Source organism: Mesoplodon bidens, assembly GCF_964165515.1.
Source record: "Mesoplodon bidens genome assembly, contig: HAP1_SCAFFOLD_562, whole genome shotgun sequence".
Classification (NCBI taxonomy): Eukaryota; Metazoa; Chordata; class Mammalia; order Artiodactyla; family Ziphiidae; genus Mesoplodon; species Mesoplodon bidens.
Genome location: NW_027672062.1, coordinates 4,888 through 108,102, shown reverse-complemented (window position 1 = coordinate 108,102; position 103,215 = coordinate 4,888). Strand labels below are relative to the sequence as shown.

Here is a 103,215-nt window from a genome sequence, read left to right as displayed (position 1 = left end):
CCATGGGCCTGGCTGGAGCCACGATCAAGGAGCCACCATCAAGGATCCTGGAGAAAGCGGATCCGGCGAGGCCATTGCAGGTGCCACCACACATCAAGTGCAGCCGTGAAAAGCTCCGAAGAATCAGCGGCAGGGATGACCACGGACCTGGCGGGAGCCACGGTCAAGGATCCAGGAAAAAGCGGATCCGGCGAGGCCACTGCAGGTGCCCCCCTTGGATCAACTGCAGCCGTGAAAAGTGCCGATGGATCAGCGGCAGGGATGACCACGGACCTGGCTGTAGCCACCATCAAGGATCCAAGAGAAAGCGGATTCAGCGAGGCCATTGCAGGTGCCCCCCATGGATCAACTGCAGCCGTGAAAAGCACAGAAGGATCACCGGCAGGGATGACCACGGGCCTGGCGGGAACCACCATCAAAGATTCAGGAGAAAGCGGTTCCGGCGAGGCCATTGCAGGTGCCCAGCCATGGATCAACTGCAGCCGTGAAAAGCGCCGAAGGATCAGCGACAGGGATATCCATCGGCTGGCGGGAGGCACCATCACGGATACAGGAGAAAGCGGTTCCGGCGAGGCCATTGCAGGTGCCCCCCATGTCTCAACTGCAGCCGTGAAAACCGCCGAAGGATCAGCGGCAGGGATGACCACCGGTCTGGCGGGAGCCACCATCAAGGATCCAGGAGAAAGCGGATCCGGTGAGGCCACTGCAGGTGCCCCCCCATGGATCAACTGCAGCCGTGAAATGCATCGAAGGATCAGCGGCAGGGATGTCCATGGGCCTGGCGGGAGCCATTATCAAGGATCCAGGAGAAAGCGGATCCGGCGAGGCCATTGCAGGTGCCCCCCATGGATCAAATGCAGCCGTGAAAAGCGCCGAAGGATCAGCGGCAGGAATGGCCATGGGCCTGGCTGGAGCCACCATCAAGGATCCAGGAGAAAGCGGATCTGGCGAGGCCATTGCAGGTGCCCCCCATGGATCAACTGCAGCCGTGAAAAGCGCCGAAGGATCAGCGGCAGGGTTGACCATGGGCCTGGCGGGAGCCACCATCAAGGATCCAGGAGAAAGCGGATCTGGCGAGGCCATTGCAGGTGCCCCCCATGGATCAACTGCAGCCGTGAAAAGCGCCGAAGGAGCAGCGGCAGGGTTGACCATGGGCCTGGCGGGAGCCACCATCAAGGATCCAGGAGAAAGCGGATCCGGCGAGGACACTGCAGGTGCTGCCAGCTTATCCTTGCAGGACACGAACCTGGTCTTGGCCGATGATGCCAGCACATCCTCGACGGGGGCAGATGGTCCAGAGAGCAGCATGAGCATGGTGTTGCCAGTTGCAGTCACAACCAGCAAGCCTGCTGCTGGAAGAGCTGAAGGGAAGGTCGCAGACCCCGTGGTCTCCACCTTGCAGACCGAAGGCTACATGTCTGAACGGGATGGAAGCCAGAAGGGCTTCCACCCCAGGGATGAAGCCTGGAGAGAAAAAAAGAAAAGAAGGACACGTCTTCATCGAGGAAAAGTTCCCATCACCGCAGGACACGTGAAGGTCACCACAGGACAGGAGGGGACAAGACCCAGAAATCATCCTCCCACTGGTCCTCATCTGGCCATGGAAACTCCAAAGTTGACAAAGGACGGGAGGACAGCTCGCAAACTGAGGAACAGCCAGTCCGCCACCAGTTCAGGGACTCTAAGTAAGACATCCAGTAAGATCCTCTCCTTCTTTAGGAGCTTCAGAGTCATTCCTGGTTCAGAAACAAGGCTCACACATGACCATTGAGAGGCAGACAAAGCCCCGGTTGGCTTCCATGTTTAGCACACATTTGCTAAAAGGGGAGAAAAAAACAAGGACATGATAAACACAAAATTCACAATACTGGATTTCTGTAGGGTCAAAACAAGGGAGGGATGGTCTGGGAGGAAAAGCTATTATGCAAAGCGGTATGTCCATGGGAATGTATTATCGTTTCCATTTTATTTTAACGTCTCTGACATCAGGATGATTCTTATACTGCTGTCAGCCAAGTGGCAGTCACTGCCTTAGAAATATCTCAACCAATTTGTTTCACTGTTGTTTTCCTTTCAATATATGCACAAGAGATGGATGACAAAGTCTGAAAGATATCTTTCAAGAACTATAACATAAAGAAACTAAGGGACATAAATACTCACTATCCAGGAACACAAGAAAGGTTTAGATATATTGCTAAGGAATAACAGAATAATCCAAAATGCTCTGTACTGATGAACTATGCAAATTATGTATGCATGTGGAAAGCGATTCTAAAAATAAAAAAAATCATAAATGAGATTATGAAATCTCATTTCATACTGAGATTATGCATTTTTAAATGTCCATCATAAAAAAGTCTTTCCAGTTTAAAAAAAAGTTGTAAATAAATTTCATGAGTCCATGAAAATCATTAAATTGTTAACAACACTTGATAACAGTTGGATTAGAGTAACTGTTGATAACAGTTAACAACCGTCGGATTTGAGAAGAATGCCTCTGAGAACCATGTGTGTTTTTTGTTTTGCGGTTTGTTTTTTTTTTGCGGTATGCGGGCCTCTCGCTGCTGTGGCCTCTCCCATTGCGGAGCACAGGCTCCGGACGCACAGGCTCAGCGGCATGTAGGATCTTCCCGGACAGGGACACGAACCCGTGCCCCCTGCATCGGCAGGCGGACTCCCAACCACTGCGCCACCAGGGAAGCCCCATGTGTCTCTGTATGAACCGGGGAGTCATCTGCTAGCCTTGCAATTCTCTGCTCATTCCCTTCTGTGACAACAGGGTCTACTAGGATGGAAGTTGGGTTTCCAGTAAAACTTAGGGACTTTCTCTGCAGAGCAAATTAAGTGGTAGAGGTGGAGGAGGTGAGAAATAAGATACGGATTCTGGGAGGAGTGGTAGCTTGGGAGGATGAGAGGAAGCCCTTCTCAGTTGCTCTGGTGGGTGGCTGGAAAATCCCATCTTGTGATTTCCGATACACAAAGACCAATAGATTGTGGGGATCAATGTGTCCTGGGAGTTACCTCTTGAAGCAGTGGGTCTTGGTAAGAGGAGAGAAAGAGCCATGTTCTCTAAGACCTGAGAGGGGTTTGGGGGAAGCCTTCCGGAAATGTGAGGAGTTACGGGGTAGAGGAGGGAGATAAAGGGGAACTTTTTCCAAAGCCTTTGACTCAGAGCCCCAGATTTTCACTATGCCAGAGGCTGAATCAGCCTACTTAAAACAGCTTCATCTTAGGATTCTGTACCCTTGGCTTTACCTTTTGTCTTTCTTAGCCTGTATTAGGCATTCTCACTCCCTCACCCCAAAGGACTTCTTTAACGTGAACCTAGTTAGTCCACTATGCAGGGCGTTAGCTGAGCAGACCCACAGTTGACACAATTTACACCTCCAGTGCAGTAGTAAAGTGGAGGTGGGGACTTGCCCACCGCAACGTGCCCTGCCTGGCACTTGCTCTGGATTTCCTTTTCTATCTTGACGGTTCATCAAGAGACACATGCACAGATACCTACGTATTTCAAAGCGACAGGCATCTTCCTCTGGAGGGAGACATCAATTTGGGTATCAAGTCAGTACACCCTATCAGATAAAGGCCAATATTTTGGACAGCAATATTCATCACCGTGGTAGCAATTCTGCAGCTGCAAGTGCAATTAGGCAATGGATGGTTGATTACAAACTAACCAATGTCCCAAACTTCAAGTCTGGCAACACACATACATACTAGAAAGGGTTTTTTTCCCTACAGCAAAATAAGGTCATTCACAGGATTGTTGAAGATGTGCTACGGTGGGAGGCATATTGAAGGCAGTGTCGTGGCTGGCACAGCAAGCGTGATGTGATGCTGGGGAACACAGCAGGGGCCACGCCATGCATGGCTTTGAGGTCCATTTAAAGGAGTTTGATTTCTGACCTTGGAGTGATGCAAAGCCATGATATGTTTTCAAGAGGGGAGTGGCCTGATCAAATGTGCACTTTGTGGAGGGTACTGTGGTTTCTGTGAAAAGAAGTATTTGGCTGGGGGGGTTGTTAATATGGGACTTTATGTTACTTCCTATTTGGGGCCACAGGATCTATATAATGAGGAGATTGGAGGGTATGCTTTGAAAGACACCGTTCCATTTGAAATATCCACGTGGGGTGCATTTCTTCAACGAAGGACTTGTGGCCCCAGCTGCTGGGGGTGCATCCCACAGAAAGCCTTCAGCTGGCAGTGAGTTTGGAAATTGCCTGGGTTCCTCACCCGAGGTGCACGGCAAGAAATGATTGATGTGGAGTGTGAAGGTCAGGCCGTCGTAGCCCAACACAGACCCTCTCGGAAGGGTCACTCCAGTTCAAGAGCTCAGCTTCGGGCTTCCCTGGTGGCGCAGTGGTTGGGAGTCCGCCTGCCGACACAGGGGACACGGGTTCGTGCCCCGGTCCGGGAGGGCCCCACATGCCGCGGAGCGGCTGGGCCCGTGAGCCATGGCTCCGGAGCCTGTGCTCCGCAACGAGAGAGGCCACAACAGTGAGAGGCCCGCGTACCGCAAAAAAAAAAAAAAAAAAAAAAAAACAAGCAGGGGTCAAGGAGGGAAGGATTGGGAGTTTGGGATTAGCAGATACAAACTACAGGATGGATAAACAGCAGGGTCCTACTGTAGAGCACAGAGAACTATATTCAGTATCCTGTGATAAACCATAATGGAAAAGAATAGGAAAAAGAATGTATGTATACAAAAAACTGAATCAGAAATTAACCGAAGAAATTAACACAACACAAATTAACACAACATTGTAAATCAACTATACATCAATAAAAAAGAAGAAGGAAAAGAAAATAAATACAATCCAAGTTTGGGTTACCTTTGTGGGGAGGGAGCATGCAGAAGAGGGGCTGGCAGGGTTCTATTTCTTGCTCTGGGTGGCAGCTACAAGGGTGTTCACTTTCTTGTTACTCATTAAGCTATATTTATGCTTTCTGCACTTTCATGAATGTGTGTTATATTTCACAATAAAAAGTTTCTAAAACTGTAAAAAATATAAATATAAATATAAACAAAAGTTAGCCTCCTTGAAAAGAGAAAATGGGTGAGAAAATTCTCCATATCCTGGAAATGACAGTACCAGTGGGACTCTGACAGGTAGCAGCACTCTTTCTAAGTTCCTGCCAGCACTGGGCTGTATACGCTGGGGGCACAGAGAACAGCAATCCCCATAGGATGCCTGCCCTTAGCAAGTACACGGTCCACTTCCAGGATTTTATCCCCAGGACATCATTCAGCAGAAGCGCCAAGATGATGGAGATCTGTAACAACAACAAGACTGGAAGCCACCCAGATATTTACAAGAGCAGGAGGGTTTTCTCAACCTTTTGAGTAGAAAGACTATCCAGCCTACCCACACCTATACCCTGGCAGGGTCAGCCTCTTCCCTATGGACGTGGTGGTTGGTTTAGGGGGAGGCTGGTGAGCCTGCCCCAAGGGGGTGGGGGCTTGGACGCTCAACAAAGGGGTGTGTGATGCGATGGTGACGGGTCACAAAGGGCTTGCGGTATAAATAGGGTCGGGTCAAGAGACTCTGGCAGAGTCCTGCAGGGAGGTGACGAGGTGCTTTCGTTCCCTCTCTCTCTCTCCCTCCGAGACTCAGTTTGTGGCTGGTGGCTCTGTCTTGAACGAAGAGAGCCATGAGCAGTGAGAGTTTACCTCATTACACGGCCAACAGCTACTGTTCAGTGGGGGTGTCGAGGACCTCCATGGGGGTCCTGCAACGACAACTGTACGAGGGAGGAGAGTATGACATTTTCAAGCACGCTCCCATGTTGGAGAGCGACTTTATCCAGGTCAGCAAGGAAGGAGAACTGATTGACCTAGACAACCGCGTCCGAACGGTGACTGTGGGCGTCGCATCCACCAGCCCCCTCTTCCCGCTACCTGACGTCATGCTGCTGGCCCGACCAAGGAGAGTCTGTGCCGGGGTCACCAAGGGGAGAGGTTGCAAGCCCGTGAAGACCCTAGAGCTCACCAGGCTGCTCCCCTTGAAGTTTGTCAAGATCTCCATCCACAACCGGGAGAAACAGCAGCTGTGCCTGAATCTTGCTACCGGCCGGACTTTCTACCTGCAGCTGTGCCCCTCTTCCGACGCACAAGAAGACCTCTTTTCCTATTGGGAAAAGCTTGTCTATATCCTGAGACCACCGGTAGACAGTTACAGCAGTACCCCGATGCTCCAAACTGGAGATGCAGCGACTACAGAGGATGCCAACATCCTAGTGGTAAGCACCGACAGGGACTCAAGAACACGGGGCAGGGTGCTTTGGGAGAGCAGGGCAAAGCTGGTCCTTCATAGCCTTTGGTGCTCTCTGAGACTCGCCTGGGAAATACCTTCTACCGTTGAAAAGGGTCAGGGACAAACGAGCTATCACTACGGGAGTCCCCACACGGGAGAGGTTCCGAGTGCTTCTCCACCTTGTCCCACGAGGCCGAATTTCAGAGAGACCTTAGGTATCATCTCGGCTGCACTGGTCTCATCACCAGGGCTGTAATCCCTCCTACAGCATCCTGACTGTCTGCTCTCTTCCTGAACACTTACCCCAGCCCAGGTAGTCTCAGCAGGTGGGGAACATCATTCACAGCTAGGAAGTCCTTCCTTCATTGTGTCTCCCCGGGACTCCGACATGCTGACTCAAATCAGCCCAACCCGTGGAGTCACCAAAATGTAGAAGGTGTGCATCCCTTGACCCAGGAACCCCACTTCTAGGAATCTGTCCTGCAGGGAGAGAAGCACAAGGGTATAAAGTTAAAGTGCATAGCATCATGGAGAATTGTATCAGTGCTCTCCCTGGCCCTGGGACTGTTCAAGTACAGTGGAGTGGCCGTTTGACAGGGGTGCAGTAGATGGGGTCTTGCATCCAATGGGAGCTTAGACTGGGTGATTTCAAAGGTTATTCTAAGTATAAGGCCTTGAGTTGCTCAGCTCCAGGATGAGAGAGGAGCGGACAGTTCTGAGCTCACTTTCTGTCATCTCTATCTTACCTGTCTCTCCTCCCCTTGGCTCAGACCACAGAGCTCCACAGAGAAAGGGATCAGGATGAGGTTGGGCTTCGCAAGCTTCGTGACGTGACTGGAGCCACGTCTTGTGCTTATGTGGGGGGAGAGGGAATCCATCATGCCCCCCGTGGGTCACCTGCAGCCCTGAAAGGCGCCGAAGGATCGGCGGCAGGGATGACCGTGGGCCTGGCGGGAGCCACCATCGAGGATCCAGGAGAAAGCGGATCCGGCCAGGCCACTGCAGGTGCTGCCAGCCTATCCCTGCAGGACACGAGCCTGGTCTCGGCGGATGTTGCCAGCACATCCTCGACGGGGGCAGATGGTCCAGAGAGCAGCATGAGCATGGTGTTGCCAGGTGCAGTCACAACCAGCAAGCCTGCTGCTGGAAGAGCTGAAGGGAAGGTCGCAGCCCCCGTGGTCTCCACCTTGCAGAGCGAAGGCTACACGTCTGAAGGGGATGGAAGCCAGAAGGTCTCCCACCCCAGGGATGAAGCCTGGAAGGAAAAAAAGGAAAGAAGGACACGTCTTCATCGAGGAAAAGTTCCCATCACCGCAGGACAGGTGAAGGTCACCACAGGACACGAGGGGACAAGACCCAGAAAGCATCCTCCCACTGGTCCTCATGCGGCCATGAAAACCCCAAAGTTGACCAAGGAGGGGAGGACAGCTCGCAGACGGAGGAAGAGCCAGCCCGCCACCAGTTCGGGGACTCTAAGTAAGGCATCCAGTGAGATCCTCTCCTTCTTTAGGCGCTTCAGTCACTCCTGATTCAGCACCAAGGCTCACACATGACCACTGGGAGGTAGACAAAGCCCCGGTTGGCTTGGGTCCTTCCCTAGAGAGGCAGTTCCTACTTTCTTTAATAAAGGAAACCGTACAACTCCAAAAGAAATGCTATCTTGTGTTTTCTATGTCCCCTCGCCTGGTAGGGACTTGACAGTGACTTCTGTGATGCGAATTGTGCTTTGGCCTGAGACCCCAGAATCAAAATTTTGTTGTACAAGATAGGTATTAAGTATCATTCAGCCATTCACTAGGGCTGGAAATAGATGCACTATACAGAAATGTTCATTGCGAGGTTGCGAATCTTTGGAAATAAGATTTACTATGTAAATATAGTTTGGGGAGAAGATAAGCTGGGGGAGGTGACTGCGTGATGTGTAAACTTGCGTTGCTGAATTAATTACTGAATTCATCAAGTATTTACGGGGTGTCTGTGCCGTGCTGTGCCTAGCACGAGGCTATGTTATGGAAAAACCATCCTTTTCTCAGCAAAGCCCTTTGGTTTGGTTATGGGCACTCTGTAGAAGGCAAGGAAATAAGCACAGAAAAAGGTTTTGGTCGCTTGCTCGCAGGTCACACGTGCATAGCCACTGCCCGAAAGAGAAGCCTGTTTTCCCAGCAAGGCTTCTCCAGGGCACGTAGGGTGGAGGGAGGACAAGTCTGCAGCCGGGGCTGAGCTTTAGGCCATAGCTGGGGTCAGAGGTTCACCTTATGAAAACAGAAACTCTCTCTGGCTTGTAAGGAAATGAAACCATTGGGAGTTATTTTACTTTGTGTAGGGTAAAACAGAACACGGGGGGGATCAGGGTTGTCATTGGCTCAACAAAGGGACACAATCTTTATGGTAGAAGCAGCACCAACGAGGAGTCAGGAAATCTGAGTTCCTATCCTGTCTGGGCCACTGACTCTCCTGGGTCACTCTGCCTCTCTGTAATGGTACCTCTGTGGGCAGCCACGGGGTCCCCAACTGTAAAACCAATGGATTGGACCGCTGCAGTGATTCTTACCCTTGGTTGTATGTTGGGAGTTCCCTGGGGAGCTTCAAAACAAACAAACAAACAAACAAACAAACATTGATAGCCTGACCCCAATCCCAGAGATTCTGATGACATTTAGGTGGGGTAAGCCCTCCAGCACCGGGAGTTTTAAAAATCTCACCCAATAATTCTACTGTGCAGCAGCCAAGTTGGAAAACCACTGGGCTAGGAGGTCTGGGGGGCCTCTTTCAGCCCCAGTATGCCATAACTTTACAGTGGAAGACAGTAGTTCTCCAACATTCACATGCATAAGGATCACCTGGGAAGCCTATTTAAAAAATAACATTTCTCACCACATGATAGCCCTTATACGTGGACTCTAAAGTACGACGCAAATGAACATATCTGCAAAACAGAAACAGACTCCCAGACATAGGGAAGAGACTTGGGGTTTTCAGTGGGGTTGGGGGCGGGGAAGGATTGGGAGTTTGGGATTAGCAGATACAAACTACAGGGTGGATAAACAGCAGGGTCCTACTGTAGAGCACAGAGAACTATAGTCAGTATCCTGTGATAAACCATAATGGAAAAGAATAGGAAAAAGACTATACATGAAATATACAAAGAATACACATGAAACTGAATCAGAAATTAACACAACAGAAACGAATACAACCTTGTAAATCAACTACACTGTCAATAAAAAAGAAGGGGGAAAAGAAAAAAAATAGAAGCCAAGGTTGGGTTCCCTTTGTGGGGAGGGAGCATGCAGAAGAGGGGCTGGCAGGGTTCTATTTCTTGCTCTGGGTGGCAGCTACAAGGGTGCTCACTTTCTTGTTACTCATTAAGCTATATATTTATGGTTTGTGCACTTTCATGAGTGTGTGTTGTATTTCACAATAAAAACAGTTTCTAAAACTGTAAAAAAAAAAAACCACAAATATAAAAAGTTAGCCTCCTTGAAAAGAGAAAATGGGTGAGAAAATTCTCCATATCCTGGAAATGACAGTACCAGTGGGACTCTGACAGGTAGCAGCACTCTTTCTAAGTTCCTGCCAGCACTGGGCTGTATACGCTGGGGGCACAGAGAACAGCAATCCCCATAGGATGCCTGCCCTTAGCAAGTACACGGTCCACTTCCAGGATTTTATCCCCAGGACATCATTCAGCAGAAGCGCCAAGATGATGGAGATCTGTAACAACAACAAGACTGGAAGCCACCCAGATATTTACAAGAGCAGGAGGGTTTTCTCAACCTTTTGAGTAGAAAGACTATCCAGCCTACCCACACCTATACCCTGGCAGGGTCAGCCTGTTCCCTATGGACATGGTGGTTGGTTTAGGGGGAGGCTGGTGAGCCTGCCCCAAGGGGGTGGGGACTTGGAGGCTCAACAAAGGGGTGTGCGATGTGATGGTGACGGGTCACAAAGGACTTGCGGTATAAATATGGTCGGGCCAAGAGACTCTGGCAGAGTCCTGCAGGGAGGTGACGAGTTGCTTTCGTTCCCTCTCTCTCTCCGAGACTCAATTTGTGGCTGGTGGCTCTGTCTTGAACGAAGAGAGCCATGAGCAGTGAGAGTTTACCTCATTACACGGCCAATAGCTACTGTTCAGTGGGGGTGTTGAGGACCTCCATGGGGGTCCTGCAACGACAACTGTACGAGGGAGGAGAGTATGACATTTTCAAGTACGCTCCCATGTTTGAGAGCGACTTTATCCAGGTCAGCAAGAAAGGAGAACTGATTGACCTAGACAACCGCGTCCGAAGGGTGACTGTGGGTGTCGCATCCACCAGCCCCCTCTTCCCACTACCTGACGTCATGCTGCTGGCCCGAACAACGAAAGTCTGTGAAGAGCATGTCAGACGCGCCGGGATCACCAAGGGGAGAGGTTGCAAGCCCGTGAAGACCCTAGAGCTCACCAGGCTGCTTCCCTTGAAGTTTGTCAAGATCTCCATCCACAACCGTGAGAAACAGCAGCTGTGCCTGAATCTTGCTACCGGCCGGACTTTCTATCTGCAGCTGTGCCCCTCTTCCGATGCACAAAAAGACCTCTTTTCCCATTGGGAAAAGCTTGTCTATATCCTGAGACCACCGGTAGACAGTTACAGCAGTACCCCGATGCTCCAAACTGGAGATGCAGCGACTACAGAGGATGCCAAAATCCTAGTGGGAAGCACCCACAGAGACTCAAGAACACGGGGCAGGGTGCTTTGGGAGAGCAGGGCAAAGCTGGTCCTTCATAGCCTTTGGTGCTCTCTGAGACTCACCTGGGAAATACCTTCTATTGTTGAAAAGGGTCAGGGACAAACGAGCTATCACTATGGGATTCACCACACTGGAGAGGTTCCGAGTGCTTCTCCACCTTGTCCCACAGGGCTGAATTTCAGAGAGACCTTAGGTATCATTATCAGCTGCACTGGTCTCCTCACCAGGGCTGTAATCCCTCCTACAGCATCCTGACTGTCTGGTCTCTTCTTGAACACTTACCCCAGCCCAGGTAGTCTCATCAGTTGTGGAACATCATTCACAGTTAGGAAGTCCTTCCTTCATTGTGTCTCCCCGTGACGCCGACATGCTGATTCAAATCAGCCCAACCCGTGGAGTCACCAAAATGCAGAAGGTGTGCATCCCTTGACCCGGGAACCCCACTTCTAGGAGTCTGTCCTGCAGAGAGAGAAGCACAAGGGTATAAAATTAAAGTGTGTATCATGGAGAACTGTATCAGTGCTTTCCCTGACCCTGGGACTGTTCAAGTAAAATGGAGTGGCCGTTTGAGAGCGGTGCAGTAGATGGGATCTAGCATCCAATGGGAGCTTAGACTGGGTGATCTCAAAGGTTATTCTAAGTATAAGCCCTTGAGTTGCTCAGCTCCAGGATGAGAGAGGAGCAGACAGTTCAGATCTCACTTTCTGTCATCTCTGACTTACCTGATTCTCCTCCCCTTGGCTCAGACCACAGAGCTCCACAGAGAAAGGGATCAGGATGAGGCTGGGCTTCACAAGCTTCGTGACGTGACTGGAGCCACAAAAAGTGCCGAAGGATCAGCAGGAGGAATGACCATGGGCCTGGCGGGAGCCACCATCAAGGATCCAGGAGAAAGCGGATCCGGCGAGGCCACTGCAGGTATCCCCGATGGATCAACTGCAGGCGTGAAAAGCGCCGAAGGATCAGCGGCAGGGTTGTCCATGGGCCTGGCGGGAGCCATTATCCAGGATCCAGGAGAAAGCAGATCCGGCGAGGCCATTGCAGGTACCCACCATGGATCTACTACCGCCGTGAAAAGCGACGAAGGAACAGTGGCAGGAATGGCCATGGGCCTGGCTGGAGCCACCATCAAGGAGCCACCATCAAGGATCCTGGAGAAAGCGGATCCGGCGAGGCCATTGCAGGTGCCACCATAGATCAAGTGCAGCCGTGAAAAGCTCCGAAGAATCAGCGGCAGGGATGACCACGGACCTGGCGGGAGCCACGGTCAAGGATCCAGGAAAAAGCGGATCCGGCGAGGCCACTGCAGGTGCCCCCCTTGGATCAACTGCAGCCGTGAAAAGCGCCGATGGATCAGCGGCAGGGATGACCACGGACCTGGCTGTAGCCACCATCAAGGATCCAAGAGAAAGCGGATTCAGCGAGGCCATTGCAGGTGCCCCCCATGTCTCAACTGCAGCCGTGAAAACCGCCGAAGGATCAGCGGCAGGGATGACCACCGGTCTGGCGGGAGCCACCATCAAGGATCCAGGAGAAAGCGGATCCGGTGAGGCCACTGCAGGTGCCCCCCCATGGATCAACTGCAGCCGTGAAATGCATCGAAGGATCAGCGGCAGGGATGTCCATGGGCCTGGCGGGAGCCATTATCAAGGATCCAGGAGAAAGCGGATCCGGCGAGGCCATTGCAGGTGCCCCCCATGGATCAAATGCAGCCGTGAAAAGCGCCGAAGGATCAGCGGCAGGAATGGCCATGGGCCTGGCTGGAGCCACCATCAAGGATCCAGGAGAAAGCGGATCTGGCGAGGCCATTGCAGGTGCCCCCCATGGATCAACTGCAGCCGTGAAAAGCGCCGAAGGATCAGCGGCAGGGTTGACCATGGGCCTGGCGGGAGCCACCATCAAGGATCCAGGAGAAAGCGGATCTGGCGAGGCCATTGCAGGTGCCCCCCATGGATCAACTGCAGCCGTGAAAAGCGCCGAAGGAGCAGCGGCAGGGTTGACCATGGGCCTGGCGGGAGCCACCATCAAGGATCCAGGAGAAAGCGGATCCGGCGAGGACACTGCAGGTGCTGCCAGCTTATCCTTGCAGGACACGAACCTGGTCTTGGCCGATGATGCCAGCACATCCTCGACGGGGGCAGATGGTCCAGAGAGCAGCATGAGCATGGTGTTGCCAGTTGCAGTCACAACCAGCAAGCCTGCTGCTGGAAGAGCTGAAGGGAAGGTCGCAGACCCCGTGGTCTCCACCTTGCAGACCGAAGGCTACATGTCTGAACGGGATGGAAGCCAGAAGGGCTTCCACCCCAGGGATGAAGCCTGGAGAGAAAAAAAGAAAAGAAGGACACGTCTTCATCGAGGAAAAGTTCCCATCACCGCAGGACACGTGAAGGTCACCACAGGACAGGAGGGGACAAGACCCAGAAATCATCCTCCCACTGGTCCTCATCTGGCCATGGAAACTCCAAAGTTGACAAAGGACGGGAGGACAGCTCGCAAACTGAGGAACAGCCAGTCCGCCACCAGTTCAGGGACTCTAAGTAAGACATCCAGTAAGATCCTCTCCTTCTTTAGGAGCTTCAGAGTCATTCCTGGTTCAGAAACAAGGCTCACACATGACCATTGAGAGGCAGACAAAGCCCCGGTTGGCTTCCATGTTTAGCACACATTTGCTAAAAGGGGAGAAAAAAACAAGGACATGATAAACACAAAATTCACAATACTGGATTTCTGTAGGGTCAAAACAAGGGAGGGATGGTCTGGGAGGAAAAGCTATTATGCAAAGCGGTATGTCCATGGGAATGTATTATCGTTTCCATTTTATTTTAACGTCTCTGACATCAGGATGATTCTTATACTGCTGTCAGCCAAGTGGCAGTCACTGCCTTAGAAATATCTCAACCAATTTGTTTCACTGTTGTTTTCCTTTCAATATATGCACAAGAGATGGATGACAAAGTCTGAAAGATATCTTTCAAGAACTATAACATAAAGAAACTAAGGGACATAAATACTCACTATCCAGGAACACAAGAAAGGTTTAGATATATTGCTAAGGAATAACAGAATAATCCAAAATGCTCTGTACTGATGAACTATGCAAATTATGTATGCATGTGGAAAGCGATTCTAAAAATAAAAAAAATCATAAATGAGATTATGAAATCTCATTTCATACTGAGATTATGCATTTTTAAATGTCCATCATAAAAAAGTCTTTCCAGTTTAAAAAAAAGTTGTAAATAAATTTCATGAGTCCATGAAAATCATTAAATTGTTAACAACACTTGATGACAGTTGGATTAGAGTAACTGTTGATAACAGTTAACAACCGTCGGATTTGAGAAGAATGCCTCTGAGAACCATGTGTGTTTTTTGTTTTGCGGTTTTTTTTTTTTTTGCGGTATGCGGGCCTCTCGCTGCTGTGGCCTCTCCCATTGCGGAGCACAGGCTCCGGACGCACAGGCTCAGCGGCCATGGCTCACGGGCCCAGCGGCTCCACGGCATGTAGGATCTTCCCGGACAGGGACACGAACCCGTGCCCCCTGCATCGGCAGGCGGACTCCCAACCACTGCGCCACCAGGGAAGCCCCATGTGTCTTTGTATGAACCGGGGAGTCATCTGCTAGCCTTGCAATTCTCTGCTCATTCCCTTCTGTGACAACAGGGTCTGCTAGGATGGAAGTTGGGTTTCCAGTAAAACTTAGGGACTTTCTCTGCAGAGCAAATTAAGTGGTAGAGGTGGAGGAGGTGAGAAATAAGATACGGATTCTGGGAGGAGTGGTAGCTTGGGAGGATGAGAGGAAGCCCTTCTCAGTTGCTCTGGTGGGTGGCTGGAAAATCCCATCTTGTGATTTCCGATACACAAAGACCAATAGATTGTGGGGATCAATGTGTCCTGGGAGTTACCTCTTGAAGCAGTGGGTCTTGGTAAGAGGAGAGAAAGAGCCATGTTCTCTAAGACCTGAGAGGGGTTTGGGGGAAGCCTTCCGGAAATGTGAGGAGTTACGGGGTAGAGGAGGGAGATAAAGGGGAACTTTTTCCAAAGCCTTTGACTCAGAGCCCCAGATTTTCACTATGCCAGAGGCTGAATCAGCCTACTTAAAACAGCTTCATCTTAGGATTCTGTACCCTTGGCTTTACCTTTTGTCTTTCTTAGCCTGTATTAGGCATTCTCACTCCCTCACCCCAAAGGACTTCTTTAACGTGAACCTAGTTAGTCCACTATGCAGGGCGTTAGCTGAGCAGACCCACAGTTGACACAATTTACACCTCCAGTGCAGTAGTAAAGTGGAGGTGGGGACTTGCCCACCGCAACGTGCCCTGCCTGGCACTTGCTCTGGATTTCCTTTTCTATCTTGACGGTTCATCAAGAGACACATGCACAGATACCTACGTATTTCAAAGCGACAGGCATCTTCCTCTGGAGGGAGACATCAATTTGGGTATCAAGTCAGTACACCCTATCAGATAAAGGCCAATATTTTGGACAGCAATATTCATCACCGTGGTAGCAATTCTGCAGCTGCAAGTGCAATTAGGCAATGGATGGTTGATTACAAACTAACCAATGTCCCAAACTTCAAGTCTGGCAACACACATACATACTAGAAAGGGTTTTTTTCCCTACAGCAAAATAAGGTCATTCACAGGATTGTTGAAGATGTGCTACGGTGGGAGGCATATTGAAGGCAGTGTCGTGGCTGGCACAGCAAGCGTGATGTGATGCTGGGGAACACAGCAGGGGCCACGCCATGCATGGCTTTGAGGTCCATTTAAAGGAGTTTGATTTCTGACCTTGGAGTGATGCAAAGCCATGATATGTTTTCAAGAGGGGAGTGGCCTGATCAAATGTGCACTTTGTGGAGGGTACTGTGGTTTCTGTGAAAAGAAGTATTTGGCTGGGGGGGTTGTTAATATGGGACTTTATGTTACTTCCTATTTGGGGCCACAGGATCTATATAATGAGGAGATTGGAGGGTATGCTTTGAAAGACACCGTTCCATTTGAAATATCCACGTGGGGTGCATTTCTTCAACGAAGGACTTGTGGCCCCAGCTGCTGGGGGTGCATCCCACAGAAAGCCTTCAGCTGGCAGTGAGTTTGGAAATTGCCTGGGTTCCTCACCCGAGGTGCACGGCAAGAAATGATTGATGTGGAGTGTGAAGGTCAGGCCGTCGTAGCCCAACACAGACCCTCTCGGAAGGGTCACTCCAGTTCAAGAGCTCAGCTTCGGGCTTCCCTGGTGGCGCAGTGGTTGGGAGTCCGCCTGCCGACACAGGGGACACGGGTTCGTGCCCCGGTCCGGGAGGGCCCCACATGCCGCGGAGCGGCTGGGCCCGTGAGCCATGGCTCCGGAGCCTGTGCTCCGCAACGAGAGAGGCCACAACAGTGAGAGGCCCGCGTACCGCAAAAAAAAAAAAAAAAAAAAAAAAACAAGCAGGGGTCAAGGAGGGAAGGATTGGGAGTTTGGGATTAGCAGATACAAACTACAGGATGGATAAACAGCAGGGTCCTACTGTAGAGCACAGAGAACTATATTCAGTATCCTGTGATAAACCATAATGGAAAAGAATAGGAAAAAGAATGTATGTATACAAAAAACTGAATCAGAAATTAACCGAAGAAATTAACACAACACAAATTAACACAACATTGTAAATCAACTATACATCAATAAAAAAGAAGAAGGAAAAGAAAATAAATACAATCCAAGTTTGGGTTACCTTTGTGGGGAGGGAGCATGCAGAAGAGGGGCTGGCAGGGTTCTATTTCTTGCTCTGGGTGGCAGCTACAAGGGTGTTCACTTTCTTCTCATTAAGCTATATTTATGCTTTCTGCACTTTCATGAATGTGTGTTATATTTCACAATAAAAAGTTTCTAAAACTGTAAAAAATATAAATATAAATATAAATATAAACAAAAGTTAGCCTCCTTGAAAAGAGAAAATGGGTGAGAAAATTCTCCATATCCTGGAAATGACAGTACCAGTGGGACTCTGACACGTAGCACTCTTTCTAAGTTCCTGCCAGCACTGTGCTATATACGCTGGGGACACAGAGAACAGCAATTCCCATAGGATGCCTGCCCTTAGCAAGTACACAGTCCACTTCCAGGATTTTATCCCCAGGACATCATTCAGCAGAAGCACGAAGATGACCCCTGCAGGGAGATTTGTAACAACAACAAGACTGGAAACCACCCAGATATTTACAAAAGCAGGAGGGTTTTCTCAACCTTTTGAGTAGAAAGACTATCCAGCCTACCCACACCTATACCCTGGCAGGGTCAGCCTGTTCCCTATGGACATGGTGGTTGGTTTAGGGGGAGGCTGGTGAGCCTGCCCCAAGGGGGTGGGGACTTGGAGGCTCAACAAAGGGGTGTGCGATGTGATGGTGACGGGTCACAAAGGACTTGCGGTATAAATATGGTCGGGCCAAGAGACTCTGGCAGAGTCCTGCAGGGAGGTGACGAGTTGCTTTCGTTCCCTCTCTCTCTCCGAGACTCAATTTGTGGCTGGTGGCTCTGTCTTGAACGAAGAGAGCCATGAGCAGTGAGAGTTTACCTCATTACACGGCCAATAGCTACTGTTCAGTGGGGGTGTTGAGGACCTCCATGGGGGTCCTGCAACGACAACTGTACGAGGGAGGAGAGTATGACATTTTCAAGTACGCTCCCATGTTTGAGAGCGACTTTATCCAGGTCAGCAAGAAAGGAGAACTGATTGACCTAGACAACCGCGTCCGAAGGGTGACTGTGGGTGTCGCATCCACCAGCCCCCTCTTCCCACTACCTGACGTCATGCTGCTGGCCCGAACAACGAAAGTCTGTGAAGAGCATGTCAGATGCGCCGGGATCACCAAGGGGAGAGGTTGCAAGCCCGTGAAGACCCTAGAGCTCACCAGGCTGCTTCCCTTGAAGTTTGTCAAGATCTCCATCCACAACCGTGAGAAACAGCAGCTGTGCCTGAATCTTGCTACCGGCCGGACTTTCTATCTGCAGCTGTGCCCCTCTTCCGATGCACAAAAAGACCTCTTTTCCCATTGGGAAAAGCTTGTCTATATCCTGAGACCACCGGTAGACAGTTACAGCAGTACCCCGATGCTCCAAACTGGAGATGCAGCGACTACAGAGGATGCCAAAATCCTAGTGGGAAGCACCCACAGAGACTCAAGAACACGGGGCAGGGTGCTTTGGGAGAGCAGGGCAAAGCTGGTCCTTCATAGCCTTTGGTGCTCTCTGAGACTCACCTGGGAAATACCTTCTATTGTTGAAAAGGGTCAGGGACAAACGAGCTATCACTATGGGATTCACCACACTGGAGAGGTTCCGAGTGCTTCTCCACCTTGTCCCACAGGGCTGAATTTCAGAGAGACCTTAGGTATCATATCAGCTGCACTGGTCTCCTCACCAGGGCTGTAATCCCTCCTACAGCATCCTGACTGTCTGGTCTCTTCTTGAACACTTACCCCAGCCCAGGTAGTCTCATCAGTTGTGGAACATCATTCACAGTTAGGAAGTCCTTCCTTCATTGTGTCTCCCCGTGACGCCGACATGCTGATTCAAATCAGCCCAACCCGTGGAGTCACCAAAATGCAGAAGGTGTGCATCCCTTGACCCGGGAACCCCACTTCTAGGAGTCTGTCCTGCAGAGAGAGAAGCACAAGGGTATAAAATTAAAGTGTGTATCATGGAGAACTGTATCAGTGCTTTCCCTGACCCTGGGACTGTTCAAGTAAAATGGAGTGGCCGTTTGAGAGCGGTGCAGTAGATGGGATCTAGCATCCAATGGGAGCTTAGACTGGGTGATCTCAAAGGTTATTCTAAGTATAAGCCCTTGAGTTGCTCAGCTCCAGGATGAGAGAGGAGCAGACAGTTCAGATCTCACTTTCTGTCATCTCTAACTTACCTGATTCTCCTCCCCTTGGCTCAGACCACAGAGCTCCACAGAGAAAGGGATCAGGATGAGGCTGGGCTTCACAAGCTTCGTGACGTGACTGGAGCCACAAAAAGTGCCGAAGGATCAGCAGGAGGAATGACCATGGGCCTGGCGGGAGCCACCATCAAGGATCCAGGAGAAAGCGGATCCGGCGAGGCCACTGCAGGTATCCCCGATGGATCAACTGCAGGCGTGAAAAGCGCCGAAGGATCAGCGGCAGGGTTGCCCATGGGCCTGGCGGGAGCCATTATCCAGGATCCAGGAGAAAGCAGATCCGGCGAGGCCATTGCAGGTACCCACCATGGATCTACTACCGCCGTGAAAAGCGACGAAGGAACAGTGGCAGGAATGGCCATGGGCCTGGCTGGAGCCACGATCAAGGAGCCACCATCAAGGATCCTGGAGAAAGCGGATCCGGCGAGGCCATTGCAGGTGCCACCACACATCAAGTGCAGCCGTGAAAAGCTCCGAAGAATCAGCGGCAGGGATGACCACGGACCTGGCGGGAGCCACGGTCAAGGATCCAGGAAAAAGCGGATCCGGCGAGGCCACTGCAGGTGCCCCCCTTGGATCAACTGCAGCCGTGAAAAGTGCCGATGGATCAGCGGCAGGGATGACCACGGACCTGGCTGTAGCCACCATCAAGGATCCAAGAGAAAGCGGATTCAGCGAGGCCATTGCAGGTGCCCCCCATGGATCAACTGCAGCCGTGAAAAGCGCCGAAGGATCAGCGGCAGGGTTGACCATGGGCCTGGCGGGAGCCACCATCAAGGATCCAGGAGAAAGCGGATCTGGCGAGGCCATTGCAGGTGCCCCCCATGGATCAACTGCAGCCGTGAAAAGCGCCGAAGGAGCAGCGGCAGGGTTGACCATGGGCCTGGCGGGAGCCACCATCAAGGATCCAGGAGAAAGCGGATCCGGCGAGGACACTGCAGGTGCTGCCAGCTTATCCTTGCAGGACACGAACCTGGTCTTGGCCGATGATGCCAGCACATCCTCGACGGGGGCAGATGGTCCAGAGAGCAGCATGAGCATGGTGTTGCCAGTTGCAGTCACAACCAGCAAGCCTGCTGCTGGAAGAGCTGAAGGGAAGGTCGCAGACCCCGTGGTCTCCACCTTGCAGACCGAAGGCTACATGTCTGAACGGGATGGAAGCCAGAAGGGCTTCCACCCCAGGGATGAAGCCTGGAGAGAAAAAAAGAAAAGAAGGACACGTCTTCATCGAGGAAAAGTTCCCATCACCGCAGGACACGTGAAGGTCACCACAGGACAGGAGGGGACAAGACCCAGAAATCATCCTCCCACTGGTCCTCATCTGGCCATGGAAACTCCAAAGTTGACAAAGGACGGGAGGACAGCTCGCAAACTGAGGAACAGCCAGTCCGCCACCAGTTCAGGGACTCTAAGTAAGACATCCAGTAAGATCCTCTCCTTCTTTAGGAGCTTCAGAGTCATTCCTGGTTCAGAAACAAGGCTCACACATGACCATTGAGAGGCAGACAAAGCCCCGGTTGGCTTCCATGTTTAGCACACATTTGCTAAAAGGGGAGAAAAAAACAAGGACATGATAAACACAAAATTCACAATACTGGATTTCTGTAGGGTCAAAACAAGGGAGGGATGGTCTGGGAGGAAAAGCTATTATGCAAAGCGGTATGTCCATGGGAATGTATTATCGTTTCCATTTTATTTTAACGTCTCTGACATCAGGATGATTCTTATACTGCTGTCAGCCAAGTGGCAGTCACTGCCTTAGAAATATCTCAACCAATTTGTTTCACTGTTGTTTTCCTTTCAATATATGCACAAGAGATGGATGACAAAGTCTGAAAGATATCTTTCAAGAACTATAACATAAAGAAACTAAGGGACATAAATACTCACTATCCAGGAACACAAGAAAGGTTTAGATATATTGCTAAGGAATAACAGAATAATCCAAAATGCTCTGTACTGATGAACTATGCAAATTATGTATGCATGTGGAAAGCGATTCTAAAAATAAAAAAAATCATAAATGAGATTATGAAATCTCATTTCATACTGAGATTATGCATTTTTAAATGTCCATCATAAAAAAGTCTTTCCAGTTTAAAAAAAAGTTGTAAATAAATTTCATGAGTCCATGAAAATCATTAAATTGTTAACAACACTTGATGACAGTTGGATTAGAGTAACTGTTGATAACAGTTAACAACCGTCGGATTTGAGAAGAATGCCTCTGAGAACCATGTGTGTTTTTTGTTTTGCGGTTTTTTTTTTTTTTGCGGTATGCGGGCCTCTCGCTGCTGTGGCCTCTCCCATTGCGGAGCACAGGCTCCGGACGCACAGGCTCAGCGGCCATGGCTCACGGGCCCAGCGGCTCCACGGCATGTAGGATCTTCCCGGACAGGGACACGAACCCGTGCCCCCTGCATCGGCAGGCGGACTCCCAACCACTGCGCCACCAGGGAAGCCCCATGTGTCTTTGTATGAACCGGGGAGTCATCTGCTAGCCTTGCAATTCTCTGCTCATTCCCTTCTGTGACAACAGGGTCTACTAGGATGGAAGTTGGGTTTCCAGTAAAACTTAGGGACTTTCTCTGCAGAGCAAATTAAGTGGTAGAGGTGGAGGAGGTGAGAAATAAGATACGGATTCTGGGAGGAGTGGTAGCTTGGGAGGATGAGAGGAAGCCCTTCTCAGTTGCTCTGGTGGGTGGCTGGAAAATCCCATCTTGTGATTTCCGATACACAAAGACCAATAGATTGTGGGGATCAATGTGTCCTGGGAGTTACCTCTTGAAGCAGTGGGTCTTGGTAAGAGGAGAGAAAGAGCCATGTTCTCTAAGACCTGAGAGGGGTTTGGGGGAAGCCTTCCGGAAATGTGAGGAGTTACGGGGTAGAGGAGGGAGATAAAGGGGAACTCTTTCCAAAGCCTTTGACTCAGAGCCCCAGATTTTCACTATGCCAGAGGCTGAATCAGCCTACTTAAAACAGCTTCATCTTAGGATTCTGTACCCTTGGCTTTACCTTTTGTCTTTCTTAGCCTGTATTAGGCATTCTCACTCCCTCACCCCAAAGGACTTCTTTAACGTGAACCTAGTTAGTCCACTATGCAGGGCGTTAGCTGAGCAGACCCACAGTTGACACAATTTACACCTCCAGTGCAGTAGTAAAGTGGAGGTGGGGACTTGCCCACCGCAACGTGCCCTGCCTGGCACTTGCTCTGGATTTCCTTTTCTATCTTGACGGTTCATCAAGAGACACATGCACAGATACCTACGTATTTCAAAGCAACAGGCATCTTCCTCTGGAGGGAGACATCAATTTGGGTATCAAGTCAGTACACCCTATCAGATAAAGGCCAATATTTTGGACAGCAATATTCATCACCGTGGTAGCAATTCTGCAGCTGCAAGTGCAATTACGCAATGGATGGTTGATTACAAACTGACCAATGTCCCAAACTTCAAGTCTGGCAACACACATACATACTAGAAAGGGTTTTTTTCCCTACAGCAAAATAAGGTCATTCACAGGATTGTTGAAGATGTGCTACGGTGGGAGGCATATTGAAGGCAGTGTCGTGGCTGGCACAGCAAGCGTGATGTGATGCTGGGGAACACAGCAGGGGCCACGCCATGCAAGGCTTTGAGGTCCATTTAAAGGAGTTTGATTTCTGACCTTGGAGTGATGCAAAGCCATGATATGTTTTCAAGAGGGGAGTGGCCTGATCAAATGTGCACTTTGTGGAGGGTACTGTGGTTTCTGTGAAAAGAAGTATTTGGCTGGGGGGGTTGTTAATATGGGACTTTATGTTACTTCCTATTTGGGGCCACAGGATCTATATAATGAGGAGATTGGAGGGTATGCTTTGAAAGACACCGTTCCATTTGAAATATCCACGTGGGGTGCATTTCTTCAACGAAGGACTTGTGGCCCCAGCTGCTGGGGGTGCATCCCACAGAAAGCCTTCAGCTGGCAGTGAGTTTGGAAATTGCCTGGGTTCCTCACCCGAGGTGCACGGCAAGAAATGATTGATGTGGAGTGTGAAGGTCAGGCCGTCGTAGCCCAACACAGACCCTCTCGGAAGGGTCACTCCAGTTCAAGAGCTCAGCTTCGGGCTTCCCTGGTGGCGCAGTGGTTGGGAGTCTGCCTGCCGACACAGGGGACACGGGTTCGTGCCCCGGTCCGGGAGGGCCCCACATGCCGCGGAGCGGCTGGGCCCGTGAGCCATGGCTCCGGAGCCTGTGCTCCGCAACGAGAGAGGCCACAACAGTGAGAGGCCCGCGTACCGCAAAAAAAAAAAAAAAAAACAAACAAAAAAACAAGCAGGGGTCAAGGAGGGAAGGATTGGGAGTTTGGGATTAGCAGATACAAACTACAGGATGGATAAACAGCAGGGTCCTACTGTAGAGCACAGAGAACTATATTCAGTATCCTGTGATAAACCATAATGGAAAAGAATAGGAAAAAGAATGTATGTATACAAAAAACTGAATCAGAAATTAACCGAAGAAATTAACACAACACAAATTAACACAACATTGTAAATCAACTATACATTAATAAAAAAGAAGAAGGAAAAGAAAATAAATACAATCCAAGTTTGGGTTACCTTTGTGGGGAGGGAGCATGCAGAAGAGGGGCTGGCAGGGATCTATTTCTTGCTCTGGGTGGCAGCTACAAGGGTGTTCACTTTGTTGTTACTCATTAAGCTATATTTATGCTTTCTGCACTTTCATGAATGTGTGTTATATTTCACAATAAAAAGTTTCTAAAACTGTAAGAAATATAAATATAAATATAAACAAAAGTTAGCCTCCTTGAAAAGAGAAAATGGGTGAGAAAATTCTCCATATCCTGGAAATGACAGTACCAGTGGGACTCTGACAGGTAGCAGCACTCTTTCTAAGTTCCTGCCAGCACTGGGCTGTATACGCTGGGGGCACAGAGAACAGCAATCCCCATAGGATGCCTGCCCTTAGCAAGTACACGGTCCACTTCCAGGATTTTATCCCCAGGACATCATTCAGCAGAAGCGCCAAGATGATGGAGATCTGTAACAACAACAAGACTGGAAGCCACCCAGATATTTACAAGAGCAGGAGGGTTTTCTCAACCTTTTGAGTAGAAAGACTATCCAGCCTACCCACACCTATACCCTGGCAGGGTCAGCCTCTTCCCTATGGACGTGGTGGTTGGTTTAGGGGGAGGCTGGTGAGCCTGCCCCAAGGGGGTGGGGGCTTGGACGCTCAACAAAGGGGTGTGTGATGCGATGGTGACGGGTCACAAAGGGCTTGCGGTATAAATAGGGTCGGGTCAAGAGACTCTGGCAGAGTCCTGCAGGGAGGTGACGAGGTGCTTTCGTTCCCTCTCTCTCTCTCCCTCTGAGACTCAATTGTGGCTGGTGGCTCTGTCTTGAACGAAGAGAGCCATGAGCAGTGAGAGTTTACCTCATTACACGGCCAACAGCTACTGTTCAGTGGGGGTGTCGAGGACCTCCATGGGGGTCCTGCAACGACAACTGTACGAGGGAGGAGAGTATGACATTTTCAAGCACGCTCCCATGTTGGAGAGCGACTTTATCCAGGTCAGCAAGGAAGGAGAACTGATTGACCTAGACAACCGCGTCCGAACGGTGACTGTGGGCGTCGCATCCACCAGCCCCCTCTTCCCGCTACCTGACGTCATGCTGCTGGCCCGACCAAGGAGAGTCTGTGCCGGGGTCACCAAGGGGAGAGGTTGCAAGCCCGTGAAGACCCTAGAGCTCACCAGGCTGCTCCCCTTGAAGTTTGTCAAGATCTCCATCCACAACCGGGAGAAACAGCAGCTGTGCCTGAATCTTGCTACCGGCCGGACTTTCTACCTGCAGCTGTGCCCCTCTTCCGACGCACAAGAAGACCTCTTTTCCTATTGGGAAAAGCTTGTCTATATCCTGAGACCACCGGTAGACAGTTACAGCAGTACCCCGATGCTCCAAACTGGAGATGCAGCGACTACAGAGGATGCCAACATCCTAGTGGTAAGCACCGACAGGGACTCAAGAACACGGGGCAGGGTGCTTTGGGAGAGCAGGGCAAAGCTGGTCCTTCATAGCCTTTGGTGCTCTCTGAGACTCGCCTGGGAAATACCTTCTACCGTTGAAAAGGGTCAGGGACAAACGAGCTATCACTACGGGAGTCCCCACACGGGAGAGGTTCCGAGTGCTTCTCCACCTTGTCCCACGAGGCCGAATTTCAGAGAGACCTTAGGTATCATCTCGGCTGCACTGGTCTCATCACCAGGGCTGTAATCCCTCCTACAGCATCCTGACTGTCTGCTCTCTTCCTGAACACTTACCCCAGCCCAGGTAGTCTCAGCAGGTGGGGAACATCATTCACAGCTAGGAAGTCCTTCCTTCATTGTGTCTCCCCGGGACTCCGACATGCTGACTCAAATCAGCCCAACCCGTGGAGTCACCAAAATGTAGAAGGTGTGCATCCCTTGACCCAGGAACCCCACTTCTAGGAATCTGTCCTGCAGGGAGAGAAGCACAAGGGTATAAAGTTAAAGTGCATAGCATCATGGAGAATTGTATCAGTGCTCTCCCTGGCCCTGGGACTGTTCAAGTACAGTGGAGTGGCCGTTTGACAGGGGTGCAGTAGATGGGGTCTTGCATCCAATGGGAGCTTAGACTGGGTGATTTCAAAGGTTATTCTAAGTATAAGGCCTTGAGTTGCTCAGCTCCAGGATGAGAGAGGAGCGGACAGTTCTGAGCTCACTTTCTGTCATCTCTATCTTACCTGTCTCTCCTCCCCTTGGCTCAGACCACAGAGCTCCACAGAGAAAGGGATCAGGATGAGGTTGGGCTTCGCAAGCTTCGTGACGTGACTGGAGCCACGTCTTGTGCTTATGTGGGGGGAGAGGGAATCCATCATGCCCCCCGTGGGTCACCTGCAGCCCTGAAAGGCGCCGAAGGATCGGCGGCAGGGATGACCGTGGGCCTGGCGGGAGCCACCATCGAGGATCCAGGAGAAAGCGGATCCGGCCAGGCCACTGCAGGTGCTGCCAGCCTATCCCTGCAGGACACGAGCCTGGTCTCGGCGGATGTTGCCAGCACATCCTCGACGGGGGCAGATGGTCCAGAGAGCAGCATGAGCATGGTGTTGCCAGGTGCAGTCACAACCAGCAAGCCTGCTGCTGGAAGAGCTGAAGGGAAGGTCGCAGCCCCCGTGGTCTCCACCTTGCAGAGCGAAGGCTACACGTCTGAAGGGGATGGAAGCCAGAAGGTCTCCCACCCCAGGGATGAAGCCTGGAAGGAAAAAAAGGAAAGAAGGACACGTCTTCATCGAGGAAAAGTTCCCATCACCGCAGGACAGGTGAAGGTCACCACAGGACACGAGGGGACAAGACCCAGAAAGCATCCTCCCACTGGTCCTCATGCGGCCATGAAAACCCCAAAGTTGACCAAGGAGGGGAGGACAGCTCGCAGACGGAGGAAGAGCCAGCCCGCCACCAGTTCGGGGACTCTAAGTAAGGCATCCAGTGAGATCCTCTCCTTCTTTAGGCGCTTCAGTCACTCCTGATTCAGCACCAAGGCTCACACATGACCACTGGGAGGTAGACAAAGCCCCGGTTGGCTTGGGTCCTTCCCTAGAGAGGCAGTTCCTACTTTCTTTAATAAAGGAAACCGTACAACTCCAAAAGAAATGCTATCTTGTGTTTTCTATGTCCCCTCGCCTGGTAGGGACTTGACAGTGACTTCTGTGATGCGAATTGTGCTTTGGCCTGAGACCCCAGAATCAAAATTTTGTTGTACAAGATAGGTATTAAGTATCATTCAGCCATTCACTAGGGCTGGAAATAGATGCACTATACAGAAATGTTCATTGCGAGGTTGCGAATCTTTGGAAATAAGATTTACTATGTAAATATAGTTTGGGGAGAAGATAAGCTGGGGGAGGTGACTGCGTGATGTGTAAACTTGCGTTGCTGAATTAATTACTGAATTCATCAAGTATTTACGGGGTGTCTGTGCCGTGCTGTGCCTAGCACGAGGCTATGTTATGGAAAAACCATCCTTTTCTCAGCAAAGCCCTTTGGTTTGGTTATGGGCACTCTGTAGAAGGCAAGGAAATAAGCACAGAAAAAGGTTTTGGTCGCTTGCTCGCAGGTCACACGTGCATAGCCACTGCCCGAAAGAGAAGCCTGTTTTCCCAGCAAGGCTTCTCCAGGGCACGTAGGGTGGAGGGAGGACAAGTCTGCAGCCGGGGCTGAGCTTTAGGCCATAGCTGGGGTCAGAGGTTCACCTTATGAAAACAGAAACTCTCTCTGGCTTGTAAGGAAATGAAACCATTGGGAGTTATTTTACTTTGTGTAGGGTAAAACAGAACACGGGGGGGATCAGGGTTGTCATTGGCTCAACAAAGGGACACAATCTTTATGGTAGAAGCAGCACCAACGAGGAGTCAGGAAATCTGAGTTCCTATCCTGTCTGGGCCACTGACTCTCCTGGGTCACTCTGCCTCTCTGTAATGGTACCTCTGTGGGCAGCCACGGGGTCCCCAACTGTAAAACCAATGGATTGGACCGCTGCAGTGATTCTTACCCTTGGTTGTATGTTGGGAGTTCCCTGGGGAGCTTCAAAACAAACAAACAAACAAACAAACAAACATTGATAGCCTGACCCCAATCCCAGAGATTCTGATGACATTTAGGTGGGGTAAGCCCTCCAGCACCGGGAGTTTTAAAAATCTCACCCAATAATTCTACTGTGCAGCAGCCAAGTTGGAAAACCACTGGGCTAGGAGGTCTGGGGGGCCTCTTTCAGCCCCAGTATGCCATAACTTTACAGTGGAAGACAGTAGTTCTCCAACATTCACATGCATAAGGATCACCTGGGAAGCCTATTTAAAAAATAACATTTCTCACCACATGATAGCCCTTATACGTGGACTCTAAAGTACGACGCAAATGAACATATCTGCAAAACAGAAACAGACTCCCAGACATAGGGAAGAGACTTGGGGTTTTCAGTGGGGTTGGGGGCGGGGAAGGATTGGGAGTTTGGGATTAGCAGATACAAACTACAGGGTGGATAAACAGCAGGGTCCTACTGTAGAGCACAGAGAACTATAGTCAGTATCCTGTGATAAACCATAATGGAAAAGAATAGGAAAAAGACTATACATGAAATATACAAAGAATACACATGAAACTGAATCAGAAATTAACACAACAGAAACGAATACAACCTTGTAAATCAACTACACTGTCAATAAAAAAGAAGGGGGAAAAGAAAAAAAATAGAAGCCAAGGTTGGGTTCCCTTTGTGGGGAGGGAGCATGCAGAAGAGGGGCTGGCAGGGTTCTATTTCTTGCTCTGGGTGGCAGCTACAAGGGTGCTCACTTTCTTGTTACTCATTAAGCTATATATTTATGGTTTGTGCACTTTCATGAGTGTGTGTTGTATTTCACAATAAAAACAGTTTCTAAAACTGTAAAAAAAAAAAACCACAAATATAAAAAGTTAGCCTCCTTGAAAAGAGAAAATGGGTGAGAAAATTCTCCATATCCTGGAAATGACAGTACCAGTGGGACTCTGACAGGTAGCAGCACTCTTTCTAAGTTCCTGCCAGCACTGGGCTGTATACGCTGGGGGCACAGAGAACAGCAATCCCCATAGGATGCCTGCCCTTAGCAAGTACACGGTCCACTTCCAGGATTTTATCCCCAGGACATCATTCAGCAGAAGCGCCAAGATGATGGAGATCTGTAACAACAACAAGACTGGAAGCCACCCAGATATTTACAAGAGCAGGAGGGTTTTCTCAACCTTTTGAGTAGAAAGACTATCCAGCCTACCCACACCTATACCCTGGCAGGGTCAGCCTGTTCCCTATGGACATGGTGGTTGGTTTAGGGGGAGGCTGGTGAGCCTGCCCCAAGGGGGTGGGGACTTGGAGGCTCAACAAAGGGGTGTACGATGTGATGGTGACGGGTCACAAAGGACTTGCGGTATAAATATGGTCGGGCCAAGAGACTCTGGCAGAGTCCTGCAGGGAGGTGACGAGTTGCTTTCGTTCCCTCTCTCTCTCCGAGACTCAATTTGTGGCTGGTGGCTCTGTCTTGAACGAAGAGAGCCATGAGCAGTGAGAGTTTACCTCATTACACGGCCAATAGCTACTGTTCAGTGGGGGTGTTGAGGACCTCCATGGGGGTCCTGCAACGACAACTGTACGAGGGAGGAGAGTATGACATTTTCAAGTACGCTCCCATGTTTGAGAGCGACTTTATCCAGGTCAGCAAGAAAGGAGAACTGATTGACCTAGACAACCGCGTCCGAAGGGTGACTGTGGGTGTCGCATCCACCAGCCCCCTCTTCCCACTACCTGACGTCATGCTGCTGGCCCGAACAACGAAAGTCTGTGAAGAGCATGTCAGATGCGCCGGGATCACCAAGGGGAGAGGTTGCAAGCCCGTGAAGACCCTAGAGCTCACCAGGCTGCTTCCCTTGAAGTTTGTCAAGATCTCCATCCACAACCGTGAGAAACAGCAGCTGTGCCTGAATCTTGCTACCGGCCGGACTTTCTATCTGCAGCTGTGCCCCTCTTCCGATGCACAAAAAGACCTCTTTTCCCATTGGGAAAAGCTTGTCTATATCCTGAGACCACCGGTAGACAGTTACAGCAGTACCCCGATGCTCCAAACTGGAGATGCAGCGACTACAGAGGATGCCAAAATCCTAGTGGGAAGCACCCACAGAGACTCAAGAACACGGGGCAGGGTGCTTTGGGAGAGCAGGGCAAAGCTGGTCCTTCATAGCCTTTGGTGCTCTCTGAGACTCACCTGGGAAATACCTTCTATTGTTGAAAAGGGTCAGGGACAAACGAGCTATCACTATGGGATTCACCACACTGGAGAGGTTCCGAGTGCTTCTCCACCTTGTCCCACAGGGCTGAATTTCAGAGAGACCTTAGGTATCATTATCAGCTGCACTGGTCTCCTCACCAGGGCTGTAATCCCTCCTACAGCATCCTGACTGTCTGGTCTCTTCTTGAACACTTACCCCAGCCCAGGTAGTCTCATCAGTTGTGGAACATCATTCACAGTTAGGAAGTCCTTCCTTCATTGTGTCTCCCCGTGACGCCGACATGCTGATTCAAATCAGCCCAACCCGTGGAGTCACCAAAATGCAGAAGGTGTGCATCCCTTGACCCGGGAACCCCACTTCTAGGAGTCTGTCCTGCAGAGAGAGAAGCACAAGGGTATAAAATTAAAGTGTGTATCATGGAGAACTGTATCAGTGCTTTCCCTGACCCTGGGACTGTTCAAGTAAAATGGAGTGGCCGTTTGAGAGCGGTGCAGTAGATGGGATCTAGCATCCAATGGGAGCTTAGACTGGGTGATCTCAAAGGTTATTCTAAGTATAAGCCCTTGAGTTGCTCAGCTCCAGGATGAGAGAGGAGCAGACAGTTCAGATCTCACTTTCTGTCATCTCTAACTTACCTGATTCTCCTCCCCTTGGCTCAGACCACAGAGCTCCACAGAGAAAGGGATCAGGATGAGGCTGGGCTTCACAAGCTTCGTGACGTGACTGGAGCCACAAAAAGTGCCGAAGGATCAGCAGGAGGAATGACCATGGGCCTGGCGGGAGCCACCATCAAGGATCCAGGAGAAAGCGGATCCGGCGAGGCCACTGCAGGTATCCCCGATGGATCAACTGCAGGCGTGAAAAGCGCCGAAGGATCAGCGGCAGGAATGGCCATGGGCCTGGCTGGAGCCACGATCAAGGAGCCACCATCAAGGATCCTGGAGAAAGCGGATCCGGCGAGGCCATTGCAGGTGCCACCATAGATCAAGTGCAGCCGTGAAAAGCTCCGAAGAATCAGCGGCAGGGATGACCACGGACCTGGCGGGAGCCACGGTCAAGGATCCAGGAAAAAGCGGATCCGGCGAGGCCACTGCAGGTGCCCCCCTTGGATCAACTGCAGCCGTGAAAAGCGCCGATGGATCAGCGGCAGGGATGACCACGGACCTGGCTGTAGCCACCATCAAGGATCCAAGAGAAAGCGGATTCAGCGAGGCCATTGCAGGTGCCCCCCATGTCTCAACTGCAGCCGTGAAAACCGCCGAAGGATCAGCGGCAGGGATGACCACCGGTCTGGCGGGAGCCACCATCAAGGATCCAGGAGAAAGCGGATCCGGTGAGGCCACTGCAGGTGCCCCCCCATGGATCAACTGCAGCCGTGAAATGCATCGAAGGATCAGCGGCAGGGATGTCCATGGGCCTGGCGGGAGCCATTATCAAGGATCCAGGAGAAAGCGGATCCGGCGAGGCCATTGCAGGTGCCCCCCATGGATCAAATGCAGCCGTGAAAAGCGCCGAAGGATCAGCGGCAGGAATGGCCATGGGCCTGGCTGGAGCCACCATCAAGGATCCAGGAGAAAGCGGATCTGGCGAGGCCATTGCAGGTGCCCCCCATGGATCAACTGCAGCCGTGAAAAGCGCCGAAGGATCAGCGGCAGGGTTGACCATGGGCCTGGCGGGAGCCACCATCAAGGATCCAGGAGAAAGCGGATCTGGCGAGGCCATTGCAGGTGCCCCCCATGGATCAACTGCAGCCGTGAAAAGCGCCGAAGGAGCAGCGGCAGGGTTGACCATGGGCCTGGCGGGAGCCACCATCAAGGATCCAGGAGAAAGCGGATCCGGCGAGGACACTGCAGGTGCTGCCAGCTTATCCTTGCAGGACACGAACCTGGTCTTGGCCGATGATGCCAGCACATCCTCGACGGGGGCAGATGGTCCAGAGAGCAGCATGAGCATGGTGTTGCCAGTTGCAGTCACAACCAGCAAGCCTGCTGCTGGAAGAGCTGAAGGGAAGGTCGCAGACCCCGTGGTCTCCACCTTGCAGACCGAAGGCTACATGTCTGAACGGGATGGAAGCCAGAAGGGCTTCCACCCCAGGGATGAAGCCTGGAGAGAAAAAAAGAAAAGAAGGACACGTCTTCATCGAGGAAAAGTTCCCATCACCGCAGGACACGTGAAGGTCACCACAGGACAGGAGGGGACAAGACCCAGAAATCATCCTCCCACTGGTCCTCATCTGGCCATGGAAACTCCAAAGTTGACAAAGGACGGGAGGACAGCTCGCAAACTGAGGAACAGCCAGTCCGCCACCAGTTCAGGGACTCTAAGTAAGACATCCAGTAAGATCCTCTCCTTCTTTAGGAGCTTCAGAGTCATTCCTGGTTCAGAAACAAGGCTCACACATGACCATTGAGAGGCAGACAAAGCCCCGGTTGGCTTCCATGTTTAGCACACATTTGCTAAAAGGGGAGAAAAAAACAAGGACATGATAAACACAAAATTCACAATACTGGATTTCTGTAGGGTCAAAACAAGGGAGGGATGGTCTGGGAGGAAAAGCTATTATGCAAAGCGGTATGTCCATGGGAATGTATTATCGTTTCCATTTTATTTTAACATCTCTGACATCAGGATGATTCTTATACTGCTGTCAGCCAAGTGGCAGTCACTGCCTTAGAAATATCTCAACCAATTTGTTTCACTGTTGTTTTCCTTTCAACATATGCACAAGAGATGGATGACAAAGTCTGAAAGATATCTTTCAAGAACTATAACATAAAGAAACTAAGGGACATAAATACTCACTATCCAGGAACACAAGAAAGGTTTAGATATATTGCTAAGGAATAACAGAATAATCCAAAATGCTCTGTACTGATGAACTATGCAAATTATGTATGCATGTGGAAAGCGATTCTAAAAATAAAAAAAATCATAAATGAGATTATGAAATCTCATTTCATACTGAGATTATGCATTTTTAAATGTCCATCATAAAAAAGTCTTTCCAGTTTAAAAAAAAGTTGTAAAAAAATTTCATGAGTCCATGAAAATCATTAAATTGTTAACAACACTTGATGACAGTTGGATTAGAGTAACTGTTGATAACAGTTAACAACCGTCGGATTTGAGAAGAATGCCTCTGAGAACCATGTGTGTTTTTTGTTTTGCGGTTTGTTTTTTTTTTGCGGTATGCGGGCCTCTCGCTGCTGTGGCCTCTCCCATTGCGGAGCACAGGCTCCGGACGCACAGGCTCAGCGGCCATGGCTCACGGGCCCAGTGGCTCCACGGCATGTAGGATCTTCCCGGACAGGGACACGAACCCGTGCCCCCTGCATCGGCAGGCGGACTCCCAACCACTGCGCCACCAGGGAAGCCCCATGTGTCTTTGTATGAACCGGGGAGTCATCTGCTAGCCTTGCAATTCTCTGCTCATTCCCTTCTGTGACAACAGGGTCTACTAGGATGGAAGTTGGGTTTCCAGTAAAACTTAGGGACTTTCTCTGCAGAGCAAATTAAGTGGTAGAGGTGGAGGAGGTGAGAAATAAGATACGGATTCTGGGAGGAGTGGTAGCTTGGGAGGATGAGAGGAAGCCCTTCTCAGTTGCTCTGGTGGGTGGCTGGAAAATCCCATCTTGTGATTTCCGATACACAAAGACCAATAGATTGTGGGGATCAATGTGTCCTGGGAGTTACCTCTTGAAGCAGTGGGTCTTGGTAAGAGGAGAGAAAGAGCCATGTTCTCTAAGACCTGAGAGGGGTTTGGGGGAAGCCTTCCGGAAATGTGAGGAGTTATGGGGTAGAGGAGGGAGATAAAGGGGAACTCTTTCCAAAGCCTTTGACTCAGAGCCCCAGATTTTCACTATGCCAGAGGCTGAATCAGCCTACTTAAAACAGCTTCATCTTAGGATTCTGTACCCTTGGCTTTACCTTTTGTCTTTCTTAGCCTGTATTAGGCATTCTCACTCCCTCACCCCAAAGGACTTCTTTAACGTGAACCTAGTTAGTCCACTATGCAGGGCGTTAGCTGAGCAGACCCACAGTTGACACAATTTACACCTCCAGTGCAGTAGTAAAGTGGAGGTGGGGACTTGCCCACCGCAACGTGCCCTGCCTGGCACTTGCTCTGGATTTCCTTTTCTATCTTGACGGTTCATCAAGAGACACATGCACAGATACCTACGTATTTCAAAGCAACAGGCATCTTCCTCTGGAGGGAGACATCAATTTGGGTATCAAGTCAGTACACCCTATCAGATAAAGGCCAATATTTTGGACAGCAATATTCATCACCGTGGTAGCAATTCTGCAGCTGCAAGTGCAATTAGGCAATGGATGGTTGATTACAAACTAACCAATGTCCCAAACTTCAAGTCTGGCAACACACATACATACTAGAAAGGGTTTTTTTCCCTACAGCAAAATAAGGTCATTCACAGGATTGTTGAAGATGTGCTACGGTGGGAGGCATATTGAAGGCAGTGTCGTGGCTGGCACAGCAAGCGTGATGTGATGCTGGGGAACACAGCAGGGGCCACGCCATGCAAGGCTTTGAGGTCCATTTAAAGGAGTTTGATTTCTGACCTTGGAGTGATGCAAAGCCATGATATGTTTTCAAGAGGGGAGTGGCCTGATCAAATGTGCACTTTGTGGAGGGTACTGTGGTTTCTGTGAAAAGAAGTATTTGGCTGGGGGGGTTGTTAATATGGGACTTTATGTTACTTCCTATTTGGGGCCACAGGATCTATATAATGAGGAGATTGGAGGGTATGCTTTGAAAGACACCGTTCCATTTGAAATATCCACGTGGGGTGCATTTCTTCAACGAAGGACTTGTGGCCCCAGCTGCTGGGGGTGCATCCCACAGAAAGCCTTCAGCTGGCAGTGAGTTTGGAAATTGCCTGGGTTCCTCACCCAAGGTGCACGGCAAGAAATGATTGATGTGGAGTGTGAAGGTCAGGCCGTCGTAGCCCAACACAGACCCTCTCGGAAGGGTCACTCCAGTTCAAGAGCTCAGCTTCGGGCTTCCCTGGTGGCGCAGTGGTTGGGAGTCTGCCTGCCGACACAGGGGACACGGGTTCGTGCCCCGGTCCGGGAGGGCCCCACATGCCGCGGAGCGGCTGGGCCCGTGAGCCATGGCTCCGGAGCCTGTGCTCCGCAACGAGAGAGGCCACAACAGTGAGAGGCCCGCGTACCGCAAAAAAAAAAAAAAAAAACAAACAAAAAAACAAGCAGGGGTCAAGGAGGGAAGGATTGGGAGTTTGGGATTAGCAGATACAAACTACAGGATGGATAAACAGCAGGGTCCTACTGTAGAGCACAGAGAACTATATTCAGTATCCTGTGATAAACCATAATGGAAAAGAATAGGAAAAAGAATGTATGTATACAAAAAACTGAATCAGAAATTAACCGAAGAAATTAACACAACACAAATTAACACAACATTGTAAATCAACTATACATCAATAAAAAAGAAGAAGGAAAAGAAAATAAATACAATCCAAGTTTGGGTTACCTTTGTGGGGAGGGAGCATGCAGAAGAGGGGCTGGCAGGGTTCTATTTCTTGCTCTGGGTGGCAGCTACAAGGGTGTTCACTTTCTTGTTACTCATTAAGCTATATTTATGCTTTCTGCACTTTCATGAATGTGTGTTATATTTCACAATAAAAAGTTTCTAAAACTGTAAAAAATATAAATATAAATATAAATATAAACAAAAGTTAGCCTCCTTGAAAAGAGAAAATGGGTGAGAAAATTCTCCATATCCTGGAAATGACAGTACCAGTGGGACTCTGACACGTAGCACTCTTTCTAAGTTCCTGCCAGCACTGTGCTATATACGCTGGGGACACAGAGAACAGCAATTCCCATAGGATGCCTGCCCTTAGCAAGTACACAGTCCACTTCCAGGATTTTATCCCCAGGACATCATTCAGCAGAAGCACGAAGATGACCCCTGCAGGGAGATTTGTAACAACAACAAGACTGGAAACCACCCAGATATTTACAAAAGCAGGAGGGTTTTCTCAACCTTTTGAGTAGAAAGACTATCCAGCCTACCCACACCTATACCCTGGCAGGGTCAGCCTGTTCCCTATGGACATGGTGGTTGGTTTAGGGGGAGGCTGGTGAGCCTGCCCCAAGGGGGTGGGGACTTGGAGGCTCAACAAAGGGGTGTGCGATGTGATGGTGACGGGTCACAAAGGACTTGCGGTATAAATATGGTCGGGCCAAGAGACTCTGGCAGAGTCCTGCAGGGAGGTGACGAGTTGCTTTCGTTCCCTCTCTCTCTCCGAGACTCAATTTGTGGCTGGTGGCTCTGTCTTGAACGAAGAGAGCCATGAGCAGTGAGAGTTTACCTCATTACACGGCCAATAGCTACTGTTCAGTGGGGGTGTTGAGGACCTCCATGGGGGTCCTGCAACGACAACTGTACGAGGGAGGAGAGTATGACATTTTCAAGTACGCTCCCATGTTTGAGAGCGACTTTATCCAGGTCAGCAAGAAAGGAGAACTGATTGACCTAGACAACCGCGTCCGAAGGGTGACTGTGGGTGTCGCATCCACCAGCCCCCTCTTCCCACTACCTGACGTCATGCTGCTGGCCCGAACAACGAAAGTCTGTGAAGAGCATGTCAGATGCGCCGGGATCACCAAGGGGAGAGGTTGCAAGCCCGTGAAGACCCTAGAGCTCACCAGGCTGCTTCCCTTGAAGTTTGTCAAGATCTCCATCCACAACCGTGAGAAACAGCAGCTGTGCCTGAATCTTGCTACCGGCCGGACTTTCTATCTGCAGCTGTGCCCCTCTTCCGATGCACAAAAAGACCTCTTTTCCCATTGGGAAAAGCTTGTCTATATCCTGAGACCACCGGTAGACAGTTACAGCAGTACCCCGATGCTCCAAACTGGAGATGCAGCGACTACAGAGGATGCCAAAATCCTAGTGGGAAGCACCCACAGAGACTCAAGAACACGGGGCAGGGTGCTTTGGGAGAGCAGGGCAAAGCTGGTCCTTCATAGCCTTTGGTGCTCTCTGAGACTCACCTGGGAAATACCTTCTATTGTTGAAAAGGGTCAGGGACAAACGAGCTATCACTATGGGATTCACCACACTGGAGAGGTTCCGAGTGCTTCTCCACCTTGTCCCACAGGGCTGAATTTCAGAGAGACCTTAGGTATCATATCAGCTGCACTGGTCTCCTCACCAGGGCTGTAATCCCTCCTACAGCATCCTGACTGTCTGGTCTCTTCTTGAACACTTACCCCAGCCCAGGTAGTCTCATCAGTTGTGGAACATCATTCACAGTTAGGAAGTCCTTCCTTCATTGTGTCTCCCCGTGACGCCGACATGCTGATTCAAATCAGCCCAACCCGTGGAGTCACCAAAATGCAGAAGGTGTGCATCCCTTGACCCGGGAACCCCACTTCTAGGAGTCTGTCCTGCAGAGAGAGAAGCACAAGGGTATAAAATTAAAGTGTGTATCATGGAGAACTGTATCAGTGCTTTCCCTGACCCTGGGACTGTTCAAGTAAAATGGAGTGGCCGTTTGAGAGCGGTGCAGTAGATGGGATCTAGCATCCAATGGGAGCTTAGACTGGGTGATCTCAAAGGTTATTCTAAGTATAAGCCCTTGAGTTGCTCAGCTCCAGGATGAGAGAGGAGCAGACAGTTCAGATCTCACTTTCTGTCATCTCTAACTTACCTGATTCTCCTCCCCTTGGCTCAGACCACAGAGCTCCACAGAGAAAGGGATCAGGATGAGGCTGGGCTTCACAAGCTTCGTGACGTGACTGGAGCCACAAAAAGTGCCGAAGGATCAGCAGGAGGAATGACCATGGGCCTGGCGGGAGCCACCATCAAGGATCCAGGAGAAAGCGGATCCGGCGAGGCCACTGCAGGTATCCCCGATGGATCAACTGCAGGCGTGAAAAGCGCCGAAGGATCAGCGGCAGGGTTGCCCATGGGCCTGGCGGGAGCCATTATCCAGGATCCAGGAGAAAGCAGATCCGGCGAGGCCATTGCAGGTACCCACCATGGATCTACTACCGCCGTGAAAAGCGACGAAGGAACAGTGGCAGGAATGGCCATGGGCCTGGCTGGAGCCACGATCAAGGAGCCACCATCAAGGATCCTGGAGAAAGCGGATCCGGCGAGGCCATTGCAGGTGCCACCACACATCAAGTGCAGCCGTGAAAAGCTCCGAAGAATCAGCGGCAGGGATGACCACGGACCTGGCGGGAGCCACGGTCAATGATCCAGGAAAAAGCGGATCCGGCGAGGCCACTGCAGGTGCCCCCCTTGGATCAACTGCAGCCGTGAAAAGTGCCGATGGATCAGCGGCAGGGATGACCACGGACCTGGCTGTAGCCACCATCAAGGATCCAAGAGAAAGCGGATTCAGCGAGGCCATTGCAGGTGCCCCCCATGGATCAACTGCAGCCGTGAAAAGCACAGAAGGATCACCGGCAGGGATGACCACGGGCCTGGCGGGAACCACCATCAAAGATTCAGGAGAAAGCGGTTCCGGCGAGGCCATTGCAGGTGCCCAGCCATGGATCAACTGCAGCCGTGAAAAGGGCCGAAGGATCAGCGACAGGGATATCCATCGGCTGGCGGGAGGCACCATCACGGATACAGGAGAAAGCGGTTCCGGCGAGGCCATTGCAGGTGCCCCCCATGTCTCAACTGCAGCCGTGAAAACCGCCGAAGGATCAGCGGCAGGGATGACCACCGGTCTGGCGGGAGCCACCATCAAGGATCCAGGAGAAAGCGGATCCGGTGAGGCCACTGCAGGTGCCCCCCCATGGATCAACTGCAGCCGTGAAATGCATCGAAGGATCAGCGGCAGGGATGTCCATGGGCCTGGCGGGAGCCATTATCAAGGATCCAGGAGAAAGCGGATCCGGCGAGGCCATTGCAGGTGCCCCCCATGGATCAAATGCAGCCGTGAAAAGCGCCGAAGGATCAGCGGCAGGAATGGCCATGGGCCTGGCTGGAGCCACCATCAAGGATCCAGGAGAAAGCGGATCTGGCGAGGCCATTGCAGGTGCCCCCCATGGATCAACTGCAGCCGTGAAAAGCGCCGAAGGATCAGCGGCAGGGTTGACCATGGGCCTGGCGGGAGCCACCATCAAGGATCCAGGAGAAAGCGGATCTGGCGAGGCCATTGCAGGTGCCCCCCATGGATCAACTGCAGCCGTGAAAAGCGCCGAAGGAGCAGCGGCAGGGTTGACCATGGGCCTGGCGGGAGCCACCATCAAGGATCCAGGAGAAAGCGGATCCGGCGAGGACACTGCAGGTGCTGCCAGCTTATCCTTGCAGGACACGAACCTGGTCTTGGCCGATGATGCCAGCACATCCTCGACGGGGGCAGATGGTCCAGAGAGCAGCATGAGCATGGTGTTGCCAGTTGCAGTCACAACCAGCAAGCCTGCTGCTGGAAGAGCTGAAGGGAAGGTCGCAGACCCCGTGGTCTCCACCTTGCAGACCGAAGGCTACATGTCTGAACGGGATGGAAGCCAGAAGGGCTTCCACCCCAGGGATGAAGCCTGGAGAGAAAAAAAGAAAAGAAGGACACGTCTTCATCGAGGAAAAGTTCCCATCACCGCAGGACACGTGAAGGTCACCACAGGACAGGAGGGGACAAGACCCAGAAATCATCCTCCCACTGGTCCTCATCTGGCCATGGAAACTCCAAAGTTGACAAAGGACGGGAGGACAGCTCGCAAACTGAGGAACAGCCAGTCCGCCACCAGTTCAGGGACTCTAAGTAAGACATCCAGTAAGATCCTCTCCTTCTTTAGGAGCTTCAGAGTCATTCCTGGTTCAGAAACAAGGCTCACACATGACCATTGAGAGGCAGACAAAGCCCCGGTTGGCTTCCATGTTTAGCACACATTTGCTAAAAGGGGAGAAAAAAACAAGGACATGATAAACACAAAATTCACAATACTGGATTTCTGTAGGGTCAAAACAAGGGAGGGATGGTCTGGGAGGAAAAGCTATTATGCAAAGCGGTATGTCCATGGGAATGTATTATCGTTTCCATTTTATTTTAACATCTCTGACATCAGGATGATTCTTATACTGCTGTCAGCCAAGTGGCAGTCACTGCCTTAGAAATATCTCAACCAATTTGTTTCACTGTTGTTTTCCTTTCAACATATGCACAAGAGATGGATGACAAAGTCTGAAAGATATCTTTCAAGAACTATAACATAAAGAAACTAAGGGACATAAATACTCACTATCCAGGAACACAAGAAAGGTTTAGATATATTGCTAAGGAATAACAGAATAATCCAAAATGCTCTGTACTGATGAACTATGCAAATTATGTATGCATGTGGAAAGCGATTCTAAAAATAAAAAAAATCATAAATGAGATTATGAAATCTCATTTCATACTGAGATTATGCATTTTTAAATGTCCATCATAAAAAAGTCTTTCCAGTTTAAAAAAAAGTTGTAAAAAAATTTCATGAGTCCATGAAAATCATTAAATTGTTAACAACACTTGATGACAGTTGGATTAGAGTAACTGTTGATAACAGTTAACAACCGTCGGATTTGAGAAGAATGCCTCTGAGAACCATGTGTGTTTTTTGTTTTGCGGTTTGTTTTTTTTTGCGGTATGCGGGCCTCTCGCTGCTGTGGCCTCTCCCATTGCGGAGCACAGGCTCCGGACGCACAGGCTCAGCGGCCATGGCTCACGGGCCCAGTGGCTCCACGGCATGTAGGATCTTCCCGGACAGGGACACGAACCCGTGCCCCCTGCATCGGCAGGCGGACTCCCAACCACTGCGCCACCAGGGAAGCCCCATGTGTCTTTGTATGAACCGGGGAGTCATCTGCTAGCCTTGCAATTCTCTGCTCATTCCCTTCTGTGACAACAGGGTCTACTAGGATGGAAGTTGGGTTTCCAGTAAAACTTAGGGACTTTCTCTGCAGAGCAAATTAAGTGGTAGAGGTGGAGGAGGTGAGAAATAAGATACGGATTCTGGGAGGAGTGGTAGCTTGGGAGGATGAGAGGAAGCCCTTCTCAGTTGCTCTGGTGGGTGGCTGGAAAATCCCATCTTGTGATTTCCGATACACAAAGACCAATAGATTGTGGGGATCAATGTGTCCTGGGAGTTACCTCTTGAAGCAGTGGGTCTTGGTAAGAGGAGAGAAAGAGCCATGTTCTCTAAGACCTGAGAGGGGTTTGGGGGAAGCCTTCCGGAAATGTGAGGAGTTACGGGGTAGAGGAGGGAGATAAAGGGGAACTCTTTCCAAAGCCTTTGACTCAGAGCCCCAGATTTTCACCATGCCAGAGGCTGAATCAGCCTACTTAAAACAGCTTCATCTTAGGATTCTGTACCCTTGGCTTTACCTTTTGTCTTTCTTAGCCTGTATTAGGCATTCTCACTCCCTCACCCCAAAGGACTTCTTTAACGTGAACCTAGTTAGTCCACTATGCAGGGCGTTAGCTGAGCAGACCCACAGTTGACACAATTTACACCTCCAGTGCAGTAGTAAAGTGGAGGTGGGGACTTGCCCACCGCAACGTGCCCTGCCTGGCACTGGCTCTGGATTTCCTTTTCTATCTTGACGGTTCATCAAGAGACACATGCACAGATACCTACGTATTTCAAAGCGACAGGCATCTTCCTCTGGAGGGAGACATCAATTTGGGTATCAAGTCAGTACACCCTATCAGATAAAGGCCAATATTTTGGACAGCAATATTCATCACCGTGGTAGCAATTCTGCAGCTGCAAGTGCAATTACGCAATGGATGGTTGATTACAAACTGACCAATGTCCCAAACTTCAAGTCTGGCAACACACATACATACTAGAAAGGGTTTTTTTCCCTACAGCAAAATAAGGTCATTCACAGGATTGTTGAAGATGTGCTACGGTGGGAGGCATATTGAAGGCAGTGTCGTGGCTGGCACAGCAAGCGTGATGTGATGCTGGGGAACACAGCAGGGGCCACGCCATGCAAGGCTTTGAGGTCCATTTAAAGGAGTTTGATTTCTGACCTTGGAGTGATGCAAAGCCATGATATGTTTTCAAGAGGGGAGTGGCCTGATCAAATGTGCACTTTGTGGAGGGTACTGTGGTTTCTGTGAAAAGAAGTATTTGGCTGGGGGGGTTGTTAATATGGGACTTTATGTTACTTCCTATTTGGGGCCACAGGATCTATATAATGAGGAGATTGGAGGGTATGCTTTGAAAGACACCGTTCCATTTGAAATATCCACGTGGGGTGCATTTCTTCAACGAAGGACTTGTGGCCCCAGCTGCTGGGGGTGCATCCCACAGAAAGCCTTCAGCTGGCAGTGAGTTTGGAAATTGCCTGGGTTCCTCACCCGAGGTGCACGGCAAGAAATGATTGATGTGGAGTGTGAAGGTCAGGCCGTCGTAGCCCAACACAGACCCTCTCGGAAGGGTCACTCCAGTTCAAGAGCTCAGCTTCGGGCTTCCCTGGTGGCGCAGTGGTTGGGAGTCTGCCTGCCGACACAGGGGACACGGGTTCGTGCCCCGGTCCGGGAGGGCCCCACATGCCGCGGAGCGGCTGGGCCCGTGAGCCATGGCTCCGGAGCCTGTGCTCCGCAACGAGAGAGGCCACAACAGTGAGAGGCCCGCGTACCGCAAAAAAAAAAAAAAAAAACAAACAAAAAAACAAGCAGGGGTCAAGGAGGGAAGGATTGGGAGTTTGGGATTAGCAGATACAAACTACAGGATGGATAAACAGCAGGGTCCTACTGTAGAGCACAGAGAACTATATTCAGTATCCTGTGATAAACCATAATGGAAAAGAATAGGAAAAAGAATGTATGTATACAAAAAACTGAATCAGAAATTAACCGAAGAAATTAACACAACACAAATTAACACAACATTGTAAATCAACTATACATCAATAAAAAAGAAGAAGGAAAAGAAAATAAATACAATCCAAGTTTGGGTTACCTTTGTGGGGAGGGAGCATGCAGAAGAGGGGCTGGCAGGGTTCTATTTCTTGCTCTGGGTGGCAGCTACAAGGGTGTTCACTTTCTTGTTACTCATTAAGCTATATTTATGCTTTCTGCACTTTCATGAATGTGTGTTATATTTCACAATAAAAAGTTTCTAAAACTGTAAAAAATATAAATATAAATATAAATATAAACAAAAGTTAGCCTCCTTGAAAAGAGAAAATGGGTGAGAAAATTCTCCATATCCTGGAAATGACAGTACCAGTGGGACTCTGACACGTAGCACTCTTTCTAAGTTCCTGCCAGCACTGTGCTATATACGCTGGGGACACAGAGAACAGCAATTCCCATAGGATGCCTGCCCTTAGCAAGTACACAGTCCACTTCCAGGATTTTATCCCCAGGACATCATTCAGCAGAAGCACGAAGATGACCCCTGCAGGGAGATTTGTAACAACAACAAGACTGGAAACCACCCAGATATTTACAAAAGCAGGAGGGTTTTCTCAACCTTTTGAGTAGAAAGACTATCCAGCCTACCCACACCTATACCCTGGCAGGGTCAGCCTGTTCCCTATGGACATGGTGGTTGGTTTAGGGGGAGGCTGGTGAGCCTGCCCCAAGGGGGTGGGGACTTGGAGGCTCAACAAAGGGGTGTGCGATGTGATGGTGACGGGTCACAAAGGACTTGCGGTATAAATATGGTCGGGCCAAGAGACTCTGGCAGAGTCCTGCAGGGAGGTGACGAGTTGCTTTCGTTCCCTCTCTCTCTCCGAGACTCAATTTGTGGCTGGTGGCTCTGTCTTGAACGAAGAGAGCCATGAGCAGTGAGAGTTTACCTCATTACACGGCCAATAGCTACTGTTCAGTGGGGGTGTTGAGGACCTCCATGGGGGTCCTGCAACGACAACTGTACGAGGGAGGAGAGTATGACATTTTCAAGTACGCTCCCATGTTTGAGAGCGACTTTATCCAGGTCAGCAAGAAAGGAGAACTGATTGACCTAGACAACCGCGTCCGAAGGGTGACTGTGGGTGTCGCATCCACCAGCCCCCTCTTCCCACTACCTGACGTCATGCTGCTGGCCCGAACAACGAAAGTCTGTGAAGAGCATGTCAGATGCGCCGGGATCACCAAGGGGAGAGGTTGCAAGCCCGTGAAGACCCTAGAGCTCACCAGGCTGCTTCCCTTGAAGTTTGTCAAGATCTCCATCCACAACCGTGAGAAACAGCAGCTGTGCCTGAATCTTGCTACCGGCCGGACTTTCTATCTGCAGCTGTGCCCCTCTTCCGATGCACAAAAAGACCTCTTTTCCCATTGGGAAAAGCTTGTCTATATCCTGAGACCACCGGTAGACAGTTACAGCAGTACCCCGATGCTCCAAACTGGAGATGCAGCGACTACAGAGGATGCCAAAATCCTAGTGGGAAGCACCCACAGAGACTCAAGAACACGGGGCAGGGTGCTTTGGGAGAGCAGGGCAAAGCTGGTCCTTCATAGCCTTTGGTGCTCTCTGAGACTCACCTGGGAAATACCTTCTATTGTTGAAAAGGGTCAGGGACAAACGAGCTATCACTATGGGATTCACCACACTGGAGAGGTTCCGAGTGCTTCTCCACCTTGTCCCACAGGGCTGAATTTCAGAGAGACCTTAGGTATCATATCAGCTGCACTGGTCTCCTCACCAGGGCTGTAATCCCTCCTACAGCATCCTGACTGTCTGGTCTCTTCTTGAACACTTACCCCAGCCCAGGTAGTCTCATCAGTTGTGGAACATCATTCACAGTTAGGAAGTCCTTCCTTCATTGTGTCTCCCCGTGACGCCGACATGCTGATTCAAATCAGCCCAACCCGTGGAGTCACCAAAATGCAGAAGGTGTGCATCCCTTGACCCGGGAACCCCACTTCTAGGAGTCTGTCCTGCAGAGAGAGAAGCACAAGGGTATAAAATTAAAGTGTGTATCATGGAGAACTGTATCAGTGCTTTCCCTGACCCTGGGACTGTTCAAGTAAAATGGAGTGGCCGTTTGAGAGCGGTGCAGTAGATGGGATCTAGCATCCAATGGGAGCTTAGACTGGGTGATCTCAAAGGTTATTCTAAGTATAAGCCCTTGAGTTGCTCAGCTCCAGGATGAGAGAGGAGCAGACAGTTCAGATCTCACTTTCTGTCATCTCTAACTTACCTGATTCTCCTCCCCTTGGCTCAGACCACAGAGCTCCACAGAGAAAGGGATCAGGATGAGGCTGGGCTTCACAAGCTTCGTGACGTGACTGGAGCCACAAAAAGTGCCGAAGGATCAGCAGGAGGAATGACCATGGGCCTGGCGGGAGCCACCATCAAGGATCCAGGAGAAAGCGGATCCGGCGAGGCCACTGCAGGTATCCCCGATGGATCAACTGCAGGCGTGAAAAGCGCCGAAGGATCAGCGGCAGGGTTGCCCATGGGCCTGGCGGGAGCCATTATCCAGGATCCAGGAGAAAGCAGATCCGGCGAGGCCATTGCAGGTACCCACCATGGATCTACTACCGCCGTGAAAAGCGACGAAGGAACAGTGGCAGGAATGGCCATGGGCCTGGCTGGAGCCACGATCAAGGAGCCACCATCAAGGATCCTGGAGAAAGCGGATCCGGCGAGGCCATTGCAGGTGCCACCACACATCAAGTGCAGCCGTGAAAAGCTCCGAAGAATCAGCGGCAGGGATGACCACGGACCTGGCGGGAGCCACGGTCAAGGATCCAGGAAAAAGCGGATCCGGCGAGGCCACTGCAGGTGCCCCCCTTGGATCAACTGCAGCCGTGAAAAGTGCCGATGGATCAGCGGCAGGGATGACCACGGACCTGGCTGTAGCCACCATCAAGGATCCAAGAGAAAGCGGATTCAGCGAGGCCATTGCAGGTGCCCCCCATGGATCAACTGCAGCCGTGAAAAGCGCCGAAGGATCAGCGGCAGGGTTGACCATGGGCCTGGCGGGAGCCACCATCAAGGATCCAGGAGAAAGCGGATCTGGCGAGGCCATTGCAGGTGCCCCCCATGGATCAACTGCAGCCGTGAAAAGCGCCGAAGGAGCAGCGGCAGGGTTGACCATGGGCCTGGCGGGAGCCACCATCAAGGATCCAGGAGAAAGCGGATCCGGCGAGGACACTGCAGGTGCTGCCAGCTTATCCTTGCAGGACACGAACCTGGTCTTGGCCGATGATGCCAGCACATCCTCGACGGGGGCAGATGGTCCAGAGAGCAGCATGAGCATGGTGTTGCCAGTTGCAGTCACAACCAGCAAGCCTGCTGCTGGAAGAGCTGAAGGGAAGGTCGCAGACCCCGTGGTCTCCACCTTGCAGACCGAAGGCTACATGTCTGAACGGGATGGAAGCCAGAAGGGCTTCCACCCCAGGGATGAAGCCTGGAGAGAAAAAAAGAAAAGAAGGACACGTCTTCATCGAGGAAAAGTTCCCATCACCGCAGGACACGTGAAGGTCACCACAGGACAGGAGGGGACAAGACCCAGAAATCATCCTCCCACTGGTCCTCATCTGGCCATGGAAACTCCAAAGTTGACAAAGGACGGGAGGACAGCTCGCAAACTGAGGAACAGCCAGTCCGCCACCAGTTCAGGGACTCTAAGTAAGACATCCAGTAAGATCCTCTCCTTCTTTAGGAGCTTCAGAGTCATTCCTGGTTCAGAAACAAGGCTCACACATGACCATTGAGAGGCAGACAAAGCCCCGGTTGGCTTCCATGTTTAGCACACATTTGCTAAAAGGGGAGAAAAAAACAAGGACATGATAAACACAAAATTCACAATACTGGATTTCTGTAGGGTCAAAACAAGGGAGGGATGGTCTGGGAGGAAAAGCTATTATGCAAAGCGGTATGTCCATGGGAATGTATTATCGTTTCCATTTTATTTTAACGTCTCTGACATCAGGATGATTCTTATACTGCTGTCAGCCAAGTGGCAGTCACTGCCTTAGAAATATCTCAACCAATTTGTTTCACTGTTGTTTTCCTTTCAATATATGCACAAGAGATGGATGACAAAGTCTGAAAGATATCTTTCAAGAACTATAACATAAAGAAACTAAGGGACATAAATACTCACTATCCAGGAACACAAGAAAGGTTTAGATATATTGCTAAGGAATAACAGAATAATCCAAAATGCTCTGTACTGATGAACTATGCAAATTATGTATGCATGTGGAAAGCGATTCTAAAAATAAAAAAAATCATAAATGAGATTATGAAATCTCATTTCATACTGAGATTATGCATTTTTAAATGTCCATCATAAAAAAGTCTTTCCAGTTTAAAAAAAAGTTGTAAATAAATTTCATGAGTCCATGAAAATCATTAAATTGTTAACAACACTTGATAACAGTTGGATTAGAGTAACTGTTGATAACAGTTAACAACCGTCGGATTTGAGAAGAATGCCTCTGAGAACCATGTGTGTTTTTTGTTTTGTGGTTTGTTTTTTTTTTGCGGTATGCGGGCCTCTCGCTGCTGTGGCCTCTCCCATTGCGGAGCACAGGCTCCGGACGCACAGGCTCAGCGGCATGTAGGATCTTCCCGGACAGGGACACGAACCCGTGCCCCCTGCATCGGCAGGCGGACTCCCAACCACTGCGCCACCAGGGAAGCCCCATGTGTCTTTGTATGAACCGGGGAGTCATCTGCTAGCCTTGCAATTCTCTGCTCATTCCCTTCTGTGACAACAGGGTCTACTAGGATGGAAGTTGGGTTTCCAGTAAAACTTAGGGACTTTCTCTGCAGAGCAAATTAAGTGGTAGAGGTGGAGGAGGTGAGAAATAAGATACGGATTCTGGGAGGAGTGGTAGCTTGGGAGGATGAGAGGAAGCCCTTCTCAGTTGCTCTGGTGGGTGGCTGGAAAATCCCATCTTGTGATTTCCGATACACAAAGACCAATAGATTGTGGGGATCAATGTGTCCTGGGAGTTACCTCTTGAAGCAGTGGGTCTTGGTAAGAGGAGAGAAAGAGCCATGTTCTCTAAGACCTGAGAGGGGTTTGGGGGAAGCCTTCCGGAAATGTGAGGAGTTACGGGGTAGAGGAGGGAGATAAAGGGGAACTCTTTCCAAAGCCTTTGACTCAGAGCCCCAGATTTTCACCATGCCAGAGGCTGAATCAGCCTACTTAAAACAGCTTCATCTTAGGATTCTGTACCCTTGGCTTTACCTTTTGTCTTTCTTAGCCTGTATTAGGCATTCTCACTCCCTCACCCCAAAGGACTTCTTTAACGTGAACCTAGTTAGTCCACTATGCAGGGCGTTAGCTGAGCAGACCCACAGTTGACACAATTTACACCTCCAGTGCAGTAGTAAAGTGGAGGTGGGGACTTGCCCACCGCAACGTGCCCTGCCTGGCACTGGCTCTGGATTTCCTTTTCTATCTTGACGGTTCATCAAGAGACACATGCACAGATACCTACGTATTTCAAAGCGACAGGCATCTTCCTCTGGAGGGAGACATCAATTTGGGTATCAAGTCAGTACACCCTATCAGATAAAGGCCAATATTTTGGACAGCAATATTCATCACCGTGGTAGCAATTCTGCAGCTGCAAGTGCAATTACGCAATGGATGGTTGATTACAAACTGACCAATGTCCCAAACTTCAAGTCTGGCAACACACATACATACTAGAAAGGGTTTTTTTCCCTACAGCAAAATAAGGTCATTCACAGGATTGTTGAAGATGTGCTACGGTGGGAGGCATATTGAAGGCAGTGTCGTGGCTGGCACAGCAAGCGTGATGTGATGCTGGGGAACACAGCAGGGGCCACGCCATGCAAGGCTTTGAGGTCCATTTAAAGGAGTTTGATTTCTGACCTTGGAGTGATGCAAAGCCATGATATGTTTTCAAGAGGGGAGTGGCCTGATCAAATGTGCACTTTGTGGAGGGTACTGTGGTTTCTGTGAAAAGAAGTATTTGGCTGGGGGGGTTGTTAATATGGGACTTTATGTTACTTCCTATTTGGGGCCACAGGATCTATATAATGAGGAGATTGGAGGGTATGCTTTGAAAGACACCGTTCCATTTGAAATATCCACGTGGGGTGCATTTCTTCAACGAAGGACTTGTGGCCCCAGCTGCTGGGGGTGCATCCCACAGAAAGCCTTCAGCTGGCAGTGAGTTTGGAAATTGCCTGGGTTCCTCACCCGAGGTGCACGGCAAGAAATGATTGATGTGGAGTGTGAAGGTCAGGCCGTCGTAGCCCAACACAGACCCTCTCGGAAGGGTCACTCCAGTTCAAGAGCTCAGCTTCGGGCTTCCCTGGTGGCGCAGTGGTTGGGAGTCTGCCTGCCGACACAGGGGACACGGGTTCGTGCCCCGGTCCGGGAGGGCCCCACATGCCGCGGAGCGGCTGGGCCCGTGAGCCATGGCTCCGGAGCCTGTGCTCCGCAACGAGAGAGGCCACAACAGTGAGAGGCCCGCGTACCGCAAAAAAAAAAAAAAACAAAAACAAAAAAACAAGCAGGGGTCAAGGAGGGAAGGATTGGGAGTTTGGGATTAGCAGATACAAACTACAGGATGGATAAACAGCAGGGTCCTACTGTAGAGCACAGAGAACTATATTCAGTATCCTGTGATAAACCATAATGGAAAAGAATAGGAAAAAGAATGTATGTATACAAAAAACTGAATCAGAAATTAACCGAAGAAATTAACACAACACAAATTAACACAACATTGTAAATCAACTATACATCAATAAAAAAGAAGAAGGAAAAGAAAATAAATACAATCCAAGTTTGGGTTACCTTTGTGGGGAGGGAGCATGCAGAAGAGGGGCTGGCAGGGTTCTATTTCTTGCTCTGGGTGGCAGCTACAAGGGTGTTCACTTTCTTGTTACTCATTAAGCTATATTTATGCTTTCTGCACTTTCATGAATGTGTGTTATATTTCACAATAAAAAGTTTCTAAAACTGTAAAAAATATAAATATAAATATAAATATAAACAAAAGTTAGCCTCCTTGAAAAGAGAAAATGGGTGAGAAAATTCTCCATATCCTGGAAATGACAGTACCAGTGGGACTCTGACACGTAGCACTCTTTCTAAGTTCCTGCCAGCACTGTGCTATATACGCTGGGGACACAGAGAACAGCAATTCCCATAGGATGCCTGCCCTTAGCAAGTACACAGTCCACTTCCAGGATTTTATCCCCAGGACATCATTCAGCAGAAGCACGAAGATGACCCCTGCAGGGAGATTTGTAACAACAACAAGACTGGAAACCACCCAGATATTTACAAAAGCAGGAGGGTTTTCTCAACCTTTTGAGTAGAAAGACTATCCAGCCTACCCACACCTATACCCTGGCAGGGTCAGCCTGTTCCCTATGGACATGGTGGTTGGTTTAGGGGGAGGCTGGTGAGCCTGCCCCAAGGGGGTGGGGACTTGGAGGCTCAACAAAGGGGTGTGCGATGTGATGGTGACGGGTCACAAAGGACTTGCGGTATAAATATGGTCGGGCCAAGAGACTCTGGCAGAGTCCTGCAGGGAGGTGACGAGTTGCTTTCGTTCCCTCTCTCTCTCCGAGACTCAATTTGTGGCTGGTGGCTCTGTCTTGAACGAAGAGAGCCATGAGCAGTGAGAGTTTACCTCATTACACGGCCAATAGCTACTGTTCAGTGGGGGTGTTGAGGACCTCCATGGGGGTCCTGCAACGACAACTGTACGAGGGAGGAGAGTATGACATTTTCAAGTACGCTCCCATGTTTGAGAGCGACTTTATCCAGGTCAGCAAGAAAGGAGAACTGATTGACCTAGACAACCGCGTCCGAAGGGTGACTGTGGGTGTCGCATCCACCAGCCCCCTCTTCCCACTACCTGACGTCATGCTGCTGGCCCGAACAACGAAAGTCTGTGAAGAGCATGTCAGATGCGCCGGGATCACCAAGGGGAGAGGTTGCAAGCCCGTGAAGACCCTAGAGCTCACCAGGCTGCTTCCCTTGAAGTTTGTCAAGATCTCCATCCACAACCGTGAGAAACAGCAGCTGTGCCTGAATCTTGCTACCGGCCGGACTTTCTATCTGCAGCTGTGCCCCTCTTCCGATGCACAAAAAGACCTCTTTTCCCATTGGGAAAAGCTTGTCTATATCCTGAGACCACCGGTAGACAGTTACAGCAGTACCCCGATGCTCCAAACTGGAGATGCAGCGACTACAGAGGATGCCAAAATCCTAGTGGGAAGCACCCACAGAGACTCAAGAACACGGGGCAGGGTGCTTTGGGAGAGCAGGGCAAAGCTGGTCCTTCATAGCCTTTGGTGCTCTCTGAGACTCACCTGGGAAATACCTTCTATTGTTGAAAAGGGTCAGGGACAAACGAGCTATCACTATGGGATTCACCACACTGGAGAGGTTCCGAGTGCTTCTCCACCTTGTCCCACAGGGCTGAATTTCAGAGAGACCTTAGGTATCATTATCAGCTGCACTGGTCTCCTCACCAGGGCTGTAATCCCTCCTACAGCATCCTGACTGTCTGGTCTCTTCTTGAACACTTACCCCAGCCCAGGTAGTCTCATCAGTTGTGGAACATCATTCACAGTTAGGAAGTCCTTCCTTCATTGTGTCTCCCCGTGACGCCGACATGCTGATTCAAATCAGCCCAACCCGTGGAGTCACCAAAATGCAGAAGGTGTGCATCCCTTGACCCGGGAACCCCACTTCTAGGAGTCTGTCCTGCAGAGAGAGAAGCACAAGGGTATAAAATTAAAGTGTGTATCATGGAGAACTGTATCAGTGCTTTCCCTGACCCTGGGACTGTTCAAGTAAAATGGAGTGGCCGTTTGAGAGCGGTGCAGTAGATGGGATCTAGCATCCAATGGGAGCTTAGACTGGGTGATCTCAAAGGTTATTCTAAGTATAAGCCCTTGAGTTGCTCAGCTCCAGGATGAGAGAGGAGCAGACAGTTCAGATCTCACTTTCTGTCATCTCTAACTTACCTGATTCTCCTCCCCTTGGCTCAGACCACAGAGCTCCACAGAGAAAGGGATCAGGATGAGGCTGGGCTTCACAAGCTTCGTGACGTGACTGGAGCCACAAAAAGTGCCGAAGGATCAGCAGGAGGAATGACCATGGGCCTGGCGGGAGCCACCATCAAGGATCCAGGAGAAAGCGGATCCGGCGAGGCCACTGCAGGTATCCCCGATGGATCAACTGCAGGCGTGAAAAGCGCCGAAGGATCAGCGGCAGGGTTGCCCATGGGCCTGGCGGGAGCCATTATCCAGGATCCAGGAGAAAGCAGATCCGGCGAGGCCATTGCAGGTACCCACCATGGATCTACTACCGCCGTGAAAAGCGACGAAGGAACAGTGGCAGGAATGGCCATGGGCCTGGCTGGAGCCACGATCAAGGAGCCACCATCAAGGATCCTGGAGAAAGCGGATCCGGCGAGGCCATTGCAGGTGCCACCACACATCAAGTGCAGCCGTGAAAAGCTCCGAAGAATCAGCGGCAGGGATGACCACGGACCTGGCGGGAGCCACGGTCAAGGATCCAGGAAAAAGCGGATCCGGCGAGGCCACTGCAGGTGCCCCCCTTGGATCAACTGCAGCCGTGAAAAGTGCCGATGGATCAGCGGCAGGGATGACCACGGACCTGGCTGTAGCCACCATCAAGGATCCAAGAGAAAGCGGATTCAGCGAGGCCATTGCAGGTGCCCCCCATGGATCAACTGCAGCCGTGAAAAGCACAGAAGGATCACCGGCAGGGATGACCACGGGCCTGGCGGGAACCACCATCAAAGATTCAGGAGAAAGCGGTTCCGGCGAGGCCATTGCAGGTGCCCAGCCATGGATCAACTGCAGCCGTGAAAAGCGCCGAAGGATCAGCGACAGGGATATCCATCGGCTGGCGGGAGGCACCATCACGGATACAGGAGAAAGCGGTTCCGGCGAGGCCATTGCAGGTGCCCCCCATGTCTCAACTGCAGCCGTGAAAACCGCCGAAGGATCAGCGGCAGGGATGACCACCGGTCTGGCGGGAGCCACCATCAAGGATCCAGGAGAAAGCGGATCCGGTGAGGCCACTGCAGGTGCCCCCCCATGGATCAACTGCAGCCGTGAAATGCATCGAAGGATCAGCGGCAGGGATGTCCATGGGCCTGGCGGGAGCCATTATCAAGGATCCAGGAGAAAGCGGATCCGGCGAGGCCATTGCAGGTGCCCCCCATGGATCAAATGCAGCCGTGAAAAGCGCCGAAGGATCAGCGGCAGGAATGGCCATGGGCCTGGCTGGAGCCACCATCAAGGATCCAGGAGAAAGCGGATCTGGCGAGGCCATTGCAGGTGCCCCCCATGGATCAACTGCAGCCGTGAAAAGCGCCGAAGGATCAGCGGCAGGGTTGACCATGGGCCTGGCGGGAGCCACCATCAAGGATCCAGGAGAAAGCGGATCTGGCGAGGCCATTGCAGGTGCCCCCCATGGATCAACTGCAGCCGTGAAAAGCGCCGAAGGAGCAGCGGCAGGGTTGACCATGGGCCTGGCGGGAGCCACCATCAAGGATCCAGGAGAAAGCGGATCCGGCGAGGACACTGCAGGTGCTGCCAGCTTATCCTTGCAGGACACGAACCTGGTCTTGGCCGATGATGCCAGCACATCCTCGACGGGGGCAGATGGTCCAGAGAGCAGCATGAGCATGGTGTTGCCAGTTGCAGTCACAACCAGCAAGCCTGCTGCTGGAAGAGCTGAAGGGAAGGTCGCAGACCCCGTGGTCTCCACCTTGCAGACCGAAGGCTACATGTCTGAACGGGATGGAAGCCAGAAGGGCTTCCACCCCAGGGATGAAGCCTGGAGAGAAAAAAAGAAAAGAAGGACACGTCTTCATCGAGGAAAAGTTCCCATCACCGCAGGACACGTGAAGGTCACCACAGGACAGGAGGGGACAAGACCCAGAAATCATCCTCCCACTGGTCCTCATCTGGCCATGGAAACTCCAAAGTTGACAAAGGACGGGAGGACAGCTCGCAAACTGAGGAACAGCCAGTCCGCCACCAGTTCAGGGACTCTAAGTAAGACATCCAGTAAGATCCTCTCCTTCTTTAGGAGCTTCAGAGTCATTCCTGGTTCAGAAACAAGGCTCACACATGACCATTGAGAGGCAGACAAAGCCCCGGTTGGCTTCCATGTTTAGCACACATTTGCTAAAAGGGGAGAAAAAAACAAGGACATGATAAACACAAAATTCACAATACTGGATTTCTGTAGGGTCAAAACAAGGGAGGGATGGTCTGGGAGGAAAAGCTATTATGCAAAGCGGTATGTCCATGGGAATGTATTATCGTTTCCATTTTATTTTAACATCTCTGACATCAGGATGATTCTTATACTGCTGTCAGCCAAGTGGCAGTCACTGCCTTAGAAATATCTCAACCAATTTGTTTCACTGTTGTTTTCCTTTCAACATATGCACAAGAGATGGATGACAAAGTCTGAAAGATATCTTTCAAGAACTATAACATAAAGAAACTAAGGGACATAAATACTCACTATCCAGGAACACAAGAAAGGTTTAGATATATTGCTAAGGAATAACAGAATAATCCAAAATGCTCTGTACTGATGAACTATGCAAATTATGTATGCATGTGGAAAGCGATTCTAAAAATAAAAAAAATCATAAATGAGATTATGAAATCTCATTTCATACTGAGATTATGCATTTTTAAATGTCCATCATAAAAAAGTCTTTCCAGTTTAAAAAAAAGTTGTAAATAAATTTCATGAGTCCATGAAAATCATTAAATTGTTAACAACACTTGATGACAGTTGGATTAGAGTAACTGTTGATAACAGTTAACAACCGTCGGATTTGAGAAGAATGCCTCTGAGAACCATGTGTGTTTTTTGTTTTGCGGTTTTTTTTTTTTTTGCGGTATGCGGGCCTCTCGCTGCTGTGGCCTCTCCCATTGCGGAGCACAGGCTCCGGACGCACAGGCTCAGCGGCCATGGCTCACGGGCCCAGCGGCTCCACGGCATGTAGGATCTTCCCGGACAGGGACACGAACCCGTGCCCCCTGCATCGGCAGGCGGACTCCCAACCACTGCGCCACCAGGGAAGCCCCATGTGTCTTTGTATGAACCGGGGAGTCATCTGCTAGCCTTGCAATTCTCTGCTCATTCCCTTCTGTGACAACAGGGTCTGCTAGGATGGAAGTTGGGTTTCCAGTAAAACTTAGGGACTTTCTCTGCAGAGCAAATTAAGTGGTAGAGGTGGAGGAGGTGAGAAATAAGATACGGATTCTGGGAGGAGTGGTAGCTTGGGAGGATGAGAGGAAGCCCTTCTCAGTTGCTCTGGTGGGTGGCTGGAAAATCCCATCTTGTGATTTCCGATACACAAAGACCAATAGATTGTGGGGATCAATGTGTCCTGGGAGTTACCTCTTGAAGCAGTGGGTCTTGGTAAGAGGAGAGAAAGAGCCATGTTCTCTAAGACCTGAGAGGGGTTTGGGGGAAGCCTTCCGGAAATGTGAGGAGTTACGGGGTAGAGGAGGGAGATAAAGGGGAACTCTTTCCAAAGCCTTTGACTCAGAGCCCCAGATTTTCACTATGCCAGAGGCTGAATCAGCCTACTTAAAACAGCTTCATCTTAGGATTCTGTACCCTTGGCTTTACCTTTTGTCTTTCTTAGCCTGTATTAGGCATTCTCACTCCCTCACCCCAAAGGACTTCTTTAACGTGAACCTAGTTAGTCCACTATGCAGGGCGTTAGCTGAGCAGACCCACAGTTGACACAATTTACACCTCCAGTGCAGTAGTAAAGTGGAGGTGGGGACTTGCCCACCGCAACGTGCCCTGCCTGGCACTTGCTCTGGATTTCCTTTTCTATCTTGACGGTTCATCAAGAGACACATGCACAGATACCTACGTATTTCAAAGCGACAGGCATCTTCCTCTGGAGGGAGACATCAATTTGGGTATCAAGTCAGTACACCCTATCAGATAAAGGCCAATATTTTGGACAGCAATATTCATCACCGTGGTAGCAATTCTGCAGCTGCAAGTGCAATTAGGCAATGGATGGTTGATTACAAACTAACCAATGTCCCAAACTTCAAGTCTGGCAACACACATACATACTAGAAAGGGTTTTTTTCCCTACAGCAAAATAAGGTCATTCACAGGATTGTTGAAGATGTGCTACGGTGGGAGGCATATTGAAGGCAGTGTCGTGGCTGGCACAGCAAGCGTGATGTGATGCTGGGGAACACAGCAGGGGCCACGCCATGCAAGGCTTTGAGGTCCATTTAAAGGAGTTTGATTTCTGACCTTGGAGTGATGCAAAGCCATGATATGTTTTCAAGAGGGGAGTGGCCTGATCAAATGTGCACTTTGTGGAGGGTACTGTGGTTTCTGTGAAAAGAAGTATTTGGCTGGGGGGGTTGTTAATATGGGACTTTATGTTACTTCCTATTTGGGGCCACAGGATCTATATAATGAGGAGATTGGAGGGTATGCTTTGAAAGACACCGTTCCATTTGAAATATCCACGTGGGGTGCATTTCTTCAACGAAGGACTTGTGGCCCCAGCTGCTGGGGGTGCATCCCACAGAAAGCCTTCAGCTGGCAGTGAGTTTGGAAATTGCCTGGGTTCCTCACCCAAGGTGCACGGCAAGAAATGATTGATGTGGAGTGTGAAGGTCAGGCCGTCGTAGCCCAACACAGACCCTCTCGGAAGGGTCACTCCAGTTCAAGAGCTCAGCTTCGGGCTTCCCTGGTGGCGCAGTGGTTGGGAGTCTGCCTGCCGACACAGGGGACACGGGTTCGTGCCCCGGTCCGGGAGGGCCCCACATGCCGCGGAGCGGCTGGGCCCGTGAGCCATGGCTCCGGAGCCTGTGCTCCGCAACGAGAGAGGCCACAACAGTGAGAGGCCCGCGTACCGCAAAAAAAAAAAAACAAACAAAAAAACAAGCAGGGGTCAAGGAGGGAAGGATTGGGAGTTTGGGATTAGCAGATACAAACTACAGGATGGATAAACAGCAGGGTCCTACTGTAGAGCACAGAGAACTATATTCAGTATCCTGTGATAAACCATAATGGAAAAGAATAGGAAAAAGAATGTATGTATACAAAAAACTGAATCAGAAATTAACCGAAGAAATTAACACAACACAAATTAACACAACATTGTAAATCAACTATACATCAATAAAAAAGAAGAAGGAAAAGAAAATAAATACAATCCAAGTTTGGGTTACCTTTGTGGGGAGGGAGCATGCAGAAGAGGGGCTGGCAGGGTTCTATTTCTTGCTCTGGGTGGCAGCTACAAGGGTGTTCACTTTCTTGTTACTCATTAAGCTATATTTATGCTTTCTGCACTTTCATGAATGTGTGTTATATTTCACAATAAAAAGTTTCTAAAACTGTAAAAAATATAAATATAAATATAAATATAAACAAAAGTTAGCCTCCTTGAAAAGAGAAAATGGGTGAGAAAATTCTCCATATCCTGGAAATGACAGTACCAGTGGGACTCTGACACGTAGCACTCTTTCTAAGTTCCTGCCAGCACTGTGCTATATACGCTGGGGACACAGAGAACAGCAATTCCCATAGGATGCCTGCCCTTAGCAAGTACACAGTCCACTTCCAGGATTTTATCCCCAGGACATCATTCAGCAGAAGCACGAAGATGACCCCTGCAGGGAGATTTGTAACAACAACAAGACTGGAAACCACCCAGATATTTACAAAAGCAGGAGGGTTTTCTCAACCTTTTGAGTAGAAAGACTATCCAGCCTACCCACACCTATACCCTGGCAGGGTCAGCCTGTTCCCTATGGACATGGTGCTTGGTTTAGGGGGAGGCTGGTGAGCCTGCCCCAAGGGGGTGGGGACTTGGAGGCTCAACAAAGGGGTGTGCGATGTGATGGTGACGGGTCACAAAGGACTTGCGGTATAAATATGGTCGGGCCAAGAGACTCTGGCAGAGTCCTGCAGGGAGGTGACGAGTTGCTTTCGTTCCCTCTCTCTCTCCGAGACTCAATTTGTGGCTGGTGGCTCTGTCTTGAACGAAGAGAGCCATGAGCAGTGAGAGTTTACCTCATTACACGGCCAATAGCTACTGTTCAGTGGGGGTGTTGAGGACCTCCATGGGGGTCCTGCAACGACAACTGTACGAGGGAGGAGAGTATGACATTTTCAAGTACGCTCCCATGTTTGAGAGCGACTTTATCCAGGTCAGCAAGAAAGGAGAACTGATTGACCTAGACAACCGCGTCCGAAGGGTGACTGTGGGTGTCGCATCCACCAGCCCCCTCTTCCCACTACCTGACGTCATGCTGCTGGCCCGAACAACGAAAGTCTGTGAAGAGCATGTCAGATGCGCCGGGATCACCAAGGGGAGAGGTTGCAAGCCCGTGAAGACCCTAGAGCTCACCAGGCTGCTTCCCTTGAAGTTTGTCAAGATCTCCATCCACAACCGTGAGAAACAGCAGCTGTGCCTGAATCTTGCTACCGGCCGGACTTTCTATCTGCAGCTGTGCCCCTCTTCCGATGCACAAAAAGACCTCTTTTCCCATTGGGAAAAGCTTGTCTATATCCTGAGACCACCGGTAGACAGTTACAGCAGTACCCCGATGCTCCAAACTGGAGATGCAGCGACTACAGAGGATGCCAAAATCCTAGTGGGAAGCACCCACAGAGACTCAAGAACACGGGGCAGGGTGCTTTGGGAGAGCAGGGCAAAGCTGGTCCTTCATAGCCTTTGGTGCTCTCTGAGACTCACCTGGGAAATACCTTCTATTGTTGAAAAGGGTCAGGGACAAACGAGCTATCACTATGGGATTCACCACACTGGAGAGGTTCCGAGTGCTTCTCCACCTTGTCCCACAGGGCTGAATTTCAGAGAGACCTTAGGTATCATTATCAGCTGCACTGGTCTCCTCACCAGGGCTGTAATCCCTCCTACAGCATCCTGACTGTCTGGTCTCTTCTTGAACACTTACCCCAGCCCAGGTAGTCTCATCAGTTGTGGAACATCATTCACAGTTAGGAAGTCCTTCCTTCATTGTGTCTCCCCGTGACGCCGACATGCTGATTCAAATCAGCCCAACCCGTGGAGTCACCAAAATGCAGAAGGTGTGCATCCCTTGACCCGGGAACCCCACTTCTAGGAGTCTGTCCTGCAGAGAGAGAAGCACAAGGGTATAAAATTAAAGTGTGTATCATGGAGAACTGTATCAGTGCTTTCCCTGACCCTGGGACTGTTCAAGTAAAATGGAGTGGCCGTTTGAGAGCGGTGCAGTAGATGGGATCTAGCATCCAATGGGAGCTTAGACTGGGTGATCTCAAAGGTTATTCTAAGTATAAGCCCTTGAGTTGCTCAGCTCCAGGATGAGAGAGGAGCAGACAGTTCAGATCTCACTTTCTGTCATCTCTAACTTACCTGATTCTCCTCCCCTTGGCTCAGACCACAGAGCTCCACAGAGAAAGGGATCAGGATGAGGCTGGGCTTCACAAGCTTCGTGACGTGACTGGAGCCACAAAAAGTGCCGAAGGATCAGCAGGAGGAATGACCATGGGCCTGGCGGGAGCCACCATCAAGGATCCAGGAGAAAGCGGATCCGGCGAGGCCACTGCAGGTATCCCCGATGGATCAACTGCAGGCGTGAAAAGCGCCGAAGGATCAGCGGCAGGGTTGCCCATGGGCCTGGCGGGAGCCATTATCCAGGATCCAGGAGAAAGCAGATCCGGCGAGGCCATTGCAGGTACCCACCATGGATCTACTACCGCCGTGAAAAGCGACGAAGGAACAGTGGCAGGAATGGCCATGGGCCTGGCTGGAGCCACGATCAAGGAGCCACCATCAAGGATCCTGGAGAAAGCGGATCCGGCGAGGCCATTGCAGGTGCCACCACACATCAAGTGCAGCCGTGAAAAGCTCCGAAGAATCAGCGGCAGGGATGACCACGGACCTGGCGGGAGCCACGGTCAAGGATCCAGGAAAAAGCGGATCCGGCGAGGCCACTGCAGGTGCCCCCCTTGGATCAACTGCAGCCGTGAAAAGTGCCGATGGATCAGCGGCAGGGATGACCACGGACCTGGCTGTAGCCACCATCAAGGATCCAAGAGAAAGCGGATTCAGCGAGGCCATTGCAGGTGCCCCCCATGGATCAACTGCAGCCGTGAAAAGCACAGAAGGATCACCGGCAGGGATGACCACGGGCCTGGCGGGAACCACCATCAAAGATTCAGGAGAAAGCGGTTCCGGCGAGGCCATTGCAGGTGCCCAGCCATGGATCAACTGCAGCCGTGAAAAGCGCCGAAGGATCAGCGACAGGGATATCCATCGGCTGGCGGGAGGCACCATCACGGATACAGGAGAAAGCGGTTCCGGCGAGGCCATTGCAGGTGCCCCCCATGTCTCAACTGCAGCCGTGAAAACCGCCGAAGGATCAGCGGCAGGGATGACCACCGGTCTGGCGGGAGCCACCATCAAGGATCCAGGAGAAAGCGGATCCGGTGAGGCCACTGCAGGTGCCCCCCCATGGATCAACTGCAGCCGTGAAATGCATCGAAGGATCAGCGGCAGGGATGTCCATGGGCCTGGCGGGAGCCATTATCAAGGATCCAGGAGAAAGCGGATCCGGCGAGGCCATTGCAGGTGCCCCCCATGGATCAAATGCAGCCGTGAAAAGCGCCGAAGGATCAGCGGCAGGAATGGCCATGGGCCTGGCTGGAGCCACCATCAAGGATCCAGGAGAAAGCGGATCTGGCGAGGCCATTGCAGGTGCCCCCCATGGATCAACTGCAGCCGTGAAAAGCGCCGAAGGATCAGCGGCAGGGTTGACCATGGGCCTGGCGGGAGCCACCATCAAGGATCCAGGAGAAAGCGGATCTGGCGAGGCCATTGCAGGTGCCCCCCATGGATCAACTGCAGCCGTGAAAAGCGCCGAAGGAGCAGCGGCAGGGTTGACCATGGGCCTGGCGGGAGCCACCATCAAGGATCCAGGAGAAAGCGGATCCGGCGAGGACACTGCAGGTGCTGCCAGCTTATCCTTGCAGGACACGAACCTGGTCTTGGCCGATGATGCCAGCACATCCTCGACGGGGGCAGATGGTCCAGAGAGCAGCATGAGCATGGTGTTGCCAGTTGCAGTCACAACCAGCAAGCCTGCTGCTGGAAGAGCTGAAGGGAAGGTCGCAGACCCCGTGGTCTCCACCTTGCAGACCGAAGGCTACATGTCTGAACGGGATGGAAGCCAGAAGGGCTTCCACCCCAGGGATGAAGCCTGGAGAGAAAAAAAGAAAAGAAGGACACGTCTTCATCGAGGAAAAGTTCCCATCACCGCAGGACACGTGAAGGTCACCACAGGACAGGAGGGGACAAGACCCAGAAATCATCCTCCCACTGGTCCTCATCTGGCCATGGAAACTCCAAAGTTGACAAAGGACGGGAGGACAGCTCGCAAACTGAGGAACAGCCAGTCCGCCACCAGTTCAGGGACTCTAAGTAAGACATCCAGTAAGATCCTCTCCTTCTTTAGGAGCTTCAGAGTCATTCCTGGTTCAGAAACAAGGCTCACACATGACCATTGAGAGGCAGACAAAGCCCCGGTTGGCTTCCATGTTTAGCACACATTTGCTAAAAGGGGAGAAAAAAACAAGGACATGATAAACACAAAATTCACAATACTGGATTTCTGTAGGGTCAAAACAAGGGAGGGATGGTCTGGGAGGAAAAGCTATTATGCAAAGCGGTATGTCCATGGGAATGTATTATCGTTTCCATTTTATTTTAACGTCTCTGACATCAGGATGATTCTTATACTGCTGTCAGCCAAGTGGCAGTCACTGCCTTAGAAATATCTCAACCAATTTGTTTCACTGTTGTTTTCCTTTCAATATATGCACAAGAGATGGATGACAAAGTCTGAAAGATATCTTTCAAGAACTATAACATAAAGAAACTAAGGGACATAAATACTCACTATCCAGGAACACAAGAAAGGTTTAGATATATTGCTAAGGAATAACAGAATAATCCAAAATGCTCTGTACTGATGAACTATGCAAATTATGTATGCATGTGGAAAGCGATTCTAAAAATAAAAAAAATCATAAATGAGATTATGAAATCTCATTTCATACTGAGATTATGCATTTTTAAATGTCCATCATAAAAAAGTCTTTCCAGTTTAAAAAAAAGTTGTAAATAAATGTCATGAGTCCATGAAAATCATTAAATTGTTAACAACACTTGATAACAGTTGGATTAGAGTAACTGTTGATAACAGTTAACAACCGTCGGATTTGAGAAGAATGCCTCTGAGAACCATGTGTGTTTTTTGTTTTGCGGTTTGTTTTTTTTTTGCGGTATGCGGGCCTCTCGCTGCTGTGGCCTCTCCCATTGCGGAGCACAGGCTCCGGACGCACAGGCTCAGCGGCATGTAGGATCTTCCCGGACAGGGACACGAACCCGTGCCCCCTGCATCGGCAGGCGGACTCCCAACCACTGCGCCACCAGGGAAGCCCCATGTGTCTTTGTATGAACCGGGGAGTCATCTGCTAGCCTTGCAATTCTCTGCTCATTCCCTTCTGTGACAACAGGGTCTACTAGGATGGAAGTTGGGTTTCCAGTAAAACTTAGGGACTTTCTCTGCAGAGCAAATTAAGTGGTAGAGGTGGAGGAGGTGAGAAATAAGATACGGATTCTGGGAGGAGTGGTAGCTTGGGAGGATGAGAGGAAGCCCTTCTCAGTTGCTCTGGTGGGTTCCTGGAAAATCCCATCTTGTGATTTCCGATACACAAAGACCAATAGATTGTGGGGATCAATGTGTCCTGGGAGTTACCTCTTGAAGCAGTGGGTCTTGGTAAGAGGAGAGAAAGAGCCATGTTCTCTAAGACCTGAGAGGGGTTTGGGGGAAGCCTTCCGGAAATGTGAGGAGTTACGGGGTAGAGGAGGGAGATAAAGGGGAACTTTTTCCAAAGCCTTTGACTCAGAGCCCCAGATTTTCACTATGCCAGAGGCTGAATCAGCCTACTTAAAACAGCTTCATCTTAGTATTCTGTACCCTTGGCTTTACCTTTTGTCTTTCTTAGCCTGTATTAGGCATTCTCACTCCCTCACCCCAAAGGACTTCTTTAACGTGAACCTAGTTAGTCCACTATGCAGGGCGTTAGCTGAGCAGACCCACAGTTGACACAATTTACACCTCCAGTGCAGTAGTAAAGTGGAGGTGGGGACTTGCCCACCGCAACGTGCCCTGCCTGGCACTTGCTCTGGATTTCCTTTTCTATCTTGACGGTTCATCAAGAGACACATGCACAGATACCTACGTATTTCAAAGCGACAGGCATCTTCCTCTGGAGGGAGACATCAATTTGGGTATCAAGTCAGTACACCCTATCAGATAAAGGCCAATATTTTGGACAGCAATATTCATCACCGTGGTAGCAATTCTGCAGCTGCAAGTGCAATTAGGCAATGGATGGTTGATTACAAACTAACCAATGTCCCAAACTTCAAGTCTGGCAACACACATACATACTAGAAAGGGTTTTTTTCCCTACAGCAAAATAAGGTCATTCACAGGATTGTTGAAGATGTGCTACGGTGGGAGGCATATTGAAGGCAGTGTCGTGGCTGGCACAGCAAGCGTGATGTGATGCTGGGGAACACAGCAGGGGCCACGCCATGCAAGGCTTTGAGGTCCATTTAAAGGAGTTTGATTTCTGACCTTGGAGTGATGCAAAGCCATGATATGTTTTCAAGAGGGGAGTGGCCTGATCAAATGTGCACTTTGTGGAGGGTACTGTGGTTTCTGTGAAAAGAAGTATTTGGCTGGGGGGGTTGTTAATATGGGACTTTATGTTACTTCCTATTTGGGGCCACAGGATCTATATAATGAGGAGATTGGAGGGTATGCTTTGAAAGACACCGTTCCATTTGAAATATCCACGTGGGGTGCATTTCTTCAACGAAGGACTTGTGGCCCCAGCTGCTGGGGGTGCATCCCACAGAAAGCCTTCAGCTGGCAGTGAGTTTGGAAATTGCCTGGGTTCCTCACCCGAGGTGCACGGCAAGAAATGATTGATGTGGAGTGTGAAGGTCAGGCCGTCGTAGCCCAACACAGACCCTCTCGGAAGGGTCACTCCAGTTCAAGAGCTCAGCTTCGGGCTTCCCTGGTGGCGCAGTGGTTGGGAGTCTGCCTGCCGACACAGGGGACACGGGTTCGTGCCCCGGTCCGGGAGGGCCCCACATGCCGCGGAGCGGCTGGGCCCGTGAGCCATGGCTCCGGAGCCTGTGCTCCGCAACGAGAGAGGCCACAACAGTGAGAGGCCCGCGTACCGCAAAAAAAAAAAAAAAAACAAACAAAAAAACAAGCAGGGGTCAAGGAGGGAAGGATTGGGAGTTTGGGATTAGCAGATACAAACTACAGGATGGATAAACAGCAGGGTCCTACTGTAGAGCACAGAGAACTATATTCAGTATCCTGTGATAAACCATAATGGAAAAGAATAGGAAAAAGAATGTATGTATACAAAAAACTGAATCAGAAATTAACCGAAGAAATTAACACAACACAAATTAACACAACATTGTAAATCAACTATACATCAATAAAAAAGAAGAAGGAAAAGAAAATAAATACAATCCAAGTTTGGGTTACCTTTGTGGGGAGGGAGCATGCAGAAGAGGGGCTGGCAGGGTTCTATTTCTTGCTCTGGGTGGCAGCTACAAGGGTGTTCACTTTCTTGTTACTCATTAAGCTATATTTATGCTTTCTGCACTTTCATGAATGTGTGTTATATTTCACAATAAAAAGTTTCTAAAACTGTAAAAAATATAAATATAAATATAAATATAAACAAAAGTTAGCCTCCTTGAAAAGAGAAAATGGGTGAGAAAATTCTCCATATCCTGGAAATGACAGTACCAGTGGGACTCTGACACGTAGCACTCTTTCTAAGTTCCTGCCAGCACTGTGCTATATACGCTGGGGACACAGAGAACAGCAATTCCCATAGGATGCCTGCCCTTAGCAAGTACACAGTCCACTTCCAGGATTTTATCCCCAGGACATCATTCAGCAGAAGCACGAAGATGACCCCTGCAGGGAGATTTGTAACAACAACAAGACTGGAAACCACCCAGATATTTACAAAAGCAGGAGGGTTTTCTCAACCTTTTGAGTAGAAAGACTATCCAGCCTACCCACACCTATACCCTGGCAGGGTCAGCCTGTTCCCTATGGACATGGTGGTTGGTTTAGGGGGAGGCTGGTGAGCCTGCCCCAAGGGGGTGGGGACTTGGAGGCTCAACAAAGGGGTGTGCGATGTGATGGTGACGGGTCACAAAGGACTTGCGGTATAAATATGGTCGGGCCAAGAGACTCTGGCAGAGTCCTGCAGGGAGGTGACGAGTTGCTTTCGTTCCCTCTCTCTCTCCGAGACTCAATTTGTGGCTGGTGGCTCTGTCTTGAACGAAGAGAGCCATGAGCAGTGAGAGTTTACCTCATTACACGGCCAATAGCTACTGTTCAGTGGGGGTGTTGAGGACCTCCATGGGGGTCCTGCAACGACAACTGTACGAGGGAGGAGAGTATGACATTTTCAAGTACGCTCCCATGTTTGAGAGCGACTTTATCCAGGTCAGCAAGAAAGGAGAACTGATTGACCTAGACAACCGCGTCCGAAGGGTGACTGTGGGTGTCGCATCCACCAGCCCCCTCTTCCCACTACCTGACGTCATGCTGCTGGCCCGAACAACGAAAGTCTGTGAAGAGCATGTCAGATGCGCCGGGATCACCAAGGGGAGAGGTTGCAAGCCCGTGAAGACCCTAGAGCTCACCAGGCTGCTTCCCTTGAAGTTTGTCAAGATCTCCATCCACAACCGTGAGAAACAGCAGCTGTGCCTGAATCTTGCTACCGGCCGGACTTTCTATCTGCAGCTGTGCCCCTCTTCCGATGCACAAAAAGACCTCTTTTCCCATTGGGAAAAGCTTGTCTATATCCTGAGACCACCGGTAGACAGTTACAGCAGTACCCCGATGCTCCAAACTGGAGATGCAGCGACTACAGAGGATGCCAAAATCCTAGTGGGAAGCACCCACAGAGACTCAAGAACACGGGGCAGGGTGCTTTGGGAGAGCAGGGCAAAGCTGGTCCTTCATAGCCTTTGGTGCTCTCTGAGACTCACCTGGGAAATACCTTCTATTGTTGAAAAGGGTCAGGGACAAACGAGCTATCACTATGGGATTCACCACACTGGAGAGGTTCCGAGTGCTTCTCCACCTTGTCCCACAGGGCTGAATTTCAGAGAGACCTTAGGTATCATTATCAGCTGCACTGGTCTCCTCACCAGGGCTGTAATCCCTCCTACAGCATCCTGACTGTCTGGTCTCTTCTTGAACACTTACCCCAGCCCAGGTAGTCTCATCAGTTGTGGAACATCATTCACAGTTAGGAAGTCCTTCCTTCATTGTGTCTCCCCGTGACGCCGACATGCTGATTCAAATCAGCCCAACCCGTGGAGTCACCAAAATGCAGAAGGTGTGCATCCCTTGACCCGGGAACCCCACTTCTAGGAGTCTGTCCTGCAGAGAGAGAAGCACAAGGGTATAAAATTAAAGTGTGTATCATGGAGAACTGTATCAGTGCTTTCCCTGACCCTGGGACTGTTCAAGTAAAATGGAGTGGCCGTTTGAGAGCGGTGCAGTAGATGGGATCTAGCATCCAATGGGAGCTTAGACTGGGTGATCTCAAAGGTTATTCTAAGTATAAGCCCTTGAGTTGCTCAGCTCCAGGATGAGAGAGGAGCAGACAGTTCAGATCTCACTTTCTGTCATCTCTAACTTACCTGATTCTCCTCCCCTTGGCTCAGACCACAGAGCTCCACAGAGAAAGGGATCAGGATGAGGCTGGGCTTCACAAGCTTCGTGACGTGACTGGAGCCACAAAAAGTGCCGAAGGATCAGCAGGAGGAATGACCATGGGCCTGGCGGGAGCCACCATCAAGGATCCAGGAGAAAGCGGATCCGGCGAGGCCACTGCAGGTATCCCCGATGGATCAACTGCAGGCGTGAAAAGCGCCGAAGGATCAGCGGCAGGAATGGCCATGGGCCTGGCTGGAGCCACGATCAAGGAGCCACCATCAAGGATCCTGGAGAAAGCAGATCCGGCGAGGCCATTGCAGGTGCCACCATAGATCAAGTGCAGCCGTGAAAAGCTCCGAAGAATCAGCGGCAGGGATGACCACGGACCTGGCGGGAGCCACGGTCAAGGATCCAGGAAAAAGCGGATCCGGCGAGGCCACTGCAGGTGCCCCCCTTGGATCAACTGCAGCCGTGAAAAGCGCCGATGGATCAGCGGCAGGGATGACCACGGACCTGGCTGTAGCCACCATCAAGGATCCAAGAGAAAGCGGATTCAGCGAGGCCATTGCAGGTGCCCCCCATGTCTCAACTGCAGCCGTGAAAACCGCCGAAGGATCAGCGGCAGGGATGACCACCGGTCTGGCGGGAGCCACCATCAAGGATCCAGGAGAAAGCGGATCCGGTGAGGCCACTGCAGGTGCCCCCCCATGGATCAACTGCAGCCGTGAAATGCATCGAAGGATCAGCGGCAGGGATGTCCATGGGCCTGGCGGGAGCCATTATCAAGGATCCAGGAGAAAGCGGATCCGGCGAGGCCATTGCAGGTGCCCCCCATGGATCAAATGCAGCCGTGAAAAGCGCCGAAGGATCAGCGGCAGGAATGGCCATGGGCCTGGCTGGAGCCACCATCAAGGATCCAGGAGAAAGCGGATCTGGCGAGGCCATTGCAGGTGCCCCCCATGGATCAACTGCAGCCGTGAAAAGCGCCGAAGGATCAGCGGCAGGGTTGACCATGGGCCTGGCGGGAGCCACCATCAAGGATCCAGGAGAAAGCGGATCTGGCGAGGCCATTGCAGGTGCCCCCCATGGATCAACTGCAGCCGTGAAAAGCGCCGAAGGAGCAGCGGCAGGGTTGACCATGGGCCTGGCGGGAGCCACCATCAAGGATCCAGGAGAAAGCGGATCCGGCGAGGACACTGCAGGTGCTGCCAGCTTATCCTTGCAGGACACGAACCTGGTCTTGGCCGATGATGCCAGCACATCCTCGACGGGGGCAGATGGTCCAGAGAGCAGCATGAGCATGGTGTTGCCAGTTGCAGTCACAACCAGCAAGCCTGCTGCTGGAAGAGCTGAAGGGAAGGTCGCAGACCCCGTGGTCTCCACCTTGCAGACCGAAGGCTACATGTCTGAACGGGATGGAAGCCAGAAGGGCTTCCACCCCAGGGATGAAGCCTGGAGAGAAAAAAAGAAAAGAAGGACACGTCTTCATCGAGGAAAAGTTCCCATCACCGCAGGACACGTGAAGGTCACCACAGGACAGGAGGGGACAAGACCCAGAAATCATCCTCCCACTGGTCCTCATCTGGCCATGGAAACTCCAAAGTTGACAAAGGACGGGAGGACAGCTCGCAAACTGAGGAACAGCCAGTCCGCCACCAGTTCAGGGACTCTAAGTAAGACATCCAGTAAGATCCTCTCCTTCTTTAGGAGCTTCAGAGTCATTCCTGGTTCAGAAACAAGGCTCACACATGACCATTGAGAGGCAGACAAAGCCCCGGTTGGCTTCCATGTTTAGCACACATTTGCTAAAAGGGGAGAAAAAAACAAGGACATGATAAACACAAAATTCACAATACTGGATTTCTGTAGGGTCAAAACAAGGGAGGGATGGTCTGGGAGGAAAAGCTATTATGCAAAGCGGTATGTCCATGGGAATGTATTATCGTTTCCATTTTATTTTAACGTCTCTGACATCAGGATGATTCTTATACTGCTGTCAGCCAAGTGGCAGTCACTGCCTTAGAAATATCTCAACCAATTTGTTTCACTGTTGTTTTCCTTTCAATATATGCACAAGAGATGGATGACAAAGTCTGAAAGATATCTTTCAAGAACTATAACATAAAGAAACTAAGGGACATAAATACTCACTATCCAGGAACACAAGAAAGGTTTAGATATATTGCTAAGGAATAACAGAATAATCCAAAATGCTCTGTACTGATGAACTATGCAAATTATGTATGCATGTGGAAAGCGATTCTAAAAATAAAAAAAATCATAAATGAGATTATGAAATCTCATTTCATACTGAGATTATGCATTTTTAAATGTCCATCATAAAAAAGTCTTTCCAGTTTAAAAAAAAGTTGTAAATAAATTTCATGAGTCCATGAAAATCATTAAATTGTTAACAACACTTGATGACAGTTGGATTAGAGTAACTGTTGATAACAGTTAACAACCGTCGGATTTGAGAAGAATGCCTCTGAGAACCATGTGTGTTTTTTGTTTTGCGGTTTTTTTTTTTTTTGCGGTATGCGGGCCTCTCGCTGCTGTGGCCTCTCCCATTGCGGAGCACAGGCTCCGGACGCACAGGCTCAGCGGCCATGGCTCACGGGCCCAGCGGCTCCACGGCATGTAGGATCTTCCCGGACAGGGACACGAACCCGTGCCCCCTGCATCGGCAGGCGGACTCCCAACCACTGCGCCACCAGGGAAGCCCCATGTGTCTTTGTATGAACCGGGGAGTCATCTGCTAGCCTTGCAATTCTCTGCTCATTCCCTTCTGTGACAACAGGGTCTACTAGGATGGAAGTTGGGTTTCCAGTAAAACTTAGGGACTTTCTCTGCAGAGCAAATTAAGTGGTAGAGGTGGAGGAGGTGAGAAATAAGATACGGATTCTGGGAGGAGTGGTAGCTTGGGAGGATGAGAGGAAGCCCTTCTCAGTTGCTCTGGTGGGTGGCTGGAAAATCCCATCTTGTGATTTCCGATACACAAAGACCAATAGATTGTGGGGATCAATGTGTCCTGGGAGTTACCTCTTGAAGCAGTGGGTCTTGGTAAGAGGAGAGAAAGAGCCATGTTCTCTAAGACCTGAGAGGGGTTTGGGGGAAGCCTTCCGGAAATGTGAGGAGTTATGGGGTAGAGGAGGGAGATAAAGGGGAACTCTTTCCAAAGCCTTTGACTCAGAGCCCCAGATTTTCACTATGCCAGAGGCTGAATCAGCCTACTTAAAACAGCTTCATCTTAGGATTCTGTACCCTTGGCTTTACCTTTTGTCTTTCTTAGCCTGTATTAGGCATTCTCACTCCCTCACCCCAAAGGACTTCTTTAACGTGAACCTAGTTAGTCCACTATGCAGGGCGTTAGCTGAGCAGACCCACAGTTGACACAATTTACACCTCCAGTGCAGTAGTAAAGTGGAGGTGGGGACTTGCCCACCGCAACGTGCCCTGCCTGGCACTTGCTCTGGATTTCCTTTTCTATCTTGACGGTTCATCAAGAGACACATGCACAGATACCTACGTATTTCAAAGCAACAGGCATCTTCCTCTGGAGGGAGACATCAATTTGGGTATCAAGTCAGTACACCCTATCAGATAAAGGCCAATATTTTGGACAGCAATATTCATCACCGTGGTAGCAATTCTGCAGCTGCAAGTGCAATTAGGCAATGGATGGTTGATTACAAACTAACCAATGTCCCAAACTTCAAGTCTGGCAACACACATACATACTAGAAAGGGTTTTTTTCCCTACAGCAAAATAAGGTCATTCACAGGATTGTTGAAGATGTGCTACGGTGGGAGGCATATTGAAGGCAGTGTCGTGGCTGGCACAGCAAGCGTGATGTGATGCTGGGGAACACAGCAGGGGCCACGCCATGCAAGGCTTTGAGGTCCATTTAAAGGAGTTTGATTTCTGACCTTGGAGTGATGCAAAGCCATGATATGTTTTCAAGAGGGGAGTGGCCTGATCAAATGTGCACTTTGTGGAGGGTACTGTGGTTTCTGTGAAAAGAAGTATTTGGCTGGGGGGGTTGTTAATATGGGACTTTATGTTACTTCCTATTTGGGGCCACAGGATCTATATAATGAGGAGATTGGAGGGTATGCTTTGAAAGACACCGTTCCATTTGAAATATCCACGTGGGGTGCATTTCTTCAACGAAGGACTTGTGGCCCCAGCTGCTGGGGGTGCATCCCACAGAAAGCCTTCAGCTGGCAGTGAGTTTGGAAATTGCCTGGGTTCCTCACCCAAGGTGCACGGCAAGAAATGATTGATGTGGAGTGTGAAGGTCAGGCCGTCGTAGCCCAACACAGACCCTCTCGGAAGGGTCACTCCAGTTCAAGAGCTCAGCTTCGGGCTTCCCTGGTGGCGCAGTGGTTGGGAGTCTGCCTGCCGACACAGGGGACACGGGTTCGTGCCCCGGTCCGGGAGGGCCCCACATGCCGCGGAGCGGCTGGGCCCGTGAGCCATGGCTCCGGAGCCTGTGCTCCGCAACGAGAGAGGCCACAACAGTGAGAGGCCCGCGTACCGCAAAAAAAAAAAAAAAAACAAACAAAAAAACAAGCAGGGGTCAAGGAGGGAAGGATTGGGAGTTTGGGATTAGCAGATACAAACTACAGGATGGATAAACAGCAGGGTCCTACTGTAGAGCACAGAGAACTATATTCAGTATCCTGTGATAAACCATAATGGAAAAGAATAGGAAAAAGAATGTATGTATACAAAAAACTGAATCAGAAATTAACCGAAGAAATTAACACAACACAAATTAACACAACATTGTAAATCAACTATACATCAATAAAAAAGAAGAAGGAAAAGAAAATAAATACAATCCAAGTTTGGGTTACCTTTGTGGGGAGGGAGCATGCAGAAGAGGGGCTGGCAGGGTTCTATTTCTTGCTCTGGGTGGCAGCTACAAGGGTGTTCACTTTCTTGTTACTCATTAAGCTATATTTATGCTTTCTGCACTTTCATGAATGTGTGTTATATTTCACAATAAAAAGTTTCTAAAACTGTAAAAAATATAAATATAAATATAAATATAAACAAAAGTTAGCCTCCTTGAAAAGAGAAAATGGGTGAGAAAATTCTCCATATCCTGGAAATGACAGTACCAGTGGGACTCTGACACGTAGCACTCTTTCTAAGTTCCTGCCAGCACTGTGCTATATACGCTGGGGACACAGAGAACAGCAATTCCCATAGGATGCCTGCCCTTAGCAAGTACACAGTCCACTTCCAGGATTTTATCCCCAGGACATCATTCAGCAGAAGCACGAAGATGACCCCTGCAGGGAGATTTGTAACAACAACAAGACTGGAAACCACCCAGATATTTACAAAAGCAGGAGGGTTTTCTCAACCTTTTGAGTAGAAAGACTATCCAGCCTACCCACACCTATACCCTGGCAGGGTCAGCCTGTTCCCTATGGACATGGTGCTTGGTTTAGGGGGAGGCTGGTGAGCCTGCCCCAAGGGGGTGGGGACTTGGAGGCTCAACAAAGGGGTGTGCGATGTGATGGTGACGGGTCACAAAGGACTTGCGGTATAAATATGGTCGGGCCAAGAGACTCTGGCAGAGTCCTGCAGGGAGGTGACGAGTTGCTTTCGTTCCCTCTCTCTCTCCGAGACTCAATTTGTGGCTGGTGGCTCTGTCTTGAACGAAGAGAGCCATGAGCAGTGAGAGTTTACCTCATTACACGGCCAATAGCTACTGTTCAGTGGGGGTGTTGAGGACCTCCATGGGGGTCCTGCAACGACAACTGTACGAGGGAGGAGAGTATGACATTTTCAAGTACGCTCCCATGTTTGAGAGCGACTTTATCCAGGTCAGCAAGAAAGGAGAACTGATTGACCTAGACAACCGCGTCCGAAGGGTGACTGTGGGTGTCGCATCCACCAGCCCCCTCTTCCCACTACCTGACGTCATGCTGCTGGCCCGAACAACGAAAGTCTGTGAAGAGCATGTCAGATGCGCCGGGATCACCAAGGGGAGAGGTTGCAAGCCCGTGAAGACCCTAGAGCTCACCAGGCTGCTTCCCTTGAAGTTTGTCAAGATCTCCATCCACAACCGTGAGAAACAGCAGCTGTGCCTGAATCTTGCTACCGGCCGGACTTTCTATCTGCAGCTGTGCCCCTCTTCCGATGCACAAAAAGACCTCTTTTCCCATTGGGAAAAGCTTGTCTATATCCTGAGACCACCGGTAGACAGTTACAGCAGTACCCCGATGCTCCAAACTGGAGATGCAGCGACTACAGAGGATGCCAAAATCCTAGTGGGAAGCACCCACAGAGACTCAAGAACACGGGGCAGGGTGCTTTGGGAGAGCAGGGCAAAGCTGGTCCTTCATAGCCTTTGGTGCTCTCTGAGACTCACCTGGGAAATACCTTCTATTGTTGAAAAGGGTCAGGGACAAACGAGCTATCACTATGGGATTCACCACACTGGAGAGGTTCCGAGTGCTTCTCCACCTTGTCCCACAGGGCTGAATTTCAGAGAGACCTTAGGTATCATTATCAGCTGCACTGGTCTCCTCACCAGGGCTGTAATCCCTCCTACAGCATCCTGACTGTCTGGTCTCTTCTTGAACACTTACCCCAGCCCAGGTAGTCTCATCAGTTGTGGAACATCATTCACAGTTAGGAAGTCCTTCCTTCATTGTGTCTCCCCGTGACGCCGACATGCTGATTCAAATCAGCCCAACCCGTGGAGTCACCAAAATGCAGAAGGTGTGCATCCCTTGACCCGGGAACCCCACTTCTAGGAGTCTGTCCTGCAGAGAGAGAAGCACAAGGGTATAAAATTAAAGTGTGTATCATGGAGAACTGTATCAGTGCTTTCCCTGACCCTGGGACTGTTCAAGTAAAATGGAGTGGCCGTTTGAGAGCGGTGCAGTAGATGGGATCTAGCATCCAATGGGAGCTTAGACTGGGTGATCTCAAAGGTTATTCTAAGTATAAGCCCTTGAGTTGCTCAGCTCCAGGATGAGAGAGGAGCAGACAGTTCAGATCTCACTTTCTGTCATCTCTAACTTACCTGATTCTCCTCCCCTTGGCTCAGACCACAGAGCTCCACAGAGAAAGGGATCAGGATGAGGCTGGGCTTCACAAGCTTCGTGACGTGACTGGAGCCACAAAAAGTGCCGAAGGATCAGCAGGAGGAATGACCATGGGCCTGGCGGGAGCCACCATCAAGGATCCAGGAGAAAGCGGATCCGGCGAGGCCACTGCAGGTATCCCCGATGGATCAACTGCAGGCGTGAAAAGCGCCGAAGGATCAGCGGCAGGGTTGCCCATGGGCCTGGCGGGAGCCATTATCCAGGATCCAGGAGAAAGCAGATCCGGCGAGGCCATTGCAGGTACCCACCATGGATCTACTACCGCCGTGAAAAGCGACGAAGGAACAGTGGCAGGAATGGCCATGGGCCTGGCTGGAGCCACGATCAAGGAGCCACCATCAAGGATCCTGGAGAAAGCGGATCCGGCGAGGTCATTGCAGGTGCCACCACACATCAAGTGCAGCCGTGAAAAGCTCCGAAGAATCAGCGGCAGGGATGACCACGGACCTGGCGGGAGCCACGGTCAAGGATCCAGGAAAAAGCGGATCCGGCGAGGCCACTGCAGGTGCCCCCCTTGGATCAACTGCAGCCGTGAAAAGTGCCGATGGATCAGCGGCAGGGATGACCACGGACCTGGCTGTAGCCACCATCAAGGATCCAAGAGAAAGCGGATTCAGCGAGGCCATTGCAGGTGCCCCCCATGGATCAACTGCAGCCGTGAAAAGCACAGAAGGATCACCGGCAGGGATGACCACGGGCCTGGCGGGAACCACCATCAAAGATTCAGGAGAAAGCGGTTCCGGCGAGGCCATTGCAGGTGCCCAGCCATGGATCAACTGCAGCCGTGAAAAGGGCCGAAGGATCAGCGACAGGGATATCCATCGGCTGGCGGGAGGCACCATCACGGATACAGGAGAAAGCGGTTCCGGCGAGGCCATTGCAGGTGCCCCCCATGTCTCAACTGCAGCCGTGAAAACCGCCGAAGGATCAGCGGCAGGGATGACCACCGGTCTGGCGGGAGCCACCATCAAGGATCCAGGAGAAAGCGGATCCAGTGAGGCCACTGCAGGTGCCCCCCCATGGATCAACTGCAGCCGTGAAATGCATCGAAGGATCAGCGGCAGGGATGTCCATGGGCCTGGCGGGAGCCATTATCAAGGATCCAGGAGAAAGCGGATCCGGCGAGGCCATTGCAGGTGCCCCCCATGGATCAAATGCAGCCGTGAAAAGCGCCGAAGGATCAGCGGCAGGAATGGCCATGGGCCTGGCTGGAGCCACCATCAAGGATCCAGGAGAAAGCGGATCTGGCGAGGCCATTGCAGGTGCCCCACATGGATCAACTGCAGCCGTGAAAAGCGCCGAAGGATCAGCGGCAGGGTTGACCATGGGCCTGGCGGGAGCCACCATCAAGGATCCAGGAGAAAGCGGATCTGGCGAGGCCATTGCAGGTGCCCCCCATGGATCAACTGCAGCCGTGAAAAGCGCCGAAGGAGCAGCGGCAGGGTTGACCATGGGCCTGGCGGGAGCCACCATCAAGGATCCAGGAGAAAGCGGATCCGGCGAGGACACTGCAGGTGCTGCCAGCTTATCCTTGCAGGACACGAACCTGGTCTTGGCCGATGATGCCAGCACATCCTCGACGGGGGCAGATGGTCCAGAGAGCAGCATGAGCATGGTGTTGCCAGTTGCAGTCACAACCAGCAAGCCTGCTGCTGGAAGAGCTGAAGGGAAGGTCGCAGACCCCGTGGTCTCCACCTTGCAGACCGAAGGCTACATGTCTGAACGGGATGGAAGCCAGAAGGGCTTCCACCCCAGGGATGAAGCCTGGAGAGAAAAAAAGAAAAGAAGGACACGTCTTCATCGAGGAAAAGTTCCCATCACCGCAGGACACGTGAAGGTCACCACAGGACAGGAGGGGACAAGACCCAGAAATCATCCTCCCACTGGTCCTCATCTGGCCATGGAAACTCCAAAGTTGACAAAGGACGGGAGGACAGCTCGCAAACTGAGGAACAGCCAGTCCGCCACCAGTTCAGGGACTCTAAGTAAGACATCCAGTAAGATCCTCTCCTTCTTTAGGAGCTTCAGAGTCATTCCTGGTTCAGAAACAAGGCTCACACATGACCATTGAGAGGCAGACAAAGCCCCGGTTGGCTTCCATGTTTAGCACACATTTGCTAAAAGGGGAGAAAAAAACAAGGACATGATAAACACAAAATTCACAATACTGGATTTCTGTAGGGTCAAAACAAGGGAGGGATGGTCTGGGAGGAAAAGCTATTATGCAAAGCGGTATGTCCATGGGAATGTATTATCGTTTCCATTTTATTTTAACGTCTCTGACATCAGGATGATTCTTATACTGCTGTCAGCCAAGTGGCAGTCACTGCCTTAGAAATATCTCAACCAATTTGTTTCACTGTTGTTTTCCTTTCAATATATGCACAAGAGATGGATGACAAAGTCTGAAAGATATCTTTCAAGAACTATAACATAAAGAAACTAAGGGACATAAATACTCACTATCCAGGAACACAAGAAAGGTTTAGATATATTGCTAAGGAATAACAGAATAATCCAAAATGCTCTGTACTGATGAACTATGCAAATTATGTATGCATGTGGAAAGCGATTCTAAAAATAAAAAAAATCATAAATGAGATTATGAAATCTCATTTCATACTGAGATTATGCATTTTTAAATGTCCATCATAAAAAAGTCTTTCCAGTTTAAAAAAAAGTTGTAAATAAATTTCATGAGTCCATGAAAATCATTAAATTGTTAACAACACTTGATAACAGTTGGATTAGAGTAACTGTTGATAACAGTTAACAACCGTCGGATTTGAGAAGAATGCCTCTGAGAACCATGTGTGTTTTTTGTTTTGCGGTTTGTTTTTTTTTTGCGGTATGCGGGCCTCTCGCTGCTGTGGCCTCTCCCATTGCGGAGCACAGGCTCCGGACGCACAGGCTCAGCGGCATGTAGGATCTTCCCGGACAGGGACACGAACCCGTGCCCCCTGCATCGGCAGGCGGACTCCCAACCACTGCGCCACCAGGGAAGCCCCATGTGTCTTTGTATGAACCGGGGAGTCATCTGCTAGCCTTGCAATTCTCTGCTCATTCCCTTCTGTGACAACAGGGTCTACTAGGATGGAAGTTGGGTTTCCAGTAAAACTTAGGGACTTTCTCTGCAGAGCAAATTAAGTGGTAGAGGTGGAGGAGGTGAGAAATAAGATACGGATTCTGGGAGGAGTGGTAGCTTGGGAGGATGAGAGGAAGCCCTTCTCAGTTGCTCTGGTGGGTTCCTGGAAAATCCCATCTTGTGATTTCCGATACACAAAGACCAATAGATTGTGGGGATCAATGTGTCCTGGGAGTTACCTCTTGAAGCAGTGGGTCTTGGTAAGAGGAGAGAAAGAGCCATGTTCTCTAAGACCTGAGAGGGGTTTGGGGGAAGCCTTCCGGAAATGTGAGGAGTTACGGGGTAGAGGAGGGAGATAAAGGGGAACTTTTTCCAAAGCCTTTGACTCAGAGCCCCAGATTTTCACTATGCCAGAGGCTGAATCAGCCTACTTAAAACAGCTTCATCTTAGGATTCTGTACCCTTGGCTTTACCTTTTGTCTTTCTTAGCCTGTATTAGGCATTCTCACTCCCTCACCCCAAAGGACTTCTTTAACGTGAACCTAGTTAGTCCACTATGCAGGGCGTTAGCTGAGCAGACCCACAGTTGACACAATTTACACCTCCAGTGCAGTAGTAAAGTGGAGGTGGGGACTTGCCCACCGCAACGTGCCCTGCCTGGCACTTGCTCTGGATTTCCTTTTCTATCTTGACGGTTCATCAAGAGACACATGCACAGATACCTACGTATTTCAAAGCGACAGGCATCTTCCTCTGGAGGGAGACATCAATTTGGGTATCAAGTCAGTACACCCTATCAGATAAAGGCCAATATTTTGGACAGCAATATTCATCACCGTGGTAGCAATTCTGCAGCTGCAAGTGCAATTAGGCAATGGATGGTTGATTACAAACTAACCAATGTCCCAAACTTCAAGTCTGGCAACACACATACATACTAGAAAGGGTTTTTTTCCCTACAGCAAAATAAGGTCATTCACAGGATTGTTGAAGATGTGCTACGGTGGGAGGCATATTGAAGGCAGTGTCGTGGCTGGCACAGCAAGCGTGATGTGATGCTGGGGAACACAGCAGGGGCCACGCCATGCATGGCTTTGAGGTCCATTTAAAGGAGTTTGATTTCTGACCTTGGAGTGATGCAAAGCCATGATATGTTTTCAAGAGGGGAGTGGCCTGATCAAATGTGCACTTTGTGGAGGGTACTGTGGTTTCTGTGAAAAGAAGTATTTGGCTGGGGGGGTTGTTAATATGGGACTTTATGTTACTTCCTATTTGGGGCCACAGGATCTATATAATGAGGAGATTGGAGGGTATGCTTTGAAAGACACCGTTCCATTTGAAATATCCACGTGGGGTGCATTTCTTCAACGAAGGACTTGTGGCCCCAGCTGCTGGGGGTGCATCCCACAGAAAGCCTTCAGCTGGCAGTGAGTTTGGAAATTGCCTGGGTTCCTCACCCGAGGTGCACGGCAAGAAATGATTGATGTGGAGTGTGAAGGTCAGGCCGTCGTAGCCCAACACAGACCCTCTCGGAAGGGTCACTCCAGTTCAAGAGCTCAGCTTCGGGCTTCCCTGGTGGCGCAGTGGTTGGGAGTCCGCCTGCCGACACAGGGGACACGGGTTCGTGCCCCGGTCCGGGAGGGCCCCACATGCCGCGGAGCGGCTGGGCCCGTGAGCCATGGCTCCGGAGCCTGTGCTCCGCAACGAGAGAGGCCACAACAGTGAGAGGCCCGCGTACCGCAAAAAAAAAAAAAAAAAAAAAAAAACAAGCAGGGGTCAAGGAGGGAAGGATTGGGAGTTTGGGATTAGCAGATACAAACTACAGGATGGATAAACAGCAGGGTCCTACTGTAGAGCACAGAGAACTATATTCAGTATCCTGTGATAAACCATAATGGAAAAGAATAGGAAAAAGAATGTATGTATACAAAAAACTGAATCAGAAATTAACCGAAGAAATTAACACAACACAAATTAACACAACATTGTAAATCAACTATACATCAATAAAAAAGAAGAAGGAAAAGAAAATAAATACAATCCAAGTTTGGGTTACCTTTGTGGGGAGGGAGCATGCAGAAGAGGGGCTGGCAGGGTTCTATTTCTTGCTCTGGGTGGCAGCTACAAGGGTGTTCACTTTCTTGTTACTCATTAAGCTATATTTATGCTTTCTGCACTTTCATGAATGTGTGTTATATTTCACAATAAAAAGTTTCTAAAACTGTAAAAAATATAAATATAAATATAAACAAAAGTTAGCCTCCTTGAAAAGAGAAAATGGGTGAGAAAATTCTCCATATCCTGGAAATGACAGTACCAGTGGGACTCTGACAGGTAGCAGCACTCTTTCTAAGTTCCTGCCAGCACTGGGCTGTATACGCTGGGGGCACAGAGAACAGCAATCCCCATAGGATGCCTGCCCTTAGCAAGTACACGGTCCACTTCCAGGATTTTATCCCCAGGACATCATTCAGCAGAAGCGCCAAGATGATGGAGATCTGTAACAACAACAAGACTGGAAGCCACCCAGATATTTACAAGAGCAGGAGGGTTTTCTCAACCTTTTGAGTAGAAAGACTATCCAGCCTACCCACACCTATACCCTGGCAGGGTCAGCCTCTTCCCTATGGACGTGGTGGTTGGTTTAGGGGGAGGCTGGTGAGCCTGCCCCAAGGGGGTGGGGGCTTGGACGCTCAACAAAGGGGTGTGTGATGCGATGGTGACGGGTCACAAAGGGCTTGCGGTATAAATAGGGTCGGGTCAAGAGACTCTGGCAGAGTCCTGCAGGGAGGTGACGAGGTGCTTTCGTTCCCTCTCTCTCTCTCCCTCCGAGACTCAGTTTGTGGCTGGTGGCTCTGTCTTGAACGAAGAGAGCCATGAGCAGTGAGAGTTTACCTCATTACACGGCCAACAGCTACTGTTCAGTGGGGGTGTCGAGGACCTCCATGGGGGTCCTGCAACGACAACTGTACGAGGGAGGAGAGTATGACATTTTCAAGCACGCTCCCATGTTGGAGAGCGACTTTATCCAGGTCAGCAAGGAAGGAGAACTGATTGACCTAGACAACCGCGTCCGAACGGTGACTGTGGGCGTCGCATCCACCAGCCCCCTCTTCCCGCTACCTGACGTCATGCTGCTGGCCCGACCAAGGAGAGTCTGTGCCGGGGTCACCAAGGGGAGAGGTTGCAAGCCCGTGAAGACCCTAGAGCTCACCAGGCTGCTCCCCTTGAAGTTTGTCAAGATCTCCATCCACAACCGGGAGAAACAGCAGCTGTGCCTGAATCTTGCTACCGGCCGGACTTTCTACCTGCAGCTGTGCCCCTCTTCCGACGCACAAGAAGACCTCTTTTCCTATTGGGAAAAGCTTGTCTATATCCTGAGACCACCGGTAGACAGTTACAGCAGTACCCCGATGCTCCAAACTGGAGATGCAGCGACTACAGAGGATGCCAACATCCTAGTGGTAAGCACCGACAGGGACTCAAGAACACGGGGCAGGGTGCTTTGGGAGAGCAGGGCAAAGCTGGTCCTTCATAGCCTTTGGTGCTCTCTGAGACTCGCCTGGGAAATACCTTCTACCGTTGAAAAGGGTCAGGGACAAACGAGCTATCACTACGGGAGTCCCCACACGGGAGAGGTTCCGAGTGCTTCTCCACCTTGTCCCACGAGGCCGAATTTCAGAGAGACCTTAGGTATCATCTCGGCTGCACTGGTCTCATCACCAGGGCTGTAATCCCTCCTACAGCATCCTGACTGTCTGCTCTCTTCCTGAACACTTACCCCAGCCCAGGTAGTCTCAGCAGGTGGGGAACATCATTCACAGCTAGGAAGTCCTTCCTTCATTGTGTCTCCCCGGGACTCCGACATGCTGACTCAAATCAGCCCAACCCGTGGAGTCACCAAAATGTAGAAGGTGTGCATCCCTTGACCCAGGAACCCCACTTCTAGGAATCTGTCCTGCAGGGAGAGAAGCACAAGGGTATAAAGTTAAAGTGCATAGCATCATGGAGAATTGTATCAGTGCTCTCCCTGGCCCTGGGACTGTTCAAGTACAGTGGAGTGGCCGTTTGACAGGGGTGCAGTAGATGGGGTCTTGCATCCAATGGGAGCTTAGACTGGGTGATTTCAAAGGTTATTCTAAGTATAAGGCCTTGAGTTGCTCAGCTCCAGGATGAGAGAGGAGCGGACAGTTCTGAGCTCACTTTCTGTCATCTCTATCTTACCTGTCTCTCCTCCCCTTGGCTCAGACCACAGAGCTCCACAGAGAAAGGGATCAGGATGAGGTTGGGCTTCGCAAGCTTCGTGACGTGACTGGAGCCACGTCTTGTGCTTATGTGGGGGGAGAGGGAATCCATCATGCCCCCCGTGGGTCACCTGCAGCCCTGAAAGGCGCCGAAGGATCGGCGGCAGGGATGACCGTGGGCCTGGCGGGAGCCACCATCGAGGATCCAGGAGAAAGCGGATCCGGCCAGGCCACTGCAGGTGCTGCCAGCCTATCCCTGCAGGACACGAGCCTGGTCTCGGCGGATGTTGCCAGCACATCCTCGACGGGGGCAGATGGTCCAGAGAGCAGCATGAGCATGGTGTTGCCAGGTGCAGTCACAACCAGCAAGCCTGCTGCTGGAAGAGCTGAAGGGAAGGTCGCAGCCCCCGTGGTCTCCACCTTGCAGAGCGAAGGCTACACGTCTGAAGGGGATGGAAGCCAGAAGGTCTCCCACCCCAGGGATGAAGCCTGGAAGGAAAAAAAGGAAAGAAGGACACGTCTTCATCGAGGAAAAGTTCCCATCACCGCAGGACAGGTGAAGGTCACCACAGGACACGAGGGGACAAGACCCAGAAAGCATCCTCCCACTGGTCCTCATGCGGCCATGAAAACCCCAAAGTTGACCAAGGAGGGGAGGACAGCTCGCAGACGGAGGAAGAGCCAGCCCGCCACCAGTTCGGGGACTCTAAGTAAGGCATCCAGTGAGATCCTCTCCTTCTTTAGGCGCTTCAGTCACTCCTGATTCAGCACCAAGGCTCACACATGACCACTGGGAGGTAGACAAAGCCCCGGTTGGCTTGGGTCCTTCCCTAGAGAGGCAGTTCCTACTTTCTTTAATAAAGGAAACCGTACAACTCCAAAAGAAATGCTATCTTGTGTTTTCTATGTCCCCTCGCCTGGTAGGGACTTGACAGTGACTTCTGTGATGCGAATTGTGCTTTGGCCTGAGACCCCAGAATCAAAATTTTGTTGTACAAGATAGGTATTAAGTATCATTCAGCCATTCACTAGGGCTGGAAATAGATGCACTATACAGAAATGTTCATTGCGAGGTTGCGAATCTTTGGAAATAAGATTTACTATGTAAATATAGTTTGGGGAGAAGATAAGCTGGGGGAGGTGACTGCGTGATGTGTAAACTTGCGTTGCTGAATTAATTACTGAATTCATCAAGTATTTACGGGGTGTCTGTGCCGTGCTGTGCCTAGCACGAGGCTATGTTATGGAAAAACCATCCTTTTCTCAGCAAAGCCCTTTGGTTTGGTTATGGGCACTCTGTAGAAGGCAAGGAAATAAGCACAGAAAAAGGTTTTGGTCGCTTGCTCGCAGGTCACACGTGCATAGCCACTGCCCGAAAGAGAAGCCTGTTTTCCCAGCAAGGCTTCTCCAGGGCACGTAGGGTGGAGGGAGGACAAGTCTGCAGCCGGGGCTGAGCTTTAGGCCATAGCTGGGGTCAGAGGTTCACCTTATGAAAACAGAAACTCTCTCTGGCTTGTAAGGAAATGAAACCATTGGGAGTTATTTTACTTTGTGTAGGGTAAAACAGAACACGGGGGGGATCAGGGTTGTCATTGGCTCAACAAAGGGACACAATCTTTATGGTAGAAGCAGCACCAACGAGGAGTCAGGAAATCTGAGTTCCTATCCTGTCTGGGCCACTGACTCTCCTGGGTCACTCTGCCTCTCTGTAATGGTACCTCTGTGGGCAGCCACGGGGTCCCCAACTGTAAAACCAATGGATTGGACCGCTGCAGTGATTCTTACCCTTGGTTGTATGTTGGGAGTTCCCTGGGGAGCTTCAAAACAAACAAACAAACAAACAAACAAACATTGATAGCCTGACCCCAATCCCAGAGATTCTGATGACATTTAGGTGGGGTAAGCCCTCCAGCACCGGGAGTTTTAAAAATCTCACCCAATAATTCTACTGTGCAGCAGCCAAGTTGGAAAACCACTGGGCTAGGAGGTCTGGGGGGCCTCTTTCAGCCCCAGTATGCCATAACTTTACAGTGGAAGACAGTAGTTCTCCAACATTCACATGCATAAGGATCACCTGGGAAGCCTATTTAAAAAATAACATTTCTCACCACATGATAGCCCTTATACGTGGACTCTAAAGTACGACGCAAATGAACATATCTGCAAAACAGAAACAGACTCCCAGACATAGGGAAGAGACTTGGGGTTTTCAGTGGGGTTGGGGGCGGGGAAGGATTGGGAGTTTGGGATTAGCAGATACAAACTACAGGGTGGATAAACAGCAGGGTCCTACTGTAGAGCACAGAGAACTATAGTCAGTATCCTGTGATAAACCATAATGGAAAAGAATAGGAAAAAGACTATACATGAAATATACAAAGAATACACATGAAACTGAATCAGAAATTAACACAACAGAAACAAATACAACCTTGTAAATCAACTACACTGTCAATAAAAAAGAAGGGGGAAAAGAAAAAAAATAGAAGCCAAGGTTGGGTTCCCTTTGTGGGGAGGGAGCATGCAGAAGAGGGGCTGGCAGGGTTCTATTTCTTGCTCTGGGTGGCAGCTACAAGGGTGCTCACTTTCTTGTTACTCATTAAGCTATATATTTATGGTTTGTGCACTTTCATGAGTGTGTGTTGTATTTCACAATAAAAACAGTTTCTAAAACTGTAAAAAAAAAAAAACCACAAATATAAAAAGTTAGCCTCCTTGAAAAGAGAAAATGGGTGAGAAAATTCTCCATATCCTGGAAATGACAGTACCAGTGGGACTCTGACAGGTAGCAGCACTCTTTCTAAGTTCCTGCCAGCACTGGGCTGTATACGCTGGGGGCACAGAGAACAGCAATCCCCATAGGATGCCTGCCCTTAGCAAGTACACGGTCCACTTCCAGGATTTTATCCCCAGGACATCATTCAGCAGAAGCGCCAAGATGATGGAGATCTGTAACAACAACAAGACTGGAAGCCACCCAGATATTTACAAGAGCAGGAGGGTTTTCTCAACCTTTTGAGTAGAAAGACTATCCAGCCTACCCACACCTATACCCTGGCAGGGTCAGCCTGTTCCCTATGGACATGGTGGTTGGTTTAGGGGGAGGCTGGTGAGCCTGCCCCAAGGGGGTGGGGACTTGGAGGCTCAACAAAGGGGTGTGCGATGTGATGGTGACGGGTCACAAAGGACTTGCGGTATAAATATGGTCGGGCCAAGAGACTCTGGCAGAGTCCTGCAGGGAGGTGACGAGTTGCTTTCGTTCCCTCTCTCTCTCCGAGACTCAATTTGTGGCTGGTGGCTCTGTCTTGAACGAAGAGAGCCATGAGCAGTGAGAGTTTACCTCATTACACGGCCAATAGCTACTGTTCAGTGGGGGTGTTGAGGACCTCCATGGGGGTCCTGCAACGACAACTGTACGAGGGAGGAGAGTATGACATTTTCAAGTACGCTCCCATGTTTGAGAGCGACTTTATCCAGGTCAGCAAGAAAGGAGAACTGATTGACCTAGACAACCGCGTCCGAAGGGTGACTGTGGGTGTCGCATCCACCAGCCCCCTCTTCCCACTACCTGACGTCATGCTGCTGGCCCGAACAACGAAAGTCTGTGAAGAGCATGTCAGATGCGCCGGGATCACCAAGGGGAGAGGTTGCAAGCCCGTGAAGACCCTAGAGCTCACCAGGCTGCTTCCCTTGAAGTTTGTCAAGATCTCCATCCACAACCGTGAGAAACAGCAGCTGTGCCTGAATCTTGCTACCGGCCGGACTTTCTATCTGCAGCTGTGCCCCTCTTCCGATGCACAAAAAGACCTCTTTTCCCATTGGGAAAAGCTTGTCTATATCCTGAGACCACCGGTAGACAGTTACAGCAGTACCCCGATGCTCCAAACTGGAGATGCAGCGACTACAGAGGATGCCAAAATCCTAGTGGGAAGCACCCACAGAGACTCAAGAACACGGGGCAGGGTGCTTTGGGAGAGCAGGGCAAAGCTGGTCCTTCATAGCCTTTGGTGCTCTCTGAGACTCACCTGGGAAATACCTTCTATTGTTGAAAAGGGTCAGGGACAAACGAGCTATCACTATGGGATTCACCACACTGGAGAGGTTCCGAGTGCTTCTCCACCTTGTCCCACAGGGCTGAATTTCAGAGAGACCTTAGGTATCATATCAGCTGCACTGGTCTCCTCACCAGGGCTGTAATCCCTCCTACAGCATCCTGACTGTCTGGTCTCTTCTTGAACACTTACCCCAGCCCAGGTAGTCTCATCAGTTGTGGAACATCATTCACAGTTAGGAAGTCCTTCCTTCATTGTGTCTCCCCGTGACGCCGACATGCTGATTCAAATCAGCCCAACCCGTGGAGTCACCAAAATGCAGAAGGTGTGCATCCCTTGACCCGGGAACCCCACTTCTAGGAGTCTGTCCTGCAGAGAGAGAAGCACAAGGGTATAAAATTAAAGTGTGTATCATGGAGAACTGTATCAGTGCTTTCCCTGACCCTGGGACTGTTCAAGTAAAATGGAGTGGCCGTTTGAGAGCGGTGCAGTAGATGGGATCTAGCATCCAATGGGAGCTTAGACTGGGTGATCTCAAAGGTTATTCTAAGTATAAGCCCTTGAGTTGCTCAGCTCCAGGATGAGAGAGGAGCAGACAGTTCAGATCTCACTTTCTGTCATCTCTAACTTACCTGATTCTCCTCCCCTTGGCTCAGACCACAGAGCTCCACAGAGAAAGGGATCAGGATGAGGCTGGGCTTCACAAGCTTCGTGACGTGACTGGAGCCACAAAAAGTGCCGAAGGATCAGCAGGAGGAATGACCATGGGCCTGGCGGGAGCCACCATCAAGGATCCAGGAGAAAGCGGATCCGGCGAGGCCACTGCAGGTATCCCCGATGGATCAACTGCAGGCGTGAAAAGCGCCGAAGGATCAGCGGCAGGGTTGCCCATGGGCCTGGCGGGAGCCATTATCCAGGATCCAGGAGAAAGCAGATCCGGCGAGGCCATTGCAGGTACCCACCATGGATCTACTACCGCCGTGAAAAGCGACGAAGGAACAGTGGCAGGAATGGCCATGGGCCTGGCTGGAGCCACGATCAAGGAGCCACCATCAAGGATCCTGGAGAAAGCGGATCCGGCGAGGTCATTGCAGGTGCCACCACACATCAAGTGCAGCCGTGAAAAGCTCCGAAGAATCAGCGGCAGGGATGACCACGGACCTGGCGGGAGCCACGGTCAAGGATCCAGGAAAAAGCGGATCCGGCGAGGCCACTGCAGGTGCCCCCCTTGGATCAACTGCAGCCGTGAAAAGTGCCGATGGATCAGCGGCAGGGATGACCACGGACCTGGCTGTAGCCACCATCAAGGATCCAAGAGAAAGCGGATTCAGCGAGGCCATTGCAGGTGCCCCCCATGGATCAACTGCAGCCGTGAAAAGCACAGAAGGATCACCGGCAGGGATGACCACGGGCCTGGCGGGAACCACCATCAAAGATTCAGGAGAAAGCGGTTCCGGCGAGGCCATTGCAGGTGCCCAGCCATGGATCAACTGCAGCCGTGAAAAGGGCCGAAGGATCAGCGACAGGGATATCCATCGGCTGGCGGGAGGCACCATCACGGATACAGGAGAAAGCGGTTCCGGCGAGGCCATTGCAGGTGCCCCCCATGTCTCAACTGCAGCCGTGAAAACCGCCGAAGGATCAGCGGCAGGGATGACCACCGGTCTGGCGGGAGCCACCATCAAGGATCCAGGAGAAAGCGGATCCGGTGAGGCCACTGCAGGTGCCCCCCCATGGATCAACTGCAGCCGTGAAATGCATCGAAGGATCAGCGGCAGGGATGTCCATGGGCCTGGCGGGAGCCATTATCAAGGATCCAGGAGAAAGCGGATCCGGCGAGGCCATTGCAGGTGCCCCCCATGGATCAAATGCAGCCGTGAAAAGCGCCGAAGGATCAGCGGCAGGAATGGCCATGGGCCTGGCTGGAGCCACCATCAAGGATCCAGGAGAAAGCGGATCTGGCGAGGCCATTGCAGGTGCCCCACATGGATCAACTGCAGCCGTGAAAAGCGCCGAAGGATCAGCGGCAGGGTTGACCATGGGCCTGGCGGGAGCCACCATCAAGGATCCAGGAGAAAGCGGATCTGGCGAGGCCATTGCAGGTGCCCCCCATGGATCAACTGCAGCCGTGAAAAGCGCCGAAGGAGCAGCGGCAGGGTTGACCATGGGCCTGGCGGGAGCCACCATCAAGGATCCAGGAGAAAGCGGATCCGGCGAGGACACTGCAGGTGCTGCCAGCTTATCCTTGCAGGACACGAACCTGGTCTTGGCCGATGATGCCAGCACATCCTCGACGGGGGCAGATGGTCCAGAGAGCAGCATGAGCATGGTGTTGCCAGTTGCAGTCACAACCAGCAAGCCTGCTGCTGGAAGAGCTGAAGGGAAGGTCGCAGACCCCGTGGTCTCCACCTTGCAGACCGAAGGCTACATGTCTGAACGGGATGGAAGCCAGAAGGGCTTCCACCCCAGGGATGAAGCCTGGAGAGAAAAAAAGAAAAGAAGGACACGTCTTCATCGAGGAAAAGTTCCCATCACCGCAGGACACGTGAAGGTCACCACAGGACAGGAGGGGACAAGACCCAGAAATCATCCTCCCACTGGTCCTCATCTGGCCATGGAAACTCCAAAGTTGACAAAGGACGGGAGGACAGCTCGCAAACTGAGGAACAGCCAGTCCGCCACCAGTTCAGGGACTCTAAGTAAGACATCCAGTAAGATCCTCTCCTTCTTTAGGAGCTTCAGAGTCATTCCTGGTTCAGAAACAAGGCTCACACATGACCATTGAGAGGCAGACAAAGCCCCGGTTGGCTTCCATGTTTAGCACACATTTGCTAAAAGGGGAGAAAAAAACAAGGACATGATAAACACAAAATTCACAATACTGGATTTCTGTAGGGTCAAAACAAGGGAGGGATGGTCTGGGAGGAAAAGCTATTATGCAAAGCGGTATGTCCATGGGAATGTATTATCGTTTCCATTTTATTTTAACGTCTCTGACATCAGGATGATTCTTATACTGCTGTCAGCCAAGTGGCAGTCACTGCCTTAGAAATATCTCAACCAATTTGTTTCACTGTTGTTTTCCTTTCAATATATGCACAAGAGATGGATGACAAAGTCTGAAAGATATCTTTCAAGAACTATAACATAAAGAAACTAAGGGACATAAATACTCACTATCCAGGAACACAAGAAAGGTTTAGATATATTGCTAAGGAATAACAGAATAATCCAAAATGCTCTGTACTGATGAACTATGCAAATTATGTATGCATGTGGAAAGCGATTCTAAAAATAAAAAAAATCATAAATGAGATTATGAAATCTCATTTCATACTGAGATTATGCATTTTTAAATGTCCATCATAAAAAAGTCTTTCCAGTTTAAAAAAAAGTTGTAAATAAATTTCATGAGTCCATGAAAATCATTAAATTGTTAACAACACTTGATAACAGTTGGATTAGAGTAACTGTTGATAACAGTTAACAACCGTCGGATTTGAGAAGAATGCCTCTGAGAACCATGTGTGTTTTTTGTTTTGCGGTTTGTTTTTTTTTGGCGGTATGCGGGCCTCTCGCTGCTGTGGCCTCTCCCATTGCGGAGCACAGGCTCCGGACGCACAGGCTCAGCGGCATGTAGGATCTTCCCGGACAGGGACACGAACCCGTGCCCCCTGCATCGGCAGGCGGACTCCCAACCACTGCGCCACCAGGGAAGCCCCATGTGTCTTTGTATGAACCGGGGAGTCATCTGCTAGCCTTGCAATTCTCTGCTCATTCCCTTCTGTGACAACAGGGTCTACTAGGATGGAAGTTGGGTTTCCAGTAAAACTTAGGGACTTTCTCTGCAGAGCAAATTAAGTGGTAGAGGTGGAGGAGGTGAGAAATAAGATACGGATTCTGGGAGGAGTGGTAGCTTGGGAGGATGAGAGGAAGCCCTTCTCAGTTGCTCTGGTGGGTTCCTGGAAAATCCCATCTTGTGATTTCCGATACACAAAGACCAATAGATTGTGGGGATCAATGTGTCCTGGGAGTTACCTCTTGAAGCAGTGGGTCTTGGTAAGAGGAGAGAAAGAGCCATGTTCTCTAAGACCTGAGAGGGGTTTGGGGGAAGCCTTCCGGAAATGTGAGGAGTTACGGGGTAGAGGAGGGAGATAAAGGGGAACTTTTTCCAAAGCCTTTGACTCAGAGCCCCAGATTTTCACTATGCCAGAGGCTGAATCAGCCTACTTAAAACAGCTTCATCTTAGGATTCTGTACCCTTGGCTTTACCTTTTGTCTTTCTTAGCCTGTATTAGGCATTCTCACTCCCTCACCCCAAAGGACTTCTTTAACGTGAACCTAGTTAGTCCACTATGCAGGGCGTTAGCTGAGCAGACCCACAGTTGACACAATTTACACCTCCAGTGCAGTAGTAAAGTGGAGGTGGGGACTTGCCCACCGCAACGTGCCCTGCCTGGCACTTGCTCTGGATTTCCTTTTCTATCTTGACGGTTCATCAAGAGACACATGCACAGATACCTACGTATTTCAAAGCGACAGGCATCTTCCTCTGGAGGGAGACATCAATTTGGGTATCAAGTCAGTACACCCTATCAGATAAAGGCCAATATTTTGGACAGCAATATTCATCACCGTGGTAGCAATTCTGCAGCTGCAAGTGCAATTAGGCAATGGATGGTTGATTACAAACTAACCAATGTCCCAAACTTCAAGTCTGGCAACACACATACATACTAGAAAGGGTTTTTTTCCCTACAGCAAAATAAGGTCATTCACAGGATTGTTGAAGATGTGCTACGGTGGGAGGCATATTGAAGGCAGTGTCGTGGCTGGCACAGCAAGCGTGATGTGATGCTGGGGAACACAGCAGGGGCCACGCCATGCATGGCTTTGAGGTCCATTTAAAGGAGTTTGATTTCTGACCTTGGAGTGATGCAAAGCCATGATATGTTTTCAAGAGGGGAGTGGCCTGATCAAATGTGCACTTTGTGGAGGGTACTGTGGTTTCTGTGAAAAGAAGTATTTGGCTGGGGGGGTTGTTAATATGGGACTTTATGTTACTTCCTATTTGGGGCCACAGGATCTATATAATGAGGAGATTGGAGGGTATGCTTTGAAAGACACCGTTCCATTTGAAATATCCACGTGGGGTGCATTTCTTCAACGAAGGACTTGTGGCCCCAGCTGCTGGGGGTGCATCCCACAGAAAGCCTTCAGCTGGCAGTGAGTTTGGAAATTGCCTGGGTTCCTCACCCGAGGTGCACGGCAAGAAATGATTGATGTGGAGTGTGAAGGTCAGGCCGTCGTAGCCCAACACAGACCCTCTCGGAAGGGTCACTCCAGTTCAAGAGCTCAGCTTCGGGCTTCCCTGGTGGCGCAGTGGTTGGGAGTCCGCCTGCCGACACAGGGGACACGGGTTCGTGCCCCGGTCCGGGAGGGCCCCACATGCCGCGGAGCGGCTGGGCCCGTGAGCCATGGCTCCGGAGCCTGTGCTCCGCAACGAGAGAGGCCACAACAGTGAGAGGCCCGCGTACCGCAAAAAAAAAAAAAAAAAAAAAAAAACAAGCAGGGGTCAAGGAGGGAAGGATTGGGAGTTTGGGATTAGCAGATACAAACTACAGGATGGATAAACAGCAGGGTCCTACTGTAGAGCACAGAGAACTATATTCAGTATCCTGTGATAAACCATAATGGAAAAGAATAGGAAAAAGAATGTATGTATACAAAAAACTGAATCAGAAATTAACCGAAGAAATTAACACAACACAAATTAACACAACATTGTAAATCAACTATACATCAATAAAAAAGAAGAAGGAAAAGAAAATAAATACAATCCAAGTTTGGGTTACCTTTGTGGGGAGGGAGCATGCAGAAGAGGGGCTGGCAGGGTTCTATTTCTTGCTCTGGGTGGCAGCTACAAGGGTGTTCACTTTCTTGTTACTCATTAAGCTATATTTATGCTTTCTGCACTTTCATGAATGTGTGTTATATTTCACAATAAAAAGTTTCTAAAACTGTAAAAAATATAAATATAAATATAAACAAAAGTTAGCCTCCTTGAAAAGAGAAAATGGGTGAGAAAATTCTCCATATCCTGGAAATGACAGTACCAGTGGGACTCTGACAGGTAGCAGCACTCTTTCTAAGTTCCTGCCAGCACTGGGCTGTATACGCTGGGGGCACAGAGAACAGCAATCCCCATAGGATGCCTGCCCTTAGCAAGTACACGGTCCACTTCCAGGATTTTATCCCCAGGACATCATTCAGCAGAAGCGCCAAGATGATGGAGATCTGTAACAACAACAAGACTGGAAGCCACCCAGATATTTACAAGAGCAGGAGGGTTTTCTCAACCTTTTGAGTAGAAAGACTATCCAGCCTACCCACACCTATACCCTGGCAGGGTCAGCCTCTTCCCTATGGACGTGGTGGTTGGTTTAGGGGGAGGCTGGTGAGCCTGCCCCAAGGGGGTGGGGGCTTGGACGCTCAACAAAGGGGTGTGTGATGCGATGGTGACGGGTCACAAAGGGCTTGCGGTATAAATAGGGTCGGGTCAAGAGACTCTGGCAGAGTCCTGCAGGGAGGTGACGAGTTGCTTTCGTTCCCTCTCTCTCTCCGAGACTCAATTTGTGGCTGGTGGCTCTGTCTTGAACGAAGAGAGCCATGAGCAGTGAGAGTTTACCTCATTACACGGCCAATAGCTACTGTTCAGTGGGGGTGTTGAGGACCTCCATGGGGGTCCTGCAACGACAACTGTACGAGGGAGGAGAGTATGACATTTTCAAGTACGCTCCCATGTTTGAGAGCGACTTTATCCAGGTCAGCAAGAAAGGAGAACTGATTGACCTAGACAACCGCGTCCGAAGGGTGACTGTGGGTGTCGCATCCACCAGCCCCCTCTTCCCACTACCTGACGTCATGCTGCTGGCCCGAACAACGAAAGTCTGTGAAGAGCATGTCAGATGCGCCGGGATCACCAAGGGGAGAGGTTGCAAGCCCGTGAAGACCCTAGAGCTCACCAGGCTGCTTCCCTTGAAGTTTGTCAAGATCTCCATCCACAACCGTGAGAAACAGCAGCTGTGCCTGAATCTTGCTACCGGCCGGACTTTCTATCTGCAGCTGTGCCCCTCTTCCGATGCACAAAAAGACCTCTTTTCCCATTGGGAAAAGCTTGTCTATATCCTGAGACCACCGGTAGACAGTTACAGCAGTACCCCGATGCTCCAAACTGGAGATGCAGCGACTACAGAGGATGCCAAAATCCTAGTGGGAAGCACCCACAGAGACTCAAGAACACGGGGCAGGGTGCTTTGGGAGAGCAGGGCAAAGCTGGTCCTTCATAGCCTTTGGTGCTCTCTGAGACTCACCTGGGAAATACCTTCTATTGTTGAAAAGGGTCAGGGACAAACGAGCTATCACTATGGGATTCACCACACTGGAGAGGTTCCGAGTGCTTCTCCACCTTGTCCCACAGGGCTGAATTTCAGAGAGACCTTAGGTATCATATCAGCTGCACTGGTCTCCTCACCAGGGCTGTAATCCCTCCTACAGCATCCTGACTGTCTGGTCTCTTCTTGAACACTTACCCCAGCCCAGGTAGTCTCATCAGTTGTGGAACATCATTCACAGTTAGGAAGTCCTTCCTTCATTGTGTCTCCCCGTGACGCCGACATGCTGATTCAAATCAGCCCAACCCGTGGAGTCACCAAAATGCAGAAGGTGTGCATCCCTTGACCCGGGAACCCCACTTCTAGGAGTCTGTCCTGCAGAGAGAGAAGCACAAGGGTATAAAATTAAAGTGTGTATCATGGAGAACTGTATCAGTGCTTTCCCTGACCCTGGGACTGTTCAAGTAAAATGGAGTGGCCGTTTGAGAGCGGTGCAGTAGATGGGATCTAGCATCCAATGGGAGCTTAGACTGGGTGATCTCAAAGGTTATTCTAAGTATAAGCCCTTGAGTTGCTCAGCTCCAGGATGAGAGAGGAGCAGACAGTTCAGATCTCACTTTCTGTCATCTCTAACTTACCTGATTCTCCTCCCCTTGGCTCAGACCACAGAGCTCCACAGAGAAAGGGATCAGGATGAGGCTGGGCTTCACAAGCTTCGTGACGTGACTGGAGCCACAAAAAGTGCCGAAGGATCAGCAGGAGGAATGACCATGGGCCTGGCGGGAGCCACCATCAAGGATCCAGGAGAAAGCGGATCCGGCGAGGCCACTGCAGGTATCCCCGATGGATCAACTGCAGGCGTGAAAAGCGCCGAAGGATCAGCGGCAGGGTTGCCCATGGGCCTGGCGGGAGCCATTATCCAGGATCCAGGAGAAAGCAGATCCGGCGAGGCCATTGCAGGTACCCACCATGGATCTACTACCGCCGTGAAAAGCGACGAAGGAACAGTGGCAGGAATGGCCATGGGCCTGGCTGGAGCCACGATCAAGGAGCCACCATCAAGGATCCTGGAGAAAGCGGATCCGGCGAGGTCATTGCAGGTGCCACCACACATCAAGTGCAGCCGTGAAAAGCTCCGAAGAATCAGCGGCAGGGATGACCACGGACCTGGCGGGAGCCACGGTCAAGGATCCAGGAAAAAGCGGATCCGGCGAGGCCACTGCAGGTGCCCCCCTTGGATCAACTGCAGCCGTGAAAAGTGCCGATGGATCAGCGGCAGGGATGACCACGGACCTGGCTGTAGCCACCATCAAGGATCCAAGAGAAAGCGGATTCAGCGAGGCCATTGCAGGTGCCCCCCATGGATCAACTGCAGCCGTGAAAAGCACAGAAGGATCACCGGCAGGGATGACCACGGGCCTGGCGGGAACCACCATCAAAGATTCAGGAGAAAGCGGTTCCGGCGAGGCCATTGCAGGTGCCCAGCCATGGATCAACTGCAGCCGTGAAAAGGGCCGAAGGATCAGCGACAGGGATATCCATCGGCTGGCGGGAGGCACCATCACGGATACAGGAGAAAGCGGTTCCGGCGAGGCCATTGCAGGTGCCCCCCATGTCTCAACTGCAGCCGTGAAAACCGCCGAAGGATCAGCGGCAGGGATGACCACCGGTCTGGCGGGAGCCACCATCAAGGATCCAGGAGAAAGCGGATCCGGTGAGGCCACTGCAGGTGCCCCCCCATGGATCAACTGCAGCCGTGAAATGCATCGAAGGATCAGCGGCAGGGATGTCCATGGGCCTGGCGGGAGCCATTATCAAGGATCCAGGAGAAAGCGGATCCGGCGAGGCCATTGCAGGTGCCCCCCATGGATCAAATGCAGCCGTGAAAAGCGCCGAAGGATCAGCGGCAGGAATGGCCATGGGCCTGGCTGGAGCCACCATCAAGGATCCAGGAGAAAGCGGATCTGGCGAGGCCATTGCAGGTGCCCCACATGGATCAACTGCAGCCGTGAAAAGCGCCGAAGGATCAGCGGCAGGGTTGACCATGGGCCTGGCGGGAGCCACCATCAAGGATCCAGGAGAAAGCGGATCTGGCGAGGCCATTGCAGGTGCCCCCCATGGATCAACTGCAGCCGTGAAAAGCGCCGAAGGAGCAGCGGCAGGGTTGACCATGGGCCTGGCGGGAGCCACCATCAAGGATCCAGGAGAAAGCGGATCCGGCGAGGACACTGCAGGTGCTGCCAGCTTATCCTTGCAGGACACGAACCTGGTCTTGGCCGATGATGCCAGCACATCCTCGACGGGGGCAGATGGTCCAGAGAGCAGCATGAGCATGGTGTTGCCAGTTGCAGTCACAACCAGCAAGCCTGCTGCTGGAAGAGCTGAAGGGAAGGTCGCAGACCCCGTGGTCTCCACCTTGCAGACCGAAGGCTACATGTCTGAACGGGATGGAAGCCAGAAGGGCTTCCACCCCAGGGATGAAGCCTGGAGAGAAAAAAAGAAAAGAAGGACACGTCTTCATCGAGGAAAAGTTCCCATCACCGCAGGACACGTGAAGGTCACCACAGGACAGGAGGGGACAAGACCCAGAAATCATCCTCCCACTGGTCCTCATCTGGCCATGGAAACTCCAAAGTTGACAAAGGACGGGAGGACAGCTCGCAAACTGAGGAACAGCCAGTCCGCCACCAGTTCAGGGACTCTAAGTAAGACATCCAGTAAGATCCTCTCCTTCTTTAGGAGCTTCAGAGTCATTCCTGGTTCAGAAACAAGGCTCACACATGACCATTGAGAGGCAGACAAAGCCCCGGTTGGCTTCCATGTTTAGCACACATTTGCTAAAAGGGGAGAAAAAAACAAGGACATGATAAACACAAAATTCACAATACTGGATTTCTGTAGGGTCAAAACAAGGGAGGGATGGTCTGGGAGGAAAAGCTATTATGCAAAGCGGTATGTCCATGGGAATGTATTATCGTTTCCATTTTATTTTAACGTCTCTGACATCAGGATGATTCTTATACTGCTGTCAGCCAAGTGGCAGTCACTGCCTTAGAAATATCTCAACCAATTTGTTTCACTGTTGTTTTCCTTTCAATATATGCACAAGAGATGGATGACAAAGTCTGAAAGATATCTTTCAAGAACTATAACATAAAGAAACTAAGGGACATAAATACTCACTATCCAGGAACACAAGAAAGGTTTAGATATATTGCTAAGGAATAACAGAATAATCCAAAATGCTCTGTACTGATGAACTATGCAAATTATGTATGCATGTGGAAAGCGATTCTAAAAATAAAAAAAATCATAAATGAGATTATGAAATCTCATTTCATACTGAGATTATGCATTTTTAAATGTCCATCATAAAAAAGTCTTTCCAGTTTAAAAAAAAGTTGTAAATAAATTTCATGAGTCCATGAAAATCATTAAATTGTTAACAACACTTGATAACAGTTGGATTAGAGTAACTGTTGATAACAGTTAACAACCGTCGGATTTGAGAAGAATGCCTCTGAGAACCATGTGTGTTTTTTGTTTTGCGGTTTGTTTTTTTTTGGCGGTATGCGGGCCTCTCGCTGCTGTGGCCTCTCCCATTGCGGAGCACAGGCTCCGGACGCACAGGCTCAGCGGCATGTAGGATCTTCCCGGACAGGGACACGAACCCGTGCCCCCTGCATCGGCAGGCGGACTCCCAACCACTGCGCCACCAGGGAAGCCCCATGTGTCTTTGTATGAACCGGGGAGTCATCTGCTAGCCTTGCAATTCTCTGCTCATTCCCTTCTGTGACAACAGGGTCTACTAGGATGGAAGTTGGGTTTCCAGTAAAACTTAGGGACTTTCTCTGCAGAGCAAATTAAGTGGTAGAGGTGGAGGAGGTGAGAAATAAGATACGGATTCTGGGAGGAGTGGTAGCTTGGGAGGATGAGAGGAAGCCCTTCTCAGTTGCTCTGGTGGGTTCCTGGAAAATCCCATCTTGTGATTTCCGATACACAAAGACCAATAGATTGTGGGGATCAATGTGTCCTGGGAGTTACCTCTTGAAGCAGTGGGTCTTGGTAAGAGGAGAGAAAGAGCCATGTTCTCTAAGACCTGAGAGGGGTTTGGGGGAAGCCTTCCGGAAATGTGAGGAGTTACGGGGTAGAGGAGGGAGATAAAGGGGAACTTTTTCCAAAGCCTTTGACTCAGAGCCCCAGATTTTCACTATGCCAGAGGCTGAATCAGCCTACTTAAAACAGCTTCATCTTAGGATTCTGTACCCTTGGCTTTACCTTTTGTCTTTCTTAGCCTGTATTAGGCATTCTCACTCCCTCACCCCAAAGGACTTCTTTAACGTGAACCTAGTTAGTCCACTATGCAGGGCGTTAGCTGAGCAGACCCACAGTTGACACAATTTACACCTCCAGTGCAGTAGTAAAGTGGAGGTGGGGACTTGCCCACCGCAACGTGCCCTGCCTGGCACTTGCTCTGGATTTCCTTTTCTATCTTGACGGTTCATCAAGAGACACATGCACAGATACCTACGTATTTCAAAGCGACAGGCATCTTCCTCTGGAGGGAGACATCAATTTGGGTATCAAGTCAGTACACCCTATCAGATAAAGGCCAATATTTTGGACAGCAATATTCATCACCGTGGTAGCAATTCTGCAGCTGCAAGTGCAATTAGGCAATGGATGGTTGATTACAAACTAACCAATGTCCCAAACTTCAAGTCTGGCAACACACATACATACTAGAAAGGGTTTTTTTCCCTACAGCAAAATAAGGTCATTCACAGGATTGTTGAAGATGTGCTACGGTGGGAGGCATATTGAAGGCAGTGTCGTGGCTGGCACAGCAAGCGTGATGTGATGCTGGGGAACACAGCAGGGGCCACGCCATGCATGGCTTTGAGGTCCATTTAAAGGAGTTTGATTTCTGACCTTGGAGTGATGCAAAGCCATGATATGTTTTCAAGAGGGGAGTGGCCTGATCAAATGTGCACTTTGTGGAGGGTACTGTGGTTTCTGTGAAAAGAAGTATTTGGCTGGGGGGGTTGTTAATATGGGACTTTATGTTACTTCCTATTTGGGGCCACAGGATCTATATAATGAGGAGATTGGAGGGTATGCTTTGAAAGACACCGTTCCATTTGAAATATCCACGTGGGGTGCATTTCTTCAACGAAGGACTTGTGGCCCCAGCTGCTGGGGGTGCATCCCACAGAAAGCCTTCAGCTGGCAGTGAGTTTGGAAATTGCCTGGGTTCCTCACCCGAGGTGCACGGCAAGAAATGATTGATGTGGAGTGTGAAGGTCAGGCCGTCGTAGCCCAACACAGACCCTCTCGGAAGGGTCACTCCAGTTCAAGAGCTCAGCTTCGGGCTTCCCTGGTGGCGCAGTGGTTGGGAGTCCGCCTGCCGACACAGGGGACACGGGTTCGTGCCCCGGTCCGGGAGGGCCCCACATGCCGCGGAGCGGCTGGGCCCGTGAGCCATGGCTCCGGAGCCTGTGCTCCGCAACGAGAGAGGCCACAACAGTGAGAGGCCCGCGTACCGCAAAAAAAAAAAAAAAAAAAAAAAAACAAGCAGGGGTCAAGGAGGGAAGGATTGGGAGTTTGGGATTAGCAGATACAAACTACAGGATGGATAAACAGCAGGGTCCTACTGTAGAGCACAGAGAACTATATTCAGTATCCTGTGATAAACCATAATGGAAAAGAATAGGAAAAAGAATGTATGTATACAAAAAACTGAATCAGAAATTAACCGAAGAAATTAACACAACACAAATTAACACAACATTGTAAATCAACTATACATCAATAAAAAAGAAGAAGGAAAAGAAAATAAATACAATCCAAGTTTGGGTTACCTTTGTGGGGAGGGAGCATGCAGAAGAGGGGCTGGCAGGGTTCTATTTCTTGCTCTGGGTGGCAGCTACAAGGGTGTTCACTTTCTTGTTACTCATTAAGCTATATTTATGCTTTCTGCACTTTCATGAATGTGTGTTATATTTCACAATAAAAAGTTTCTAAAACTGTAAAAAATATAAATATAAATATAAACAAAAGTTAGCCTCCTTGAAAAGAGAAAATGGGTGAGAAAATTCTCCATATCCTGGAAATGACAGTACCAGTGGGACTCTGACAGGTAGCAGCACTCTTTCTAAGTTCCTGCCAGCACTGGGCTGTATACGCTGGGGGCACAGAGAACAGCAATCCCCATAGGATGCCTGCCCTTAGCAAGTACACGGTCCACTTCCAGGATTTTATCCCCAGGACATCATTCAGCAGAAGCGCCAAGATGATGGAGATCTGTAACAACAACAAGACTGGAAGCCACCCAGATATTTACAAGAGCAGGAGGGTTTTCTCAACCTTTTGAGTAGAAAGACTATCCAGCCTACCCACACCTATACCCTGGCAGGGTCAGCCTCTTCCCTATGGACGTGGTGGTTGGTTTAGGGGGAGGCTGGTGAGCCTGCCCCAAGGGGGTGGGGGCTTGGACGCTCAACAAAGGGGTGTGTGATGCGATGGTGACGGGTCACAAAGGGCTTGCGGTATAAATAGGGTCGGGTCAAGAGACTCTGGCAGAGTCCTGCAGGGAGGTGACGAGGTGCTTTCGTTCCCTCTCTCTCTCTCCCTCCGAGACTCAGTTTGTGGCTGGTGGCTCTGTCTTGAACGAAGAGAGCCATGAGCAGTGAGAGTTTACCTCATTACACGGCCAACAGCTACTGTTCAGTGGGGGTGTCGAGGACCTCCATGGGGGTCCTGCAACGACAACTGTACGAGGGAGGAGAGTATGACATTTTCAAGCACGCTCCCATGTTGGAGAGCGACTTTATCCAGGTCAGCAAGGAAGGAGAACTGATTGACCTAGACAACCGCGTCCGAACGGTGACTGTGGGCGTCGCATCCACCAGCCCCCTCTTCCCGCTACCTGACGTCATGCTGCTGGCCCGACCAAGGAGAGTCTGTGCCGGGGTCACCAAGGGGAGAGGTTGCAAGCCCGTGAAGACCCTAGAGCTCACCAGGCTGCTCCCCTTGAAGTTTGTCAAGATCTCCATCCACAACCGGGAGAAACAGCAGCTGTGCCTGAATCTTGCTACCGGCCGGACTTTCTACCTGCAGCTGTGCCCCTCTTCCGACGCACAAGAAGACCTCTTTTCCTATTGGGAAAAGCTTGTCTATATCCTGAGACCACCGGTAGACAGTTACAGCAGTACCCCGATGCTCCAAACTGGAGATGCAGCGACTACAGAGGATGCCAACATCCTAGTGGTAAGCACCGACAGGGACTCAAGAACACGGGGCAGGGTGCTTTGGGAGAGCAGGGCAAAGCTGGTCCTTCATAGCCTTTGGTGCTCTCTGAGACTCGCCTGGGAAATACCTTCTACCGTTGAAAAGGGTCAGGGACAAACGAGCTATCACTACGGGAGTCCCCACACGGGAGAGGTTCCGAGTGCTTCTCCACCTTGTCCCACGAGGCCGAATTTCAGAGAGACCTTAGGTATCATCTCGGCTGCACTGGTCTCATCACCAGGGCTGTAATCCCTCCTACAGCATCCTGACTGTCTGCTCTCTTCCTGAACACTTACCCCAGCCCAGGTAGTCTCAGCAGGTGGGGAACATCATTCACAGCTAGGAAGTCCTTCCTTCATTGTGTCTCCCCGGGACTCCGACATGCTGACTCAAATCAGCCCAACCCGTGGAGTCACCAAAATGTAGAAGGTGTGCATCCCTTGACCCAGGAACCCCACTTCTAGGAATCTGTCCTGCAGGGAGAGAAGCACAAGGGTATAAAGTTAAAGTGCATAGCATCATGGAGAATTGTATCAGTGCTCTCCCTGGCCCTGGGACTGTTCAAGTACAGTGGAGTGGCCGTTTGACAGGGGTGCAGTAGATGGGGTCTTGCATCCAATGGGAGCTTAGACTGGGTGATTTCAAAGGTTATTCTAAGTATAAGGCCTTGAGTTGCTCAGCTCCAGGATGAGAGAGGAGCGGACAGTTCTGAGCTCACTTTCTGTCATCTCTATCTTACCTGTCTCTCCTCCCCTTGGCTCAGACCACAGAGCTCCACAGAGAAAGGGATCAGGATGAGGTTGGGCTTCGCAAGCTTCGTGACGTGACTGGAGCCACGTCTTGTGCTTATGTGGGGGGAGAGGGAATCCATCATGCCCCCCGTGGGTCACCTGCAGCCCTGAAAGGCGCCGAAGGATCGGCGGCAGGGATGACCGTGGGCCTGGCGGGAGCCACCATCGAGGATCCAGGAGAAAGCGGATCCGGCCAGGCCACTGCAGGTGCTGCCAGCCTATCCCTGCAGGACACGAGCCTGGTCTCGGCGGATGTTGCCAGCACATCCTCGACGGGGGCAGATGGTCCAGAGAGCAGCATGAGCATGGTGTTGCCAGGTGCAGTCACAACCAGCAAGCCTGCTGCTGGAAGAGCTGAAGGGAAGGTCGCAGCCCCCGTGGTCTCCACCTTGCAGAGCGAAGGCTACACGTCTGAAGGGGATGGAAGCCAGAAGGTCTCCCACCCCAGGGATGAAGCCTGGAAGGAAAAAAAGGAAAGAAGGACACGTCTTCATCGAGGAAAAGTTCCCATCACCGCAGGACAGGTGAAGGTCACCACAGGACACGAGGGGACAAGACCCAGAAAGCATCCTCCCACTGGTCCTCATGCGGCCATGAAAACCCCAAAGTTGACCAAGGAGGGGAGGACAGCTCGCAGACGGAGGAAGAGCCAGCCCGCCACCAGTTCGGGGACTCTAAGTAAGGCATCCAGTGAGATCCTCTCCTTCTTTAGGCGCTTCAGTCACTCCTGATTCAGCACCAAGGCTCACACATGACCACTGGGAGGTAGACAAAGCCCCGGTTGGCTTGGGTCCTTCCCTAGAGAGGCAGTTCCTACTTTCTTTAATAAAGGAAACCGTACAACTCCAAAAGAAATGCTATCTTGTGTTTTCTATGTCCCCTCGCCTGGTAGGGACTTGACAGTGACTTCTGTGATGCGAATTGTGCTTTGGCCTGAGACCCCAGAATCAAAATTTTGTTGTACAAGATAGGTATTAAGTATCATTCAGCCATTCACTAGGGCTGGAAATAGATGCACTATACAGAAATGTTCATTGCGAGGTTGCGAATCTTTGGAAATAAGATTTACTATGTAAATATAGTTTGGGGAGAAGATAAGCTGGGGGAGGTGACTGCGTGATGTGTAAACTTGCGTTGCTGAATTAATTACTGAATTCATCAAGTATTTACGGGGTGTCTGTGCCGTGCTGTGCCTAGCACGAGGCTATGTTATGGAAAAACCATCCTTTTCTCAGCAAAGCCCTTTGGTTTGGTTATGGGCACTCTGTAGAAGGCAAGGAAATAAGCACAGAAAAAGGTTTTGGTCGCTTGCTCGCAGGTCACACGTGCATAGCCACTGCCCGAAAGAGAAGCCTGTTTTCCCAGCAAGGCTTCTCCAGGGCACGTAGGGTGGAGGGAGGACAAGTCTGCAGCCGGGGCTGAGCTTTAGGCCATAGCTGGGGTCAGAGGTTCACCTTATGAAAACAGAAACTCTCTCTGGCTTGTAAGGAAATGAAACCATTGGGAGTTATTTTACTTTGTGTAGGGTAAAACAGAACACGGGGGGGATCAGGGTTGTCATTGGCTCAACAAAGGGACACAATCTTTATGGTAGAAGCAGCACCAACGAGGAGTCAGGAAATCTGAGTTCCTATCCTGTCTGGGCCACTGACTCTCCTGGGTCACTCTGCCTCTCTGTAATGGTACCTCTGTGGGCAGCCACGGGGTCCCCAACTGTAAAACCAATGGATTGGACCGCTGCAGTGATTCTTACCCTTGGTTGTATGTTGGGAGTTCCCTGGGGAGCTTCAAAACAAACAAACAAACAAACAAACAAACATTGATAGCCTGACCCCAATCCCAGAGATTCTGATGACATTTAGGTGGGGTAAGCCCTCCAGCACCGGGAGTTTTAAAAATCTCACCCAATAATTCTACTGTGCAGCAGCCAAGTTGGAAAACCACTGGGCTAGGAGGTCTGGGGGGCCTCTTTCAGCCCCAGTATGCCATAACTTTACAGTGGAAGACAGTAGTTCTCCAACATTCACATGCATAAGGATCACCTGGGAAGCCTATTTAAAAAATAACATTTCTCACCACATGATAGCCCTTATACGTGGACTCTAAAGTACGACGCAAATGAACATATCTGCAAAACAGAAACAGACTCCCAGACATAGGGAAGAGACTTGGGGTTTTCAGTGGGGTTGGGGGCGGGGAAGGATTGGGAGTTTGGGATTAGCAGATACAAACTACAGGGTGGATAAACAGCAGGGTCCTACTGTAGAGCACAGAGAACTATAGTCAGTATCCTGTGATAAACCATAATGGAAAAGAATAGGAAAAAGACTATACATGAAATATACAAAGAATACACATGAAACTGAATCAGAAATTAACACAACAGAAACGAATACAACCTTGTAAATCAACTACACTGTCAATAAAAAAGAAGGGGGAAAAGAAAAAAAATAGAAGCCAAGGTTGGGTTCCCTTTGTGGGGAGGGAGCATGCAGAAGAGGGGCTGGCAGGGTTCTATTTCTTGCTCTGGGTGGCAGCTACAAGGGTGCTCACTTTCTTGTTACTCATTAAGCTATATATTTATGGTTTGTGCACTTTCATGAGTGTGTGTTGTATTTCACAATAAAAACAGTTTCTAAAACTGTAAAAAAAAAAAA

General features: G+C 50.4%; 11 protein-coding genes across 11 annotated transcripts; all 11 read left to right on the top strand.

Annotated features, from left to right (window-relative positions):
• Window positions 1–10,349: 10,349 nt before the first annotated feature.
• LOC308610635 (Golgi-associated RAB2B interactor protein 3-like) lies at window positions 10,350–10,953 on the top strand (the record flags this gene model as incomplete). Its single annotated transcript, XM_081259698.1, has 2 exons — window positions 10,350–10,880; window positions 10,927–10,953. 2 exons carry the CDS (start codon window positions 10,350–10,352, stop codon window positions 10,951–10,953), a joined length of 558 nt encoding a protein of 185 aa, XP_081115824.1.
• A 6,582-nt stretch (window positions 10,954–17,535) lies between these two features.
• LOC308610634 (Golgi-associated RAB2B interactor protein 3-like) lies at window positions 17,536–18,139 on the top strand (the record flags this gene model as incomplete). Its single annotated transcript, XM_081259697.1, has 2 exons — window positions 17,536–18,066; window positions 18,113–18,139. The coding sequence occupies 2 exons, from the start codon at window positions 17,536–17,538 to the stop codon at window positions 18,137–18,139; spliced, it is 558 nt and encodes a 185-aa protein (XP_081115823.1).
• Window positions 18,140–29,032: 10,893 nt separating this feature from the next.
• On the top strand, window positions 29,033–29,636 carry LOC308610633 (Golgi-associated RAB2B interactor protein 3-like; the record flags this gene model as incomplete). Its single annotated transcript, XM_081259696.1, has 2 exons — window positions 29,033–29,563; window positions 29,610–29,636. The coding sequence occupies 2 exons, from the start codon at window positions 29,033–29,035 to the stop codon at window positions 29,634–29,636; spliced, it is 558 nt and encodes a 185-aa protein (XP_081115822.1).
• Window positions 29,637–36,101: 6,465 nt separating this feature from the next.
• LOC308610632 (Golgi-associated RAB2B interactor protein 3-like) lies at window positions 36,102–36,705 on the top strand (the record flags this gene model as incomplete). The annotated part of the gene is made up of 2 exons (XM_081259695.1): window positions 36,102–36,632; window positions 36,679–36,705. 2 exons carry the CDS (start codon window positions 36,102–36,104, stop codon window positions 36,703–36,705), a joined length of 558 nt encoding a protein of 185 aa, XP_081115821.1.
• A 6,841-nt stretch (window positions 36,706–43,546) lies between these two features.
• LOC308610631 (Golgi-associated RAB2B interactor protein 3-like) lies at window positions 43,547–44,150 on the top strand (the record flags this gene model as incomplete). Its single annotated transcript, XM_081259694.1, has 2 exons — window positions 43,547–44,077; window positions 44,124–44,150. 2 exons carry the CDS (start codon window positions 43,547–43,549, stop codon window positions 44,148–44,150), a joined length of 558 nt encoding a protein of 185 aa, XP_081115820.1.
• A 6,180-nt stretch (window positions 44,151–50,330) lies between these two features.
• LOC308610630 (Golgi-associated RAB2B interactor protein 3-like) lies at window positions 50,331–50,934 on the top strand (the record flags this gene model as incomplete). The annotated part of the gene is made up of 2 exons (XM_081259693.1): window positions 50,331–50,861; window positions 50,908–50,934. The coding sequence occupies 2 exons, from the start codon at window positions 50,331–50,333 to the stop codon at window positions 50,932–50,934; spliced, it is 558 nt and encodes a 185-aa protein (XP_081115819.1).
• A 6,838-nt stretch (window positions 50,935–57,772) lies between these two features.
• LOC308610629 (Golgi-associated RAB2B interactor protein 3-like) lies at window positions 57,773–58,376 on the top strand (the record flags this gene model as incomplete). The annotated part of the gene is made up of 2 exons (XM_081259692.1): window positions 57,773–58,303; window positions 58,350–58,376. 2 exons carry the CDS (start codon window positions 57,773–57,775, stop codon window positions 58,374–58,376), a joined length of 558 nt encoding a protein of 185 aa, XP_081115818.1.
• A 6,812-nt stretch (window positions 58,377–65,188) lies between these two features.
• Window positions 65,189–65,792, top strand: LOC308610628 (Golgi-associated RAB2B interactor protein 3-like; the record flags this gene model as incomplete). Its single annotated transcript, XM_081259691.1, has 2 exons — window positions 65,189–65,719; window positions 65,766–65,792. 2 exons carry the CDS (start codon window positions 65,189–65,191, stop codon window positions 65,790–65,792), a joined length of 558 nt encoding a protein of 185 aa, XP_081115817.1.
• Window positions 65,793–72,256: 6,464 nt separating this feature from the next.
• LOC308610627 (Golgi-associated RAB2B interactor protein 3-like) lies at window positions 72,257–72,860 on the top strand (the record flags this gene model as incomplete). The annotated part of the gene is made up of 2 exons (XM_081259690.1): window positions 72,257–72,787; window positions 72,834–72,860. 2 exons carry the CDS (start codon window positions 72,257–72,259, stop codon window positions 72,858–72,860), a joined length of 558 nt encoding a protein of 185 aa, XP_081115816.1.
• Window positions 72,861–84,352: 11,492 nt separating this feature from the next.
• LOC308610625 (Golgi-associated RAB2B interactor protein 3-like) lies at window positions 84,353–84,956 on the top strand (the record flags this gene model as incomplete). Its single annotated transcript, XM_081259689.1, has 2 exons — window positions 84,353–84,883; window positions 84,930–84,956. The coding sequence occupies 2 exons, from the start codon at window positions 84,353–84,355 to the stop codon at window positions 84,954–84,956; spliced, it is 558 nt and encodes a 185-aa protein (XP_081115815.1).
• Window positions 84,957–91,752: 6,796 nt separating this feature from the next.
• LOC308610644 (Golgi-associated RAB2B interactor protein 3-like) lies at window positions 91,753–92,299 on the top strand (the record flags this gene model as incomplete). The annotated part of the gene is made up of 1 exon (XM_081259707.1): window positions 91,753–92,299. A coding segment is annotated over one exon (547 nt), but the record flags the coding sequence as incomplete, so codon positions are not given.
• Window positions 92,300–103,215: the final 10,916 nt, after the last annotated feature.